The sequence below is a fragment of the Dipodomys merriami genome, unplaced genomic scaffold (assembly GCF_024711535.1).
Source record: "Dipodomys merriami isolate MVZ:Mamm:240054 unplaced genomic scaffold, mDipMer1.0.p SCAF_8, whole genome shotgun sequence".
In the NCBI taxonomy this organism is placed as follows: domain Eukaryota; kingdom Metazoa; phylum Chordata; class Mammalia; order Rodentia; family Heteromyidae; genus Dipodomys; species Dipodomys merriami.
The window spans coordinates 94,850-237,007 of record NW_027206401.1 but is presented as its reverse complement, the minus strand read 5'-3'; the positions used below and the strand labels follow the sequence as shown (position 1 = coordinate 237,007).

The following is a 142,158-nucleotide window of genomic DNA, read 5'->3' as shown; positions in this document are numbered from 1 at the left end:
CAAGAGGCTGCTCCGGGCCGGTGGGGCTAGCACAGAGCCAGAGGCCCAGAGCACCTTGTGTCAGGGTGACCCTGGCAGCCCGCGCTGTGTCCACTGATACTCACCACAGGCCCAGCTATGTAACAACTGCCCTCCATCCGGACGATTTACTCACTTCCATAGACCCAAACTCACACCTTTCACATTCCAAATGTACGACAGCTCTTGCGTCTTACCATCCCCTGGAGTTTCTTAGATCCAAGTAGAATGTGGGAACACTGCCCGTGGGTGTCCAGACCCTGGGCTGTGCACCCGGCAGGTGAGACTCGGCCTGGACGAGACCTGCACATGGCAGGTTCTGCAATTCCCTACTTCCTTTGAAAGCACCATCTGTGGGCTCGGTGTCACTTCCCATCCCCGGTGACGTCATTTTGTGCAGGGGAAAGGGTGCTTTAGAGGCCAACAGAAAAAGTGAACAATGTCAGTGGTCTGTGCTGGTCCCGAGCCAGGCTCCGAAAGGCCTGAGCCTGCCAAGTGCATGGGGGTGTGGCCGGCTCACCTCCTCCGATCTCGTCCTCAGCGTGGAGGAGGACCACGTGTGGACGCCTGGGCAGAGCTGTGCACTGGGTCAGGATCACACCCGGGAGGACTCTGCAGCCAGAATGGCGGGACCACAGAGCAGACACACAGAGAACCATGAAGTCAGAAGGAGACAGAGGAGGGGCGCTGTGTAACCAGTTGGGGCAAGGACAGTATCGCCCTGTCCTGGGAGCACTGCGGGTGGGCACAGGGAGGACCCCGCGGAGCCAGACACAAGACAGGCTCTGGAACCCTCCCTGAGGACACAGAAGACCGCTGCCTGGGAAGGACCTGAATGTTCTGTGGATTTTCTTTAGTCAGAGAATCATTCCGTGCCCCCGTTTTCCCTGACAGCAGCTTTGGCCAAGATCCTACATAGCGTTTGGTTGGCCTGGTGAGAACAGATGCAGGGTTGGGAAAGAGCCTGCAGCGTGGCTCCCGGGGCTCTGCACAAACAGACGTGTGCTCCTTACTGGAGGAATTGACAGGCACCAGCAAAAGCTCACGTCGGGGCAGGTTTTTGTAAACTGTGTTTAAGGTCAAAATCAAGAGCGCAAAAGGAATTCGTCTTCTGCAGTGCTTCTCCGTGCTGGCCTCCCAGCGGCACGGCTGGCACTCAACCTGAGCAGCAGACTGCCAGCCACCGCGCGCTCCATGTCCTTGTGAAGAAGGCTCTTCTGCAGCTCGACGGTCATGTGGCAGGCGCATCTGTTTCTGTGCGGTGTGCCTCATCGCTCTGCTGCAGCTCTAACATACACCACTCTCCAAGACCCTTAGCACGTACCCTAATTACTTTTAAAATCCCTTTAAAGTAACTCAACTGATTTTTAGCAAAATTAGTTGTATTCTCTACTAAATGTTGCTTGTCAACTAATATACTCTTATTTTTAAACCTTCAGTAAAAGATTTACTACGGTTCAAAACAGAAATCTCCATTCATTAATCCATTAGTAAAACATTCAAGGAAAATTGTGGCCATGAAAATGTAGATTGGTGAGCAGAAGTAGAAGCAGCGGCCATCAAAGACGTCTGGGGTTTTGTTGTTATCCTTTCCTTATATATCTTTTCTATCCTTTTCTCTTTTTTTAAACGCTGCCAATTAGATGGATTTAAAATTCAACCTAGGCGTTATTTATTCAAAGGGACCATTTTGGCTGAGAGCAGAGCCTGAAAGCAAAGCCTCCTGCTGGGCACTGATCAGCTATTGATTAGGGAAGGGGGGGGGGTGAAACTGAATCGCCATTGCCAGATAATAGGCCTTCAGCTCAGAGAGACGCGGCTGAATATGTTTGTTATAGGAAAAGCAAAGCCAGGCTTTTGTGGGGAACCAAAGGGCTGGGCCTCTCTGGAGGGAGAGAAATGTTAATTGAAAAATTCCTGAACTAGGTGAAGGCTCTGAAGTCTGCCTGACATAAAAGGTATGAAATCACCATGGGCAGGAAAGAAAGGGCCTTGTCGTTTAAGTGAGAGTTTTCCACTAATGGCACTGATTAATTTCCCATTCACATGACGGGTGGATGGAACCAACCCTTGACATCTGCCCGCTCCTGCATAGGGAAGTTTGAATTAATTGGCTCCTTGACAGGGAAAATTTAAACAAAGAGACTTCCTAATGGATGCAGAGAAACAAAGCCTGATGATTTTTGTAAATAACCAATGTGTGGCCATTTTTTTATTTTGTTGGACGATAGGCTCAGGAGAGCCCTCAACTTGCCATCCTGACATTTCTCACAATGGCCCTGAGGGCCGTGCCAGGGTCCCGTGCCCCGGAGCCTGCCTCCCCGGTCGGAGAGCACCCTTCCTTGTGGCATAAACCGTGGAAGCTATGGCTGGAGGGCAGGTGGGCTGTGACAGCAGGGGAGACGTGGCCTCTGGGATCAGCTTTGGGCTGAAACACTAGCTTTTTGGTCCTGCTTGCCCTCAGTCCCACAAGTCCCTTTGACCCATCCAAAACCCTGCCCAGCAAGAGAAAGGGGAACCGCTGTGCAGAAGCCATCGGCGGCAACCAGACAGCTGGCACCTGGCAGACGCTGGCAGTGGAGCTGGCGTGAAGCCCTCATCGACTGCAGGGACGTCGCCACACCCAGAAGGGCGGCAGGGGACGGACATCCACACTGACCCCAGACATGTCCACACACTGGGCTCCACCTACTAAGTATGATGCATGGAGAACACAGAGACAGGACACAAAGAGCAAAACCTGAAGAGCGAACTCTGACCCTAGGTGGTGCACAGCTGCTATGTAGGTTGGCATGTGATACCTCCAAATCCTGTCCCCACCACACAGAGAGCAATTGTCTCCTTAACACAGCCTCCTTTCTGTTAAAAGATGGGTGCAAACATAGGAGTTTTCACTTAATGTGATACTCCTCACCACTAACTAACCAACCAACCTACTTTTTGCCCCCTTCTAACAATCTCTGGGACCTCAGCCGGCTGGGCAGGCCTGGGGGAGTGCCAACCCTCCAACAGGCTGTGACCAGGAGGGCTGCAAAGGTCTCACGGCTCTGAAATCAGAAAGCCCCTGTTCTGTGGGGGCGGTGTGCCCCTGGAAACCCACACCCCGGGGATCCTACGAGCTGGACTCGCGGGGTGGGAAACGGAGAGGGAACCCCAGGTCAGGGGCTCGGAGCAGCCCCTTCGTGCAGCAATGGTGTGAGGCAGCTCAGGCAGCCCTACACAGTTTGTCTAGCAGTTGCTGAGGTCTTCCAACCACCATGGAGACGAGACCTTCTCGGTAAGGTCTGCCGCACTCCCTGCGTGGGGGAAGGTGTCGTGGGGCCGGCGTGGTGGAGCTGACCTTGTGCCTGCCCCTTTCACTCTCCATGTTCCCTGGCAACCATGAACGAGAACCTTAAACCACCTGCCTCACCCGAGGGCACTGAAGCAGACGGGCATCTGAGGGCTTCAAACCTCTGAAGCCGTGAGCCAAAATGCCCTCCCTGCAAGCCGACTGGGTCAGACATTTCGTCATAGCTCCGAAGGCGTCCGACAGAGCTAAGGAACCCTCAGAATATCTGTCCAAGGAAGTCCCAGGAGGCCTGGTAAAATCCTAGTCAAACAGGGTCCAATGACAACGGAGCCGCTCACAACCCAGGAAGATCAAGGCCAGTTCCGTTGCTCAGCATTGTGTGTGTAGTCGACAGTACCATCCTGTCCATGTGGAAACTGTTGCAGGTATGTTTTTGAGGCTTGCTGTAACTTTTTAAGCTACATTTAGATTTTATACATCATGATATAAATGTAAGGAGAGTTAAAAATATCCATTACACCTCTGTGCCTCTGATCATATAAAATAATATGTATTGCAATGGAAAAACATATATCCATTACACATTGGCAGTGGCTCCATTGATTTTTGTTTCGTTCTTTTAGCTTCCTGTAACTTTTCTCATCCCATCTGTAAGAAGTGTGTGCTGACATTGAGTAGGGAAATGGAAACTTTTATTTTTGTTTTCTGTGTCTACATCTATTCCATTGTTCTGCTCCTTGGATGATTAGATAAGAGGGGAAAATGGCTCTACAAAAAAATCTCAAAACAAGTTCATCCTAGCATTATCTGGTAAAAAATGTCTTACCATTTCAAATATTCAACTAAAATGAGAAGAGAACATGTCAATAGAATATACCAAGTCATTGGAACATTTCATATACAAGACAATCCTCACAAGGCAGGAAAGACACCCACAGCAAAAATGTTAACACACAAAATGATAACTGCTGTAGGATTCATCTCCCTCTCTAAGCAGCAAGCACACATACAGGCACACTGGGCAGAGCTGGGGTCCCACAGACCAACCCTCCCTGGGTGCTGAGACCAGGCCCTCCACGCGGTCTCTGCTTCTACACTTTTAGGAAGAATCAGCATTACTTTTGGATTATAACAAGCAATAAATTCTCTTTATGAGCATAAAATATCCAGGTTTCCTTCCACTTCATGAATAAAGGCTGAAGACCTCAGACCTCTCCTACCGTCCTGCTCCACAAGGTCATGTAGCCAGCCTAGCTAGCTAGCCAGAGCCCAGGCTATCTCCGCAAACCCCTGTCTATCCTCCTGGAAAGAACACTACAATACAGAATTTTAAGGTTCAGTGGAGGAGTTCAGGCACAGTGGCTCATGCAATGGAGACAAGGAGAATCACAGTTCAAAGCCAGGGAGGGCAAAAAGTTGACACACACACACACACACACACACACACACACACCTCAGTCAACAAGCTAGACTCCATGGTATACATCTAAAGTCCAAGCTAGGAAGGAGAATGTGGTCCAAGGAGGCAGCAGAATGTGGTCTCAGGCTAACCCCAGGCAAAGACGCAAAACCCTACCTGAAAAATAAGTAAGAGGGGAAAACAGGCTGCAGCATGGCTCAAGTGGTAGAACACCTGCCTCATAATCAAGAGGCCCTGAGTTAAAAACTTCAGGGCTGCCAAAAATCTCTGTACATGTACAGAGAGAGAACATAAACATTGAAGGTCTTGAAGCGTTCGGCCCCGCCCTTTGCTGGCTGGGATGTGCGGTTTGCAAGAATGTCCCTCTGCATACACACTCAGCTGACAGCTTTTGCACAAACCCAAAGAGGAAGGTGGTGAATGCTCACCCCTAAAGACACCACGTTTGTCCCAGGATGAAAGCAAGCGACTCCACACAGTAAGATGAGAGAGAAAATTCCGTAGCAAACCACTCAAGTCTTTCACCTTTGGCACTGGTCAACATCAATTATTCAACACAAATTAAATTTAACAAAATATTCAACATATGTTCTCTTCAACCTGTGCTGTGTTGGACGGGGCCTCGCAAGGCCGGTCCCGGGGTCACTCGCTGACAGAGGGCACCAGAGTGGGACCACGGGAGGCTGTAGCCAAAGGCAGCGAGGTGGCCGCTGGAGGCCTGGACTCGCAGCCTCCGGAGGGGGTGATTAATGCCTACACCTAACCCTGACCTCATCAAACCCCACTGCCACCATCTGCTGTTTTAATTCCTCCGCAATATTTGTATTTGCTGCCTTCCTTCCACAAAGGCCGGGGGGCGGGGAGAAAACGCTCCTGCTCGCCGCGAGCACGCTGGCTGGCTCCACGGCCCTTTCCAGAAGGCATCTGTTGCTCGTGGCTCACAGCATCTGCTACTATTTCTCACTTTCCCCAGCATGCTGTGAGATACGGTTTCTCCCAAAGGTGGCCTTTCCCGAACACTGTCAATCCTGTCATTGTCTGGCTGGCTGTTCCCACGGTGCCGGCCCGCTGCCATGCTGCCAGGCTTTGCTGGCTGGCTGTCTGTAATCCAAGATACTGTGCGATTGAGTGATGCCATCCGCCCTTCCTGTGTGCCAGAACATTCAATTAAGCACACGGGAGCGGCAGGCGTGCGCGACCCGGTGGGGGTGCTGATCTCAGGAAGCCCGACGGTTTAAGACAGCCCAGTGGGAGGACACAAACAGAGCTTCCTTCTAGCCAGGGAGGCAGAAGCCAGTGTGGCGGCCTCCTTTCTCCTCTTGGCTTTCCGTGTGTGTTTCTTAAAGCATTATAAAAGGACGTGCGCTACTCTCTGATTCTTGTGCGGCTATGGAGCGTGTACTAAGACGTGTGTGTCTGATGTTCAAGCGTCTGCTGGTGGGATGCAGGGGCGTGCGATGCACACAGCATCCCAGACCCTCTCCTTCCCGTGGACAGTGCTGTCCCTCGGGGTGACGGCTTCTCTTCCTCCCAGAGTTGTTCCTCCCTGCAACGTCAGTCTTGGCCGCCCCACGGATGGCGGGCTAGAAGGCAGCAGGTCCTTTTCTGAGAGTTTGGGCAAAGCATGGGAAATGCTATGTAGTAACACTCAGAGCAAATGAATACTGACAAATGTCCAGGTGTGAGGCCGGCCTCATAGCTGCGGGCCCCCACTCAGGGCTGCTCAGCACCCTGCCGGGGCCGCTCAGCACCCTCCCGGGACTCACAGCTGCACAGCACCCTGCCAGGACTCAGCACCCTGCCAGGACTCAGCCCTGCCAGGACTCAGCATCCTGTGGAGACTCAGCACTCTGCAGGGACACAGCACCCTGCCAGGACTCAGCATCCTGTGGAAACTCAGCACTCTGCAGGGACACAGCACCCTGCCGGGACTCAGCCCTGCGGGGACTCAGCCCTGCAGGGACTCAGCATCCTGTGGAGACTCAGCACTCTACCGGGACTCAGCACCCTGCCAGGACTCAGCACTCTGCGGGGACACAGCACCCTGCCGGGACTCAGCCCTGCGGGGACTCAGCACTCTGCGGGGACACAGCACCCTGCCGGGACTCAGCATCCTGTGGAGACTCAGCACTCTGCGGGGACTCAGCACCCTGCCGGGACTCAGCACCCTGCCGGGACTCAGCACTCTGCAGGGACTCAGCACCCTGCCGGGACTCAGCAACCCTTTGCGCTAGGCTGGGTCTGAGCATGTGAATGCCCAGAGTCCCCTGAGCTCCCCAAGCTCCATCTCTGAGCCTGTGAATGCCCAGCGTCCCCTGAGCTCCCCAAGCTCCATCTCTGAGCCTGTGAATGCCCAGCGTCCCCTGAGCTCCCCAAGCTCCATCTCTGAGCCTGTGAATGCCCAGCATCCCCTGAGCTCCCCAAGCTCCATCTCTGAGCCTGTGAATGCCCAGCGTCCCCTGAGCTCCCCAAGCTCCATCTCTGAGCCTGTGAATGCCCAGCGTCCCCTGAGCTCCCCAAGCTCCATCTCTGAGCCTGTGAATGCCCAGAGTCCCCTGAGCTCCCCAAGCTCCATCTCTGAGCCTGTGAATGCCCAGCGTCCCCTGAGCTCCCCAAGCTCCATCTCTGAGCCTGTGAATGCCCAGCGTCCCCTGAGCTCCCCAAGCTCCATCTCTGAGCCTGTGAATGCCCAGAGTCCCCTGAGCTCCCCAAGCTCCATCTCTGAGCCTGTGAATGCCCAGCGTCCCCTGAGCTCCCCAAGCTCCATCTCTGAGCCTGTGAATGCCCAGCGTCCCCTGAGCTCCCCAAGCTCCATCTCTGAGCCTGTGAATGCCCAGTGTCCCCTGAGCTCCCCAAGCTCCATCTCTGAGCCTGTGAATGCCCAGTGTCCCCTGAGCTCCCCAAGCTCCATCTCTGAGCCTGTGAATGCCCAGCGTCCCCTGAGCTCCCCAAGCTCCATCTCTGAGCCTGTGAATGCCCAGAGTCCCCTGAGCTCCCCAAGCTCCATCTCTGAGCCTGTGAATGCCCAGAGTCCCCTGAGCTCCCCAAGCTCCATCTCTGAGCCTGTGAATGCCCAGCGTCCCCTGAGCTCCCCAAGCTCCATCTCTGAGCCGCAGGAGAGGCTGCTTCCAGCCAACCGCTCAGCCTGCTTGTGTGTGGCAGCCCTGCCTTGGACTCCAGGACCTCAGGGCTGTCTGATCTCGGCTAAACAGTGTCTCAAAAAAGAAGCAAGTGATGAGTAGGAATGATCTTTTTTTTTGGCGAGGGGGGGGGTCCGGTTGTGGTGCCTGAACTCTGGGCCTGGGCGCTCTTCAGCTCAAGGCTAGCGCTCTACCACTTGAGCCACAGCGCCACTTCCGTCTTTTTTATTTTTGCTTATGTGGTGCTGAGGAATCAAACCCAGGGCCTCAGGCATGCAAGGCAAGCACTCTACCACTGAGCCACATTCCCAGTCCCAGGAATGACCTTCTTAAAAAGATGTTCCTGTACATAAATAATTCCCCAAGTACTCAACAATTTTGTGATAGTTTAAGTTTGCAAACAACTGGCAATTTATGGTCCAGAGTACTTATTGAGCACCTACTGCACACCTGGCAGCACACAAACAATTAACTCCTTCCCTTCCACACCTCCAACAACCCCAGATGTCAGCATTTGCCAGGAGAGTTGCTACACCCCAACAGGCAGAGCCCATACCTGGCCCAAGCTCTGTGACCACACGCCGGGGAAAGCACACACACACAGCTCAGGAGAACACCATGGCTAGGCCCCATCCCAGGGCAGTGGGGAGTGTGGGTTTGTCCCAAACAAAGCACTGGGCATCTCACACCTGCATGGGGAAGTCTGTGAACGGGGCGGTCTGAAGCTGCCTTCACAGGCCAAGCTTGGGGGCAGGAACCTCTCCCAAGGCCTCTCCTGCGCCTCCCTCTGGTGCCACCCAGGACAGTTCCCCAGCAGTGGCCTCTCTGTGACCACCTTTCAGAAGACCTCTGACCATACACCCAGACAGACGCCAGCCCAGGCCTTAGGGCCCAAGGGCCTCGTGGGAGCAAGAGAGGCCGTTGGCAGGACACAAAGCTTTCCCTCTGTGACAACCTCCGTGGCAGAGCTGGGAGGAATCTGGCACGGTCTTAGTCCTGACCCTGCCAACCCCCCACCCCCAAAGTCCTCCAAGCAGCGCAGGTGATACGGTTTGGGGGGTCCAGACACCCCAGCGCCTCAAGCCACCCCTGGGCTGGGGAAGGAGATACTCTGGGGTCTCAGAGGTAGGTCTCCTTCTCAGAGGCCATGACATGCCCAAGTGCAGGGTGGGCACCGATGGTCTCCAAGGATGGTGGCACAAGTGCTGCCCATGCACAGCTCTGCCTCCAGCCCCTCTGGGACGGGTGGCTGTGTGTCCCCCTCCAGCCCCTCCGGGACGGGTGGCTGTGTGTCCCCTCCAGCCCCTCCGGGACGGGTGGCTGTGCTCTCCCGAGGGGTGGCTTCGCTGCTCCTCCAGGGACTCAGAGGAGGCAACCCCACAGCAGCCCTCTGCCATGAGAGTACGCAGCGTGGCAAACTCCACGTGGCCGCCCCAAGCCCAGCGTAGCATGGTGAGCCCGTGGCCCAGCGGGAGCAGCTGCAGGCACTGGGGGGCTGGCTCCCGCACCTCCAGGAGGACGGGACGGGAGCGAGGCACCCCCTGCACCCACCCAGCAGGCATGCCGCATCGTGGACCGGTCAGTTAATGAACATTCCCTAAGAGTTGCTCAGATTTACCGCTTCAATATTTGTATTTATGTAACTTAGTGTTTCTACTAGGTACATTTATTCACTGGTTGGGGAAGTTGTGAGCTCGAGGTCTGAGGTGACTTAAGAGTGTAGGCCCAACCCAAGCACACACACTAGCCGCTCGCCTTCTTGGCCACAGTTCAGCGCACTTCGGTACCACTGTGTTGTGGAAGCATTCCAGCTCCTCACTGCGTTCTAGGGGTGGGAAGGGACAGCTGCACAAACAGCTGTCTGAGTGGGGAACCCAGGCCCAGGACAAGGACACCTCTGGGGACTGGGGAGAGTCTCATAACAGCCTGGAAGGAAAATAATTCAGTTCTGTGAGATCCTGCAGCTTCCACTTCTGTGTGTGCTGTGCTTCAGTTAGCGAGCTTCCCGCCCCTCTCCCGCAGTGGGTTACAGAGCTCCCCGCCCCTCTCCCGCAGTGGGTTACAGAGCTCCCCGCCCCTCTCCCGCAGTGGGTTACAGAGCTTCCCGCCCCTCTCCTGCAGTGGGTTACAGAGCTCCCCGCCCCCTCCTGCAGTGGAAAGCTAAAGCTCCCCGCCCCTCTCCTGCAGTGGAAAGCTAAAGCTCCCCGCCCCTCTCCTGCAGTGGGTTACAGAGCTTCCCGCCCCTCTCCTGCAGTGGGTTACAGAGCTCCCCGCCCCTCTCCCGCAGTGGGTTACAGAGCTCCCCGCCCCTCTCCCGCAGTGGAAAGCTAAAGCTCCCCGCCCCTCTCCTGCAGTGGAAAGCTAAAGCTCCCCGCCCCTCTCCTGCAGTGGGTTACAGAGCTCCCCGCCCCTCTCCCGCAGTGGGTTACAGAGCTCCCCGCCCCTCTCCTGCAGTGGGTTAGCGAGCTCCCCGCCCCTCTCCTGCAGTGGGTTACAGAGCTCCCCGCCCCTCTCCCGCAGTGGGTTACAGAGCTCCCCGCCCCCTCCTGCAGTGGGTTAGCGAGCTCCCCGCCCCTCTCCTGCAGTGGGCCTCTGCTCTGGCATTCTGTGACAAGAGGGGACACGTCCTTCAAACAGGTCTGTCATGCTCAGTCAACTGACTGAACCCCTTAAAAAGAAAGAGAAAAAGCTATGCTCGCTGACCAGCTCGCCCTCCTGCATGCAGACCTTCAGCAGAAGGCAAATGGTAGTCCCTGAGGCCGCCCAACTTGTCCTGCGTGTCCAGTGGGCACAGGGCCTGCCTCCACCTCCCCAGTCCTGCTGGAAGTCGTGCGATGCCGGAGGGCCACAGGGCCCACGTGGCAGCCACGGCCTTGCTTCCAGCGAGGAGGAAATTCAGCGGAGGCACAGCACAGAAGCACCCGGACCAGCGGAGGACCCCGCTTCTCTGTGCAGCTGCCCCCACCCACCACACCCAGGGCCTGCGCCGTGACCCCACAGCTTCACAGCAGACACTGCGAGCTTGGACACGGGTGCCGACACAATGGGTAAAGATTAGCCACGTAAAGAGAACGGAAGATACTCACCCCCTCTCTAAGCAGTCATCCTTTCCAGCTGGCAGAACCAAAGCCCTATATGAGGCTAAAGATCTTTACTTTCACAGGGAATGTAAAGCCCAAAGCCCTGCCCAGGGGGGTCCAGGCTGGCAGCCACACCTGGCCCTACCTGCAGGCACGTGCTCCCCCAGAGTGGGAACTGGTGTCCCGCGCCCAAACGTCTATTCTCCAACATGTTGTTCCCCACATCCAAGAAATCCTGCGTTCTGGTCCCTGCTAGTAAACACACCAAACAACCTGTGAGCTGCCAGAATACCTTCTTGAAAGGACTTAAAAGCCAGGAGGATCCCAGACTCTAAAGCTCCTGAAATGCCAGGAGCACCAAAGAATTCTACAGTGCCTACCTGAAGCCCTTATGGGGCATCTGTCTCTCAGTCCTCCCCTTGCGCTGCCTGCTGACACCTCTGGCCATCAGCCCAACGCCAAGTGATCCTGACAGATCTCACCGCAGGGAACTGAGAATTAAGTATCCATCCCCAGAAATGACCAACAGAACCAATATTGCTTGGTAGACCTGAGACCCAAAAGCACTGCATAAATGATCACAAATGATCTCCTTTATATACTAAAGTGATCTTGGAGTTCAGGGCATCTAGAATTCACCTTGCACAGAGCTGACTTCAAAGGGTACAGTGGGTGGTTCTTGCCAGCAAGCTGCTGCTTACTGAAAGCCCATGGGACCTGACCCGAAGTCTCACTGGTACCCAAGGAACCTGACCCGAAGTCTCACTGGTACCCAAGGAACCTGACCCACAGTCTCACTGGTACCCATGGGACCTGACCCACAATCTCACTAGTACCCAAAGGACCTGACCCACAATCTCACTGGTACCCAAGGGACCTGACCCACAATCTCACTGGTACCCAAGGGACCTGACCCACAGTCACTGGTACCCAAAGGAACTGACCCACAGTCACTGGTACCCAAGGGACCTGACCTGAAGTCTCACTGGTACCCACAGGACCTGACCTGAAGTCTCACTGGTACCCAAGAGACCTGACCCAGAGTCTCACTGGTACCCACAGGACCTGACCCACAATCTCACTGGTACCCATGGATAGTGACCCGAGGCCTTGGGACCTGACCTGGGGCTGGCAGGATGCACAGGTCATCTCAAAACCAGGTCCGCGGACGTGGAAAGGAATCCTTACTGTGGGGCAGGCAGGGAGCAAGGCAGCTCCTCTTCCTCCCTTCTCCTCCTTCGCTAGGCACATGTTAGGCACTTGCACCTTTGTCCCCTTTGATCAAGAAGATATCTTGGGACCAACTGAAAAATAAAAAAAGGAGGGAGTAGCACTGTAAAGTACACAGAGCTGTCAAGTGAGATGACTGGCCTTCAGCCTTCTCTCTGCCAAAGCTGCTCTGTGCAGCCTTGCTCTAGCGTCCACAGATGGCCCAAAGCATGTGAAGAGGGCTTGTATCCACAGCAATGTCAGCACCTTAATGTCACGCTGTAGCACACCTGAATTCTCATTGACATGATCTCCTGACCTACATTGCCTTCCCTGAAGCCTGATTGTCCAACTGTGTGAACATAAAGAAGTTCCAGCTGCAAGAAAGGACAGGAGGCTGGTGGCTTTGCTGGGGTCACACTAGGGGTTGAGTCACAGGAAGTCCAGAATAAACCATCTCAGACTTTTTCCAAAGATGCTCAACCAAAGAGCAAGTTTAAGGTTAGACAGACTCCATCCCTGAAGCTGGGCTGGTGTGCACCTCTGAATCTTCCCGCCAGACCTGGTTTCCCAGTGTCTCTGTAATTAGCAGGCTGTTTGATGATGATTCAGAATCTTCATACTACAGTCTGGGGTCAAGGCTAGAGCCTTATTCAAGTTTGAAGGAAATTGGCTTTTCAGTACCACTTGCTTCCCTGAAGACTCTCCAGGCATGTCTGCATCCAGGCTTGGTGCAAAAACCCAGCATCTTGAGATCTTGCGGAAGTTCACTATTCCAGAGCAGCCCTGGTCATCGCCAGCCAGGCCAGAGATGCAGACCTCTGTCTGCATTGCAACCTGACCTTTCACCTCACCTACACAGAGCCATGCAGAAGAGGTGGAGACCATGCTCTGAGCAGCTGAGACAGGCCAGGCTTGGCGCAAGGACAGTCCAGGTCAGCACTGCAATGCAAAGCGAGGATTTAAGTTTTGAACTGGCACAGTCCTGGTCAAACAATTCCAGATTCTTAGTTGACATTCCTAAGCAAACTCAAGTATAATGTCATCTATCCGTCTGCTACCTCCAAAACATGGTGTAAGTTGAACATAGACATGGACCTCTGTGGAGAGCCAGTGCCCCAGCTTTCCTGGCAAGGAATAGCAAGCCAGCAGCCCTGTAATTGTCCTTGAAAAGCTGTGGGAACCAGCCTGTCATTTGTCTTGGGGGCAGGAAAGACACCACTGAGAGCCAGGAGGACCCACACTCAGCCGAGCAGCCAGGATAATAACCCACGGCAGGAAAGTGTGGCTTGCAGCATTATGCGCAGACTGAGAGGCAGGGCCTGGAGGAGGGTGGATGCAGGACTTGTTAAGTCAGCTGGTTTTGCACATGATAAAAGAGACGGATCTTATAACTCCAATACAGAAAACACCTAATACCTGTACTCGTTCAGGATTTGCCGTTTTTCAAATGGACTGACTGCAGACTCAGTATGTGTCAGGTACACGGACCAGAATCAGGAGAGAAAAAATGTCCCATGGGCCATAAGAACACAATATGAGACAGACGGGAGCAGCTGGGCACAGGCCTGCTGAGTCCAGAGCCCCTCTCTGCCGCAAGGGAGGACATGGCCACAGGAGCGGAAGCCCTAGGGTGCAGAGGCACTAAGGAGGCAGTGGACTGCACTGTCTTTCAGACAGGCACAAGGATGTGGTGCTACCACAAAGGCTAGGTCATGCTGGGTGTGACCACCCCAGGCACATGAGCGTCCCCAGGGCTGCAGGTGTGCTTACTGAAGTGCATGCTTTTAACATTCATTTTCTTTCTTTCTTTTTGTCCATCATGGGGCTTGAACTCGGGGCCTGGGCGCTGTCCCTCAGCTCTTCAGCTCAAGGCTAGCACTCTACCACTTGAGCCACAGCGCCACTTCTGGTTTTCTAGTGGTTTATTGGAGATAAGAGTCTCACAGACTTTCCTGCCCGGGCTGGCTTTGAACTGCAATCCTCAGATCTCAGCCTCCTGAGTAGCTAGGATGACAGGTGTGAGCCACTAGCGCCCAGCTTACATTTTCTTAAAATTGAGCGATGGCATTTTCTTGAAAATATCTTGCCACTTTTACATTTCTCGCTAGTTTATCGCATCCTTCCTCTGGAGTCATGGAGGTCTGACTCTCCTCCTTCATGTGCAAATCCCACGGGTGCTGCTCAGGCCATGAACAGCAGCCACGGTCATGGGGCTGGTACCACACACCAGCTTGAGGGGTTTGCTGATGCTGTGGGGTTCAGAAAACATCTGGGGGCCATAACTGCAAAGGAACATTCTTCAGAGATAGAGCTGGAAGAAAGTCTCTCAGTGTTGGCAGATGAAGAGCCTCAAGGCTCATCTGTGTCTTCTTTCTCAGTCCCTGAGATCTTAAAGGAGACTGGCCTCTATTCCAGACTTGGACCGTGCCGAAGCTTTCCTCCTAAGAAACTTATCTCCACCAGGAGAATCAGCTTTGCAAAGTCAGACAAACCATTGTGAACTGCACTGTGACAGGACACACTTACATCTGAGGTTACACATTCCATGGAATAAAGGAAGGAAATTGCCACAGTGCCACCCATAGTGGTCCATCAGCACTAATTAAATATCTTCTATATGCCAGCACTGTACTGCACAGAGGAGGATAAAATATAAAAAATCTTAAAAAGCCTCCCAAGGGAGGCAGGATCTCAGACCAATGGGCATCCACTTCCTTCTGTGCACAGAGCCAACGAAGGCTCTTGTCCATTCACTGACCAGCTTGTCACCTGAAGTGTCCTGGTGGGTCTTGAACTAGGTGCTATGGGAAATTCTGAGCCCCAGGGAACATTTCCCAGTGCATTTCTCAGAATGGCGACATCAGAACTACTCCAGCAGATCCCAGATGAAGCAGAGATGAACACTGGACACAGCAAAGCAGGGGGGTAGATGCCATGTGGGGTAGGGGCACCCAGCAGCTCCACAAGGTGATGGGCTGTGGAACTGTGGAACTGCTGGAGGAGGGGTAAGTGCAGAGAGACAGGGCTGTGCAGACCCATAGCCTGGAGCCATCTTGGCAGAGGGAACACACTGCTGGACCCAGCCCTGGCCCAGGAGGCTAGGTGTGAGAGCTATAGACCACCCAATCCAGAACGAAGATCTACCAGCAGCAAGAGAAGACACTGTCTACAGCAAGAGTCCTGCATACTTTCAGCTCTCCAGGTTTCAATTCTCTATTTGTCTCTGTGTCTACATCTCTGTCACTGTATCCTTGTGTCCCGATAACTTCATGTCTCTGTCTTCCAGCTGTCCCAGGCTCTGGTACCCATGATGTGGTTTTTTTTCAGGTACAGATCCCAGTACTGATGCTATAAAGAGTCCCATGTCTCTGTCCAGCAACAGGGTGGGTGACTGTAGGGTGGGGCTCATCTCCAGGAGATGCCTCCCAACTACTTGTGCTTGCTACCAGGTGGGATTTAGAGCTCTGAGGATCACATGATTTCCCCTAGCCACTGCCCTTCCAAAATGTAGTTAACTCTCAGACAGAGTCTGAAATCACAGGGCCTGGAAGCTAGAGTGATTAAGTCCCACAGTTCTCCCCACCAAGGGAGAACTAACTTTGCAGTTTCTGATGCCTTTGGTAGACACTACCAGGTGCTGCCCCTGGCCCTCAAGGTGCAGGTGCAAGTTTACACAGGCCACAAAACCCATGGTAAAAAGGCAGTTGAAAGCCTCATCAATAGACTAAACCATGCCAAAGACAGGAACATTTTTTGGCCAGTCCTGGGGCTTGAACTCAGGGCCTGAGCACTGTCCCTGAGCTTCTTTTGCTCAAGGCTAGCACTCTACCACTTGAGCCACAGCGCCACTTCCAGCTTTTTCTGTGTATGTGATACTGAGGAATTAAACCAAGCACTTCATGCAGGCTAGGCAAGCACTCTACCACTAAGCTACATTCCCAGTCCCTACAGATAGGATATTATGTCTTAAAGATAAGGTAGATGAACAGGATCATTCCAGAAAGAATAGAAAAAATAGAATAAAGTACAAAAGTCTTCTGGTCACCACTAAAAGACAAAACCTATGGTTCACAAGCATAGAAAGTGGAGAATAGGTAATAGCATAGAAAACATATCCAATAAAGCAATAGCAGAAAATTCATTTTTTCTTGAGAAAAAGATGGTCATCCTAGCTGGGCACCAGTAGCCCTCACCTGTAATCCCAGCTACTTATTAGACTAAGATCTGAGGATTGCAGCTGGCTACCAGTCCAAGTAAACAAATTCTCAAGACTCTTATCTCCAATTAAGTAGCAAAAAACAAAAACAAAAACAAAAAAAACCAAAAAGACATAAAGGCATGGCTCAAGTGGTAGAGAATCAGCCATGAGTAAAAACACTGAGGAAGAATGTGAGGGTCTGCGTTCAAGGCCTACTACTGGCAAAGATTGTCATTCTGGTACCAGAAGCTTTGTGGATGCTAAAGGAGAAGGCCAGAAAAGAATCTTTCTAAGGGATATTACAGTTAAAATATTAGAAAAAATATTGAAAGCTGCAGGAGAGAAGTACCAAGTAACATATAAAGGTAAACTCATAGGAATAACAGCAGATTTCTCAAAACAAACCTTAAAAGTAAAGAGAACATAGAGTGATATATTTTGTCAAGCAAGCACTTTTGATGATACTTAAAGAAATCCTACCTGGAAGAGAAAGATAAACACAACCATGACATACAGGAAACAGTAAATCCCGCTGGATGAGGGGGTAACTTCATGCATTTTAGCATTTCTCTGAAAGTTAACAGTCCTAGTTCCTCCAGTTAAAATATGGACTAGTAGAAAGGATTACAAAAATAGTCTCAACTACACTTCAGTAGAAAAAACAACACTGGCTTAAACTGAAGGGTTAGAAACATGCTAAGACAATGAAACCCAAAAACAAGTATGAACAACTACACTCGTATCTGACAAAATCTCAATCCAGAATTATTAGAGAAGAGATAAAGAAGGTCACTTCATACTGGCAAAAGGGATAATAAAAGATATAAACTTTAAGCACAAATGTACTAAACGTTTAGCCTATTTCATAGGACAAATGCTGGTGGACATAAAAGCATAGAGAGACCCAACATAATCATATCAGGTGACTTTAATACCTCAGTCTCTCAGCAGTCTATGGAACTTCCTCCAAAACAGATCATATTCTAGAACATCAACCAAGTCTTAAGAAAAACAAGAAAGTTGAAGTAACTTTCTCTATTTTATCAGATGACAATGGAATAAAACAACAAATCAATGACAAGAAGGACTATAAAAATATTCAAACTCAGCTGGGCACCGGTGGCTCATGTCTGTCATCCTAACTACTCAGTAGGCTGAGATCTGAGATCATGGTTCAAAGCCAGCCTGGGCAGGAAAGTCCGTGAGACTCTTATCTCCAGTAAACCACTAGAAAACCAGAAGCGGCCCTGTGGCTCAAGCGGAAGAGCACTCGCCTTGAGCTGAAGAGCTGAGGGGCAGCGCCCAGGTCCAGAGTTCAAGCCCCACGACCAACAAAAAAAAAATTTCAAACTCATGGAGACTGAGAAACACACTTGAAGACCAGGTGCTAGTGGCTCATCTGTAACTCTACTCAGGAGATTGGGAACTGGGGGATTACTGTTCAATATGAGCAGAAAGTCCACAAGACTCTAGTTCGAAAAGGAGCAACCAAAGGCTAGAGCTGTGGCTCAAGTAATTGAGTGTAAGCACAAGGTCTTGAGTTCAAGCTCTGGTATCGCAAGAGAGAAAGAAAAGAAGAAAAGAGAACTCCTATGAAATCAATATGAACATAGATATAAATGTTTCCTAAGTATATTTCTAATATACTTAGAAAACAAGTTCAACAACCCAATAAACACATCATATGCCATGAGCATAGCTTCATTCCAGGGACACAAGAATGGCTTAATGTATACAAATCAATACATGTAATAATAGCTTATATATAGAACAAAGAATATAAAATCATATGATCACCTCAATGATGTAGAAAAGACCTCTGGCAAAATTCAACATCCCTGCATGATAAAAGACCTGAAGAAACTAGGAATAGAAAGAATGTACCTCAATGTAATAAAGTCCATGTACCTATATCCTTGACTCTATGTCCACATACCTATAACTATGAACCAACAAGAAACATTGAAGGAAACCATTTCCTCTAAAATTAGAAATGAGCACTTATTCAATAAGTTCTTGAATTCTTACCCAAAGCAATAAGGTAAAAGAAAGAAAAATAAAAGAGACACAAACAGGAAAGGAAAAAGTCAACTTATCCCTATTTGCAAATGATGTGATACTACACTTCAAAGGTTCTAAATAACCAGCCAAAAATCTCTTAGATCTGATAAACACCTCCAGCAAAGTAGCAAGGTATAAAATCAAAATACAAAACTCTCTAGCTTTTCAATATTCCAATAACAAACAGACCGAGAAAGAAATTAAGAAAATAACCCCATTCACAATAGACTCAAAAGGTAAAATGCCAAGACCAAACCTAACTAAGAGGCAAATGACTCTTATAACCAATACTATAAAATACTTTTTAAAGAGAAATTTAAAAATAGAATAGAAAGACCTCCATGTTCATGAATTTGCAAAATTAATATTGTGAAAATGGAAACCTTACTGAAAGCAATCTACAGATTTAATGTAATCCCCAAATGAATCCCAATATTATTCCTAGCAGAATTATAAAAATCAGTCTCAATATTCATAAATGTCCCTTAGGAGTCAAAAGAATACTGAACAAAAGGAGTAATGTTGAAGACATCCTAACACTTGACCACCAATTATGCCACAGTAACATAAACAGCATGGTACTAGACAGAATGCACGGAAAACCCTGAAAGAAACCCACACAGCTATATCCATCAGATTTTTGACAAAGATGCAAAAGAAAACAATATACTGGAGAAAAGATAGTCTCTTCAACAAATGGTGAAGAGTGAATGTAAAAGAGTCAAATTAGGGGCTGGGAAGGTGGCTCAGTGGTAGAGCGCTTGCCTTGCATGCATGAGGCCCTGAGTTCGATTCCTCAGCATCACATAAGCAGAAAAAAAAAGCCAGAAGTGGCCCTGTGACTCAAGTGGTAGAGTGCTAGCCTTGAGCTGAAGAGCTGAGGGACAGTGCCCAGGCCCAGAGTTCAGGCCCCACGACCGGACCAAAAAAAAAAAAAAAAAGTGAAATTAGATTCCACATCCTATACAAAAATCAATTCAAAATAGATCAGAGATCTTAATATAACATCTAAATATTTGAAAACACTTAAAAATATGACTAGGAATCAAATAGTTCAGGAACTAAGCGGAAAACTAGATAAATGGAATTCCATCAAATTTAGAAGCTGTTGTACATCAAAGGAAACACCAGAATGATAGTACTGTCAACAGAATGAGGAAACAAAGTATTTGCCAATTAGCTATTCATTGGGCAAAGAACTAATATCCAGAATATGTAAAGACCTTTAACAAGTTAGACACGAAAAGAATAAATAATCCTATTGATAAATGGCCAAATGAGCCTAGCATCAGTGGCTCACATCTATAATCAAAGCTATTAGGGAGGCTGAGATCTAAGGATCGTGTTCAAAGCAAGCCTGGAGAGACAATCAGCCAAAAGCCAGAACTACAAGCATGGCTCAAGTAGTAGAGTTCCAGCCATGATTGAAAAATCCAAGTGAGAGTTTGAGGCCCTGAGTTCAAGCACCAAGGACAGCACAACAGAAATGCAGGCAAATGAATTGAACAGAGTTCTCAAATGATAAGAGAGAAATGGCCAATAACTGTACAAAGAAATATTCAATATCTTTAACCATAAAGGAGATGTAAATCAAAACGACATTGAGATTCCATCAGAATGCCTGTCATCAAGAAAACAAAAGTTGGCAAGGATGTGGGTGCAGAAGGGGAAACCTTATACCCTGTTGGTAAAAATACAAATAAATGCTGTCACTCTGGAATATAAGAAATGAGATTCCTCAGAAACTGTCATATGACCCTCTGCACCACGCATGGCCAGCTATCAGAAGAATGTAATCAGTATTCCGTAGAGAAACCTGCAAACTCATGTTTATGGCAGCACTGTTCTCAATTGCCAAACTACGTAATCAACGTAGCTGCCTAGACACTGATGGAATGGGCCCGGTGGAATCTACCCAAGACCCTCCATCTTTGTGAGGTTTGAACAGGGACACACTGCTAGTGTTCCACAGGGGACAGTCCCGATGGCTCACCCACAGCCCACCAATGTCCCCAAGAAAGGCCTCCAAGAGTGAAGCCAGAGACACAGGGACATATCTGAATGGCCTCCACCTTCAGGAACGGGCCAACACACTCATCACCCAACTTTCCTCTTAAAACTGGAAATGATGCATCACCTCAACTTCATTAGCAACTCTCTAAAACATCCAAAAGGATGACAGTCCCAGAGAACACATTAATAATGTTGATTCAGTTCACATTATTTATGCTTTTAAAAATTAAAACCCAGCCAGACACCAGTGGCTCACAACTGTCATCCTAACGACTCAGGAGGCTGAGATCTAAAAATTGAGTTTTGAAGCCAGCCTAAGCAGGCAAAAGCCAAATGAGAGTTTGAGGCCCTGAAACTCTTATCTCCAATTAACCAATAAAAAGCTGGAAGTGGAACAGTGGCATAAGTGGCAGAGTACTAACCTTGAGCAAAACAGCTCAGGAATAGCAACCAGGCCCTAAATTCAAGTGCCAGGACCAGCATGTGGTTCACACACACACACACACACACACACACACACACACACACACACACACACACACACAGAATGTGGATGGTGAGGAAGGGAGGTGTGGTAGGTTGTGACATGATGCAGACAAGGGCTTACACTTCCTGGGCTCCACATGCCTGTCATGGGGGACCCAGAATTCAAAGGGTGTGAGTAGCTCACCATCCTTTGATCCGTACAGAGGAATGCCACTGTGCCAGCCGTGCTGCGATTTGAGCTTCCGTAACTCTGGATGAGGCACTAACTTCCCCTTTTATTTGTCAAAGAGGTCAAAGGTTGGGGGCTAGAGGCTGAAGGGCCTAAACATCAGCGTCCAGGAAATCTGAGATATGTTTTCTTGGAAAAAACCTCTGCCACAAAATGTCATGCCAACTACACGTCGCTGGCTTTTTTATGTGTCCCATAACAGCTGGCATGAATAACAGCTTAAGTCAGTCCCTACAAGCACACACTTTTTGTTTGTCTCCAGATAAAGAGATTTAAACACAGCTTGTCAGTTAGGGGTGGAGGAAGCGGTGGACTTTTCTGGACAGAAGGCAGGCAGTTCTCATCTCTGCTTCTCAGCTGTGCCCTGGATCTAGTCGTGGCTCTGAGTCTGGTCATTTCAGATCGTTCTCTGCAAGCAGTAGGCTCAGCACTCGGAGCAGAGCTGCCCGTCTACGGAGCCTGTGTTTGCTGCTATAATGCCAGTCCCTACACATTTGCAAGATCTTCCCTGTCACTTTCTTTTATCAGTGTGCATAGGCTGTCCGGAGCAGGCACCTGGGCAGGGCAGCTCCTCTTTCTCTTGCTGTCACAGGAATGCTGTTTCCCACTTTGTGCACCTCCTTGGCTGCTCTGAACAACAGGGGTGGAGAAAATACTCACTGAGGAAACACAGCTTTTGAGCTGTCCCTTGACCTTACTGGGTTGAATGGTGACCCTCAACTTCAGGTCCACCCAGACCTCACCAGGTGACCTTTGTTGAGAAGAGGATCTTTGCAGGACTGGAGGTGACATCATATCAGACAACAGTGTGACTGGCGTCTCCATAAGAAGCGGTGCACAGGAAAGTATCTGCAGCGGTGGGGGGATCTCCATACTGAGGGAAAAACAAGCATTTTCACACCAGCAGAAGGTGGGGGAGGCTGAGACCAGACCTCCGGGATAAACCCGTCCTGCACCCTGACCCCCAAAACAAAGCATGAACGTCTCCTGACATTCATAGATTGTCCCATGTGAGTGCTTTGTTGTGCTCAGAGAAAACCAACCAGAACCCAGGCAGACAGTCCTGGTAGGTTCTAAGGTGAAAGAGCCACACTTTCTCCCAGATGGCCACCAGCCTGCAGTGTGCAGCCCCTCTGAAGGCCATGCCACCGCAGGCTGATGAAGAAAGCCACCAGGAGAGCCCAGCAGTACTGTGAGAGCCACCCCACCCAGCACCCAGCCTGGAGGGCAGAAAGGCTTGGATCTGGGGGTGCTAGAGCACTGGGCCTACGTAAACTCGGGCACAGACTAGACCCCGGAGCAGAGAGGACAAGCCATCAGCACCATTCTCCTTACTGGCCTCCGAGCCATTTGCTTGGATTAACAGCATGGTTTCCCACCTCACTGAGAGTTGGTAAAGCGTAGAAGAGTCAAAAAACCAGACTGTCATTCTACCCACCAAGACACCCCAAGTTGTAGCTTAGGGGAGGCGTGAGAGAAGAAAGCAAAGTGATGCTGCACCTCGGGGTCACCCGAGGGTCAGAACACACTCGACAGCACTGGGTCGGCAGCACTGGGGTCTCGAGCGTGACATCAGTTTTCAGCCCTGCGAGTGCCTGCTGCCAGGATTTATCATCACATCCCCGGGCATCCTCCCACAGGCTGCCTGAACAGCCCAGGGGCAGAATTCTTCACTAGAACAGGCATTCTGTGGCCTGTGCCTGAGCACCACTGCAATGGCAGGCAGACCATTCATGATTGTCAGTCTAGAGAAACGGCTTCACCGGCTTCAGTCAAGACAGTCAAGGAGGAGCAAAGCCTGGATGAAAATCAAGGCTGGCAATGGGTATTGGCAGCGTGGTCTGAGCATAAGGCCACAGGACCAGGTCCCAGGGTGAGGCAAGAGGCTTCATTTCTTATTTTATCTCCTGTGCAAGTAGATACACCACACATCTGTGCAGTGGGCTATAAAAGCTGCACCGTGGGCAAGTGTAGGCTCCACCCAAGGTCACTCAATAAATATTTGTGGAGTGAGCAAGTGAGCACAACCAGAGTCCAGGAACTTAAGTGTGTCCTGGCTGGCTCTCAGGAAAGTTCCCCAGCAGCGCCAGCAGTGCCGGCAGTGCCTGTCAGCAGAGCAGGTGGCCAGCACCTGCCCAGCTCAGACCAGTGTGGTGTCAGCCCTTCCTCACCTCTTGCCCAGTGACACTGGCACAATCCGCACTCTGAGCCTCCTGTGGCTTAGGTTTGCAACCGTGTGCCTCAAACCCACATCCGTGGAGACCCGATGCTTCTTCAAAGCAGCTGCAGTTTAGTGACTGAAGTTTTCCCTCCAGCCTGCCACTTCCCAGCTCCTAGCCAAGCTGCTGCAACAGGGCAGGCAGGAGACAGCCCTGTGCGTCCCAGGGCAAAACACCCGGAGAGCCCTTGGTTCTCTACAGAAAATGATTTGAAAGAAGAAGAGTCACAGATCCGCAGCAGCTGCTCCTGGCACCTGTTATTTATTCCCATTGTGACATTCTCTGGCATTGTGCAAAGACCTGCACATTTTCCTGGAGAGGAGCCCCGGGTTCTGAACACACAGTTGACTGCACCCAATTGTACTCTGAGACAAAAGGGCCCAGGAGGTAGGTTTACGGCCAACCCGTCCCCTGCTGATGCCAGCCTAGCTCTTGTTGCAGGCCCCTGCCTCCGCTGGGCACACTCCGCAGAGACCCGAGGTTCTGCAGGAAGGCTCCCCAAGACTGCTTGCTCCTCCTCCACCTTCACAGGTATCTGGAACAGGTGTCTTTAAGTCCCACTGAGCAGGCCTCTGGCTTGGGGTAGGCCTCTGGATCCTTCATGCGGGCACATTCCCTCCGGAGTCATTGCTCTTTACCTAAGCTCTGAAGCAACTGTAATAGCATGGAGCCCAGGGCTCACTGGGCTGGAGTCTAGGGGTCATAAGGCTCAGTGGTCAGATTCCTCCTCGGAGCTCCAGGGATAGTTGCCCGTGTCTGTCCAGCTCTGGGAGGTCATGGTCTATGGTTCATGGCTTCCTTCCACTTTCAGAGCCCCACGCTCTCTAACCCTAGTCTGACTCCCCAGCTTCTGAACCTGCTGGTTGGCCTCCTCCCTCTGACTGGCCCTCATGCCTACATCTTTTCCTCAGAAGCCCTCATGACTACATTAAGCTGCCCACTGACCCAAGATCCTTCACATCCAGGTCCCTAATTTAATCATGTCCAAAACATCCCACTGCTACAAGGAGTGACTGACACCGTCATGGGTTCTGGGGTTGAGACACTCGTCTTGGAGACGGTTCTGCCTGCTGATCTCCATGGGTATCTAATAATATTCAGATTGTTTTCTCCCATCATGTACCACCTGTACCTATGGGCTAAACCCAGTTACAGTCTTTTAGAACTCTGGAAGATAGTCAGGTGACCAAGAAGGAAGTCTCTTTCCTGTTTGTCCACCAATAATCCAGAGAGCAAGTATTAACTAGTGCCTCCTGTGTGAAGCCATGCTGGAGACACAAGAAGACAGCAGAGCCTAGACGTGGCCCAGACCACAGCGGAGGAGCTAGCACACAAAACACAGACGCCATAGTTTTGCCCCCACCCACCCACCCCTGCACCTTAGCTGGGATCTCAGATGTATCCTCTGAAAAATGCACGTGTAAACAGGAAACCTCAAGCTGGTGGCTCCCACCTGTAACCCTAGTTAGGCAGAGATATGAGAATCACAGGAGACTCTTATCTCCAATCACCAACAAAAAGCTGGAAGTGAAGCTGCAACTTGAGTAGTAAGAGTGGTAACCTTGAGTACAAAAAAAGCTCAGGGACAGTGACCAGGCCCTGAGTTCAATCCCCAGGACTGGCGTGCGCGCGCGCGCACACACACACACACACACACACACACACACACACCAAACAACAACAACAACAAAACAGGAAGTCTCCCCTAAAGACCATCATGCCCAAGTCATTCAACAGAAGGCCACTGACCAGCAGGTCACATCCATACACATATGAGCACCTGTACAAAGGATGGTCCATCACAGTGCTTCTGCTTTTAAAAGTTCGAAACACACAGAAGAGGGAGGAGCAATGAACCTAATCTTTAAGTGCCATTACCCACCTGGGACATCTTGGGCTCATTAGGATCCTGCTGACCTTACCTCAGAGCACAGGGACCTCAGGGTAGAGGACTTGAGGTGAATCCTCCAGATCCTGTTCTTCTGTCTGCAAACTCCCAAGCACTTTTGTATCACACCCACAACACTGAGCAAGATCACTTTGAAATCATTTAAGGGTAGAATAATGAAAGGGTGACCATGATCAAGAGTCAGTGTATTCCTGTATACTACTTTATCGACTGACAACGCCTTTGTACAACTGCTTAAAGATAAAAATAAAATTCATGAAAACAAATTAAGTGTCCAGGAAAATACTTAAATTTGAAATTTAAATTGCTAATTAAAATATTATTTAAATTTTAAACGGGCACAGACACTGCAGTCTGTGATAGGTCTAGGTCACCTCGAATCTGCTGACCCAGCTCCGCACTCCGAGGGTAGACTCTCGGGACCCTTGGGGTGTTCTTAGGCCTTTCCGCCTCTCTGGGCCTCAGGCTGGTAATGAGACTAAGTTCTGTACTCAGGCAAGTTCAGTGTGGGGTGTGGATGGCTTGTGGATGGCTTGGTACTGAATGCATCTTCATCAGTTCACAGCAGGAAGTGCCCCTGTGAAGACCTGCAGCAGGTCTTTGTGTAGGCTCTCCAGTCACATCCTTGGTGTTGCTTTGAGCCTCCCATGCACAAAACGCCATTACTGCCATTCCCCACAAAAAGGGACCAGGATACTGGAAGAGGAAAAATGTCCAGGGAGAATTCTATTACCTGTGACCAAGGCAGCACTGAAGAGGACAGGGGCCTGCCAGTCAGCCACACGAAGAGGGCCAAGCTCATTTCTGTTGATCCAGCTGTGACATTAAAACATTAAAAGTCTACATGGCTGTAAGTGAGCCAAGACATGAGTGTTCACCCTCACCCTAAAGTCCTGATAAATGTGGAGGGTGGCCGGGTGCCGGTGGCTCACGCCTGTCATCCTAGCTACTCAGGAGGCTGAGATCTGAGGATAGCAGTTCAAAGCCAGGCTGGGCAGAAAAGTCCACGAGACTCTTATCTCCAATTAACCACCAGAAAACCGAAGTGGCGCTGTGGCTCAAGTGGTAGAGCACTCACTTGAACTGAAGAGCTGAGGGACAGTGCCCAGGTCCAGAGTTCAAGACCCACCACCAACAATAAAGTCAAAATAAAATGGGGTGGTGAGGTGAGTTTTACAATTTTAGACAAGGTCTTCAGTGAGATTCTCTGCACTGTTCTTGCGTTGTTTCTGGAAGTACAACATTACTTTCAAATGACTATGAAAGGAAAAGGGGTCTCAGGATGCATACATGTGCCTTGCTCCCCACTGCTCGGTGGTCTAAGGTCCAGAGACACTGGCTGTGGGATTTGAGAGAAAAAAAAGAGGCCTCCATGCCAGCCACCTTGGGCTAGCCCGGGTCTTTGGCCACACTCTGTGGGAATGCCTGAACATGACTACTGTGGATGGATCTCCTGTGGTTATCTTGTCTCAAGTGCATTTGCTGCCCCTTCTCTCCTTGCACCTTCTGGTGTACTTGGAAGGGAAGCAGCACGGGTCTTGGCGGGAATAACAAGAGCTTCATGGTGTCTGGGTGCCATTTGGTGTGGTGAGTCACCCACCATTGGCCCACACATGCCTGTGTTTTAATTTGGCTGTTTTTTTAACCAACCAGTGTACCTGATTTTACTATGCAAGTAGCATAACCTGAAATCTGAAAGTCTACCTGCAATTTGCGCTGGGATGCACAGCCCAAACTTTTAGTCATCCAGCTTTCTCCTTGAGTAGGTCACTCGCCTGGCTCTAGATGAAAGATGAATCAGTCCCTGATTTCACAAGAAGGCTGAAAGTAAGGTTATGTTTCAGTGGTTTGAAGACTTTGATGGAACAGGTTTCATAAGAACCTTGCATGTTATATATCCTGAACACAGAGAACCACCTTCCTCATTACTCAATCTGACATTTCATGGAAGTGAACATGGGGCAGTTCATGTCTCATCACAGTGCCTTTCACTAGTCCCTAGACACAGCAAACCCCCAAAAGCCACCTTAGGACTCTGGAGCACCTGGTTATACCCCTCAATAAGCCAGGGAGAGGTTGAGGATGAATCCTAACACTGTTTCTCGAGGAAGGTGAAACTAAGTCACTAGAAATCCTTGCCATTAAGTACTACTCCAAAATAAAAACCTGAGCCATCAGGGAAGGGCAGAGTTGGGTTGTGTTGGAAACAAAGATTTAGGCTTCTCAGTGCTGTTTAGTCCCTCTCTTGCTTCAAAGATGCTGGGCCTTGTTGCAGTCATGCAAACATCAGACCTGTTGTTCACAGCCTTGCCTTTTTCCTTTACTAATCAAGCCAAGGAGTCTCTTTCCCACTGCTTGTCCCCTTAGACCCCCAGAAATAAGCCCCGTTTTCCCAATATGTACTTGCCATCTAACAGAGCTCACAACTGCACCAATCCCTTCCAACCAGCAACTTGCAGGGTGGTCTGAATCCCCCAGATCTTGTTGGCAACAGGAAACTAAGTTTCTGACAAGTGAGGAATAATTGAACTGTGTATGGTTAGCTGCAGTGCTTGGACCTTAATGTTGATGCGGCCAGTGGTAAACCTGAACCCAATAAATAACTCTACCTTCTCCCCAAGCTTGTTTCCACATCTGTAACGTAGGAATGATAAGCCTACCACCACTGGTGAGGTAACTCACAGAACACAGTTAATGGGGCCTGGTACACAAGAGGCACTCAATCCTTAAGAGCAAATTGATAGTGATTATCTACCTCATCACAACTGTGCTAGAATGAGAAAGCAACTAACTTTTTGAATTAACTAGAAACAAATTCACAAATGAATAAACAATCTCTTGAGAGAAAAAGACTTTGTCCCATAAATACAGAAATGTCTTGTGGACAAGTAACACTAGACCAGGCTTTGTCCCAGTATATTAATCAATCACTCATCAATCAGGTTCAGAGAAAGCCAACTCTGAACTTTCTCAGTACCACTTAAACGTGCAATTGGGAAGCATGGCTGGCAGTTTCAGAGAAGCTTCTTAAAGGTGCCAACAGGACAAAGGTGGGAAGTTCATGCAAGACAGAGCACATGACCCAGGGAAAACACACCAGAAGTCTCCAAGGACGTCGAGGCCAGCAAGCCTGTTCCCAGGGTCTCTAGAAATGGGTGTGCCGGAAAACATGGGGAGAGGTAATGCAACTGCAAGGGGCCGTGTCTGCCGGTTGTCATTCATAGTATTTATTTTGGAAAAATATTTTTAAAAGGAATTTCTTCATTAGCAAAACAGTAAAAAACTCAAATAACATTTGCACAATATTTCATAAATACATTTATATACAAAAAATATAGTCACATAGACCCGAAGTGCCTTTGTACATATTTACCAAAATTTAAATTATAAAAAACGAACATCACAAAATACTCGAGCTTTACAGATATTGTGAAAAATATTTTTACAAGTCTAAAAAATAACACACGTTTTTTCCATCTAGAAAAAAACACATTTCGGTATCAAAAAGGACAATAAAGGCAGTTGTGTTTCTAGTTCAAGAAAAGACTGGCTCATAAAACTCCAAGATAGACACATGGGCAGTGCATGCTTCCTATGCATATTAAGTCCGTCCGTTTAAATATATACTCTGAAAAGCAACTGTTCATAGTGCAACGGAACATCCAGCAGGCTGGGCAACGGCACCCAGAGCCACGGGCCCGGCAGTGTTGGGCAGCTCTGCCAACTCCAGGAGGAGAACCAGCTCGGCCTGAACCTGTTTCTCAGCAGCAGTCCCTGGGGTCTCCCTTTCCTCTTTCAGCAGCATTCGTTGGGGCTATATCCTTGGAATTTTATTTATTTTAAGAGAAATGGGAACTTTGCTCTATCACTTCCATCTTACACCTGGAGGGGCCGAGGAGACAGAACAGGACGTCAGCTGCAGATCGCCAGGGACCTTCCCCATCACCCGACATCAGCTGAGATCACCAGGGACCTTCCCCATCACCCGACGTCAGCTGAGATCGCCAGGGACCTTCCCCATCACCCGACGTCAGCTGAGATCGCCAGGGACCTTCCCCATCACCCGACGTCAGCTGAGATCGCCAGGGACCTTCCCCATCACCCGACGTCAGCTGAGATCGCCAGGGACCTTCCCCATCACCCGACGTCAGCTGAGATCGCCAGGGACCTTCCCCATCACCCGACGTCAGCTGAGATCACCAGGGACCTTCCCCATCACCCGACGTCAGCTGAGATCGCCAGGGACCTTCCCCATCAGCCCACCCCTGCCTGAGCACCACACACACACTGACCTCAGTTGCTATGACGCACTCGTCCTTCTCTTCAGATATGACATACACCGACTGGTACTTGGTGTCCTTTGAAGTGGAGTAGACAGACTCAGGCCTTGTTCTCTCAGGTGCTTCCCCACTGAAAGAAACAACACAGAACCACGATAAACAGGGGGTCTGCACTCAAACAGGGACCTGACCAGAGCAGAGTGGCCTTCCCACCTCCAGCCCGGCCTACAGCACGCACCCCCTGATTGTTGGGGTGCACTTCTCCCCTGCAGAGCCCTGCAGCTGGCACTTGGTGTCCCGCTTGCTGTGTGCATCCCTGATCGCGGCTTCATCGCCCTTGATGTCCTGCACAAGGTTATAGTCCACCGCTGAGTACCGGGCCTTGAAGCCACCCTTGCCGGCTCCCTGGTCCCCCTGGAGGTCCGCCTTCTTGTTGGTGTTCTTGATCTGTGTGGCCCCGATGACACTGACCGAGACGTCCTTCTCACGCTGGCGGTTGGCCAGGTTATTCATGGTTTCGGTCTCCCCCCGGCAGGGGTCCGCCGGCGGTCGGTGTTTCGGCAGCCTCAGCCGGACGCAGACCACGGTGGTAGCACAGCCTAGCAGCAGCACCAGGACGAGCACTGCCCCTGCACACACAGCCACCCAGGGGAGCGGCCCGCCCTGGCCTTCCACAAACTTCTCCGTGAGGTCCACCACCACGGGGCCCGGCGGAGGCTCAGGGAGCAGGAACTGGCAGTTGGGGCCCCCGTACCCCTGGGCACACTCGCACACATAGCGCTGGCCCCGCTGGTGGCAGGTGGCCCCATTGTGGCAGGGAGCGTGCTCACACCTGCTGACAGGGGTGCTGCAGTTCCTGCCTGTGTAGCCGGGCGGGCAGGTACAGAAGAACTCGTTCACACCGTCCCTGCAGGTGCCCCCATTCGCACAGGGGGAGGAGCCACAGTCGTCCACGTTGTCCTCACAGTGTCTCCCGGAGAAGCCAGCCTGGCAGCGACACAGGTAGGCACTGCCAAGGTCCACACAGGTGGCACCTAAAACACAGGTCAGGAGCAGTCACACATGCGAATGCAGGCACACTCCCGCTCCCCAGATATATCCATGCTGTGCCAACAAGCCTGCTAAAGTCAGCCTGGGGCCCGCATGGAGCATGGCTGAGAGCTACAGCCAAGGACCAAATCAATCGGTGAGGAAGAGTCCAATTCTAGCCCCACATATTAGAAGCTAACATCTTTTGACCTGTGTGTGTGTGTGCACGTGTGCACACATGCGCACGCACATACGCTTGATCTGAACTCAGAGCCTCACACTCTTCTTACCTTTTTGGCTCAAGGCTGACGCCTCTTGGGTTTGAGCTAGGATTGTCAGATACTAGCCTCATGAGTAGCTAGGATTTCGTGCGTGAGCACCAGCACCCAGGCCGGTCAGTGTGCTATGTATGACAGGCACCACTAAAAGCAGTTTGCCTGGCTACCAACCAGATTAGGTTTCAGGCAGGGAGACTGAAGCTTAAGGAAGTGTTTTGCCTGCAGCTACTTTATTAGTAAGATCGGGACTGAAAATAAGGATGTAAGAAAGGAGGAAAAGTAGTAATAAAAGACAGGAATGAGGAGGAAAAGAATGAAGGGAGCAAAGAAGCTAGGAAGGAAGGCAGGAAGATAGGAAGGATGGAGGACGAAGGGGGGTAGGGGAAGCAGGGAAGGAGGGCCATCCATGGAGTCCAATTTGGAAAGTCCATGCCATCACATGCCGGCGAGCAGTTCATCGCTCATGACATCGCATGCTGCTGCGTGACAGGGCAGAGGTAGGCTTCCCTCCAAAAGCACTATGGCTACACACACTTCTGAGGAGAGCCTGCAGATCCATAGCCAGTCCCCATCCTGACCGGCGCGGACCCTGAGCAAGTGCATCCTTTGGGCTGGGGACATCCCTACAGAATGAGCCTAAGGACAAATGCTCCTGCCCACCCACCATCTTCCAGACTCAATCATAAAGCCTCACTGAGAGTTCTGACTGCATGGGTGGTGGAATCCAGGAACCCAGCGGCTGGGAGAGGATGTGTACCGCTGACCATGAGCAACCACCCCACCCCTCACCGTTGGAGCAGGGAGCAGAGCTGCAGAGATCCATCTTCTTCTCACAGTTGAAGCCGGAGAAGCCCGCGGGGCAGCGGCAGGCATAGCCTCCGTCTGGGTTGTCGGAGCATCGCCCCCCATTGAAGCAGGGGCCATCTGCACAGGTCATGGCGCTCAGCTCACAGACCTTGCCGTAGAAGCCAGGTGGACAGGTGCAGGAATAGCTGTCCTCAAGATCCTACACAAAGAGAGAGAGAGCAAACAGCTTTCCACAGATGCTCCAAGAAACACACACACTCTATTTAACACCAAGTCCTGGCTTCATGCGACTAACTCACCGTGCAACTCCCTCCATTCCTACAGGGGCTGGGGGCACACTCATCGACTTCCAGCTCACAGTTAGCACCAGTGTATCCGGGCCTACAGGAGCACGTATAGCTCCCCTGGCCTGTGTTAGTGCAGGTGGCACCATTCCTGCAGGGTTTGTGATGTGTGCAGTAGTTTAGGTCTGCCCAGGGTGGAGACAGAAAGAGAAAGACAGGAAACTCAAGGTCAATAGGCAGGAAGAGTCTATTTTTCCAGTGCCAGGAGAGCCCAGGGCTGCTGTGGAGGGAGAGGTGCTTACCCTGGTTGCAGAAGAGGCCGCCCCAGCCTTCCTGGCAGTTGCACTGCCAGGGCTGCCGGCAGGTGCCATGCAGACAGCCTGGGTACCTGATGCACTCGTCACAGTACCGGCCCTGCCAGCCCACTCTGCACCTGGAACGCACAGCACAGTCACACGCATGCTGACAGTTCCTAGATTCATTATGACAAGTCCTCACACACTAGAACCTATCTCCAGCAGCTTCAGTACGCCCCTGGTTCTCATGCTATGCAGAATGTACCACCTCGAATGCTTAAACCCCTATTCTTGGAGCCACCCCCCAGAGGTTCCTGAAGGGGAAAAAGGGTTAGCCTAGCTGGCTACAACATGCACAAGGGCTAAGGACCACTGAGGCAAGCTCTCATGTCCTGCACCAACTTTTAAAGCTGTGCCTTGTATATTTTCTAACCATGAGGAGCTTAATGAATGACAACCCCATGCCTTCATACATTTCCAAAACTTTAAACAGGATAACAACCCCACTCAAATCTTCACATTTTTAAGTGATCACTTCAGAGATGCTTTACAAATCCTACAGGTATAAAGGGATAAAAAGAAGGGCTGAGCTGGTTATAGTAGGTATCAAATGCTGAAATCCCAGCCCTTGAGGAGGGAGGTAAGTTCAAGGCCAGCCTAGGCTGCATGTTGCATTCATGGCAGGCCGGGCTACACAGCAAAACCCTTTCTCAAAAACACAAGTTATAGACGACCACGACCACAAGACAGCTCCGCAAACTTACTTGCACTCCCCAGGCTTGTCACAGACTCCGTGCAGGTCATCGCACCCTGGCAGGCAGATGGCTGGAAGCAGAGAACACACAGGTAAGCCCCGGTCTCAGGGCCAAAACGAGATGATTTCACTCTGCGGGTCCTAGCTGAGCAGATTCCAGGCTACAGAGTGCTGGCCCACGCTGGCTGGTAGCTTTGGACTTTAATCAGTCCTAGGATGAGCATTCTTCTTAACACAGTAGCTCCAGGACAAAAGGGCTCTCCGAAGCCTCTACTCCCACCCCATCTCCTTTTCTTCTAAGAGAGGGTCAGAAGTCTTCCCCCCTCCCCCACTGCCCAATTCTATGCACAAAGCTCCACCTCTTAATATCCCAGAAAGTGTGTGTGCAGATAAGAGTGGACAGCTGGTGTGCAGGGTGCAGGGCAGGACAGCTGCTCCATTGTCTCTTCCTCCCGCAGCTGCCCCAGCGCAACAATGCCACCCCGCCCGTGCCCTCCCCCTCCCACAGCCCCAGTGTGAGCGTGGGGGGTGTGCGCACGCGCGAGTGCATAGGACACACACATGCATGTGTGTACACTCCTGCCAATGGGAGCAGACAGGGTCCCTCTGGCTATCCCCACAGATCTCATCTACGGCACGAGCTAGTGGGGGCAGGGAAGGCTCCAGTGTTTGAATAAGAAAAAAGTTTAGGTTGCTGACTACTCAGAACCATGAGAGAGAAGAAAGCTAAGGTAGAAGACAGCCCCAGAAGCTGCAGGAACCAGAGAAGTAGGGGTGGTCACAGCTAAGACAGAGAGCGAGCCTACTTCCCCAGTTATGAAATTCATTCATTCGCAGCACCTCCCGTTCCTAAGAAAACAAATACAACTCAGGCCAAGGCAGGGCTTCAAAGGAGCTCCAGAGCCCTTGAGGAGAGGGGAAGGTGAGCAAGGGTGACACCCTGACACAAACTAAAGGTAAGAAGTGGACCCCTTCTCTCCCAAGCCCCTGCCGAGGTTCTAAGCCTCAGAGTCAAAGTTCACAACCCTTGACCTCAGGGAAATGCCCTGCCTGACTGCAGATGAGGCTCAGAAGGCTGGGGAGAGAGGCAGAGCAGCCCCTAGCACTCCAAGGCCCTGACACCCCTGCACCTAGGGCACTGCGGGCTTTCTCTGCAGGCAGGTGTGGTGAGCACTCTGACAAGACAGGGCATGTGCACCCCTCACCCATGCAGCCCTGCAGGTCAATCTAATCATTTCTCCAGCTGTCCACAGTCATAGGAGTGAGGACTTCCCCTGAGGACAGCTAAATACTACGCCTCACAGGGAAGCTTGGAAAAAGGCTTTCTCTGTGGGCTGGTATCAACTCCAGGAAGAAAAGGGAGCCCTTCTGATGAAATGCTGTCAGAGCAAGAACTCTGTTGGAAGCATGTCCCCCCAACATACTCCCTCCCTCTCAGTTCCTCCCTTCCTTCCTCCCCTCCCTCTCCAGTGCACACACCCTGAGGGGAACACAGCCTTACTTCCTGACCCCTGGCCTGGTCTCTGAACTCCTCCCTGATGAAGAAAGGCAGCTTCCTAGAATGGATAAACAGTCTTGGTTGTTAAAAGCCTGAGTTGACCTTGACTGTGCTACTGGCTGGCTTAAGTCCTCAGAAGGCGCTTTTGCTCTGTTTCCCTACCACAACACCTCTTCTGTTGCCTCCATGCTAAACCCAGTGATACAGTGGGCTCAAGAACGCCCTCCCCAGAAGCACCCCCCGGAGGTGGCCTCCCCAGGACTCACGTTCGGTGCAGTACTGGCCTTTCCAGCCGGGGTTGCACACCTTCTCCCCTCTCTCTCCGCAGGTGAAGTGGCCAAAGGCGTCATCTCTGGGGCGGCAGAACACAGAACACCCTTCCCCGTAGTAATGTTCGTCACACACAAAGCGGTAGGAGTACTTGAGGTCTGTCCGGCCACTGCTGTGTAAGTCCTGAGACCACTCCTCACCCACTGTCAGATGCCTCTGTGTGGCTAGGCGACTGATGAGTCTTTCTGGATTTTCTGGGAGAGAAGATGCTCTGGTTGGTTCTGACCTAGCCCCAGAGGCTGGGAACTTAGTGGGGGACTAGCGGGTGGCAGGATGTGGTTGACATGGGAAAGAGACCAAAAATCCTCTACTCTGGGGGCATGAGCAGAATAAAAGACATCCAGGGGTGGGGGAGTAGCACAGTAGGTAGGAGAGGCAGCTTTTGCAGCTTGCAGCGTGTGGGGTTGGTGCTCTGTGTTTACCTGTTGCCAGGTCGTCAGGAGAATCTGTGTGGAGGGCTTCAATAATCAGAGAGAAGGTGCCCTGGAAGGAGGACAGCAAGGGATCAGAAGCATTCAGGACAGCGGTCAGGAACAGAGCCTGGGCCCCATCTTTGTCTGGCAGAAGGGAAGGGCGTCACCCACTCTCACTTTCCTTGTGGAAATGGAAGGACTTAAAGAGTGGTTTCCTGATGTGTTTCCTCAGCCCGTTAGTACAGGATATTATGCATGGGGGGGAAGGGCTGGAGCCCAGTGGGGTGGGATGGGAGGGTGGAAGAGGCAGCTGTCATCAGGATTCCCGGATGGGACCTGGGGGGGGCGGGGCGCAACCCAGCCAGATGAAAGCCCTCCCGGCCGTGCGCTGGGGTCCGCAGGCCTCCCCTGCGGGGGCCCCCTCTCCCGCCGGCCCAGTGCTCACTCACGGGCCAGGTGAAGCCGAAGGGGAAGCGGATGGGGTTGCTGAAGGCGGCGTCGGGGCCCGCGCCGCCGTCGGGCAGGCTGAAGGAGTCGACGCCCAGCACCGGGGTGACGGCGCTGCCGTAGGTGCAGGGCGGCTCGGGGGACACGCTGGCCTGGTAGTGCTTGAGGCACACGCGGAAGAAGGTCCTGCAGGCGCAGGGCGGGCCCGCGCCCCCGCGGCAGCAGTTGCGGTTCCCCAACAAGCCCTTCTTGTTGACGAACTCCTGCAGCTTCAGCTCGAACACGCCGGAGCTCCAGACCTGCGGGCCGGGGCGGGGGGCGTGAGGCGCGCGGGGCCGGGGCGGGGAGCGCGGGGGGCCGGGGCGCGGGGGAGCGCGGGGGGCGGGGCGCGGGGGAGCGCGGGGGGGGCGGGGAACTGGGGCGCGGGATCCGAGCTGGGGGCGCGGGGGGGCGGGGAACTGGGGCGCGGGGGGGCGGGGAACTGGGGCGCGGGATCCGAGCTGGGGGCGCGGGGCGGGGGGGGGGAGCGCGCGGGGTGCCGGGGGAAGCGCGCGGGCCCGCACGCACCCGCCCGCGGCGGCGGGGGGCGCCCTTCCCCCTCCCCCCTCCCCTCCCCCGCCGCGGCCCCGCGAGGCCCCGCGCGGCCCCGCTCACCTGGCACAGCAGGGCCGAGACGACGGCGAGGGCCAGCGCGCTCCGACGGCCCATGGCGCCGCGCGCGCCCGCCCCGAGCCCGGTTCTCTCGGCGCCCCGGGAGCGCGACGGGAGGACGTCCGCTTGGCCGGGGGCGCGGCCGGGAGCACGGGCCGGGCCGGCTGCGGGGTCCCGGGGGCGGCGGCTCCTTAGATCCGCCCCTTGCTGGCTGCGGGGTCGGCTCCCGGCGCGTCCTCCAGCGGGCGAGGGTCGCCGCTTCCCCGGGCGGCCTCCGCCGTCTCCGCGGGGAGGGAGGAGGAGGGCGGGAGGAGGGGAGGGAGGGAGGAAGGAAGGAAGGAAGGAAGGAAGGAAGGAAGGAAGGAAGGGAGGGAGGGAGGGAGGGAGGTAAGGAGGAAGGAAGGGAGGGAGGGAGGGAAGGAGGGGAGGGACGGGGCGGGAGGGGAAGCGGGGGAGAGAAAGGGGCGCGGAAGGAAGCGTCCGAGGGTCAGTTGGCTTCCCGGAGCGCGGCGGCGGCGGCGGCTCCTCCGGGGCCGGTTGGAAGGCGGCGGTCTGGCAGTCCCGCGGCCAGGCGATAATCCGGGGCCCCTCCGGGCGTGCGGGCGGCTCCGGCGGGGACCGGCGGCGTGCGGGGCGGCCGGCGGCGTGCGGGCGGCTCCGGCGGGGACCGGCGGCGTGCGGGGCGGCCGGCGGCGTGCGGGCGGCTCCGGCGGGGACCGGCGGCGTGCGGGGCGGCCGGCGGCGTGCGGGCGGCTCCGGCGGGGACCGGCGGCGTGCGGGGCGGCCGGCGGCGTGCGGGCGGCGTGCGGGCGGCTCCGGCGGTGTCACTCGGCGGTCGCGGCGCTCCCCGGCCGATCGCGCGGATGGCGCCGACGCTGCCCGCAGGACGGGCGTGGGGGGCTCGGTGCGGCGCCCGTCCGCGCCCGGACTCTCGGGCAGGGCCGGGTCTCCGCGGGTGCGCGCCGAAGCTCTGGCTCCGGCCGGCGCCCGCCGCCCTTATATGCCGCCGGCCGCCCGCATGGCTAATGAGATGCAAATGAGCAGCCCCCGTCTGGCGAGCGCTGTCACAAAGGAACGGCGCTCGGGCCCGGCGCTCCGCGGATCGCCAAATGGTCAGTGAGCTGTAAAATGGGCAGCCCGCGCCCCGCCCCCGCGCGCCCGCCCGCGCCCGCCCGCGCCCGGCTCATTTACATTCCTGAAAGACGCCCCGGCCCGGCCCGGCCCGGCCCGGCCCCGGATCCCCACGCTCCCGGCCCCGCGCCGGCCGCGGCCCGGGGCGCGGAGGCCTGGGGGGCGAGGCCGCGGCCTGGGGGGCGGGGCCGGGGGCGGGGCGCGGGAGACTGGGGCGCGAGGCCGGGCCCGGGGCGCGGGGCACCCGGGGGGACGCGGGGCCGGGCCGGGCGGGGCCGGGGGTGCCGAGCGCGGCCGCAGCTTTCGGGAAGTTTGGAGACCGGGCGCGGACCCCCTCCTGGCGGAGGCCGGCGGCGGCGCCTCCGGGAGCGCGGACCCGGAGCGAGCCCGGCCTCGGCGCCCGGGACCCCGGGGCGCCACCTGCGCCGTCCGGAGCCCGCGCGCCCCTCCCCCGGGTGGCTGCGGCCGCGGGCCCGGCCGGGCCCCGAGCGCCGGGCCGGCCGCCCTCCGCCCGGCGGAGAAGGAGCTCGGTGTGTGTCGCTCGCGTGGCTGTCATTAAGGCGTCTGTTATTGTGCGGCCGAATCAGAGGCTCTTTGTGCGCTCAGCTGTATGGTAATGCAGACAGCACCTGCTCCCGCACAATGCGCGCGGGCGGGCGGAGAGAGCGCGCCCCTCCGCGCCCGGGCCTCCGCCGCCCCCCACCGGACCCTCCGCCCCCCCCACACCGGACCCTCCGCCCCCCCCACCGGACCCTCCGCCCCCCCCACACCGGACCCTCCGCCCCCCCCACCGGACCCTCCGCCGCCCCCCCCACAGGACCCTCCGCCGCCCCCCCCACAGGACCCTCCGCCGCCCCCACCGGACCCTCCGCCCCCCCCACCGGACCCTCCGCCCCCCCCACACCGGACCCTCCGCCCCCCCCACCGGACCCTCCGCCCCCCCACCGGACCCTCCGCCCCCCCCACCGGACCCTCCGCCCCCCCCACCGGACCCTCCGCCCCCCCCACACCGGACCCTCCGCCCCCCCCACACCGGACCCTCCGCCCCCCCCACCGGACCCTCCGCCCCCCCACACCGGACCCTCCGCCCCCCCCACCGGATCCTCCACCCCCCCACCGGACCCTCCGCCCCCCCCACCGGACCCTCCGCCCCCCCCACACCGGACCCTCCGCCCCCCCCACCGGACCCTCCGCCCCCCCCACCGGACCCTCCGCCCCCCCCACCGGACCCTCCGCCGCCCCCACCTGACCCTCCGCCCCCCCACACCGGACCCTCCGCCGCCCCCCCCCACACCGGACCCTCCGCCGCCCCCACCGGACCCCCTCCGCCGCCCCCCCACCGGATCCTCCGCCCCCCCCACCGGACCCTCCGCGTCCTGCCCCGCGCCCGGGCTCCCGTGCCCCCCCGCCCCCCTGCCCCGCGCCCGGGCTCCCCCGCCCCCTGCCCCGCGCCCCCCCGCCCCCTGCCCCGCGCCCGGGCTCCCCCGCCCCCCCCGCCCCCTGCCCCGCGCCCGGGCTCCCCCGCCCCCCTGCCCCGCGCCCGGGCTCCCCCGCCCCCCTGCCCCGCGCCCGGGCTCCCGTGCCCCCCTGCCCCGCGCCCCCCCGCCCCCTGCCCCGCGCCCGGGCTCCCGTGCCCCCCTGCCCCGCGCCCCCCCGCCCCCTGCCCCGCGCCCGGACTCCCCCGCCCCCCACCCCCCTGCCCCGCGCCCGGACTCCCCCGCCCCCCCCGTCCCCTGCCCCGCGCCCCCCCGCCCCCCTGCCCCGCGCCCGGGCTCCCGTGCGCTCCCGGCTCCCCCTGCTCCTTGGCTCGCGGCCCCCGGTGTCTACTCGCCTCATGTCGCCGGCCTCATGAGCGCGGCGGCCTTGTCACGCGGGCCAACCTGTGCCTCGAAGGTTCTGGATGGCGGCGCCGGACCCCAAGCCATCGACGGTGACCGTGGGAACCGGCTCACGCTCCCTCTCCTGCCGTCCTCCGGTCTCCAGGGTGAGCCGAGCTCACCGGAAGCCACGTGCAGTGCGCACGGCCCCGCGGGGGCGCCGCGGCCCACCGAGGACGCGTGGGTTCGGTGCCGCAAGGGCCGCCAGACCCGCGACCCGCCGACCCGCCGGGCTCGCTCCTGAACCCTGCCTTCATCCTCCACCCAGCGCGCGCCCCTGTCCCTAGTTGGTGTTTCTTCTGAAAGCTACTTTCTGAGGACTTGTTCCCGGGGCTCAAAGCTAGGGGGGCTAGTGCGAGTTTCTCAGAGCAGGGGGTGTAGTGCGAGTTTCTCAGAGCAGGGGGGTGTAGTGCGAGTGTTCTCAGGGCAGGGGGGTGTAGTGCGAGTGTTCCCAGGGCAGGGGGTGTAGTGCGAGTGTTCCCAGGGCAGGGGGGTGTAGAGCGAGTGTTCCCAGGGCAGGGGGGTGTAGTGCGAGTGTTCCCAGGGCAGGGGGGTGTAGTGCGAGTGTTCCCAGGGCAGGGGGGTGTAGGTGCGGGTGTTTCTAGAGCAGGGGGGGTGTAGTGTGAGTGTTCCCAGGGCAGGGGGGTGTAGTGCGAGTGTTCCCAGGGCAGGGGGTGTAGTGCGAGTGTTCCCAGGGCAGGGGGGTGTAGTGTGAGTGTTCCCAGGGCAGGGGGGTGTAATGTGAGTGTTCCCAGAGCAGGGGGGTGTAGTGTGAGTGTTAACAGAGCAGGGAAACATAGGTGTGAATGTTCGGAGGGGTGTAGGTGTGAGTGTTCCCAGGGCAGGGGGGGTGTAGGTGGGAGTGTTCCCAGGGCAGGGGGGTGTAGTGCGAGTGTTCCCAGGGCAGGGGGGTGTAGTGCGAGTGTTCCCAGAGCAGGGGGGTGTAGTGCGAGTGTTCCCAGGGCAGGGGGGTGTAGTGCTAGTGTTCCCAGAGCAGGGGGGTGTAGTGCGAGTGTTCCCAGGGCAGGGGGGTGTAGGTGGGAGTGTTCCCAGAGCAGGGGGGTGTAGTGCTAGTGTTCCCAGAGCAGGGGGGTGTAGTGCGAGTGTTCCCAGAGCAGGGGGGTGTAGTGCGAGTGTTCCCAGGGCAGGGGGGTGTAGTGTGAGTGTTCCCAGAGCAGGGGGGTGTAGATGGGAGTGTTCCCAGAGCAGGGGGGTGTAGTGTGAGTGTTAACAGAGCAGGGGGGTGTAGGTGTGAATGTTCGGGGGGGGGTGTAGTGTGAGTGTTCCCAGAGCAGGGGGGGTGTAGATGCAAGTGTTCCCAGAGCAGGGGGGTGTAGATGCAAGTGTTCCCAGAGCAGGGGGGTGTAGATGCAAGTGTTCCCAGAGCAGGGGGGTGTAGTTGCAAGTTTCCCAGAGCAGGGGGGTATAGTGTGAGTGTTCCCAGAGCAGGGGGGTGTAGTGCGAGTGTTAACAGAGCAGGGAAGTGTAGGTGTGAATGTTGGGGGGGGTGTAGTGTGAGTGTTCCCAGGGAGGAGAGTGTAGTGCGAGTGTTCCCAGAGCAGGGGGGTGTAGTGCGAGTGTTCCAGAGTGGGGGGAGGGGGGAGGGGGCTGTAGGTGCATGTGTTCCCAGGCTGGGTGTAAAGAGAGGAGAGGAATGTGTGGTTAGAATGTATACCTCGGTGCCCGCATTGCTGGGCACAGATTTCAGGGAGAAATGCAATATCAGGAACCTTTTAATTAGAAAATGTCAGTGGAAAACAGTCTCGTGTGAATGCCTGTTTAGAAAACTGGAAATAAAAAGTTCCACGCGCAAGAGCTTAAATCTTGGGGGCACTTGCCCCAAATCTTTAATGCCCCCCCCAGGACCAAGTATTTGTTAAATTGACATGGCACAGATTTCTCGATTACAGCAGCAAAGCGGAACTGAAAGGCATCGTAAAATCCATCAGAATCCTGCCCAAAGCGTTCATTCTTTTCCAACTTAATTTATGCCACGCGTTTCTGTATTGGGGAAATCAAGCAGAAAGCCTCTTTCTTCTCCCTCCTCCTCCTGCTCTTCTTTTCCCTTTTTTCTTTTTTCCTCCTCCTCCTCTTCCTCCTCCTCCTTCTCCTCTCTCTCCTTTCTCTGTCCTCTACCCCCAAGTTGGTTCCTCTTTCCCCTCTCTTTCAAAAGCTGAGCTAACGGGGAGACTGTTTAACTTCAGTGTTTCTATAGGAGCCTGTTGTAGTTTAACTCCTGCGCACCAGTAGCTGAGATGAACAAAGGAGAGACTCGAGGTCCGACCATTCATCCTTTCTTTGCACTTTAATTTTCATTGATTGGGAAGACAAGGGGAGCCCTTAGGGATTCGAGCTGGAGGGGGATGACACGCCTTCAGACGCGTAGACCCCAGCCAGCCATCTGCTCCGAACCAAATGGCGTTTTTTCACTCTTAACTGCATGTCTCTATACTCCCACAGCGAAACACTGGGAACCCCCCAAATGCAGGAGAGAGCTTAAGCCACAGTATGTTAAATAGACTTGCCCAAATGTTGGCCCTGGTAAACAGATTCCTAACACCATAAATCCTTACCTTGCCCACAGAAGAAAGCAGGAAACTTTCTTTTAAATACTTTTTGATGTCTCAGCAAATTTACTGTACAAAGTAAGGCTCATTAGTGCTTAGAAGGCACCCGTTACATCAGATGCTGGAGTGGATGGAGGAATTTTCTGCCTGGTGGTTGTGTGTCTATTTTCCAGCCATGTACAACCCGTGGTTTGGGTATTTCCAGTGACTAGGTAGCTCAGGTTGTATAATAACATCTGGATTGCTGTGTTTGCCAGAAGTCTTGATTGTGTTACCCATTTTATTAGGCCACAGGGGAGTAAAAGCTCTCAACATCTCATAGAATTAGATCTCCCTACCCTGGGCAATCCTGTGGACTACTACCGGCCTCCCAGTCCTGTGTGGGCCCCTTCACCTGACCAGCTTCTCAGGTTGTGAGTGTGGTGGCTGTGGGTGGAGCAGGGAGGCCTGGGTAGGCCTTACCAGCAGCACCCAGAACTGCTCCACCGGCCTCTAGGCCAGCCCAGGTTCCATTTTCTGTGTACATAAGCCTGGAGTCCTGAGTGGATTGTGTTTTCTCAGACCAATGAATACTGTACACCCAGCAGAGGAGTTCCTAAGAACAACAAAATTAAAGGGGTGGGGGCTCTTGGAAGGAAATCTAGTGTTGATCAAACATGCCGGCCTGCTTGAAAGAGGAGGAGGAAAGAAGGAGAGGTGGAGGAGGAGGGGAGGGGGAGGGGGGGAAGAAGGAGAAGAAGAGGAGAGGAGGAGGAGGAGCAGAGGAGAGGGAGGGGAGGAGGGGAGGAGGAGGAGGACAGGGAGGAGGGGAAGAGGGGGAGGAGGGGGAGAGGAGGAGGAGGGGGGAGAGGAGGAGGCGGGGAGGACCGCAGGGCACGGGAAGGCATGGGGATCACTCCCCTTCCACACGCTGGCCCTGCTCCCTCGGCGGTGCTGGGACCCGCGGGAAAGCAGCGGGCACCTGTCCCCCACCCGCGCCCGGCTCGCGCCTGGCCATTGGGCGCACGCGTGTCCAAGGCCCGTCGGCCCCGGCGGGGCAGCCGGTCGCGGGGCGGCCGTGCGGGGCGGGGCGCGGGGCTGCGAAGGCATGTGCTGATTTGCATGAGAAAGCCGGGTCGCGTGGCTGGCGGGCGCGGCCCCCCCTCATCTCCATGACAAAGCGCGCGTGTACCTGGGCCGCGCGCCCCGCACTGGCGGCAACTGCGGCCGCTCTCCGGGCGGGGCCGCTCGCCCGCGAGCCTCCGAGGGCTTCGTGGCTCGGCTCCCGGGCGGTGGAGCCGGGAGGGAGGGACGGGAGCGAGCGGGGCCTACGGGAGCCCCTGGCGACGGGGCGGCCGCGGACCAGGCCGGGCGCGGAGACGGGGGTGGGGAGCGAGGAGGGAAAGGAAAGGGGGACCGGGCTGGGGGAGACGGGGGGGCGGGCAGGGGGCGGGCAGGCAGAGGCGGGACCCGAGCTTCCGGGCAGGTGGGCTCGGTCCTCGGTCCTGCCCGCGGGCCGGGCCTCGCGCGGAGGCCTCGGCCGGGAGAGCTCAGCGGGGCGGGGAAGGCGAGGCCGAGGGCCGGCCGAGCGGGGCGCCGTCCACCCCGGGTTCGGGGACGGGGCGGGCTCTCACTCAAGGCGGTGCCTCGAAATCGCCGCGGCCTCCCCGCGCCTCGGCCCGCGAGCGTCTGCCCCGCAGCACAGACGTGGGCACCCGCGGCCACCGCGCCCTGCGCGGCCTTCGGGCACGCACTGGCCGCACGCGGGGCGGCCTGTGTCCGAGGGCGCGGCGCGGGCGGGTTAGCTTTCTCCGCAGCCCCATCTGATCCCATCCCAGTCGGCCGGGCGCGCCCGCCCCGCTCCCGCCCGCGCCCGCCCCGCGCCCGTCCGCTCCCCGCCCGCCCCGCTCCCGCCCGCGCCCGTCCGCTCCCCGCCCACCCCGCTCCCGCCCCGCCAGGGGGCCACTGAAGTTATTCAACTTTCCACCTGTTGCCCGCGCCGCGCCGCGCCGCGAGTCCGTGTCAGTCCCCGCGGGGCGCTGCGTGGCGGGTGCCGGCCCCCTAGGAAGGTCCACAGCCAGGGTGGGGTGCGGCTCCCGGTGTGCACACACCCGGCAGTGCCCGCTCCGCCGCGCCCCCATCCGGGGAGGTGTCCTCAGGACAGAGGTGGCCTCTCCAAAGGACGCCACGCCGGCGGCGGCCGCCCGCGCCCGCGCCCCGCAAGCCGCCACTGTGCCTGGAGACGGGCCTGCACCCCGCCGCTCCGGGAGACCGGCCTGCACCCCGCCGCTGCCTGGAGACCGGCCTGCACCCCGCCGCTGCCTGGAGACCGGCCTGCACCCCGCCGCTCCGGGAGACCGGCCTGCACCCCGCCGCTCCGGGAGACCGGCCTGCACCCCGCCGCTCCGGGAGACGGGCCCGGCCGAGGTGCAGTCCGCGAAGGTGGCTGAGACCCCGGGCCTGAGCAGGCTGCCTGGGGCCAGCCACCTCAGGTTGCCCCCATCTCCTGGCCCAGTGCTCGGCCAGGCGCTCCTTCCCTGCTGGCCAGGTACTCAGTTCAGACAGGAAACTGAGCTGCAGGGTTCCTGCATTGCCATGTCCTCAAGGGCTGGTGTGCCCCTTGGGGGGTTCACACCTGGAGAGTGAGATCCCCCAGTAAGTGCTCCTTGTGGGGGCTCACACCTGGACATCAGTAAGTGCTCCTTGTGGGGGCTCACACCTGGACATCAGTAAGTGCTCCTTGTGGGGGGTTCACACCTGGACAGTGAGATCCCTCAGTAAGTGCTCCTTGTGGGGGGTTCACACCTGGACAGTGAGATTCCCCCAGTATGTGCTCCTTGTGGGGGGATCATACCTGGAGAGTCAGATTCCTCAGTAAGTGCTCCCTGTGGGGGGTTCACACCTGGACAGTGACTTCCCTCAGTAATTGCTCCCTGTGGAAGGTTTATACTTGGAGAGTGAGATTCCTCAGTAAATCCTTATTTTCTATTTTTTATTTATTGCCTGGTTCAAGACATTTCTTATTCAGGGGCTGGGAAAGTGGCTCAGTGGTAGAGCGCTTGCCTTGCATGCATGAGGCCCTGGGTTCAATTCCTCAGCACCACATAAGCAGGAAAAAGCTGGAAGTGGCGCTGTGGCTCAAGTGGTAAAGTGCTAGCCTGGAGCTGAAGAGCTGAGGGACAGCGCCAAGGCCCAGAGTTTAGGCCCCAGGACTGGACCCAAACAAACAAACAAAGACATTTCTTACTCATCCAAAGTTCCTCAATGGTTGGCTTTATCTCTTTATTGTGGGTGATAACTATAGTGATTTGGCCCTCCATTGTTGGTTTGTCTTCTTTCTTACCTCTCATGATCAGAGCAGACAAAGGTTTATTTGCCTTACAAATTTCCTCAAAGAACTGACCTTTAGTTTTATTGATTTTCTCTGCATATTTAGGCAGAAATTAGGACAGTCATTAATCTAGCCTCCTTTCTTTTCCTGCTTTCAAGGATTTCCAGCCTTTACATCCTACTGTCTATTGTTCAAAAACTATTTGATATTTTTAAGATCAACTTTCTAATTATTTAAAGGAGACCAAATTCTATAGGAATTGTCCTTCCATGTAGATACAGAAACAACTTTCACTGTAAGTAACAGAAAATCCTTGTTCACTACGTAATTGCTATGCAAGGCATCACCTCATCTGATCAGGAAGGTTGCTGTTTTGGTGGCCCAATCACTGCTGCTCTTGGTAGTTGATGTACCCTTCCCTAGTCAGGACAGAACTCACCATGGGCTCTCTACAACTCCAGAGCATCACACACAATCAGTGACTAGCAGAAGAAACATGCTTATTTTTTCTGGATGACACCTGTTGTCAGCTGTGAAACATTCTACTAACCTGTCATATGCACCCACTATATTTTCATGGAGTAGTTTTTCTTCTTTTTCATTTTTTTGGGGGGGGGTCCGGTCGTGGGGCCTGAACTCTGGGCCTGGGCGCTGTCCCTCAGCTCTTCAGCTCAAGGCTAGCGCTCTACCACTTGAGCCACAGCTTTTTTCTTTTTGCTTATGTGGTGCTGAGGAATCAAACCCAGGGCCTCGAGCATGTAAGGCAAGCGCTCTACCACTGAGCCACCTTCCCAGCCCCTTCTTTTCTATTTTCTGATAACCTGTTACTCAAAATCTTAGGCCCATGTAGTTGTTGAATAGTAATTCAGTTCTGCATCTGAATAAACCACTAACTGCAAATAAATCTTGCAGCTTACTAAAAGAATCTTGTTACCAAGAGAAGTTTTCCCAGTACTTATCTGTCATGTAATTATTATTCACAGTTGGGGAAGAGGCTATGATTTTGTGTCCTTCTTGGTACAGTGTTTTGTCTTTACTAGATTCAAACTGCTTGGTTATTTCCTTAATGACTTTTGTGTGTGGCTATTATCATCACCAAGCTCTAAAATCCCCTCTTAAAATCCAAGCACTTTTTTTTTTTTTTGGTCAGTCGTGGGTCTTGAACTCTGGGCCTGGGCGCTGTCCCTCAGCTCTTCAGCTCAAGGTGAGCACTCTACCACTTGAGCCACAGCGCCACTTCCAGTTTTCTAGTGGTTTATTCGAGATAAGAGTCTCATGGACTTTACTGCCTGGGCTGGCTTTGAACCACTATCCTCAGATCTCAAGCCTCCTGAGTAGCTAGGATTACAGGTGTGAGACATGGATGCCTGGCCCAAGCACTGTTCTGGAGCTATTTCTCCAGGGGGCCTACATATTCCAAAAGCTACAAGTTTCCAGTTTGGGGCCAGGTTCAGTAGTTCATACCTGTAATCCATGCTTCTTAGGTAGAGCTGAGGGGCTCCTTTTCAAGGAGAGCCCCTGAAAAAAAAACTAGCAGGACATCATTTCAACATAAAAGCCTGGTGTGGTGGTTCAGTCTTATGATCTCCGCTATGCACCAGGACTGGTTCTGGCTGGCTTATGGGGTAAAAACAAAAGACTCTAAGAAATAACTAAAGTTAAAAAAAAAAAAAGGGCTGGAAACATGGCTTGTCTTAGGGTACTGAGACCCTGAGTTCAAACCCCAGTACCAGCCCCACCAAAAAAATCCAACATTTCCATGCCCTGAAGTCTTCTTCTTGACTCATTTCTTATAACTTTGCTGAAGAGTATCATTTGAGATAAGGTATTTAGTAGGGAACATTTTTTTTTTAACTTGAGCATCCAAAAGGATCTTTATCCTTCTCACAACTAAGAGTTTGACTGAGTCCAACTCCTGGTTGGAATTTTGAACTTAATGCTACAGAATTCTGAAAGTTTCCTTGGATCTTATGGAGTTTCCACACCATACTAATTTCTAGTTCCTTAAATGTGATTTTTTTCTTTCCAGAAAATTTTTAAATAATTTATACCTTTTTTTTTGTTTTAAAATTCTGTGAGAAAGTATCTTGTGGGATCTTTTTAGGTTTGTACTGGGCACCTGGTAGCCCTTTCAACTTGAGAGTAAGTTTTCTAGATCTAGAAAGTTTTCTTGATATTTCTTGAGTAACTTCCTTCTCTTCATTTTCTTTATTCTCTTTTCATGTAACCCCTATTTTTCAGATGTCAGCCTACCTTGTTTAATCTTCTAATTCTTGTTTTTTTTAAGTTGTTGTTTTTGTGTGTTTTGTTTCTTTTGGGTGCCTATACTGTGGCTTGAACTCAGTGTGTAAATTCTGTCCCTGAGCTCTTTTGCTTAAGGCTAGCACTCTACCACTTGAGCCAACCTCCATTCCTAGCTTTTTGGTGGTTAACTGGAAATGAGTCTCAGGGACTATTCTTCTCAGGCTATCTTTGAACAGCACTCCTTAGATCTTAGCTTCCTTGAGTAGCTAGGATTACAGGCATGAGCAACCAACACCTGGCTTTGTCTTGTACGGCTTTCTCCATCTTTTTCTCCCAAAAGCTGAGATGTGATCACATTTATCCTTTATCAATTATTATTATTATGTATTACTGCTGCCTTCCTAATCTTCTCCTTTTTATGTACTGAGTTTTGTAATCAGGGCCTCAGGCTTGCATGGCAGGTGCTCCACCACTTGAGCCATGCCCCCTTTGTTTTTCTCCTACTATCCCATCCCTCTCTACTGGAAATTCTTGAGGAGTCCTGACTTCTCTTCCCAGGCCGGCTTTGAATTAAATCTGTCACATCTCAGTCTTCTGTATACCTGGGATTGCAGGATTACATTACCAAAAATGGTTCACTCTCTTAGTTTTTAAACGTTTTTTCTTATTCTCTGGACATCTCTTTATCTTTCTTTCATGAGTGTAATTTTATCTTCTGAGACTAAAAATAAATTTTTAATTTTTCTTGCACTTTTTCTTTTCACTATCTATGTTTGTTTCCTTGTTTTCTATCTTACTAAAATTTTTGTTGATCCTGAGTTATCTGTGAGTATTTGGAAGTGAGGCAGAATGCTGCTGGGAGCTCTTTGCAGTCTGTGGGGGCTGTCTATGTAAAGACTTGTTCAAAGACTGCTGTGGGGTCTTGGCCTGTCTGCCTCCCCTCGCAGTGCACCCTAGTTCCAGATGACCTATCAGCATGGGCTCCTGCTTCTGACAAGTTTTTCTCTGCATTAACAAAATCTGAGTCTTTAGGGTTTTATTTTTTTAAGACTTTATTGTTATAAAGTTCAAGTACAGAGGGGTTACAGTTCATAAATCAGGTAATGAATACTTTTCTTTTTGGACAATGTCACCCCTTCCCTTACTCTCTCCTAGTTTTTCCTTTCCATCCTTACCCACAAGCTGTACAGTTCATTTTCAACATAGTGTCCAGTGAATACCACTGCTGCATTTGTTCCCCTTTCTCCTTCCATTTTTGTGCCTCCCTTACCCTCCCAAAGACAGATAAACACACAACAAAAAGAAAACAAAAACAACAAAGAGTTCATTTCAATAAATATTATTTCATATGAACAGAGTTCTATCTGTGTCTCACCTCCATCTCTCTCCTAGGTTTGAGCCTTCTGTCTCTTCTAATCTTGCCTTAGCTCCTACTTGTCCTTCCAATGTCTCCTTTCCATCTTTCACCCTGCTCTGATCCTTAAGCTGCTATTGATTTTTTTTTGGGGGGGGGCGGTCATGAGGCTTGAACTCTGGGTCTGGGAGCTGTCCCTGAGCTCTTCAGCTCAAGGCTAGCGCTCTATCACTTGGGCCACAGCACCACTTCCCTCAAGCTGCTATTATAAGGTCAATCAAGACAGGGAAGGTTAGAATTACAGACTCTTTTTTCACAGTCCCGGGCTAGGGTCTGAAGTCAGGTGCCAGTATGGTTGGCATTTGGTGAGGATTCTTTATAGGTTGTGAGCTGTCTTGTATTGCCAATGAAAGTAAGAAGGCTCTAGGTCCATCTTATGAGGGCACTGATCTTATTTCCCTGTGTTCTATCCTCATGACCCAACCACCTCCCAGAGGCTTCGGATGTCCAAATACCATCATGAGGAAAAATAGATTTCAATGTTTGAATTTTATGGGAACACAAACATTAAAACCTTTCAATTGTTTCCTAGTACTTAGAGTGTTAGTTTCTATCTTCAGCCATGATGTGTACTCCTTAAGATTACAGGCCATTTCACATATTTTTGGTGAAACCTCACCACCCACAACTGGCTATAGCTAGTTGGACACTGAGAAGAAGAAAAACCAATAGGTAATGGAAGTCTTACGTGGTAAATGGAAAGATTTCTTTTTAAATCCTTTTATGTATCCATGTGCCACTTCAACTTGGTAATATATTTTGAGAGCAATGAAGAAAATCACGAAATTTTCCAGAGGACATCACTTTCCTATTTGCTTCTCTGATCAGAATCTGCCAGTCAGTAGCTTCTTCCTTGGAAGTTCCTGGAAGCTCTCATCAGGACAATCTCAATTGTTCACTAGGAACCACAGAAGTCCCGCTGCAATGAAGTGTGTGTGTGTGGACAGGCTTCAGATGTACCCTACACAACTCGACACATTATTAATTGAAGTTGTCAATAATTTACATTTAAAAGCTACAAGCTAGAAATAATCAGAATTTGGCACCAAACAAGAAGATTCAAATTTAAGCATCTACAAGAGGGAAAACAAAGAGAAAACAAAGCAGGCAGCCACCATGGCTCCAGGTGGATCGCTATCCTTGTTTTCTTATTTTTTCCTCTCCCTATGCTCTGGCAACTCAACCTAGACAGAAGAGAGCAGCAGCATGGCTGTGTGCTGGAAGCTGACTCTTGGAACTGGGTGAGGCAGCCACAGCACCAGTGCACAAGAAGACAAAGTGGCCTCAGCGGGGGCCCTACCCGCAGATATCTACCTCCTGGAATGGGTATGGCCGGTCCTAATGCTGGCAGGTGGACACAGTGGAGACTCTAACTCCAGTAAAGGTTTTGGTGGATGGGAACTTTAACAAAAGGAATGGACACACCAGGGGACTCTTAAAGACCCACCCTCAATGCACTCCCACACACAGGACACTGCCAGTGCCCCACCAGTGGTCTGCACCCAGCCAAGCCAAAATGTGTACCCCTGAGGGTGCTGACACCAGTTAACCACAACACCCACGGTCTGTGCCCAGCTGGGCCCAGAGGCTCTCCAGTGCATTTCCAGGAAGAAAGCACCTGGGGAAGGGGAGGGAAAGGCTGCATGCAGGTGGACCCATAAACCAGCATGTTCACTCCTGTATAAGAAGCCCCTGCTCACAGTGTCAAGGGTTGAGGCCAGGGAGCTGTCAAACCTGCCAGGGTAACCCTATGTGGGACACCACCATCCACAGTGCCTGGGGTCTGCCCCTAGCCAGCCCCCAAAAGCCAGTCCATGCTTTTACATGCAGGACACCCTCACCCACAGTAGGGGTCTATGCCCAGCCCACCCCAGAAGCCCAGCTGAGCATCCTTGTGTGGGATGCCTCCAGCAGCCCACAGCACCTTGGTTCATGCCTAACCAGGCCCAAAGGCCCAGACATGTACCCACTGTACAGCGCCATCAGACAGTGCTGGAGACAGCACTCAGACCCAAAAGCCTACCCATACCTCTCCAGAAGACACCCACAGCACAGCATATACAAAACCAGGAAACCACAGCCCATTACCACTGAACCTAACACCTAATCTTAAACTCTACAAACCCTGAAACCAGATGCATAAATCACAGCCAAAGATCACAAATTTCATGAACAATCAAGACAACGTGCCACTCTCAAAAGCAGCAACTCAGAGGAGTACTCTAATCGAAGAGCAAAGAGGAAGGGGGGTGGGGGACACAAAAGAACCATTAGAGCAACGATGGGAACTGCCCATCAAATTAAAAAGGCAGAGCTACACAGAAGACTACAGCGAGGAAAGGATGAAGAAAATGCAGGAGATCCAAGATGACAGCAACCTTTACAAAACCTCAACGAAGGAAATAAATGATAATTAACAAGGAGATAGACAACGTGAGGACTGACATCAACAAAGAGCTAGGAAACATGAAAGGCTCTGACTTCCTATTGCAAAGCAGAGTTGAAAGCATAGGCAACAGAATAGTGAAGTAGGAAACAAGGTATCAGGAGTTGGGGGTAAAACTGAGGAATCAGAACAAAAAATCAAAGCATGGAAAAAAAGCCACTCAGAACATCCAAAGGGATGTTCAAAATCTGGAAGATTGGACCAAAAGATCAAACTTACCCATAATTGGGATAGATGAGGAAGGAGAATTCAAAACTAAAGGCATTGAAAAGAGATTTAACAAAATAACAGAAAAATTCTCTATCCTCAACAGAGAGTTAGAGAAATCCACCTGACAAAGACATACAGAACTCTAAATAGAATCCAAGAAGATATACTTCTAGACACATTGTAGGGAAAACTTTGGACTTAAAAAACAAGGAATCAATTTAAATGCAGCAAAATAAAAAAGGGAACTTTATTACAATAGAAAGGAGATTAGAATTGCTGCGGATTTCTTCATACAAACTCTGAATGCAAGGAGAGCTCCAAGTGATATAATTCAAACTCTGAATGACAACTGCCAACCCAAACTGGTGTACCCAGTGAAGATAATATTCACAATTGACAGGGAAACTAAAACCTTTCATGACAAACAAAAAAATTAAAGAAATTCAGGAACACTAAACCAGCACTACAAAAGATATTAAAAGAGAAAGCATACAATCTGAAGAAAACAAAGTCAAGGAAACACAAAATTAAACAAAAATCACTAGACTAGTTTAGTAAACACAAAAAGAGGAAAGCAGGATACAGGAAAACAACAAAATGGCAGGAAACATGACATATTTCTCCACTGTAATGTTAAATGTCAATGGGCTCAATTCCCCAACCAAAAAACATAGAGCAGCACACTGGATTAAAAAAAAAAAAGACCCAGCCACTTGTTGTCTCCAAGAAACACCTCTCACAATGAAAGATAAACACAATTTCTGGATGAAGGGACAGAAAAAGATCTTTCATGCAAATGCATCTTATAAGAAGGCAGGAGTAGCCAAACTGTTATCTGATAAAAACAGATTTCTTGTTAAAATCAGAAGAGACAAATAACGTTTACATATTAATAAGGGGATGATCCATGAAGAGGAAATTACAGTGGTTAATATTTATGCACCAAACTATGGGACACCTAAGTACATTAAATAGACCCTTTCAGAGTTACAGAACATGATAGATCCCAACACAATAATAGTGGGAGACTTTAGCACTCCACACTCAAAGACTAGGAGATCTTTACCAGCACTACATGAGACAAAGGCCTAATTTGCAAAATATACAAGGAACTCAAGAAAGTAAACCCACTCCAAACCAATCACTGAATGGACAAAGGAGCTAAGAGAATTCTCAGAAGAAGAGGTAAGAATGGCAAAGAAGCCTATGAGGAAATGTTCAACATCCCTGGTCATAAAGGAAATGCAAATCAAAACAACTCTGAGATTCCACCACACTTCAGTTAGGTTGGCCAACATTGTGAATTCAGACAACAAATCCTGGCAGGGATGTGGGGAAAAAGGAAATTTAGTGCACTGTAGGAATGTCAACTAGCACAACCACTCTGGACAGCAGTCTGGAGGTCCCTCAAAAAACTAAACATAGACCTTCCCTATGACCCAGCCATACCAACAATGGACATCTACCCAGAACATCACATCCATGTTCATTGCTACACTGTTCACAATAGCCAAGTTATGGAAACAGCCCAGATGCCCTACAATAAATGAGTAAATAAAAAAACTGTGGTACTTAAACACAATAGAATTTTACACAGCCATTAGAAAGAACAGTATTATGTCATTGGCAGGGGAATGGATGGACCTAGAACAAATCATGTTAAGTGAGGTAAGCCAAGCACAAGGAGACCAGTGGGGCTTATTTGCTCTCTTATGTGGAAGTTAGATCTAAAATACCCTGGGACATGATAAATTATACAGGACTGTAGGCAACTCACACACAGTGAGACCAAAGGAGGATACTCTTCCTGAGAAGCACGAAAGCTCTATGCCTCTCCTCTGGTCGTATAAAATATTATTTATCAAAATGAATCCTAGAGGATGGAAACAAAGGAGTTGTTTTGCTTGTTTTCCTTTGGGGGCACATGGGGTGGCACAGGAATTTAGGGACAAAGGGTATACAAATATAGCAGTAGTGCTCAGTGGATACTATGTTGGAAATAAACTATACAACTTGTGAGTGGGCGTGAGAGGAAAAAACTTGGAGAAGGTGAAGAAAGGGGTGATACTGTCCAAAGAGAAATGTACTCATTACTTATGAAATGGCAACCCTCATGAAATGGTGTAGAATACCTTTATAATAATATTTTTTAAAAGGAAACATTATGTTAGTCTCAGGTTCCTCTTGGTGAGAAAATGGTCTCCTGGTTGCAGAGAGGAGGGTAGAATGGTAACGAGTGGAAGTGTGTGTAATCTAGAGCCAGGGAGCAGAGGGGCCTACGAAGTGGCCTGGCCCACAGGATTTGTACCTGAGGGCATAGTGAGACCAGCAGAAGGGGCTTAACCTTCCTACGGGTTATTTGGGTAGAGGTTAGCCACTGCTGGGACAAGTTCACTGAAAAATAGTTAGCTGTGCATTAAATCTTTGTTGTAAGCCCCTCTCGATGTACCTCCTTTGAAGAGGTGGAGGCGCCGCCTGCGGCTCTCCTGCTCCTGGACTGACAGCGTCATTCATTTCCCCACGTCGGCTACCCCGGACCCTTTGCCTGGGAGCAAAACCGAGCAACTGCGCTGAGACGGGCAGAGATGGTCCGGCGCTGCTTTCCCGAGGCTCCTGGAGTTGACTTCAGGACGGCTGCGGCTGTGTACACCTTCCCAGCGGGGCGGGGCGGCTGACGCAGTCACCAGCACCAGAGGCGACTCCAGGACAGGTGCAGGCAGCCGGGCTGCGGCCGGGCCCGGCCTCCGGCGCAGACGGCAGAGTGCGGGGCCCGGCCTCCGGCGCAGACCGCGGAGTGCGGGGCCGGCCTCCGGCGCAGACCGCGGAGTGCGGGCCCGGCCGCCGGCGCAGACGGCAGAGTGCGGGGCCCGGCCGCCGGCGCAGACCGCGGAGTGCGGGGCCCGGCCGCCGGCGCAGACGGCAGAGTGCGGGGCCGGCCTCCGGCGCAGACGGCAGAGTGCGGGGCCCGGCCGCCGGCGCAGACCGCGGAGTGCGGGGCCCGGCCTCCGGCGCAGACGGCGGAGTGTGGGGCCCGGCCTCCGGCGCAGACCGCGGAGTGCGGGCCCGGCCTCCGGCGCAGACCGCGGAGTGCGGGGCCGGCCGCCGGCGCAGACGGCAGAGTGCGGGGCCCGGCCTCCGGCGCAGACCGCGGAGTGCGGGGCCGGCCTCCGGCGCAGACGGCAGAGTGCGGGCCCGGCCGCCGGCGCAGACCGCGGAGTGCGGGGCCCGGCCTCCGGCGCAGACCGCGGAGTGCGGGGCCGGCCTCGGCGCAGACCGCGGAGTGCGGGGCCCGGCCTCCGGCGCAGACCGCGGAGTGCGGGGCCGGCCTCGGCGCAGACCGACGGAGTGCGGGGCCGGCCTCGGCGCAGACCGCGGAGTGCGGGGCCCGGCCTCCGGCGCAGACCGCGGAGTGCGGGGCCGGCCTCGGCGCAGACCGACGGAGTGCGGGGCCGGCCTCGGCGCAGACCGCGGAGTGCGGGGCCGGCCTCCGGCGCAGACGGCAGAGTGCGGGGCCGGCCTCGGCGCAGACCGCGGAGTGCGGGGCCCGGCCGCCGGCGCAGACCGCGGAGTGCGGGGCCGGCCGCCGGCGCAGACCGACGGCCACCAGGATGCCGAGGTGTCTGCCCAGCGGGGGCGCCGGCAGGGCCTAGACGGCCAACGACGACCCCGCCAGGCGCCTCCCCGGCGCGGCCTCCCCCGGCCCGCGGCTGCGCTCGCGGCACCCCGGGGCTGTCACCGGGCGCGGGGCCCCGCACTGGGTCCTCGCGCACTGTCCATCCGCCCGAGAGGCGGAGCTGGCCGCCTCGTCCGACGGTCCAAGCCCCGCGGCCACGCGGAGGGGCGGACGGCAGGCCCCGCCCACCGCGCTCGCCGGAGCCGTTCCGCGGCCCAGAGGTACCGAGGAGGTCTGTCTGTCCGTGCAGTCCTCCCGGCTCGTCGCCCGCGCCGCCGAGGCCCAGGCTCGGGCCGGAGTAGCGCGTGCCAATGCGGGCGCCGGACCTCCACCGGACCGGGGGAACGGCGTCTGTGGGACGCGGGGAGGCGAGCGGACCTCGGGCCCGCGTCCACAGCCGCCGCGCGGTTGCTGTGGCGACGGGCCGCGAGCCTGCGCAGTGCACACCTCGCCGTCCGCTCGGGCGTCTCCGCGCCGGCGCCTGCGCACAGCGCTTCTCGCCGCCGCCGGCCCGCGCCGGTCCCGGCCCGGCTTCGCAGGCCCCGCCCCGCGGGCCCGCCAGCGGAAGCGTCTCCAGTGGGGCGGAAGTGAGTGCGTGGGTCGAGGCTGAGGGCGGGGTGAGCCCGGTCCCCTGCGGCCGGAGGGACCCTGGAGCCCGCAGTCGGGGACCCGGCCTGGGCCCCCGCGGCCTCCCGCTTCCACGTCCGCCGCGCGCCGCGGAGACCCGGCCCGGCCCGGCCCTTCCCGGCGCTCCCCTGAGGTGAGCCGGCTGGGCGCTCCCTTCCCCCCCCCCCTCCCGCCCCCCTGACCCCTGCCCCCCTCCCCGCCCCCTTTGACCCCCTCCCCGCCCCCTCCCCGCCCCCTCCCGCCTCCCCGCCCTCCTCTCCCCCCTCCTCTCCCCCTCCTCTCCCCCCTCCTCTCCCCCTCCTCTCCCCCCTCCTCTCCCCCTCCTCTCCCCCCCTCCTCTCCCCCTCCTCTCCCCCTCCTCTCCCCCTCCTCTCCCCACCCCCCTCCTCTCCCCCTCCCCCTCCTCCCCACCCACCTCCTCTCCCCCTCCTCTCCCCCCTCCTCTCCCCCCTCCTCTCCCCCTCCTCTCCCCCCTTCTCTCCCCCCCTCCTCTCCCCCTCCTCTCCCCCTTCCTCTCTCTCCCTCCTCTCCCCCTCCTCTTCCCCCCTCCTCTCCCCCCTCCTCTCCCCCTCCTCTCCCCCCTCCTCTCCCCCCTCCTCTCCCCCTCCTCTTCCCCCCTCCTCTCCCCCTCCTCTCCCCCTCCTCTCCCCCTCCTCTCCCCCTCCTCTCCCCCTCCTCTCCCCACCCCCCTCCTCTCCCCCTCCCCCTCCTCCCCACCCACCTCCTCTCCCCCTCCTCTCCCCCCTCCTCTCCCCCCTCCTCTCCCCCTCCTCTCCCCCCTTCTCTCCCCCCCCTCCTCTCCCCCTCCTCTCCCCCTTCCTCTCTCTCCCTCCTCTCCCCCTCCTCTTCCCCCCTCCTCTCCCCCCTCCTCTCCCCCTCCTCTCCCCCCTCCTCTCCCCCCTCCTCTCCCCCTCCTCTTCCCCCCTCCTCTCCCCCTCCTCTCCCCCTCCTCTCCCCCTCCTCTCCCCCTCCTCTCCCCCCTCCTCTCCCCACCCCCCTCCTCTCCCCACCCCCCTCCTCTCCCCCACCTCCTCTCCCCCCCTCCTCTCCCCCTCCTCTCCCCCTTCCTCTCTCTCCCTCCTCTCCCCCTCCTCTCCCCCCTCCTCTTCCCCCCTCCTCTCCCCCTCCTCTCCCCCTCCTCTCCCCCTCCTCTCCCCCTCCTCTCTCCCCCTCCTCTCCCCACCCCCCTCCTCTCCCCCTCCCCCTCCTCCCCACCCACCTCCTCTCCCCCTCCTCTCCCCCCTCCTCTCCCCCCTCCTCTCCCCCTCCTCTCCCCCTCCTCTCCCCCTCCTCTCCCCACCCCCCTCCTCTTCCCCCCTCCTCTCCCCCTCCTCTCTCCCCCTCCTCTCCCCCTCCTCTCTCCCCCTCCTCTCCCCACCCCCCTCCTCTCCCCACCCCCCTCCTCTCCCCCCTCCTCTCCCCCTCCTCTCCCCCTCCTCTCCCCCCTCCTCTCCCCCTCCTCTCTCCCCCTCCTCTCCCCCTCCTCTCTCCCCCTCCTCTCCCCACCCCCCTCCTCTCCCCACCCCCCTCCTCTCCCCCCCCTCCTCTCCCCCCTCCTCTCCCCCCTCCTCTCCCCCCTCCTCTCCCCCCCTCCTCTCCCCCCTCCTCTCCCCCCCTCCTCTCCCCCTCCTCCTCTCCCCCCTCCTCTCCCCCCTCCTCTCTCTCCCTCCTCTCCCCCTCCTCTCCCCCCTTCTCTCCCCCCCTCCTCTCCCCCTCCTCTCCCCCTTCCTCTCTCTCCCTCCTCTCCCCCTCCTCTCCCCCCTCCTCTTCCCCCCTCCTCTCCCCCCTCCTCTCCCCCTCCTCTCCCCCCTCCTCTTCCCCCCTCCTCTTCCCCCCTCCTCTCCCCCCTCCTCTCCCCCTCCCCCTCCTCCCCACCCACCTCCTCTCCCCCTCCTCTCCCCACCCACCTCCTCTCCCCCCTCCTCTCCCCCCTTCCTCTCCCCCTCTCCTCTCCCCCCCTCCTCTCCCCCTCCTCTCCCCACCCCCCTCCTCTCCCCCCTCCTCTCCCCACCCACCTCCTCTCCCCTTCCCCCTCCTCTCCCCACCCACCTCCTCTCCCCCCTCCTCTCCCCACCCACCTCCTCTCCCCCCTCCTCTCCCCACCCACCTCCTCTCCCCCTCCTCTCTCCTTCTCTCCCCCTCCTCCTTCTCCCTCCCTCTTCTCCCTCCCTTTTCTCCCTCTTCTCCCTCCCTCTCTTCCTCCTCTCCCTCCCCTCCTTCTTCCTCCTTTCCTTTTTCCTTTCCTGCCCGCTTTCCTCTTCCTCTGTCTCTTCTTGTCACTCACCACCAGGTCCTTCCAGGCTCACCAAGCGTTCAGCCTTTGCGGGGGCCTCTGCCCTCCTGGCGGGGTCTGGGCCGCCCCCCACGCAGTGCCCCTGAGGTTCCTCGGTCCTCCTGGCAGGGTCTGGGGGTGGCCCTGCGGTTCCCCCCACTCCCACGCAGTGTCCTCCGCCCTCCTGGCAGGGTCCCCCCCCCCTCCGCGTGCCCCTGAGTGCTCTGGGCGCTGTGGGGCTGTGAGCCCGGCTTGGCCCCTGGACTGGAATCTGGCACTCCCTGTGTGGTGTATTTCTACACTCAGGTCCCTCACTTGCTTGGGCTCCTCCCCAGGCACCTGGTACTCGGTGATCTCTTCCTTTTTAAAAAGAAAGATCCCCAGTGAGTGAAGATGTTCACTCGTGTCCTAACCTTCCCCTCCCCACTTCCTACTCCTACTGAATTGTATTTTACAATTTTTTTGGGAGGGGGGTCGGTTATGGGGCTTGAACTCTGGGCCTGGGCACTGTCCCCGAGATCTTCAGCTCTACTTGGAGATAAAAGTCTCATGGATTTTGCTGCCCCGGCTGGCTTTGAGCCAGGATCCTCAGATCTCAGCCTTCTGAGCAGTTAGGATTACAGGCTGAGCCACCGGTGCCTGGCATAAAGCACTTTCTTAATAGCAGTTTGAAGTCCACCCAGTTTGAAAGATAAGTTATTTTTACAAATACATCTGTGATGTCCAGATATTAAATGAACTATCTTCACATAGTAAATCAGTATTCCAAAGACCAATACCAGAGCATCATATTCCTTATGAACAAATACAACTCATTGAGAAGAATCGTTTTCTTTTTTGGATGTGGTGTTGGAGAGTGAACCTGGGACTTCTAGCACTTGAGTATGCCCCCAACCCTCTGTTTTTGCTTTTGAAACAGACTTGCTCCTACTTTTGCCTGAGCTGGCCTCTACTTTCTGAGTAGCTGTGATCATAGATATGTGCCTGGCTAAGTCAGCTCTATTATTACCATATTTCAACATCAAATGAACAAAAATTATACCCTTATTTGCACATATTCATTGTATGCTAAGTTCTAGAAAAGTGGGCAGTATTAATGTTGTGTTAGAATATTAGCTAAAAAAATCCAGTATAGATTCATGTAAATTATTAGTCATTTATAAGACCATGAACCAACTAGGACAAGAGGTAAGCATCTTTCTGAATAGTTTTTGAGATTTGCTTTTTTCCCATTAGCATTAAGATATTCTGCTTATGGTATTAGCATTAAGATACTCTGCTTATGGTAAGATATTTTCTAAATATATTACTTCTTTGTGTTCTTAAGTTGAATGTACTGAATGTCATATAAACATTCCTTCATAATCCCCCGTGAACATTTCAAACCTAGTTATGTTGAGATAGGAACAGTAATGTTCTTATTGATGTGTGTGTAGCTGGTTTCCCTGTTATTCCTTTGGATTCTAAGGTCTTTCTGATTTTACTGTAGCCTTTCGTTTCTCTGTGCCAACTGTCATACCTGCTTGAAGTTGCCTTTCCATATACTCTTCTCTGCTCTAGACTCAGGAACTAATTCGGTAGGACTTTGTTTTTTAAAAAAAATAGTCCATAGATAGTTTTAAGAGCTTGAAGGAGTATCTTGTGAATTGGTGGCTTTAATTTGTGGACCTTTTGATTTATACTCTGAATTTCAGATAAGTGAGGCATTATAAGTGCACACATCTTTCTCTTTTGTGTGTTCAATGACTTTTCCACACTGAAGTCTCTAGGAGACATTGTAGTTCACAGTGAGGCTGGGAGTGGCCAAAAGCACAGAGTTCTAGGTTACAGGTCTCTTCAAGTTCTGATCATCTAGCTAGGCTCCCTGTGAGTAGAAAAAACCTGTAGGGAGGAAGAGTAGCACCACTGGTTAGCACCCTGAAGTACTGCAAGATCAAGTGAATGGTAAGGCCTACTGAAAGAAAGCTGTACTTTTGATACTGTAGAGAGGTGACACTACCTGCATACCTGTTGGTTGTTTCCAGAACATGTTTGCTTGCCTTCTTTGCTGTGAAGTGCTTTTGACAGAAGAGACTGAATACCACTGACAGTATTTCTTTTTTTTTTTTTAATTTTATTTTATTTTATTTGTGAACATACTGTACAGAGGAGTTACAATTACATGGGCAGGATAATGCGTACATTTCTTACCAAGCATTGCAGCCTCCTCCTTTGTTTACCCTTCACATCCCTTCCCAGCCTCCCCAGCCTCCTCCCCTCCCCCTTCTCCTTCACCCTCTTCCCCCCCCCCCCCCTGCACCGACGTTGTAAAGCTCGTTTTGGACATGACAACTTGTACTTCTCATTGTTGCAACAGGTCCACCTGTATCCTTAAACAACTGGTTTTTCCCCATCTCCTCCACAAGTTATACTGACATCAAATATAGTGAAAGCAGGGGTTATACTGTGGGGGAGGGACATACAAAGCAACAAAGAGATAATCTTATAAATGCATTAGAAACACATGCATGAAAGAAAAAAACATTAAAATACATATCTAAGGGTTCATTTTCCTGACATCACATTATCTGACCTTTTCCGCTTGACTCCTACATATACTAGATATTACAAATAAGGGAAACCATGGGACCTATGTTTCTTTGGGCCTGGCTTACTTCACTTAATATAATTTTTTCCAAGTTTTTCCATTTCCTAACAAATGGGGCAATGTCATTCTTTCTGATGGAGGCATAGAATTCCATTGTGTATATATACCACATTTTCTTGATCCATTCATCTACTGAGGGGCATCTGGGTTGGTTCCATATCTTAGCTATGGTAAATAATGCTGCAATAAACATAGTTGTGCTGGTAGCTTTAGTGTGGTCTTGTTTGTAAACATTTGGGTAAATGCCCAAAAGTGGGATTGCTGGGTCATAGGGGAGTTCTATGTGAAGTCTTTTGAGGAACCTCCATACTGCTTTCCAAAGTGGTTGAACAAGTTTACATTCCCACCAACAATGAAGTAAGGTTCCTTTCTGTCCACATCCCCTCCAGCATCTGTTGTTGTTAGAGTTCTTGATTTTTGCCGTTCTAACTGGAGTGAGGTGATATCTCAATGTTGTTTTGATTTGCATTTCTTTTATGGCTAGGGATGTTGAACATTTCTTCATGTGTCTATTGGCCATCCTTTCTTCTTCAGAGAAGTTTCTCTTTAAGTCTTTCACCCACTTATTTATTGGGCAGTTGTTTCTTTGAGGATTTGTTGTTGGGGGGTTTAATTTTTTGAGTTCCAAGTATATTTTAGATATGAGACCCTTGTCCGTTGTATGGCTAGTAAAGATCTTCTCCCAATCCGTGGGCTTTCTATTGATCTTGCTAGCTATGTCATTTGCCCTGCAGAAGCTCTGCAACTTTATGCAATCCCATTTCACTGACAGTATTTCTAATTTGGGCCAGTAGTATGAGAGGGAATATCTACCATGGGTCTTATTTTTAGTAAATTACATATAAAGTATCTGGCTGGTTATGTTTTGATATGCATATATATGTATGTATGTATGTGTATACATATATATGTATATGGATATATATATGTATATATTCATTTCTCCAGGCTTTCTTCTTCCTTAAAGGATGTTGAGGCCTTGATATCTTTCAGGATTCATCATCTAGTCAGGGATCTCATCTTGTTTGTTGTTGTATCTGTGGTCCTAACAGGGAACTTGAACATGGAAAATTCTCTGTGACCCTGTGAGCATTTACCAAGTGAATGTTAGGAATTTGGTTGGGCTTGTGGGGTGTCCTAGTTCAGAAACCATGCTTATGTTATCCTAGTTCATCATCTCTGGGTCCAGAGCAACCTAACAAGCCTTGACACTAGTTGGTATCAATAATAGGATTTGAAGTGTGCCGCTCTGTAAGTTTCTACCAGTGTATGTCAGTTGAAAGATGAAATGAGCTGCTTGATTTCTCTGTTTCCCATGCCTCCATTCTCGGGTAACCCAGTAATTGGGACTGGTCTGTCAGGAGAATGGAACCACACCCAAGACCGTAGATTCTTCTGTCCCACCTGAGTGCCTTCTGTTCCCTGCAGTTCCTTCTGAAGTGTTCTGCATTGGTGTGTGTTTCCTAAGGCCTGCGGTAAGATGCTGGAGTGATTCTATTTTTTACTGTCTATAGCCACAGATGGATTCTATAGACTGCAGATCCCTGGTTTTTTTCAATGTATACCTTTCGTTGGGTTCATTAATTCTTTTTTCTTTTTTGGGTCCAGTTGTGGGGCCTGAACTCTGGGCCTGGGTGCTGTCCCTCAGCTCTTCAGCTCAAGGCTAGCACTCTACCACTTGAGCCACAGCGCCACTTCCGGCTTTTTTTTCTTTTTGCTTATGTGGTGCTGAGGAATCGAACTCAGGGCCTCATGCATGCAAGGCAAGCGCTCTACCACTGAGCCACCTTCCCAGCCCCTCATTAATTCTTTCAAATACCCTTTGGGCCTAGAGGCCCACTTTACTGATAGTGATTCCCAGAGCACCTCAGGTTCTATTTTAGCTATATGACTCATGCCTATTAAGCCATAACTTCTGTTTTCTTTCTAAATAAATTATCTAGATATTGTTATATACATTTTTTTTGTATGTGGGCTGGTTCTGGGTCTTGAACTTGGTCTAATAAATGTCCTTGAATTATGCTCAAGGCTAGTACTCTACCACTTCAGACACAGCTCCACTTCTGGCTTTTTTTTTTAAGTAGTTGATCAGAGATAAAAGTCCCACAGACTTTCTTGCCTGGGCTAGCTTCAAACTGTGATCCTCAGATCTCAGCCTCCTGAGTACCTTGGATTATAGGTGTAAGCCACCAGTGCCTGGCTGTTTTCTAGCCATCATATAATAACTACCTTTAGAGAGTGAAAAGCCTCTATACATGCTATACATGTAATGTTCACAGCTTTCTGTTTTTTTGGCATTTTTCCTATACTGACTTTCAGGCACTGAGTAGATACTGTAAACATTCAACATCTGAATACCCTAAGCACTAGAACTTACCCTCCAGTGTTACAATTTCCCAAGTCCTTTCCTACCCAAGTTCTTTTTTTTTTGTCAGTCGTGGGGCTTGAACTCTGGGCCTGGGCGCTGTCCCTCAGCTCTTCAGCTCAAGGCGAGCGCTCTACCACTTGAGCTACAGTGCCACTTCCGGTTTTCTGGTGGTTTATTGGAGATAGGAGTCTCATGCCCGGGCTGGCTTTGAACCGCGATCCTTAGATCTCAGCCTCCTGAGTAGCTAGGATTACAGGCGTGAGCCACCAGCGCCCGGCTCCCAAGTTCTTATAAATGCCAGAGAAAAGTACATTGTCAGACCTTGCTTGCTTAGTTGGAAATGTGTGTTATTGACAGTGCTGAAGACTGCAAAAAGCTTGTGCTTACTCTATTAAAATAGTAGGCTTTTCAGGGTAGGGTGAGAAGCAGAAACATAGGAATAAAATCAGAGCAGAGATCTGAGACTGACCTCCTGCAAAATACAGAGACTATCTTGAGGAATTCATTGCTTTTTCAGTTTTCGTAGAAAATGATTTGAACCAAAACACCTTGGCAGGGAAGACAGCCACCTCAAAAGCAACAGGAGCTGTTTGGAAGGTGGGGGCCTATCAGTCTGGAAGGGAAATTCTCTTCCTCTCCCAGGTCTGTCTCCCTGTGTGCTGGTTTCTGTATCTTGAGCAGGTCAGCATGAGCCCAAGCATATGGAGGAAGGAGTTATGAGTTACATCTCATTATGGCCCCCAGTACCCAGCATACAGCTGGAGAGAAGTAGGATTTTCACACAACACAGAAATTGAATCAGACTCCAGATTCTCTTTGGCCTGCACATCCTGAACAAACCATGCAAAGCCTTCTAAATCCAGAACTAGTCATAGACAAATAAAGACAGTTTCTTGTCTAGTATTTGTAAAATCTGAGTATTGTTTTCAGTCCATTCTGACCAGTGTGTGTGTGTGTGTGTGTGTGTGTGTGTGTGTGTGTGTGTGTGTGTGTGTGTGTGTGTGTGTTGGTTGTGGGGCTTGTTGTTGGGGGTTACATTTTCATAATAAAGTCCTGTATCAATAATAGTACAGTCGTGATTTGTGGCATTTGTATTCATTATATTCAATAATGTAATGAACAAGAGTTCTCTAGATATCAACATAAAATATATGATAATTATGTCTCCTTAACTTTTGTATGTCTTCATTATTTATGGCTGTTAAACAGATAATTTCAAATTCTACCATTATGTGTAGTGTCCACTGGCAATAAGTAAATTCTTAGACGATAATCCTTTCTCAACCTAGAATTCATTTATAGTTTCTTTATTTGTAGAGTGGAACCTAAGGCTTTTGCCAGAGTGTAGTAAGAGTTGTTATGCATGTTAAGGGTGGTATGTGAGGGTCTGACTGCCTGGAAGCTAGGAGTGCAGTGTAGAGTGAGAATGCTGATTGATGTCGTCTCATCATCCCTGGGGCTCAAAAGGTCATTTGTTCTGTGGTTGCTATTTATATATTAAGGATTTCTTTTTAGTATTGTATTCTGCTTGCATTTTTCTCAGATTTGGAGTTCTAACAACTATTTAATATTTCTTCGAATTTCAGAATGAGCATCATTCCATTCAGTCAGTCTCTGTCTCAAAGGTTCCGTGTAGCACAATGAGTTTTAATGTAGTTCTTTTCAACACCTTTCTTTTTTTCATTGTGTGGATACTCTTGCTTCGCTTTTTCACTCAAAGCTTACACTTGAACCATGTCTTCAGTTCCAGATTTTTGCTTGTTAATTGGACATAAGAGTCTCTTGAATTTATCTTCCCCAAGCTGGCTTCAAACCACAGTCCTCAGATCTTAAGACTCCTAAGTAGTTAAATCAATGCCCCCCACAATGTCTGTTATGAGATATACCTGATAAATATTTACAGTGCACAGTTGGATAAATTTAACATAAACATTATATACTTATGACCTATCAATACTACCCATAGTAGTACACATATCTATCATCCCCAAAGTGTCCCTTTGGGAATCTCTACTTCCTGTTGCCTCCATAGCTGATACTGCTGGTTTGCTTTATGTCACTACAGGCTAGCCTAGCTTTCAATGAAGTAAAATTTTGTTTATCAAGTCATACAGTGAAAGTATGTTGAGAATTATCCATGTTTCAATTTACATTTTATATTTAAAATGTAACTCCATTTAAGTTTCTAGGTAGGAGATAGTTGTTTAAAACTTAACCTTTATGAATTTGGTTGAGAAATTTCTTGCTTGCTTTCTTGCTTTCTTTCTTTTTTTTTGTCGGTCGTGGGGCTTGAACTCTGGGCCTGGGCACTGTCCCTGTGCCCTTCAGCTGAAGGTGAGCACTCTACCACTTGAGCCACAGTGCCACTCCAGTTTTCTAGTGGATTATTGGGGATAAGAGTCTCACAGAGTTTCCTGCCGAGGCTGGCTTTGAACTGCGATCCTCAGATCTCAGCCTCCTAAGTCGCTAGGATTACAGGTGTGAGCCACCAGTGCCCGGCTGAGAAATTTTTTAAATACTAGTTTTACTGAAAAAAATATTACAAGATTGCTATTGCTATATATTGTCCTTGTGAAAAGTCAGCTCCAGTAACTGAATTGTACTCAGGTAAAGTACCTCACGTGTTTCAATTGAAAACCTTAGGCTTCTAGCCAGATGTCACATTAGTTCAGTGCTATAAGGCTTTTTTGGTTTTTTTTTAAATATTAAGTATTATATTTACTTTGAGAAGTGCCATCTGCCTAGTGATATTGCCATAGTTGCTAATTACAGATTTATTTTAATTTGCAGGTTCCTTCCAGTGTTCAGTTATGGGTGTGAGAGGCTTGCAGGGATTTGTAGGAAGTACCTGCCCTCATGTATGTACAGTGGTGAATTTCAGAGAGCTGTCAGAACACCACCGAAGCACATACCCAGGATGTACTCCTACCATCGTGGTGGATGCCATGTGCTGTCTCCGATATTGGTATACTCCAGAATCTTGGATCTGTGGTGGCCAGTGGAGAGAATACTTTTCTGCTTTGCGTGATTTTGTTCAAACCTTTACAGATGTTGGTATCAAGTTGGTATTCTTCTTTGATGGCATGGTAGAGAAGGGTAAGAGAGATGAGTGGGTGAAGCGGAGACTTAAGAACAACAGAGAAATATCCAGAATTTTCCAGCATATCAAGTCACACAGGGAGCAGCCAAGCAGAAACATGTTCTTTATTCCTTCTGGGCTTGCTATATTTACACGATTTGCTCTGAAGACCCTGGGTCAGGAAACTTTGTGTTCTTTACAGGAAGCAGATTATGAAGTGGCTTCCTATGGTCGCCAGCACAACTGTCTTGGAATTCTTGGGGAAGACACTGATTACTTGATTTATGACACTTGTCCCTACTTTTCAATTAGTGAACTCTGTTTAGAGAGTCTTAACACTGTCATGCTCTGTCGAGAGAAGCTCTGTGAAAGTTTGGGCCTCCAGGTGTCAGACCTTCCTCTGTTGGCATGCTTACTTGGCAATGATGTTGTTCCAGAGGGCATGTTTGAAAGCTTTCGGTACAAGTGCTTGTCTTTCTACACTTCTGTGAAAGGAAACTTTGACAAAAAAGGCAGTGTTATCTTAGCTGTGTCAGACCACATATCTAAAGTTCTTCACTTGTATCAAGGTGAGAAAAAATTAGAAGAAATGTTACCTTTGGGACCAAACAAAGCTCTCTTTTACAAAGGAGTGGCATCCTATCTTTTGCCAGGACAAAAATCTCCATGGCTTTCCCAAAAACCCAAAGGTGTAATAATGGAAAAGCAAGCAATAGCCATAAATTCAGAGGTTTCCCTATATACAGATTCTGATTCCAAGCCAGAAGCTCCTATGTGTACAGATTCTGATTCCAAGCAAGAAGACCACATGCATACAGATCCTGATTCCAAGCAAGAAGTTCTCATGCGTACAAATCCTGATTCCAAGCAAGACGTTCCCTTGTATACACACTCTGAAATCAAGCACAAATTATCTGTGGGAGCAGATCCTGAATTGAATCCAGAAGCACCTATGTATATATATCCTGAAAGTAAAGAAGAAGATCTTATGAATGCAGAGGCTGAAATAAAGCAAGAGCTAACCATGGTTTCAAACCCTGAAATCTTAAAGGTAGGTGAATGCCTTCCCCTAGTTTTAAGGTAATCATGATGAAAGTGTTCCCATTGATGAATTTGTTAAGGATACACATAATAGGAATCTCTGAGTCTCAAAATGATGATACTATGCATATTGTAACCTACATCCAATGTCTATGAATATAATGGGAAAATGACTGTTGGAATTGTAAGCTGAATTGGGTTGTTGTAAGGTACAAGAAGAAAGCCCCAAAGAGGTAGAACCAGAAATAGACATTCGGGGGGTCAAGATTTGCTTTGAATAAACAAACATGAGGATGTATGAGCTCTACAGATACATTTGGACCTTTGTCACTGAGGAACACAAGAATTTCATCCAGGCTGAAGCCTAGGGTTTGGGGAAGGGGGAGAGAATTAAAAAGGCAGTGTAATTACAGTTGTATTGGTTAAGTTATTAAATGCCACAGTCAGAATTTTGAGCTAATTCTCAATGTACTATGGAACATTTGAAGATTTGGGGGGAGAACCACTGTTAACCTGAGTATATGAGTTCTGTGCTAGGCATAATGCTTATCTGTTTCCATTTGACCTGCTCAGCTCTCTGAAAAAGACATTATCCTGGGGTTTGTTTTTCTCCTCTCGTGTTGGGGATCAGAACCCCAGGCTTTAAACATACCAAGCACATGCCCTACCCTAGAGCTGTATCTGCAAGCCCATTATCATGGCTTAGCCATGTAAGTCTACATGAATGTCACAAACCTTTGTGCACAACTTTGTCTCACTATCTTTCATCTAGTCACAGAATTCCTAGCTGATACAAACCCAGGAATTTGCTCCTACTTTTCATAACCAATCTTACTGTATCTTGATGCTTTTACCTATTAAATGAGTTGTGGATTTGTATGGTATCCATTTCAAACCCACTCTAATTCCAACTGTGTTTTGCTTGGCTTCCTGTCTTAATCTCCAAGATCTCTTCCTAAGCAGACTTCCCCATTGGGCCTCTGTCATGCTTCATGTAGAAATAAGACCCTTTATGGGGCTGGGGGTTTAGCCCAGCAGAAAGGCGCCCGCCTGGCATGCGCAAGGCCCTGGGGTTCAGTCCTCAGCCCTGGAAAAAAAAAAAAAAAGAAATAAAACCCTTTATTTCCATTTTGTAACTCTTGGGCAAAAAAATAATACTGTGGGTCCTGGGACATGGGTGCCTGATCCCTACCTGTTTCTTGTCTCACTGGTACTCTGTGGGTTCTCTAGTCATCACAGCCTCCCGTGTACTCTTTTCCTTCCTGGAAAGCCCTCCTACCTCTCCTGCTAGTTAATACTTACAAGTCTTTTCTGCTAAAACTGTGCATTGGGGCACAGTGGTTCCATGTTGATGTGATACTTCTTTTTCTGAGATAAGGTCTCGCTGTATATATTTATCCCAAGATGGCCTTGAATGCTTTTTGCAACCTAGCTAGTCTCAAACTCATGATCCTCCTGCCTCAGTCCCCCAGAGTGCTGGAATCACAGGTGTGGCCCACCAGGCCCAGCACCCATGTTTAAGTGATGACTAACGTCTTTCCTCCTAGTCTGGCAGTGTTGAGGGAAGGCCCTTATGATTTCTCAATACTGTAGCCTTCATGCTTAGCATACAGTCTCATCATAACTGTTATTTAAATGTACTTTACTCCTTAGTGGCTTCTTCCCTTCCTGCTGTACAGGTATATCAATCTCTCCTCTCTTTAAAAAAAGTCATTAATCTCTTGGGCTGGGAAGGTGGCTCAGTGGTAGAGTGCTTGCCTTGCATGCATGAGGCCCTGGGTTTGATTCCTCAGCACCAGAAAAAGTTGGAAGTGGCACTATGGCTTAAGTGGTAGAATGCCCTTGAGCCGAAGAGCTGAGGGACAGTGCCCAGGCTAAGAGTTCAGGCCCCACAACTGACAAAAAAAAAAAAAAAAAGTCATTAATCTCTTTTCTGTTGTTTTCATTAGTTAGCAAATAAACTATAAGTTTCAGTAAAGACAAGAGTTAATAGATGATCCTGAACCTTAACCCATAGTGCTTCTATTTAAATAAGTAAATAAATAAAATAGCTGGATACAACACAGCTTCTAACCTCCATCAGCTCAGAGTTTGTTAGGAGAGGTGAGCCCTGTGAGTGAAGGATGGTTAGCTCCTCTTGGGGAAGGAGGGATGGATTTGTGGAGAAGGAGACACTAGAAGTCAACCCAAGAGGACTGAAGTGGGACGTTGGGGAGCAGTGGCAGAAAAGATGTTCCAGATAGGATTTTTGACTTGGAGCATAAGGGAAAGTGATAGAGGACTGTTCTTGGGAAACGAAGATGTTTCGTGGCAGTTTCTATAAGAGCAAAGTGGTATGCCAGCAGATAGGATATTGAGGCCTTATGGTAGGGGCAGAAATATCATGGTGAACTTTGAGGTAGCCATTCAAATATCCTGCAGAGGGAAATAAAGAAGAATCTTTTTTCAAGAAGACAACACGGTGGTGATGTGAAAGATGGGTTAGAAGGGAGTGTCAGTTAAGAATCTTATAGTGACCCTGGAAAAAAGTGAGCACAGAGTTACGGGGAGGTCTCATGTAGGCAAAATAATGAAGTACTGCAGAGGTAAATATGGCGACTGGTAGATGATTGCAGGGAGAGGGAAGAACATAAAAATATTTTGAACCTAGTAGCCCAAAGGAAAAAGAAAAGTGCTACTTGATATGAGTTTAAGTGGCAGGTACTCCTTTCTGAGTACCTTAGCAAAGCTGCCCTGTTGTGGGCTCTGTTGACTGTTTGTAGTGGGAGGCCATTTTGTTTACAAGGAAAAACCCATTGCATTTGAATTTTGAACAGGTTGCTAGGATGCATCACGTACATGCAGAAAGTTACCTGGTGTACAACATCATGAGTAGTGGAGAGATTGAGTGCAGCAACACACTGGAGGATGAGCTGGACCAAGCTCTGCCCAGCCAGGCCTTCATCTACCGTCCTGTCCGGCAGCGGGTGTACTCACTTTTACTGGGAGACTCTAAAGGTGAGAGCAGGTTGGTCTTTTGTAGCAATGGCGTGTAGAGCTGAAATCCGAGAAAATGCATGATGAACTAGAGTTCATTCTTTCAGACAGGCAGACAATTAAACAGGTTTTACTCTTCTTTGAAATCTGTGATTGAGAATGGCATTCCCATTTGTAAAAAATGAAAGATTAATGTCAGATATCTGTAATCAGCAAGCATTTGATCAGTCACTGATGAAAAACACATTGTTTTATGAGATGTCTTATTTTTATGCCTTAAAGGGATTTTTACTTTTATACATTGTCTTTAAGAGTATTACATCTTTCTTTACAGTTTTTGTAATTAATTCTCAATTTTTCCCATTGCTATTTTCATCATGTACTTTACAAAAAGAATAATAGAGGAGGGGCTGGGAAGGTAGCTCAGTGGTAGAGCGCTTGCCTTGCATACATGAGGCCCTGGGTTCAATTCCTCAGCACCACATAAGCAAAAAGAAAAAAAGCTGGAAGTGGCGCTGTGGCTCAAGTGGTAGAGTGCTAGCCTTGAGCTGAAGAGCTGAGGGACAGCGCCCAGGCCCAGAGTTCAGGCCCCACGACCGGACCCAAAAAAAAAAGAATAATAGAGGATCATCAATGTCTAGAGTTTGATGTTTTCTCTTTGCCTCTTAAAAGTTTTTCACTGTAATTTAGCTAAGTGCACAGAAAGTTCCAGTGCCAGAAGCAATATTTTCTGTGTTATTTTGTGGTGGTACTAAGGTCTGAACTTGTAGCTTTGCCACTCACTAGGTAAACATTCTACCATTTTACCTCCAGTTCTGTTTGCTGTGGCTACTTTTTGTCCAGGCTAGCCTAGACCTTGAACCTCCTCTTTATACTTTTTTTTCTTTTCTTTTCTTTCTTTCTTTCTTTCTTTCTTTTTTTTTTTTGGCCAGTCTTGGGGCTTGAACTCAGAGCCTAGACACTGTCCCTGAGCGCCTTTGGGTCAAAGCTAGCACCCTACCACTTGAGCCACAGCACCACTTCCGTCCTCTTCTGAGTAGCTTATTAGAGATAAGAGTCTCATGGCCTTTCTTGCCCGGGCTGGCTTCAAACCACAGTCCTCAGATCTTAGCCCCTAAGAAGTTAGGATTACAAACATGAGCCACCAGTTCCTGGCTAATTTACACTTTCTTTGTTGAGCTGAAGTCTTGTGTGGTAAAGTCACACAGGTCCCAGGGGGAGATACAAAATAATGCTTTTCCTGTTGGGTCCAGCAGGTACTAGGTGGTAGTACGTTTGTAAAGCTCTTGTCTGGACCTCAAGGGGACAGACTAGCAACAGGCCTAGAGTTCTGGGGTAAAGGTTCTGTGGGTGAGGGCTAGACTTCAAGAATGTCAGCATTTAGGGATGGATAAGAAGAGAACAGCTTTGCAAAGGGAAATAAGACTAGTTAGGGAGGCCCCACAAGGGGTAGGGGTGTTAACAGCTGAGGGGGAGACATAGTGATTTGTGGGCCAGTAGCACCCCTGAGTCTCATGGCATCATCCCAGTGGGGCAGACTAGGCGACTAAAAACTAAAACGAGGAAAGCCACTGCTCACTTTACTGTCCAAAAGCAGGAGAGAATTAGTGACTAAAGAAAGATGTGGAAATGGGTTATACCATGGGGGAGGGACATACAAAGCAACAACAAAAGAAAATCACCTTATAAATATGTTAGAAACAATCGCAAGAAAGAAAAAAACATTTGAGTCCTTATCTTGGGGTTCATTTCGCCTAACATCAACTTATCTGACCTTTTCTGCTTGTCTCAGACATATACTAGTTATTGCAAATAAGGGAAACCATGGGATCTATGTTTCTTTGGGCCTGGCTAACTTCACTTAATATAATTTTTTCCAAGTCTTTCCATTTCCTAACAAATGAGGCAATGTCATTCTTTTTGGTGGAGGCATAGAATTCCGTTGTGTATATATACCACATTTTCTTGATCCATTCATCTCCTGGGTGGCATCTGGGTTGGTTCCATATCTTAGCTATGGTTAATAATGCTGTGGTAAACATAGTTGGTATAATTTGGGGAGGGGAAGGGAAAAAACAAATTGTTTAAATAGGGATACAGGTGGACCCATTGCAACAATGAAAGGTACAAAATGCTGTGTCGAGAAACAAACTTTACAACTTTGGTGGGGGAGAGGAGAGAGGGTTGGGGGGAGTTGGGCAGAAGGGATGGGAAGGGGAAACAAAGGAGGAGGCAACAATGCTTGATAAGAAATGTACTCATTGCCTTGCTCATGTACTTATAACCCCTCTGTACGGTATTTTCACAATAAAAAAATTAATAATAAAAAAAATTGAGAAAAAAAAAAAAAGAAAGATGTGAGACCTAGGAGCTCAAACACAGGAACCCAAACCAGGGGCTCAGGAGACAGGAAAAGGGTCAAATAGTATAAAAGGTCTCAAAGCCAAAAGAGCCTGCAGGCAATAGACTAGTCCCATCACCATGAAGAGAAGGGCAGTGCTGGCATTTAATGACTTAAAAGACAGGCCAGGCATTCACATTGCCACGCCTAGTAAGGGAAAAGAATTTAAGTCATGCTGATTTGCAGGTGTCTGGGTGGAACTGGGTTTAAGTAGGGCTTCACACTTGGAAGGCATATTTTACTGTCACCCCCCCTCTGGGCCTTTCTGAGATAAAATCTTGTGTTTCTGCTGGAAACAGATTGGACCATGACTCTCCTATTTGTGATTCCTATGTAAGTGGAATGACAGGCATGTGCTACCATGTCTACTTGTTGGTGGAGATGATGGAGTCTTAGAGCAGTTAAATTTATTCAACATACAGAGCTTTTGTTCTAGATTATTGCTACCAGTTTTTAAATAGTCTCATTGAATAGTTTTGATACTGTATTCAAATAATTCAAGACCAGAAAGGATTCTCATGAACAGGTAAGGTGGCTCAGTGGTAGAGTGCTTGCCTTTCATGCATAAGGCCCTGGGTTTTATTCCTCAGCACCACATAAGCAGAAAAAGCCGGAAGTGACACTGTGGTTCAAGTGGTAGAGCACTAGCCTTGAGCTGAAGAGCTGAAGGACAGTGCCCAGGCCCAGAGTTCAGCCCCCATGACTGACAAAAAAAGAAAAAAGGACTCATATTCCAACAGTTTTTCAAAGCATTTGTTTGCAATAGTGAGACAAAAAGACGTCATTCCTGGACCTGTTGGCTAACTCCAAGGTCCTGGCTCTTAATGGAATTAGAGGGTCACCTTCAAGCTTTAAGATAGGCAGCAGTGTTGGTGACTGTAGTCACTCTAGTCCTTTGGATAAGAGATGAACTTGTGAGGCAAATAGGCACTCATGGACCTTACAAGGCTCTTGTACCTTCTGACCCGTTGTCTTCTTTCAGATGGAGCTAGCACTGACCCAGTGGTCAAAGAGTGGTTCGTCTACCCTGGGAATCCACTGAAACACCCAGACCTTGTTAGGCCGCTGCCAATGACTGTTCCAGGTATGGACACCCTGATCTATTAGTAGGTCTGCTATGCAAATGCCTTTTTTCAGAGCTACATGTGAACTGATTGTTTATTTTAATCCTGACCATTGATGCCCTGCCTCAAACCCAGAGATCAGTCAATAAACACCACAGAATTTATCAGGATTGGGCTCTGAATATTTACATAAATCAACTGTTCAGAAATGTATTTAGGTGAAGAGAAGTGGGAAGAAAGGAGATAATGAGATTATTGCACCTAGAAAAACAAATTTTCATAGTTTGTATCTTAGAACTTAATGAGAGGGGAAAAAAATAAAGTTCACTAAAAATTGTATGAAGTGAATCTAAAAAACAGTCTCCCTACAAGTTCTCAGTGTATGAACAAGGCCAAGAGTGTCAGGCAGTCCCTTTGTCCACATGTCCCCCATGTGGACAGCTACGGAGGGAAAGGGTCCGGAGTGTCTCGCATTCATGGTGTGTCCTGTGTGTGGACAGCTACAGGGGAAGAGAGAAGAAAGGGTTTAGTACTTGGGAAGGGATTCAGATGTATCCAGCACTCAGGGTATGCACGAGAAACAACTCCTGGGAGGGGTTAACAGTGTCCAGTTGTTGGAGTTTGTCCTAGCACTGGAGTAACCTTGCGTGTGGACCATTACAGGGAGGAAGTCAGGAGTGTTTGTAGGTAAGGATGTTCAGGGTATTAATTTGTGACTGCTACAAGGGCAGAGAGAGACTTTTTTATATTTTTGGTGGCTGTTCTCTCTTTTTGAGAAAACATTTTTGTCAATTTTTATGCTCTTATTTTCATGTATTTTAAATTCTATGATATTACTACTAATTGCCATCCATAGAGTTTGTAATGTTCCAAATAGAGAGCTGAGCAATGCAGATGGCTTCCTAATAAGTGGAATTGATTTAGTATGTTGCTGCCTGTCCATAGTCCTAGAACAAGGGAGAATAAGACATTAGTCATGAGTTCAAGGATAGCCTGGGCTACAGACCCTGTCTAAAATAAAGTTAGGGTTGCACTAGAAGTAATTGGACAGTTTTTTTTATTGTAGGAGGCATTTCATTATTCTGTTCATTTGTGATGGATTCAGCCCTAAAAATGAAAGTACAAGACCAAATTGATGTATTAGTAGGAGGCGTCTGGGAATGTGGCACAGTGGTAGAGCACTTGCATAAGACCATGGGTTCAATCCTTAGCATTATATGGGATAAGTAGATACTACATTCACATTTGTTTTTAGGAAAATGATATTTTTTAAAGGATAATTGATTTTTTTTTTACCAGTCCTGGGGCTTGAACTCAGGTCCTAGCGCTCTACCACTTGAATCACAGCTCTACTTCTGGCTTTTATTGGTAGTTTATTAGGGATAAGAGTCTCACGGACTTTCCTGCTCAGGCTGGCTTTGAATCGTGATCCTCAGATCTCAGCCTTCTGAGTAGCTGGGATGACAGGTGCATGCCATCGGTGCCTAGCAATAACATTTTAACTGTTTCATTATTAAGTGAAGTAAGCAGGCCCATAGAGGCGAAGGCTACTGCTTCCTCTCATAGGTGGGAGCTACAATTAGTTTTTAAACATATAAGTAAATTGAGTAGTATGCAAGTGTATACAGATGTAGTAACTGAAATATAATAGAAACAAGGGAAAATTCAAGTAGTGTAATTCCTTAGAAAGGTGAAGTTCAAGTTCAACAAAATAAACACCAGGAAATGGTGACTTGAAAGGGGTGAGTGGACTCAAGGGAAGAGGGGTAGAAGGGTGAGAATGCAATCAAGAACTCAGTGTATACCCTACAAAATTAGAAAAGCAAAGGAAGGGATGGGTGACATTGATTAAGACCCATTGTATACATAAACCACTCTGTTGAATGCAACTGCTTTGTATAACCACTTAAGATTATTTTTTAAAGTTTTATTGTACATGTTATTTCCATCTCATGTATTTTTCTAAAAGTATGTGGAAAATATCATTGTTCAAATCAGAGAATATTGCCTATTCATTGTACCATGAATTAGTCTTAAAGATACTCTATATCAGTCAGTTACACCATAGGATTTATCATGGTTTTTTTTGTTTTGTTTTGTTTTTTTGGTCAGTCGTGGGACTTGAACTCTGGGCCTGGGCACTGTCCCTGAGCTCTTCATCTCAAGGCTAGCACTCTACAACTTGAGCCACGGTACCACTTCTGGTTTTCTGAGTGGTTTATTGGAGATAGAGTCTCATGGTCTTTCCTGCCCCATCTGGCTTTGAATCGAGATCCTCAGATCTCAGCCTCCTGAGTAGCTAGGATTACAGGCGTGAGCCACCGGCACCTGGCCTGCTTTTTTTTTTTAACTCAAGACTTCTCACTTGCTAGCTGGGAGCTTTACCACTTGAGCCACACTTCCAACCTGGTTTATTTTTCCTGTCTGGGATAAGGTCTCTTACTTTCCTGCCTAAGCTAGACTTGACCCATGCCCTTCTGCTCTCAGCTTCTGAATAGCTAAGAATTACAGGCATGAGGTACTAGAAGTCATAAGAATCAGAGAGGCTCCTAGGGCTCTTGAAAACATTTCTTGGCAATACCTAGAAATACAAAACTGATGCAAGCACTGCTGTGGACCACTGCCGGCTTCCTTGCCACACAGCCCAGACACAACATGGCTCATAAACTGACTGAACTTTGTGGTCAGTGACTTCGATGATAAGTACTTACTTTAGTGTATTTATTTGGCAGTATTAGGATTTGAACTCAAAGCTGTACATTTGACAGATTCCCTACCATTTTTGCCATGTGTCCAGTTCTTTATGCTTTATTTTTCTTCTTTTGACTCTAAACCAAGCTTTATACTTTAAAATTACACTTAGTTTACATTAATTGTATACATTGTATACAACTGGGGGGGGGGGACTAAATTGTGGCATACGTTCCATTCATTCCAGCAATGAGAAAACACCACAGTGAGTCATCATTAAAAGCATCCATTAATAAATTACTTTTATTCTCATTAAATGAGCAGAGTCATAAGCATATTAATAACATGTTCATTATCACATATCCATCAGTCCAACTTTCAATTCTCCTTAAAACATGCATATCATCCTAGAGATGATCATTTTCCACTGTTTGTTATGTGGTACACATTACTGCAAAGCCATTATAAACTTGCTTTAGTTATTTTTCAGATAGGGTTTCAGGTTTGCCTGACCTCTTATGCCTCTCAAATAGTTGGGTTCCACCTATGAGCCACTAGGTCTGGCCTTGCTTGTATTTATTTTAATGGTGCTAGATAGAAGAAACGATTTTAAAATAGCCAGGAGGGGCTGGGAAGGTGGCTCAGTGGTAGAGCACTTGCCTTGCATGCTCGAGGCCCTGCGTTTGATTCCTCAGCACCACATAAGCAAAAAAAGAAAAAAGCCGGAAGTAGTGCTCTGGCTCAAGTAGTAGAGCGCTAGCCTTGAGCTGAAGAGCTGAGGGACAGCACCCAGGCCCAGAGTTCAGGCCCCACGACCGGACCCCAAAAAAAAAAAAATAGCCAGGAGGAAAATTGCTGACTGAGTGTTAATATTGTGGGGGAAAATGATGAATAATCTTAGAATTAGGTTAGCAGAGCGTCCAATTGCCTGGTACGGGCTTTCTCACAAAGTTCAGGATACAAAATATGGAATCTTGATGACTGACCACTCCTGAAGTCAGAAAATGACTTCAGAGTGCTTTGTTGCAGCCTTGGAGCCTTCTGTCTTGGTGGCAGAAGACAGTAGTTCTGTATTAGAGTTGACTCTTACCTGGGTTTTCTTGTTCTTGAGAAGTAGTTTGCATTGTTGGCCTCATAAAAGCTGTACTTGTGGTTTTCTTCTTTTTGTGTGTGTGCGTGTGTGTGTGCACGCACGTGTGCTCACACGCGTGTGAGCACAATAGTCCTGGGGCTTAAACTCAGAGCCTGAAAAAGCTAGCATTCTACTAATTGAGCCACAGCTCTACTTCTGGCTTTTTGGTGATTAATTTTAGATAAAAGTCTCACAGCTTTTCCTGCCTGGGCTGGCTTTTATCAGTGATCCTCAGATTTCAGCCTCGTGAGTAGTTAGGGTTACAGGTTTGAACCACAGGCACTGGCTCTGTTCTTTCTAAAGACCTTTTTTTCTCTAACAGCATATGTGGCTAAGTTTTTGCTTTCTTAAATCATAGCAATAAGAAAGAAGTCATGGATACTTTTCAACAAAGTGGGAGGGAGGCAAAGAGTTGCAGAAAAGGTAATAGAAATTCCTTAAAGATTAGGAAGAAGCCAGGCATTAGTGGCTCATACCTGTAATCCTAGCTACTTAGGAGGCTGAGATTTGAGGATAGTGGTTCGAAGCCAGCCCAGGCAGGAAAGACTGTGACACGCTGATCTCCAATAAAAAAAAAAAAAGCCAGAGATGGAGCTTTGGCTGAAGTGGTAGAGTGATAGCCTTGAGCAAAAAAAGCAGGGACAGCTCCTAGGCCCTGAGTTCAAGCTCCAGGAATAGTGTGCGCTTGCGTACACACACACACACACACACACAATCAGGAACAGGAGCTGGATATAGTAGTTCATGCTGGTCAGTCAAGCAATGAAAAAGTAATTATGAATTTTTGGCCAGCCAGATTGAGCTACATAGAAAACCAGTGTCAAAAAAAAGAAGGGAAAGGAGGTGGGGAGCAGGGGGTGGGGGGAGGAGAAAGGTCAGGAACTAAAGTTGGCCATTCCTGGAAGAAGAAGGATCTGAATGGTCCTTTGGTCCTTGGCTGCTGTTAGTCTTTGTTTCATTCAAATGTATACAGTGAAATCCTAATCATTGGTAAGATGGTTAGGAAGTAGGGCCTTTGGAAAATGGTTAGGTAGATAGTAAGGGAAGTTGCTTTTCTCATTTTCCCGTGTTAGGACACAGAGCATGTGCCATCTGTGAACTGGAAAACTGGCTCTCAGCCAACACCAGCCATGCAGGTGCCCACTCATTTGGCTTTAACTCCTCTACATCAGGTGTTTTCAAACTTTTGTGTGCAAAATAATCAGCTCAGAGACTTTAATATTAATTTTTCAGGATCTATGGGCAGACTTTCTGATAAAATTTATGTATGCCAGGTAGTCTTGATTTAAAAAATCCCCAAGACAGGATGTGATCTTTGGACCCCATGCTCTGTAAACCACTTCCCTAAAGTATAGTGATGTGCATCTGCAATCCCAGCTATGCAGTGTTGCTGGGATTGCAGATGCACAGCACTATACTTAACATTTTCTTTTTGTTCTGGGACTTCCTTTAGCTAAGATACTCCTGTCTCCAAACTCCCAGTAGCTGGCATTACAGGCACTTCATCTAGCTTACACTTCAGGAATTTCTGTTGGATAGCTTTAGGGAAGTGGTATTCAAACTGTGACTATGGCTTGATGCTAGCCTGAGCAAAAAGTACATTTTCTGAAAAGTAACTAAAGCAAAAAGGGCTGGAAGCATGGCTCTAGTGATAGTATCTGCAGAGCAAGCATGAGGCCAATTTTTAAAAATATATTCTTTTTTTTTTTTTTTTTTTTTTTTGGTCAGTCATGGGGCTTGAACTCTGGGCCTGGGTGCTGTCCCTCAGTTCTTCAGCTGTTGACTAGCACTCTACCACTTGAGCCTCAGCCCCACTTCCGGCTTTTTCTGCTTATGTGGTGCTGAGGAATCGAACCCAGGGTCTCATGCATGCAAGGCAAGCGCTCTACCACTGAGCCACCTTCCCAGCCCGGCTGTTGTATCCTTGAGTCAGGTATTAAGTCTGTTCTGAGATCATACAAGTGAGTAGGAGTGAAAGTTCCTAGTATGCCTTTGAACTTACTCATTATAAAGAAGAGATTTTCAGTAAGGTCTGTTTGCAAGCCCTTTGCTTTCTTTTTGTCAGGGCACTGCTCCTGTTTGCCTAGTTCCTTTTTGTTGTGAAGCTTCAAGTATACTATAATAATGATAAATGGACATTTTAGGCTTTTTTTTATTTTTGACTAGGGGGAACACCTAGTTTGGAAGTTTTGTGGCTGAACCTAGAACCAGCAGCACAGAGCCAGCGCCTGGACACACTGCTAGCTTGCTTCAACCTCTCTTCCTCAAGAGAAGAACTGCAAACAGTTGAAAGCCCATTGAGAGCTCTGTGCTGCCTCCTGATCTACCTCTTTGTCCAGGTAATGTCCAGTTCTCTGTTTTCATGGCTACAGCTGCTTCATACTTCTAGAAGGACATTGGTTCCAGGGTTCTGTGGCTATATCTACCATCTGCTCCACTGTTATCTTTTCCCAGTGTCTGTTCCATGGAACACCATTAGTTCTTTGAGATGTTCTAAAACATTAAGAAGGATATGCACAGAGATACAACTGTCTGCTTCATTAAACCTGGTGGTGCTGATACATGTAAGAATGCAGATGTTTGGCAGTCATGTAGGGTTTCTTTTGTGTAAGCTCTCTCAGAGATTGGGCCCTGTTGCTCCTCTTCTTTGTGTGGTTGTTGGGAGTAGTTCTGCTCTCACGTGCTCATGAAATGCTAGAGACTTCTCTGCAGCCCCAGCTTCTCCCTTGTTATAGCTGTGTCTCTGGGAAAATCAGTTCTTCTTTCTTAGGTCACCTTCATCAAGTGTCTGCTAAACACTTCCTAATCAGAAAATGACATAATAATAGCTACTTTCTTTTCTTGAGTTATTAGGTAATCACATATTGTTTTTAATTTTTTTATTATTGTAAAGGTGATGTACAGAGGGGTTACAGTGACATAAGTCAGGTAAAAAGTACATTTCTTTTTGGACAGTGTCACCCCTTCCCATGCTCTTTCCCAATTTTTCTTCCCATCCCTACCCACAAGTTGTTCATTTTCAACATCGTGTCTAGTGAGTACCACTGCTGCATTTGTTTACCCTTTTGCCCTCCATTTCTGTGCCCTCCTTTATCCTCCCAAAGACAGATAAACAAGCAAGATGAAGAGAAAGTAAAACAAAAACAGTAACAAAGAAAAACCTGTTGTTTCCACTTCCTGGAGTTCATTTATATGTGATCAGCTGCACATAGGCATTGCACCTTTATGTTCCTCTCCTGAATACATAATGTATATTGTTCAAGAATTGGGTGAAATGTCTTTTTTTTGTGTGTGTGTCAGTCGTGGGGCTTGAACTCTGGGCCTAGGCACTGTCCTTGTGCTCTTTAGTTCAAGGCCAGTGCTCTACCGCTTGAGCCACATCGCCACTTCTCTTTTTCTAGTGGTTTATTGGAGATAAAGAGTCTCACGGACTTTCCTGCCCCAGCTGGCTTTGAACCGTGATCCTTAGATCTCAGACTCCTGAGTAGCTAGGATTACAGGTGTGAGCCACCAGCGCCCAGCTGAAATGTCTACTTTTGGTCCTGGCATCCTTGTTAACCATTCTCCTAGCCTGTTAAACTTGTGTGTTATCAGCTGGAGCCTGCACAAGAAAATTACAGTTCTAAGTCTTTCTTCTGAATATCTTTGTTGCTGTTCTTTTTAATGTACTTATAATATACTATGTGGTTTTTTTTGCTTCTTTGTATGTTCTTTCCCCATGGTATATCCCTTGTTGTCACTGTATTTGAGCTGGTGTCCTGCATCTTGTATATACATTTTTCTAATTTGGGAAGGGGAAGGGACATAATGCTGAAATAAGGATATAGGATGACCCATTGTAACAATGAGATAATGAGATGTACAAGACAGTATGTTGAAAATGAGGGGGTTAGGGGGAGCCTGGGAGGGGAGGGAGGAGTTGGGGAGGGAAGGGATGGTAGGGGAAAGATAAAGGAGGGGATAACAATGCTCCCTAGGAAATGGACTCATTACCTTGCTCGTGTAACTATAACCCCTCTGTACAGTATCTTTACACTAAAAAATATGTATTAAGAACAGGTATAGGTCCAGTGTCTCTTCTCCTTGGGCTTCATCTTATAACTTATTCCCACTCTGTTTTCTTCATTGTTTCTCTGTTTCCTTGTTCCTCTTCCATGAGTTTGTTAGACCTTTGAGTCCACAAAGATAATGTTAATCCTGATTTTCTTTTTCTTTTTTTTTGGGGGGGGGGGTCTGGTTGTGGGGCCTGAACTCTGGTCCTGGGCGCTGTCCCTCAGTTCTTCAACTCAAGGCTAGCGCTCTACCACTTGAGCTACAGCACCACTTCTGGCTGTTTTCTTTTTGCTTATGTGGTGCTGAGGAGTCGAACCCAGGGCCTCATGCATGCAAGGCAAACACTCTACCACTGAGCCACTTGCCCAGCCCCAATCCTGATTTTCTTTAAACTGAGAGCTGATGACAAAAGTCCCATCCAGGGTTGTTCCAAGGTGAATACATCCTCAGCCCTAATCACCCTCACCCGGATTAGCTTTGGAAATTCCTAAATTGCCCTGTACAGTTGGTGCCCAGAGGGAACACCTGAGGAGAGCCATGTGTGTTCCTATACATGTACCCATGTATGCATTTGTGCACGTGCTTTCCTGTGTATGCACTTGTATGTGTTCCTTTGTGTGCATCTGTCCACATGTATGTACACTACTTGTGCCTGTGTATGTACCTGTATTTAGTAACAGATCATTTTATGAAAAGTGTTGGATTTTTTCAGAAGCCTAATGCTAGTCTATCTCTCTCTCTTTTTTCAGGTAGACACACTTTGTCTGGAGGATTTGCATGCATTTATTGCTCAGGCCTTGTGCCTCCAAGGAAAATCAACTGCCCAGCTTGCAAATTTACAGGTACATAGATGACCAATTAGTTGTCAGAACCCTGGAGATAACCATACTGAATGAAGAGTCAGTGGTTTCTGTGGTCTTTCTCCACTATAACTGGTATTTCACAGGAGTGTTGGGAAAGCCTCAGAGAGGTCTCCACAAGGCAGCAATTTGTCTTCATCTCTTAAGCAGCTCTTGGCACTGAATCACATGCTTAGAAATTCGGCTTCCCTGTTGGTGCTTGGGAATCTGCCCTGGTCTAACCGTTTGTAGAGAAGAGCTTATTGGTAAGAACCTGGTGTCAGAAGCGGAGCACCCTCTGTGGTGCTAGCAGTTTGGCCCTGGCTGACCTCACCTGGTGTGTGTGGAGGATAGCAGGGTGAGCTGCCCCTCCTGTGTCCTCACCCAGTGCCTAACATTTGTTTTTTTGTTATTAGGGTTTGAACTCAGAGCCTTGCATTTGCTCGGCTTGCTTGCACAGCTGGCACTCTACCATTTGAGTATATGCAAGAGAAGTTAGGCTGGTTATAGAAAACTGTACCCTTTTCCTGGTTGTATATGTATAATTTTGAATGCAAGTCATATGTTTACTGGTTTTTCTGCTCATGGATGTAGCTCTCACTGTGAACTTCACCTGCCAGGATATTCCAGAAGGACAGACTTGCTTATGTACTTCAGATAGGTCACATGATTCCTAATACATAATTATTATAGCCTGTGTGGAAGTACACACATAGATGGATTTGAGTTAGAATTACTTCATAGCAAGTAAAGTGAAACAACAGATTAAATTATATAGAAGTAACATATAAAGTCTCTGTCTTTCAAAGCTCTAAGGGTGGAAGATAGATCTTATGCCCAAATCATTGAAAACATGCTTGCTAGGGCAAACTGTGGTGACGTCACAAGTCTGTGTGTTAAGTATGTTCCTCAGGACAGTCTCATGCGTCACTCAGCCCCCACTGTGTCCCTGGGATGAAAGGAGCCTTGATCCTGGAGCCAGGAGTGCCTGTTCAGGACTCCTGTGCATCTAGCATAGTCTGACTAGAGCACACCACCTCCTGTCTGGAGCTGTGAAAGGGGGAAAGAGTCACTTCGCTTGCCCTCAGTTCTTTTTTTGTTGTTGCTGTTGGTTGTGGGGCCTGGGTGCCTCAGCTCTTCTGCTCAAGGCTAGCACTCTGCCACTTGAGCCACAGTGCCACCTCCGGCCTTTTCTGTTTATGTGGTGTTGAGGAATCGAACCCAGGGCTTCATGCATACAAGGCAAGCACTCTTCCACTGAGCCACCTTCCCAACCCCTTGTCCTCAGTTCTTGTAGCCTCTGATGTTTGCCCAGAGTCAGGCTCTCTGTTCAGTGTGGACACTGTGGTCGTGTTACTCATCACTGAACTGGATGAGTGCACACCACACACCGTGGTGGGACCAGAGCTGGGATCTGATGCCAGAGGTTCCTCTGGCCCAGCACTTGTGGTGACTTCAACTCACCTAGGAAAAGCCTAGCTTTCTTTGCCCTTCCATTCTTTTAATTTTGTTCTGGGTAAATCATGACTGCCAACAAGCCACAGTAAGCGAGCCTTTCTTAGCATATATTTTGTTGAGCTATTTATTGTTAAATATTTACTTTGAGGCATATGGTGTATTTTTACAGTTTCTTTATTCCCATCCTATACAGAGGGCCCTCGCTCCATTGTAATTCCACAGGGCTAGCTCAGTTTTTCCTGTCTTTTATTCTCAAATATCTTAAATCCTCTTTTCCAAAACAATGCTTTCCATATATTGAATTGACAAACCAAAGGCCGTGGCGTTTAGTTGCGTTGAGTGCTCAGTGCTAACTAGTAAGAGACTTGGGTCTGGTTAGTACTTCACCACACTAACCAGCATCTAGGGTACTCCCTTAATTCCTTGTGCTTTGCTGTCTCTCTTTGTGATAGTAGTTGATTAAATTTAATAATTTACACTATTTAATGATTAATTTATGAATTGGATTTTGCTACCCAGCTTTTCTCAAACTATCCTCACACAGTTGGGTACAGAAGTTCCTTGACAGAGATGTGCCAGGGAGAGGCACAATCTGTTCTCTGAAACTTGCATTGTACTTAGGAAAGTGAAGCACAGGGCAGAGGTGCCTGAGGAGCACATGTAAACACATTCTGGAACTTGCTTCTGGGACAATATATGTCTCCTAGACCTAGAAAAGATCTGATTTCAGAGAGCCACAGAAGTACTGTGTGTTGCTGACCAACTTCACTTTCACTAGTGAGAAAGAAGCACCTGTTCATCACACAATTCTTTCTGGATTTTTTACCTTTACCCTTAGCTTGGTGGGGTGGAAGTTTCAGGTAACCCTGAGGAACAAGGAAAAAGTACTTGGGTCTGCTAAAAACACTCTGAGGAACTTCCTGAAAGGCTGAGTCTAAGGGGAGGATGTGGCAGCCCCAGCCTCTTCTGGGACCTGCCCTATGCATCTCTTCATTTGCATTCTTTGTAAGATCTTTTGCAGTAAATTGGTAAACATGTCTCCCTGAATTTTGTGGTTACTTGAGCAAATTAAATTCAACTCAAGGAGGAGGGTATTGTGGGAACTCCAGCTTGTACTGGTTGGCCAGAACACAGGCTGCAGTTGGTATCAGGGAGGCAGCTCACCTGTGGGGTCTGGCACTGACACTATTGTCAGGACAGACTTAGATCAGAGGACGTGGTAAGAGAACCAAATGTGAATATGATGTCCCTGATGAGCCACTCATGTTCCCCGGTTTTTTTCCTCTCTCTCTTCCTTTCTTTTTTTGTGCTGGTCCAGGAGCTTAAACTCAGGATCTGAGCACTGTCCCAGGCTTCTTTTGCTCAAGGCTAGCACTCAACCACTTGAGCCACAGTTCTGTTTCCTGCTTTTTTGGTAGTTTAGTGGAGATGAGAATCTCACAGACATTCCTGCCCAGGCTAGCTTTGACCCTCAACTCTCAAACCTCAACCTCCTGAGTAGCTAGGATTACATGAGACACTGGTGCCCAGCATGTTCACCGTTTCCTATAAGTGCTTTTGTTGCTTTTCATCATAAGGGTGATTACACTCTTACCAAAGTGTTAGTGTTGATGTTCCATCTTGTTTGTCAAAGCACTAGAGGTATGCACCTCACCAGTCTGCATCTGTTGCCCTTGAGCCTGCTGCTGGTCATTTCTGCTCATTTCTACTCCCTGCCCTTGATTACTTGCTCTATTCTTTCTTTGTATTCAGCATTTTTAAAAATTCCACATAATATATGATAAGTATCTTTTGTGCCTACCTTATTTCACACAAGATAACGTCCTCCAGTTCTATCCATGTTGTCACAAATAATAATGTCCTTTTAAGCCGTGGGGCACTTCATTGTAATATGCCCCATTTTCCTTACTATCTTTCCCTTTATGGATCCTTTGTACTTTTCATATCTTAGCCACGTGAACCATGCTGCAGTGAACATGGCATACAGATATCTCTTCGGCATATTGATTTCATTGCTTTGATACAGAAGTGAGGATGCTGTCTTTGCTCTATTTTTATCTTCTAGAAAAGCTTTATAGTGTTTTCTATAGCAGACACACCATTTTTCACTTTTTCACCAGTAGTGTACAAAAGTTCTCTTTTCCTGTATACTCTTTTTTTTATTGTGAAAATATCTTACAGAGGAGTTACAATTACATGGGCAAGATAATGAGTACATTTCTCATCAAGCATTGTTGCTTCCTCCTTTGTTTCCACTTTGTATCCCTTCCCATCTCCCCCCCACACACCCCTCCCCCTCTGTATACTCTTGTCAGGATTTGTTGTCATCTCTTATCTTTTTGACCAGAGCTGTCTCTAAGGTAATATCCAAGTTGTGATTTGCATCTCCTTGATAATAAGTGATGTTGATCAGCTTTTCATATATCTATTGGTTATCTTAATGTGTTCTTTGGGGAAGCATCTGTTCATTTTCTTTGTCATTTTTTTTTTGGGGGGGAGGGTTGGTTGTGGGGCTTGAACTCTGGGTCTGGACGCTGCCCCTCAGCTCTTCGGCTCAAGGCCAGCGCTCTACTGCTTGAGCTACAGCACCACTTCTCGTTTTCTAGTGGTTTATTGGAGATAAGAGTCTCACGGATTTTCCTGCCCGGGCTGGCTTTGAACCGCAGTCCTCAGATCTTAGCCTCCTGAGTAGCTAGGATTACAGGCGTGAGCCACCAGCGCCTAGCTCTTTGTCATTTTTTAAACTGGGTTGTTTAACTGAATTATTTGTGTTCCTATGAGTTTGCACATAAGCCTCATCAAATATATAGCTTACAGACTTCTTTTCTTCTAGCCATAGGCTTCCTTCTCTTTTTTACTGATTGTCCCTTTGCTATGTAGGAGCTTCTTAGTTGAACTAGCCCTACTTATTTTTTAAATTGCCTGAGCTTTTGGTATGATACCTTAAGAAATATGTGGGATTTCAGCTCTAGAGAGAAGCTATTCCAAGAATAGGAGACAGATAATCAGGACCAGTTTGCTGGTTGAACACAAAGAAACACTAGTAAAACAGTTAATAGAAATACAGGTTTTAGAACAGGGCTGGGAGGGAGGTTACCAGGAATTCAGTGTGCTATAGAAGACACATTCACTGAGTCAAGGTGGCAATGTGCTAATTGTAGACAGTGCATTCTGGAGTGTTTTGCTATCAAGAAGAAAGAAAAATCATGATACACTGTTAGGAATGAAATTGATGTGGAGGATATCACTGCAGACCCCCACCACAAGTGAAAAAAATACAGTGAAACACTGCAAGCAGCTCTAAGACACATCATTCAGCAGCTACTTGGATGCACAGGGCCAAGTCCCATGAAGCACAGATGGCATAACCTCGTTTCATTGCTATTTCATGAAAGTAAATTCAGATTTCCAAACAAAATATCAATAAACTGAATCCAGCAATAAGTAAAAGTAATGGTAGTGGCCCCTCTTGAGTGAAGGCTTTCAGGATAACTTTAAAATGTCACTATATTCAACAAAAACCTTTAATTTTCTCACCGTAGCCAAAATATGTAATCAACCCAGATGCCCCTCAGTGGATGAATGGATCAAGAAAATGTGGTATATATACACAGTGAAATTCTACTCATCCATCAGAAATAATGACACTGTACTATCTTTAAGGAAATGGAAAGACTTGGAAAACATTCTATTAAGCAAAGTAAGCCAGACCCAGAAAAACATATGTTACATGGCTTCCCTTGTCTGTGGTAACCAGAATGTGCCTATAAATCTACAAGTAAACACACTGGATTGTAAAGGACAAAAAATACACGGACATGGTGAACTATACAGGTCTCGAGGCATTCACACATAGTGAGCCCAAAGGAGAGGAACACACAGGCACAATAGCTAGCTGCATCTGACCATATAAAATATTTATCAAAATGCCAGGAAATGGAAAAAGAGCATTTTTGTTTTCTTTCTTTGTTGCAGTTTTTGTTTTCATTTCCTTTTGTCTTGATTGTTTATCTGTCTTTGGGAGGGTCAGGGGAGGCACAGAAATGGTGGGACAAAGTGGTAAACAAAGGTAGTAGTGATACTGACTAGACACTGTGTTGAAATGAACTATACCATTTGTGATTGGGGACAGGAGGGAAAAACTGGGAAAGAGCAAGGAAAGGGGTGACGTTGTTCAAAAAGAAATGAGCTCTTTAACTGACCTATGTAACCAAAACCCCTTTATACATCACCTTTATAATAACAAATAATTTTTAATGTTTGATTAACTATTAATCCTGGATAATCCTGGTTCGTGATACTTATCTTAAAATAATGATTAAACTTAGTAAGTAAAACCTTGCTTAGGAAGGGGATAAAACATCTGTAACTCCTTCCTAGTTCATTTGTTTTCATAAGCTATTTTAGCACATTTTAATGAGCTTGAGCAGTATGATCAAAGTGTAGGTGCCCCGAAGGGACTTGCTTTTCTTGTGCTTAACTTGCTACTGGTCACTTGGACATTGGCCATGTTGATACCTGTGTGGGGTCACCACAGCCAGCCAGGCTCACGCTCAGAACACCAGTGATTCTCCTCACCAGGAAGGACTTGGCAAGGAGAAGAAACGCTTCATGTTACCATGACATTCTTAATTTGTAACATTAGCAGCCATCAGCCTTTTGGGTTATATATGCATTTTATTTTGAAATCAAATTTTTAAACTAAGGTTTTTAGCTGGGTGCCTGTGTTTCATACCTAAAATCTTAGCTACTTAGTTTTGTTTTTTTGGGGGGGTCCGGTTGTGGGGCCTGAACTCTGGGCCTGAGCGCTGTCCCTCAGCTCTTTATCTCAAGACTAGTGCTCTACGACTTGAGCCACAGTGCCACTTCCGGCTTTTTTCTTTTTGCTTATGTGGTGCTGAGGAATCGAACCCAGGGCCTCAGGCATGCAAGGCAAGCGCTCTACCAATGAGCCACCTTCCCAGCCCAATCCTAGCTACTTAGGAGGCTGGAAGCCAGCCCCAACAGGAATGTCCATGAGACTCTCATCTCCAAGCAGCAAAAAGTCCAAAGTAGAGATGTGGCTCAAGTGGTAAAGCACTAGTCTTGAGCAAAAAAAGTTATGGGACAGTTCCATGGCCCTGAGTTCATGCCTCAGTGCTCACTCGCTCTCTCTTTTTCTCTCTCTCTCCCTTCTTCTCTTTCTCTCCCCCCTCCCTCCCCCTCCCTTTCTCTCTCTCTTTCACACACACACACACACACACAAATATACACAAATGAGGATTTTAGTCCTACAGCAATATAGTTGCATTAGCAGAAACACCGCTTACTCATATCTAAAGTGATGCCTTGTATGTTCTCCCTCTCCCTTTGCTTTAAAGAAAGTTTTCTAGACGGGTGCCGGTGGCTCATGCCTGTAATCCTAGCTACTCGGGAGGCTGAGATCTGAGGATCGCAGTTCAAAGCCAGCCAGGGCAGGAAAAGTCCTTGAGACTCTTATCTCTAATAAACCACTCAGAAAACCAGAAGTGGCGCCATGGCTCAAGTGGTAGAGCGCTAGCCTTGAGCTAGAGCTGAGGGACAGCACCCAGGCCCAGAGTTCAAGCCCTGCAACCGACCAAAGGAAAAAAAAAAAAGCTTTCTGGAGGAGTAAACCCAAGCAGTAAATAATCTTGCCAAGTAGCCTGTCCATCTCCCCCCAAGCCACAGTTCTGCTTCAGGCCAGTGGGCCTTTCTTTCTGGAGCCTAGAGGTATAGGACCAGACCACTGAGTGGCAGGTCTGTGTGCAAACAGGCCTGAGCAAACATCTACAGCTCATGGGGGTAGATGGTGAACAAGAAGGGCTCTCTGATGGGACTCCGCGCATAACTCCCTTCAGTGGAGCTTGTTTGCAGGGCCTCTTGAAATCAACCGAACTGATGAGATCTGGTATGATGTCCAATGCTAAATAAGCAAGCGTCTTTTCTGAGGAGTTAGCTTTGCAGTATTGAGCCTCCTTTAGGCACTTCCTGTATACAGTTGATTCTGTTAGAGCTCTGTGTGATTGTTTTGGTTTCTGTGTGTGTTTCTCTTTGCAGCTAGATTATATTAGTCCCAGAGCTGTACAGCTTGGGTCCCTCTTCATCCGTGGCCTCACCACCCTGGTGCTGGTCAATAGTGCGTGCGGCTTTCCCTGGACCATGAGTGAGTTCATGCCTTGGAATGTGTTTGATGGCAAGCTTTTTCATCTGAAGTACTTACAGTCTGAAAAGGGATATGCTGTGGAGGTTCTTTTGGAACAAAATGTAAGTTGTTCTTTGTTTTGTTTTTTGTTTTATGTTCATTAAACAACAGTAAGTTTGGAACCAGTAGCTCTAGTCATTAGGAAGATGAGGGGTTGCCTATGCTAATGGTTCCAGGGCTTTAGAAAAACAAACCTACTCCCTAGAAATACCTCGTTATTCTAGGCTTCAAAACTTCCTAGAACTAACATGCTGACTGCACTTATATTTCTACAACTTCTTTCCTAATGGGTTCAGTTGTTCCAAATACCAGAAACATGCAACTGGTAGCATCATCATCCGTATCAGTATCAGCTCATAGCCTCCTAGAATGCGTAGCATATGTAGAGGGGAAAACTGCACTCCCTCAGAGGAGCCTTCTGGACACCCAGTGAGACCAGACACTTCTGAAGGCCATCCATGTCCAAGGGGACATTGGCTGCAACTCCAGTTTTCTCAGTACAGTTGCTACATTATTCCTGGAAGATTTCCAAATAAGCCCTTATGCCAAGCTCATTTGAATGTTTTATTACCCACAGGGTTGCAAAGGCAGTGTGATCATGAGAGCATGCTGGATTGTTAGATAAAACACTACAGGCTTTCACACCAAAGGGAAAACATTTGACAGTGTGTTGCCATCACCATTTCTCACCAAAACTTAAGGACTGTAAGTGCTGAGAGCTTAGAAGTAACCTGTCCTGCACAGGCAGCAAAAGCCCTTGTGTGCTTTAGAAGAGCTCACAAACAAGAAGGGAACCTGTCCTTCAGAGGTGGCAGTGGGAGTGGGGCTGCGAGGTCACGCCATCCGTCACTTCTTTTCTGTGTACCTCAAGGTATATCGGGCCAGCATCATAACCTGGGTGCTGTGTTTCTGAGGCACTCATAAGGGAAGCCGTCTCCTAAAGCACTGTGGCCACACTGAAGGACTGCAGCCTTCCTCTCTAGCATAGAGTGGACAGCCACACTGGTTGGGTGTCGTTGGGGAATGGTCCCCCTGTGGGCTGTGTCCCTCTGCCCCATGTCGGACCCTGCTGAATGTCATAGAATATGCAGCGACTCTCACTTGCATCTGATCTATCTCCAGAGATCTTGGCTCACCAGATTCCAAAACCTGAAGGCAGTGGTCTGCAAAGCTTGTGGAAGGGAGAACCGACGCATTGTGGGCAAGTCACCCTGGACCTCTCACCACACAGGTGGGCAAGGCTCAGGCCCTCTACCTGTCACAGATTCTCCTAGGGCCCATCTTGGGTCAAGGGTGGACCCGGTGGCTTCCTGTGTCTTATTAAAAGAAAAAGTTCCTCGTGGGAGGCAGAGATAGGAGGATTTCAGTTCAAGCCCAGCCAAGGCAAAAAGCCGAGCCTGGAATCTGTGGTTGATACCTGTAATCCCAGCTCCTTGAGAGGCTGGGACTGTTGGGATTGCAGTTCAAAGCCTTGCCGTACACATTCTCCTTGGACTGGAAAGGACAGTCTAGCGTGTTACTGTAGCTGTTGAGAGGCCTAACATAGGTGAGTTACACCCAGGCATGTATCTGAGTAGGACGTGAGAACCTTCCTCAAAAATTAACAGTAGAAAATAGGGCAAGAGATGTGGTTAGCGTGCCTGCCTAGCAAACACAAGAACCAGAGTTCAAATCCCAATCCAGGGTTGGGAGAAGCTGGACCCTGCAGGCAGAGAGGAGGTTTGTGGTCGACGGCAGACAGGCAAAAAGTGAAAGGTCCTATCCAAAAACAATAGGATAGCAGAGCACTCCCCTCAACACCGTGCCACAGATAAGTGAATGAACAGCAGCCAGAGCTCTTCACCTGTTTACATTTTCCATTATTCATACTACTTTTATGTGCACTGTTCACTTACAATAGAGAATTCTAAATAGCATACACAATTATAGATCAAAATGTAATTGAACTTTACACAAACGTTGCCAGCTTTTTTCCTCAAACCCTGTCATCACTCCCCTCTTTACCAGCAGTGATTAGGGTCTGTCAGGTAGTATCTTGATAGCATTTCAAAGTGGTAGATTTAAAAAAAAACAAATTTGAAGCCAGGTGCTGGTGGTTCAGGCCTGTAATCCTAGCTGCTCAGGAGGCTGAGATCTAAGGATCATGGTTCAAATCCAGCCTGGCCTGGAAGGTCTGTGAGACTTGTCTCCAGTTAACCCCCAGAAAAACCAGAAGTAGTACTGTAGTTCCAGGTGGTAGCGCACTAGCCTGGAGCAAAAAGGGCTCAGGGACAACACCTATGCCCTGAGTTCAAGCCCCAGGACTGACATAAAAAAAAATTGATAGAAATGAAAAAGTATCTCATTGATAGTCTCATGGTGTACATCTTACTAGGATTTCTTTTGTTAATGAGCCTTGTTTTATGGTTCTGGGGCCTGAACTCAGGGTGTCACATGGCCACGCTGGCAATCTGCTACTTGAGCCCCTCCGCTATCTTTGCTCTGTTTTTGAGATAGCATCACTTTTTGCCCAGGCCAGCCTGGACCACAGTCCTCCACCTTATGCTTCTTGTCATGACTGAATTTGCACCATTGTTGGCTTGTTCTTTTCCATGTATGAGGTCTTGTGAATCCTCTTGCTCCGGCTAGCCTCAGGTGTGTGCTACCTGATCTCTGCCACCAATGCCAAGCTGCTAAAGAGGTTTTAAACTTTCTGTTTCCTCCTTTGTTTGCTATCTATACCCTTTTTGCTTTAATTATTTCTGAGATTACTTATACTCTGGCCAGGTTAAACCATAGTCCATCCGTGCCCAGTTGCTTGTTGAGAAGGGGTCTCACTTATGTTTTGCCTGTGCTGATAATGAACCACAATCTTTCTGATTTCAGGATTACAGGTGTGAGCCACTGTGCCAGCCTGTAGTACCTCATTATTTTTTGTGATGGGGCAAGAAAACTCACCTCAAACTCTGCCCTCTGAGCTGTCTTCAGGAGCTCTTTCAGCCTTGCAGATTTCATCTCAGCAGCTATGTGTGGCATGATCAGCAATCTGCCCAGCCCTACCACACTTTGCCTGTGGACTAGAATGGGATGGTGGCTGGGACGTGAAGCCATTACCAAGAGGAAGACATCTTTTCCACACTTTCCAAGTCCTTTTCTGCTACCAGCTCCAGATGGAATTTGAGGCTGTAGAGCAAAAACTTTGCAAAATTGCAGTGAAAGTCTACCACATTCTTTTCTTTCTTCCAGTTTCCTGTTGTCAGCAGCCAGAGACTCAGAATGTACTCCAGACTTAAGTTCCTAATTGAGATTGCTAGAGAATAGGACAAGTGGAAAGGGACTTGCTGCCTGAGGCAGCTTTGGCACATGACCATCATCATAGGAGCTTGCCTGCCCAGACCCCCCCCCAATCATGCTGTCTGATGCAGTTGGCCTCCCTGTGAGTTTGCATATAGAGCCACAGCCACTCAGAGCATAAGGCCTGCAGGAACGCTGGGTACTGTGCATGTAAAGACCTCCGTGATTGGAGATGCTTCCTGTCTTTGCTGGAAATAGGTGCTTACTGGAAATGGGTGCTGGACAAGTGAGGGGCTCAGTGATGAGGATGGCGACCCAGGCATCACTGAGGAGCTGACGGCTGCAGCTACAGCAGGAGAAGTCTAGTGGTGGCACCAGAGTTAGATTTATGTGCATCATCTCAGTGGGGAAAATAAATAATTAAAACAGGGAACAGGGAAGGTTTGTTAGGCAGAGCTAGCTGGAGGAGGCTCTTTACTCAAGAGTGGAATTGGACATAGGCACTTAGGATGGTGGCTATTCCAGCAGTGGACAGAAATGGGACAGGTCAGAGGCTGTCCCAGGCTCCAGGCTCCAGGCGGCCCTTGGGAGATGCTACAGTGATCCCAGCAACCTTTTCCTACACCCTGGAAGCCTCTCAGCATATCATAGAAGCTGCGGTACTGTTTTTCTCACTAGTTGTTGGAATCTCAGGGTTTGTGTTGTGGGCATGTTAAGTGGATTCTTGTGCCCTGTATCCACAATGGCTCCTAACAGAATGGGAACTGAATTTCCAAAGAGACTCAAATATGCTACAAATTGTAGCACCCAATGGGCTCCTTCCTAGGGTCTGTGGTTAGTTTTTTTGGCCCTCTTTGTAGAACACTTTCAAATTTAAGTATGTGTTAACCAGGCACCAGTGGCTCACGCCTGTCATCCTAGCTACTTAGGAGGCTGAGATCTGAGGATTGTGGTTCAAAGCCAGCCCAGGCAGGAAAGGCTTTTACCTCTAATTAACCACCAGAAAACTAGAAGTGGAGTTTTGGCTCAAAGTGATAGAGTACTAGCCATAAGCAAAAAGAGCTCAGAGACAACACCCAGGCCTTGAGTTCAAGTCCCACAACCAGCACCAAAAAAAATATTAATGAGTTTGTGAGCAGAAGGTACTACAGAGAAGAGCATCTGCCCGGATAAGCAGAATGAAGGGACCAGAAGGTTCTCATCTTTCTCCTCTGTTAGTAGAAGCAGCTTCTGGACCCATCGCCCCTGGAAGCAGGTCTAGCAGGACCCTGAGATCCCATTTTGAAGGCACACAATAACAAGTTCTTCTCTGGGCTCTTGTTTCTCCATACCCACCTTGAACAAATGTCAGAACCTCCCTTTTGGCTTTGAGTGCAAATTGAGCCAGTCTGGGCTCTAGCTGTCAGTCTGCATGTCATGGCCCTCGTGAACACAACTGCTGTGCTGTTATACTTGGGATAAGACATGTACTGTGCTGCTAATGCTTGGACCATATTTCCACAGGGAGATGGGGGAGACAGGGTTCCAGTTCCCACAGGACAAGCCCCACGTACAGCCATTCCAGACAAGGACACCCATGGAGAGACCAAGGTCTGTGGAAGAGGCCACCATACTGGTGCCAACTTCTCATTGTTTTTTTTTTGCTGAAAGTTTTTCCTTTGTTTCAGAAAAGGTTACATGTTTATGATTTGAGGAGGCAATTCCTTACTTAGTGAAATAGAAACAAATAATTGCCCTACTTACTGCTGGTCTATCTTTCTTTGCCACTTATTTTTTTAAAATAAATCCAGCTGTTCAGCATGTAAATTTTGTAATGTAGTCAGTGAAAGGCTCTTACAAAGGTTGCATATAGAAAGTTCATCTTATGGTGACAAAAAGCACAAATAGGAGTATTCTGGTATCTTGACTTTTCATACATGCAATACATAGGCCTTTTTTATTGTCTGTATTGTGCTGAATTTGGGCCTGGGCGCTGTCCCTCAGCTCTTCAGCTCAAGCGCTCTACCACTTGAGCCACAGCACCACTCCTGCCTTTTTCTGCTTATGTGGTGCTGAGGAATCGAACCCAGGGCCTCATGCATGCAAGGCAAGCACTCTACCACTGAGCCACCTTCCCAGCCCCCCCCTTATAGATTTGAGAGCTAAACTAGATGGACTTTATATTACTTAAATTTATCCTTTCGTACGAACACTTTTTAAATTTATAATAGTTTTTACTTTTGCAACCGAAAATCCTGATAGAGATGTTGCTCAGATTGCTATTCAGCATATCAACCCTTCTGCTTTGGACACTTGCGGCCGTTTTTCTCTGAGAACTGCTGGTACAGGCCGTCTCTGTGACGCTGAGCAGAAGCCTCTTGATCTGCAGGCTGTGCAGACATCAGAGCCTGCCACATAATTCAAAAGACACCAGAATTTCTGATGTGTGTCTGGAGATGGCATCTTCAGTTCCATCAGTGTAGATTTACATTGGCTTGTTATTTCCTTGAGCTAGCTGAACCTGTAAATGTCCCAGCTGGACCTTTTACAACAGGCCTTTCTCTGAGTCTTTCTAGCACTAGGAAGTGAATGACGCTCCCGTCACTTCATTAGCAGTAAATGACCAGCACACCTGCTCCTACAGAGTAACCTTCCTGGTACCCCAGCGTATTGAGATTGCTTTTAATTCAGGAGATGCTGCAGTTCATTGGGCTACACCACAGAAGAGGGAGACCAGAAGATCTGTGACAGAAGGACATAGCTTGAGAAGGCTTCCTGGGTGTGCCAAGGGTTAGTACAGCTCTGACCAGTGGGAGCAAGATCTGCTAGGTAGAGCAGTCAGGCCTGGGCTGCTTCTTTTTAAATTTTCTATTGTTATGATAAAGATGATGTAAATCAGGTAGAGTGCACATATTGTTGGGCAATACCATCTTCTTCCCTTGCTCTTTCCCAGTTTTTCCCACCCGTCTCCACCCACAAGTTGTATAGTTCATTTTCAACATAGCACCCATCGATAACCATGGCTGCATTTGCTCACTCTTTGTCCCTCTATTGCACAGCCTCCCCTTAAACTCCAACAAACACAGAACAAGAAGAAAAGAAAACAGATTTTAGAGGAAATGACTTTAACTTTTCACCATTAAGTATAATGCTGACTGTAGGCTAGTTGTATAGTCTTTATTGTATTGAAGAATGTTCCATGGATTCCTAGTTTCTCCAGAACTTCCATCATAAAGGGGTGTTGAATCTTGTCAAATACTTTTTCTGCATCTATGGAGATGATCATGTGGTTGTTGTCCTTGCTCCTGTTGATATGTTGAATTACATTAATTGAACCAGCTTTGCATCCCTGGAATGAATCCTGTTTGATCATAGTGTATATTTTTTTTCGATGAGTTGTTGAAATTTATTGGCTGAATTTTATTGAGAAATTTTGCATCAGTGTTCATCAGAAAATTGGGTCTGTAAGTTCTCTTTCTTTGATATGTCTCTGTCTAGTTTTGGGATGAAGGTTATGCTGGCTTTATAGAATGAGTTTGGTAGTGAACTTTCCCTTCCTATCTCATTGAAGAGCTTGAGGAGTATTGGAGCATGGTTTTCCCCATGTGTAATAACTAGAATATGTCTGATATTCCTAGCAGGGGATCACAATAGCCCAATTACTAAGTGCCTAGAACCATACATAATAAAGCGTGTCATCATGAACTCCAAGAATTGAAAACTAGAGGCTTTTATTATGTCATATATGCAGTTATTTCTAATTTTTGTTTTAGTTTTCTGTACCCTTTGTCTTGTATGTAAGTGTATGGGTGTAAGGGAAAAGTAATCACAGAGACAGCAAGACAAAGAATGAACTACTGCAACAATGTTGCTCACTAGACACTATGTTGGAAATGAACTATACATCTTGGGGGGGGGGAGGGGTTTAGGGAAGGGTAAGTGAAAGAAGATGAGGGAGAAAGGAATAGTGTTTGAAAAGAAATGTACTGCCAGGCTCCGGTGGCTCATGCCTGTCATTCTAGCTACTCAGGAGGCTGAGATCTGAGGATCATGGTTCAAAGCCAGCCCAGGCAGGAAAGTCTATGAAATTCTTATCTCCAGTAAACCACCAGAAAACTGGAAGTATGTGGCTCAAGTAGTAGAGCGCTAGCCTTGAGCTGAAGAGTGCAGGGACAGTGCCCAAGCCCAGAGTTCAAGCCCCACGACCAACAACAACAACAAAAAGTACTCATTACCTTACTTATATAACTGTAACCCCCTGTTTATCATAAAGATATTTAAATAAATAAATTATAGCCATACAAAAAAAACAGCAAAAAGAAAACCTCCTGTTTCCATTTCCAGGAGTTCATTTCAATAAATATTATTTTGTATGATCAGACGCACATATGCATTGTGGCTTTCTATTCCTCTCCTAAGAGTATCCTCATCTGGTCTCACTGTGCATGAATGCCAGAGGCCTGCATAATTTGTCATGCCCCAGTGTGTTTTAGACCTAGCCTCCACATAGGAGGGAGAACATGCACCACTTGTCTCTCTGAGCTTGGATTACTTATCCAAGCTTATCCATCCATTTTCCTGCAAATGACATAATATTCTTTTTTTTTTATTGTGAACATACTGTACAGAGGGGTTACAATTACATGGGCAAGATAATGAGTACATTTCTTATCAAACATTGTTGCCTCCTCCTTTGTTTCCCCTTCCCATCCCATCCTCCCCCCAACCAAAGGTGTAAAGTTTGTTTTCGACATAATGACTTGTACTTCTCATTGTTGCAATGGGTCCACCTGTATCCCTATTTAAGCGATTTGTTTTTTCCCTTCCCCTCCACAAATTATACCAACATCAAATACAGTGAAAGCAGGGTTATACTGTGGGGGAGGGACATACAAAGCAACAAAGAAATCATCTTATAAATGTGTTAGAAACAATCGCATGAGTTCCTCTTCCCCGGCGCTGCCTCCGGAGGTGGCTGCCCTCTCCTGCTCGTGGCATCATGGCCGCCCTCAGACCTCTGGTGAAGCCCAAGATCGTCAAAAAGAGGACCAAGAAGTTCATCCGCCACCAGTCTGACCGATATGTCAAGATTAAGCGTAACTGGCGGAAACCCAGGGGCATTGACAACAGGGTGTGGAGGAGATTCAAGGGCCAGATCTTGATGCCCAACATTGGTTATGGGAGCAACAAGAAAACAAAGCACATGCTGCCCAGTGGATTCCGGAAGTTCCTGGTCCACAGTGTCAAGGAGCTGGAAGTGCTGCTTATGTGCAACAAGTCTTACTGTGCTGAGATCGCCCACAATGTTTCCTCCAAGAACCGAAAAGCCATCGTGGAACGAGCAGCCCAGCTGGCCATCAGAGTCACCAATCCCAACGCCAGGCTGCGCAGTGAAGAAAACGAGTAGATGGCTCACATACACCTTTTATTTGTGCTTAAATAAACCACAGAAACTGAAAAAAAAAAAAAAAAAGAAACAATCGCATGAAAGAAAAAAACATTTGAATACATATCTTAGGGTTCATTTCCCTAACATCAACTTATCTGACCCTTTCTGCTTGACTCAGACATATACTAGTTATTGCAAATAAGGGAAACCATGGGGCCTATGTTTCTTTGGGCCTGGCTTACTTCACTTAATATAATTTTTTCCAAGTCTTCCCCTTTCCTAACAAATGGGGTGATGTCATTCTTTCTGATGGAGGCATAGAATTTCACTATGTATATATACCACATTTTCTTGATCCGTTCATCTACTGAGGGGCATCTGGGTTAATATTCTTTTTTCTAGTAGCTGTATAAAATTCTGTTGTGTATAGGGACCACATTTTTTGATCCACTCAAAATAGCCCACTCAACTGGGCTGTTTCCACAACTTGGCTATTGCGAATAGTGCAGCAGTGAACACGGATGTGCAAATGTCTTTATGGCATTGCTTCTCTGTGTGAATTAGAGTGAATGATACCAAGAAAAACATGGGGTCCAAAACAGCACCCTTCCTCACCCCTGACTGAGATATCTCAGAAAATCTCCATGGCAAGTAGTTTTGGCAAAGACCTCGTGGAGGCAGAAGCAGCTGGAGATGTGTGAAGGAGACTCCAAAGCAGAGGCCAAGGCCAGCAGGAGGCCCACCCCTGGGAGCTGACTTCAAAGGATGCGAATGGCGGCAGGAGAGAAGTGCGAGTTCAGGGTGGCCCAGGAGCCCCAGGAGTGCTGGGAGCTTTAGGCCTTCCACAGAACATGACTCAGTGGAGCATAAGCAAGTGCTTGGCATGGAGCAGCCTCCGGGGCATGCAGCCTAGCCATCTGCACATCCCACTCCGGACGGCAGCAACAGGACTGCGACCTAGTGCACGTGGCTCTAGATAAGCAGACAGCTACAAGTGCGCCTCCTTGGCTTGCAGAAACCGCTCACACAAGCCCTTCTTGTTCCTACAAGTGAGCAAGAAGGTCTTTCTCTGCCGGTTCACTGTCTGAATTTGTCCAGAATTTGGACTCAGGTGACAGCTGTCAGTATAGTGGAGAAGAGGCAAATGGAATGAGCACACTTAACCAGCTGGAGGAGAGAACTGGTCTGACACTCATTCAGCTGGAGGAGAGAGCTCACCTGTCCTGAAGTAATTGGGTCTGCACACAGAATATCCTCTTGATTATTAGCAGCTGGCCCTGGAGCTCTGAAGCTACATGAGTTTTGGAGGGGTGGTCCTTTTGCGTGGTGGATGAGCACATCGTAAACCATAGCACCTCATGGTGAGTTAGACAGATGAGCTGGTGCTGCCCTCAAGCCAGACCTGCTCATATCAAGAGCCGGGGTTTGCAGGATGGTGAGGGCTGCAGCTGCCTGCCTCTCTATCTTATCTAGATGCTACCACTGTGTAGCTTTTTACAGGCAGACCTGGGTCAGCACCTACCTGCAGGTCGTAGCTGTGCCCAAAATGCGTCAGTTGTTACATTAATTCTGATGTGTTTGTAAATATTTATGTGGAATTCAAGCTAGTGCCTGAGCTGTGGTTGTTTATTCAACAGCATGCGAAAGGTCACAAGTGTTAGCGTATTTCCCTTCCTTAGTGCTATGGAAGAGAATACAGGGACAGAAAAAAAAAAAAAAATTGGGTTCTTTAAATTCTGTTAGCAGAGAACACTGACAGTGGCCAGAAATTTTTCCTCACTGAGATGGAAACGAAGCAGTGACTCTCCCTGGGACAGAAGGTCCTTGACAGAGAGGAGGGACCTCTTCCCCAGCGCTCCTTGAGGTAGTCCTCACACCATTGGTCCTGACAGGAGCCCAGGGCTCCTGTGTTTGTTTGTTTGTTTTTGCCAGTCCCGGGGCTTGAACTCAGGCCTAGGCACTGTTCCGGAGCTTCTTTTTGCTCCAGGCTAGCACTTGAGCCACACACCACTTCTGGCTCTTTCTGTTTATGTGGTACTAAGAGCTTCATGAATGCTAGACAAACACTCGACCACTCAGCCACATTCCCAGCCCTGTAAGGTTTCTGTGTGTCAGACAGATACAGAATTGGGCAGTGGAACTCTATAGACTAGTGAGAGGACGGTGCTAGCCTCTGCTGGACCTGGGTCTGTCCCTGGGAGGGTGGCAGCCATGCAGTGGGCTCCTCAGAAGAGCGAGGTATCTGACTGGGAACACAGATCATCAGGACCCAGAAGCCTAGGCCCTGGTCAGGTTCCAAAAAGTACAGTTTCTTGGAGGTGACCCTCTCCAAATGTGGGGCTCTTCAAGAGTGCTTTTCCTACCCCTTTCTGCTTATAACGGAATTGTAGGCTACTGAGAAGAATTGCAGACATAATGAAGGCTGGGCACCGGTGGCTCACGCCAGGAATCCCAACTACTCAGGAGGCTGAGATCTGAGGATCACAGTCCAACAACCACAAGAAACATCATAAAGGTCTCTCTGCTTTAAGTCTTACCTCCTCCAGGAATTTCCTGAGCTTTGTGTCCCAGGTTCCAACCCTTTGTTACTGAACATCACTGCCCTTACAAGCACTCAGACACTCACTGAAGGAAGTCTGGGTCGCTGTGGGTTTCCTGACAACGTGGCCCCACATCACTTTATTGTACGTGCACATGCCTTCCATTGTCAGTCCCCAGGGCCATGGTAGAGACTGAAGTCTTGGTCCTCGTTGGACTCTGCACCTACCTGCAGGTCGTAGCTATGCCCGAGCTTTCCATTGTATGCACACATCTGCAGTACACATTTCAACTTAATTATGTAAATTGAAAGCAGCACACATTTTATTGCAATGTATAAATGTAGATAAAGATAACTAGAAACAACATGCTACACTTCCTGACCCAGACAGGAGTAGCTGAGGAGGCCGTGAGCAGCACATGAGATAACTGCAGGCACCAGAGTACACAGGGACCTAGACTGTGAGAAGACTCTGTCCCACATCTGATCCATCTCGCAGTGCTACACTGAGTGGCATGTCTCCTGCAGGCCCAAGAGGTCCCAGCACCCACACAGCCGTGCTGAACTTCAAGATGCACTGGGTGTTCCTAGGGAGGCTGTATCTGGCTTCCTGTCTAAAGAAGCACACTTGCTTCCATGCCAATCACTTGGAAACAGGAACATAAGAATTGGCTCCTTTCATGGTATTGTGTCATAAGGATGATGGGTTTCAGTCATTGCCATCCACAGTGCATAGGCATGTTGCTGTACCACAAGTTGATGTTGGGTGTTCTGTGCAAAGGGTTTGTTGCACATGGTTGATCTGTGGATGTTGTTAGAGTCAAGAGTAGTGATGTGTTTCCAGGTCAGGTAGTTGACTTTTTATCTGAGAAATGCTATGATTGAATTCTGGGCTACCACATTTTTGGCTGGCTTCTACCTGTTTTTTGTATGTCTTGGAGAAGAAAGCAGTCTCTGTAGAAAGTTGTCACTATTTAGAGGACAGAAGCAACCAAGACAATTCTTTATATTAGAATAAAACTCGGTGCCTCATAACGCAAGTGTCCAGTCTATGTCATAATTGTCCAGTTTCCTTCCAGAGCCTGGACCTGGCTAGGCAAATGTGGAGCTGGTGGGTGGGGAGCTGAGGCAGCAGGGACCCAGGACCAAAGGCTGCTGGATGGGGTGCACTTCAGGGGTGATCAGCATCAAAGCTTGGGGCCCAGCTAACCTGTGAACAAATGGGAACCAGAGAAGGCTTTAACTTCTTTGCTGTCACTTAGCCCAGCTGGTCAGCTGTTAAATTCCACAGTCATTCCCCTGTGATTCTTCACAGAAGTTCCTTCTCATGGTAATTCTAGGGAAGCTTGTGCTCTTTTAGACTACAGGGTGGGGAGGAAGAGTAATCGAGAAGCCTTTTTTTTTTTTTTTTAAACAATCAGACCTCACACTTTGGGGTCATCAAGCAGGACGTGTTAAGGTCACGCTTCCATATGCCAGAGGAAAACCTAAAATGTAAAGATGTGTAGAAAAGTACCATTTTAAAGGTGTGTATGGATAAACCATGACCTTTTTACTGGAGGTTAGTACAGCTCTAGGTCTCTTCTCAACATCCTTGGCTTTCAGAAAGGCAGGAAGTGGCCAACCACAGTGGGGGAAGAGGGAGCCCCGGACCTAGCCTTGGAAAACCACACATGGCTCCTCAGAGAGCCCTCCCAGCCATCTGCATATGAATTTCCATTTCCAAAGTCATTAGCAGAAATAAATGTCTAGATAATATGCAGATGGTTGGAACTGGTGTTAAGAGGAACATTTTTGACAGTTTTCTTCCACTAAAAGCACTACCTCCTAATTAATTGCTTCCACTTTAATGGAATAATTATAGAAGAAAATTTTAATGACAGGTGGCCACAACTGAAAAAAGGATAAAGTTCTGTTCTCTAAATACAACGCAGCATACTATTCATGCATATTCAGAAATGTGCAGCTTTTTTGTTTTTTGTATTTAGAGAGATGTCATTCTCATTTTGGGTTTTGTGTGTTTGGTTCAGGAAGCAGACAGTACGAGTATGACCACTGGAGAAGGTACTAGGCCTCATCCAGGTAAGCATCTCCCTCGCCTGCATCTTTGGAAGAGTTGGTTCATAACTGAGTGTCTACACTGAGTTCTAAGAGTTCACAGGGTTAATTAACTTGATGCGTTCCCCCTACTGGGATCAGCCAACTCAGTGCAAGACATCTTTGCTTCCTCTGGAAAGAATGCAGAGAGATCAAGGCCGGCGTGAGGATCTCCTCTCCCGAGTCCTCTGGAGAGGTGTTCTTGCTGCTGGCTCCACAAGGGCAAAGCGACTGGAAAGAGGGAAGCATGCTCTTTTCGCTATTAAAAACGTTTGCTGAGTTACTTCCACAGGCTGTGCTTGATTCCATGCTCCAAAGCGATGGTTACTATAGGATCAGTCTTTGCTTCCAGTATATAAGACATCGTGGATGTTTTTCTTGAAAGAATAAATTGGAATTTAATTGTACTTTGCCTTTAAAAAAATACTGGATTATGAGGACATTTTCCCAAATTATTAGTCTTTGAAAACATGGTGTCTAATTAAAGATCATTTTTATTTATTTATTTTTGTCGGTCATGGGGCCTGAACTCTGGGCCTGGGCGCTGTCCCTCAGCTCTTCAGCTCAAGGCTCTCCAGCCTTGAGCCATAGCTCCACTTCCAGCTTTTTCTGCTTATGTAGTGCTGAGGAATCGAACCCAGGGCCTCATGCATGCAAGGCAAGCACTCTACCACTGAGCCACCTTCCCAACCCCATTTTTAAAAATCTGTCTTAGCTGGGCACCGGTGGCTCACGCCTGTCATCCTAGCTACTCAGGAGGCTGAGATCTGAGGCTCGCGGTTCAAGGCCAGCCTGAACAGTAACATCCATGAGACTCTTATCTCCAATAAACCACCAGAAAACTGGAAGTGGCGCTGTGGTTCAAGTGGTAGAGCACTGGCCTTGAGCTGAAGAGCTCAGGGACAGCGCCCAGGCCCAGAGTTCAAGCCCCACGACCGACCAAAAAAAAATTTTGCTTTAGTTATTTTTTCAGATAAGGTCTTAATTTTTTTGCCCAGGGCTTTGGATCTCCATCTTCCTACCTATGCCTCCTATACAAGTGACTGGAATCACAAGTGACTGCCACCTTGCCTGGTCTGCTGGTTGAAGTGAAATCTCACTAACTGTTTCCCCCATTGGCCTTGGTCTTTAATCTTTGCATCTCAAGTAACGAGAATTACAGATAGGAGGCTAAAAGTTCTATTTTCTCCTTAATTGTGTAACAAATAAATTTCTCCTTAGACTGAGATTTGACTTCCTTTCGCAGTGTCTACATACTGACTTGTCAATAAAATACTTGTATTCATTTAGCACAAAATGCTTTGTTTCGTTTGTCTCCAGTCCACACAGGGTCTCTCTGGGCTGCCTCTGCTGCCTGTGAATGTCCTTGGCAGACCTTCCATGTTGCTTGCATTGTGACTTCCTCCAGTCTCCACTGTAGCTTCATCTCCAATCACTGCTCAGGGGGCTGCTCACAAGGACTTTGTTTTTTGTTTTTTGTTGTTGTTGTTGTTGTTCTTTTTTGTTTTTTTGGTGGGGGGGGCGGGTCTGGTCATGGGGCACTGTCCCTCAGCTCTTCAGCTCAAGGCTAGCGCTCTACCACTTGAGCCACAGCGCCACTTCCAGCTTTTTTTATTTTTGCTTATGTGGTGCTGAGGAATCGAACCCAGGGCCTCAGGCATGCAAGGCAAGCCACCTTCCCAGCCCTCTCAAGGACTTTGATTCTGCCCAGAACCAGAGGAGTCCAAGGCCTCCCAGGACTTCATTTTAAATGACTTCATAACTCCTGTATTATGCATGCCTGAAAAAAACAGTATCCCTTGGACAAGATCACTTTCTGCTGTTTACTCAAAGCAGTTCTGCCTGGACCATGGCTGCAGCATGTCTGAGGACCCAACCAGATATCTGAACCTTTGGAAGCAGCTCTAGGCGTGCCTGTGAAAGCAGGGTGCCCCATGAGCTTGCTCCTCAAAGAAACACGGTGGAACCTGTGGCCTGTGGAGTCGTGGTATTCCCTAGCCTACCTTCCAGATACTGTTTTATATTGTCTTCAAAGTACTGGACCTTTTAAAGGTGCTAGCCTCCTTAACAACCATATCCTCCTCAGCTATAACTTTATGTACACTCCTTTTCTGCAGGTTTTTCAAATCTTTCTACTCCACTTTTTTTTCTCATTCTCACAGTGAATTTGGCTATAAGCAGTCCGTAAAACCCTTGCCATCATCTTCCACAATCTTTATGATGCTCCACCTTGAAATTTCCTGTGTCATATAGCCCAGTCTGTCCTTACATTCTACCTCCCACAAAGGCTCAACACATGCACAAAATGTAAACAGTTATTTGCAGGAACATGAATGGCCTCTAGTCCAGTTCCCAGTGCCACACCTCCATCTGAAATGACTTCTCTCCACATTTCTCTTGGTGTCCGGTTGGCATCCTGGTCTTCTGAGCTCCAATGACAGTTACCTATCAAGCTCCACTCAAAGCATCCCAGATCATCTGTGGCCTCCAAACTTTTCCCGTCTTCTGCAAACCAATGTCAAGGTTTTTGAACTGTATCATCAGGTATGAGCACATCTCCACGGCTGGTACCAGTTTTCTGTTTGTCAGTTTCCCATCACTGATGGAAATCATTCCGAAAACCAGCTGAAAAGGAGGAAAGGACTAGAAATGTAGCTCAGTGGTAGAGTGAGCGCTTTCCTAGAAGGCATAAAATCCTGGGTTCAATTCCCAAAACAAAGCCAGAGTGGAGACAGAAGACAGTATTTATGTTAGATCATGGTGTCGCTTGGCCCCACAAGTTTGTGTCTTTGGCGAGAACAAATGGTGGCAGAGCATGGACTGGGGAAAAGCTGTGCGTCCCATCCACCCTAGGGAGCGAAGAGCGAGGAGGCACGACTGAGATCTCAGTATCTCCAAGGGCATACCCTCCTGACCTGCGTTTCTCTAGGTACTGCCTCCTAATGGCGTACACTTCCTGGTGGCACCTTAGGCTGCAACCAGGCCTTTGGTGCATAGCCTTTGAGGAACACTCCAGAAAGAAACCTTATCAGGAATGATGAAAAGTTCTGTCAGAAGTTTAGTCTGTAAAACACTCAGGAGTCCTTGGAGAGCCCTGAGTGCCATGTGTAAAGGTAGTCTGCTGAGCACGGTCCTGGATATCTTGGATGCCTCAGAGTTGTGGAGCTGAGACCCAGGCATCTGTGGTCTCTTATCCAAGTCTGACCACATAGGAAGAGTTTCCACACGTGAGCACACATGGATCCAACATGCACAGGAAGGAGACAGACATCCAGGGCTTGCCTGCACCCTTTTGTCCTGGATATAGCCATGAGGAATCAGCGGACAGCACCAGACCTATGAGGTTTGTTCACCTGGTGGTTGTCTTTGTACCCACCCCACAAAGCAGCCAAATCAAGTTTGTCCTTCTGGTCCCTCAAGGTGCCCTTTGTATTGTGTCCTGACCAATAAGTAATGCAGATCTGTTGAGTGGGTCCTCCCTATCACTTCAGGCTTGTGGGTGGAGGGCCGATGCATCTGTCGTAAGTCAGGATTTGGAACGCATCTCCATGGCCTTTGGGACAGAGATCTGCTCAAGACTGAAACATATTCAGCCCATGCAGAAACCTGCTGTGGGTACTCCTGCATTAGGCTAGGATGCAGAAAGGTTTCCTGGGTCTCCTGAGGTCAGATGGTTCTGGTGTCAGGTTCCAGGGAGTATTGAAGTCATGAGGTCTGTGAGTTAGGCAGCCCAGTGGAGGGTGGAAGCAGAATGATGCCTGATAGGCCATGGTCAGGGGCTCACAGACATTGCAAAAGTGATTCTGGGGTGCAGGCATGTGGCTCCTGGCTGTGGCGTGCCCTGGGGGCTGAGCCATATACTCTACCCTACACCCACCTAGTCCCGTCTGGCCAGGCCCTCCGGTGAGCCCTGAAAGGCCTGGGCTTCAGGAGCTGGCTGGCTGGTGGCTGATGGTAATCCCGGGTGCTGGGCTTAGCAAAACACAGTATTGGAGAGCAATCTGGCAACTCCCATATGACTACGACACTGGAGGAGTGCCGTGGTGGACAGCAGTAGTGGAAACTTCATTTTACCGTTTGGAGGGTTAACCAAAATGCAAAGACTACCTGAGCCCCTGAAAGAAGAGGGGTCATGCTAGCCTGTGTGCAGCCAGAGTCCTTGCCTCAGGACCTGTGAAAATGTTTTCTAGAGCCATTCTTCCCTGGTCCCACTATCACCAATGTTTGTGAAAAAAAAAAAAAAAACCCCGAAGCCAGAGGCCTGGCAGACAGTGAAGGTGGCTGCTGCCAGGCAGAGTCCTGGAGGCTCCTGTGGCTGGTGAGGTCGCCCTCTGGTTAAGTAGGGCTGAAACTGCACTGGAGTGTTAGTAATCACGTGGCAGTCCCCAGCGGGCTGTTGAGCTGAGGCTAATCTCAGTACACTCCAACAATGTGTCCCCCAATGGGAAGGGAGAGAAGGAAATGTCAGGTTATGTCCTGGGACCACCCCCCGCCCACCCTCCATCTGCGCCTGTGTCAGAGCTCACAGGAACATATGCCGCCTGTTGCTCACTGACCATCTGTTCACAGTGCTGTGAAGTGTGCCTGTTGCTATGGAGACAGGGCCCTTGATTGGCGGCTGTACCGCAAACATTTGCTGCTCAGGTTCCACTTTTATCTGTGCTCTGGAATGGAGCTGGGTATGGAAGCTTGGGGGAGGGCAGCTTGGAGGGAGGAGTCGGCTGGGAAGCAGGTTGAGTGGGAACGGGCCAGGGCCTCCCCTCCACCCACCACCCCTGTGCCTTTTCAGAGACAACACAGCTGGGATTGGAGCTGATGGATTGAGGGGGTGGAGGCCGCCGCTGTCTGCCCACTAGCCTGCTGGGCCCGGCCCAGAATGGGCCTTTCTAAGTGCAAAGAGGAGGCCTGAGCTCTCAGCCTTAGTTTTCAGTCCAGACCCCACCCCGTGGTTGGACATCTGTCCACCCCAGTGCTGCTGGGACTGGTGTGAGTGAAACAAACAGGCTGTTATGAACCTCGTCCTGGGAAACATCCTTCTGTTTGGGGTGGAGGGGAGGGGAGAGGGTGCTGGACAGCTTCTGCAGGGTCTGGCCTTCCACTGGGTGCAGAAGCATGGCAGCCTGTTCCTGTCCTAGCAGACTGCCCCCTTACCACTGCGCCAGCTCAAGCACGGACAGAGACTTCTGCCAGAATAGGGTCAGACTGAGCTCTTTTTCCGATTTGCAGAGCTAGGAAGTAAGTGATACAAGTCTCTATCTCTTCCGCTGTATCACAGTCTGTTAGCAAAGCAGGCAAACCTTCCCTTGTTGGTGCTCACATTCAGCAGTAGCTCTGCGTCCAGGACTGGGACAAGCTAATGTACAGGGTCTGGGAGTGAACACTGGAGCAAAGTGTGCAAGACACAAGTGTGGCAGATGTAAGGTGACTGTAGGACCACTTTGGTGTCTCACCTTTCCCATCCCCAGGGTAGACTTGTTGTAATAGCTACAGTCAGTTTAACAGCTGGGACCAGGCCCCAGACAGCCACACGGGGCTAAAACCTCTTTGGCACAGGGGTGGCATGGGTCCTAGGCTTAGTCTCTCTGCCGGTAGGTGGTCACAGACTCCAAGACCTTACTAAATCTCTTAGAGAAGTTCCCTTGTGACATTACAGTCCGCCCTCAGGGACCTAGGTCTTGCCCACCATCTCATCTGGCTTGCCCTAGCTCAGCAAGGGCTCTCGGAGGGGTGGGTGCTGGCCCCTACCCTCTTGCTGTCACTGTCCTGGGTCTTCAGAGGCTGGCTGCCCCCGACAGACAGCATGCCCTGCACACCTGGGGGCCCTCCCCAGCACCCTGCTCTGTCTAGCTCCTGGCCAAGACTGTCACCCTTGTTCTGTAGGGTGCCAAGCTCCTTAAAAACAGGACCTGTAACTTAAGAAACAAAGGACTTCCACTCATCTGGTCGAACCGCTACTAAATATCCCCATGCTGCTGATCACATGTATGGTGTATATGTGTACACTGTTATATGTTATAGACCGTGATAGACAATTTGCTCCAGGAAAGTCAGAATGAGCTTGTGCTTTAAATGAGCATCATTATTCTACAATACTGTGAAATTTGGGAAATTATGTAATCACTTAATCACAATTTTTAAAAAAACCACCAGAAAACTAGAAGTGGAGCTATGGCTCAAGTGGTAGAGCATGAGCCTTGAGCTGAATTGTTCAGGGACAGCTCCCAGGCCTGGAGCCCAAGCCCCACGACTGACAAAAAAAGAGAGAGGGAGAGAGAGAGAGATCTTTCATGCGATTATTTCTAACATATTTATAAGATTATGTCTTTGTTGCCCTGTATGTCTCTCCCCCATGGTATAACCCCTGCTTTCACTGTATATGATGTTGGTATATGTGGAGGGGAAGGGAAAAAACAAATCATTAAAACAGGGATACAGGAGGACCCATTGCAACAATGAGATGTGCAAGTCGTTATGTCGAAAAACGAACTTCACAACTTTGGTGGGGGGGAGGGGCTGGGGGGGAGGATACGAAGGGACGGGGAGGGGAAACAAAGCAGGAGGCTACAATGCTTGATAAGAAATGTGCTCATTATCTTACCCACCTAATTGTAACCCCTCTGTACAATAAAAATATATTTTTAAAAAAAAACAGGACCTGTAGCCAGGTGCCGGTGGCTTAAGCCTGTAATCTTAGCTATTCAGGAGTTGAGACCTGAGGATCGAGGTTCAAAGCTAGCCTGGGCAGGAACATCCATGAGACCCTTTTTTTAGGGTGGGGGGGGGTTTGGTTGTGGGGCCTAAACTGTGGGCCTGGGCGCTGTCCCTCAGCTCTTCACCTCCAGGCTAGTGCTCTACCACTTGAGCCACAGCGCCACTTCCAGCTCTTTTTTTCCTGCTTATGTGGTGCTGAGGAATTGAACCCAGGGCCTCATGAATGCAAGGCAAGTGCTCTACCACTGACCCACCTTCCCAGCCCCCATGAGACTCTTATCTCCAATTAACCAACAGAAAACAAAGTGGCTCTGTGGCTCAAGTGGTAGAGTGCTACAGCCTTGAGCTGAAGAGCTGAGGGACAGCGCCCAGGTCCATGGCCAACAACAACAACCAAAAACCCCACAAAAACAGGACCTGTCCTTTGTACTTTTCTGTGTCATTCATCATGGTAGCTCTTGAGAATACATAACATTATTTAAATAAAATTAAAATCTGGTCTTTGTTAAACAACTTCCAAATTAATCAATGAACATGTATTGGACATCAACTGGATAGAAGTAGCAAATCAACTTGGAATTTTTACCAGAATGCCTACTGTTATTACAACTAAAATTAAAGTGCTTTTCATGTTTCATTTATAATTTCAGCAGATCCAAATTCCAATTTTACTTGGACCAAGAGTGGGAAATTATTTGAGGAGGGGAAGGGAAATAACAAAATGCTGAAATAAGCATACAGGCTGACTCATTGTAGCATTGAGATGTATAAGACACCATGTTGAAAACGAACTTTACAACTGAGCGGGAGGAGTTGGGGAAGTGGGGAGGGAAAGGATGGTAGGGGAAAAACGGAAGGGGTAACAACGCTTGATAGGAAATGTACTCATTACCTTACTCATGTAACTGTAGCCCTCCGTACAGTATCTTTACAATAAAAATATGTTAAAAAAGTGGGAAATTCCCATTTTCAGTTGTGCCATTTTCCCTGTAGACTCAAATAGTATTTCCATTGTTCCAAACATAAAAATGGAAGGAAAGTTTCAAATTTCCATATAAAGCCAGCATAAAATACAACCAGAGTAAAAAACAAAAACAATCACCAGTCTAATGATTTAATAGAAGTGTAAAAACCCTAAATAAGAGTTTAGCATGCAGCCTCCTTCAACATATTAAGAGTTTAGCACCCTAAGGGTAAAATGGGACTAGCTCAGAGCTACTGCTACTTAATAGAGCAAATAAGAACAAGTGTGACCATCTAAACACGGACCCCAAACAGGCAAAACTTAGAGTACAATCTCTATCTTTAAAATCACCAGGTGCTAGTAGTTCACACCTGTAATCCTAGCTACTTAGGAGACTAAGATCTGAGGATCATAGTTCAAAGCTAGCAAAGGCAGACACTTATCTCCCATTGACTACTGAAAAAACAGAAGTAGAGCTGTGGCTGAAGTGGTAGAGCAGCAGCTTTGAGCCAACTTGAGGCCCAGGTTCAAGGCCCAGGACCAGTGCAGGGGAGGGGGGCGGGAACTTGTTAATGAAGGGTAAAAGTGCTGCCAGCTCTTGCATGAATGCCGCTGTAAAAAGGGTCAAAGACTCAGTTCCAGGAGGTATCTCTTCACTGCTTGGCATCACAGTGGATGCAGCTATGACAGGTGAAGGGTACGAGAAGCCCAAAGTTTGGGAAGGTACAGTGATAGCTATCTACAAAGTATGTCGTGTGTATCTGGGTAACCCAGGGAAGCTGCTAAACAAAATAGGAGAGAATGGGCAGGGTATAGAGGCTTCCTGATTTCAGAGTCAACTGTTAGCCAAAGTGAATGAAGGGAAGACTCCATTGTTCTGAAAAAGATAAATCATCCAGGAGCACAGCTGGGAAGAAGGGTGCAAACTTTGCAGCCGGAAGACCTCACGGAGCCTCCGAGGGACAGATGGCTACTTGAAAAAGAAAACAACATGAAAATGTCCATTTCCTCAAGGTCCACTTGCACATCCAGCCCAACTCCTGTCAAATGTTTACTGTTTCTTAACCAATCAGGCTAAATAAAAGCCTGTGCAAAGAAATAGACTAGTTAGAAAAACCTAAAGAAGAAAAGGAATATATTCTAACAAATATTAAAACATGCAGCAAAATTCTGTTTAAAACTCTATTCTGGCAAATGAATAACTAGAAAATATAGAAATAAACCCCCACATGACATGATGAAGCCATTTAAAACATTGCAGAATTCTCCTTGATAATTAAGTAGGTTGTCTGATGGAAAAAAAAAAGTGGTCTCAAGCCACCAAAATTAATTTCGGGCAGATTAAATACTTAAATGCATAAAAGAGAGTGTGTGAAGAAAAGAGGCCAAGCATACTAGAAGAGAACATGGGAGAATATCTTAGTATACTGAAGCACAGAAGCCTACATACAGCACCAAAATCCAGAAACTACAATAGTAGTAAAAACAACTTCTCCATGAGAAAAACACCAGTTCAAACTAATCAAGTAAACAGGCTGGGAAAACTGTATCTTACAGGAGAAAGATTTGTTTCCCTAAAATTTAAATAAATGAAAGGAAAGCACCAGTAAGACAAGAAGGAAAGGATTTCAAGGAGTTAATAGAAAACTAAATACAAGTTACTCAGCCTTGCAAAAAGATGCTCAGCATGCCCACAAAGCTTGATGGGGTGGGAGGGCCATTCAAGCTGGCTCTTTCCTGTTTATAAATGGTTCATGCATGCACATGATTTTAAAAAAAAACTTAGCTATTCCTGTCAGAAATAGAAATACGTGGCTCCAAAGTTTTTATTATTTTCTTATTTCACTTTATTATTTTTTATGTTATTGTGCTGGTACTTGGGCTTGAACTCATAGCCTCACACTTTTGGGGCTTGCTTTCTTGAGGATAGTATTCTACCTTTTGAGTCACACCTCCATCCCAACTTTTGATATTTAATTGGAGTTGGTATCTCAAGGACTTTTCTACCCAGGCTTGCCTTGGACTATGATCCTCTGATTTCAGCCTCCTGAGTATCTAGGTTATAGATGTGAACAACTGTCACCTGACTTATTTTAATTTTTGACAATCTTCTTGAGTCATGACTCCAGCCTTTTTGTTTTTTTGGTCATGGGGCTTGAACTCATGGCCTGGGTACTGTCCTTGAGTTGTTTTGCTCAAGGTTAGTTCTCTGCCACTTTGAGCCACAGCACTGCTTCTGGTTTCCTGGTGGTTAATTGGATGAGTCTTACCGACTTTCCTGCCCAGACTGGCTTTAAACGATGACCCTCAGATCCCAGCCTCGTCGTGGGTCGCTAGGATGGCCGGTGTGACCGCCTGGGCCTGGCTCCAGTCCTTTTTCATCTGTTTTTGTTTGTTTGTTTGGTTGGTTGGTTTGGGTTTTTTTTTTTTTTGAGATAGGGTTTCATTTTTGCCCAGGCCTCCCTGGGCCATGGCCCTCTTACCTCCCCCGCCCTCCATGGCTGGCTGAGGTGGGGTCTTTCCAGCTTTTTGACCAGATAGCCCTCCCAATCTCTGCTTCCTGAGTGGGAGGGCTACAGGTATGAGTCCTCAGTAATTGTTCCTAGCAGTTTTATGTCTTTGATTTGATTCCACTACCTCAGTCACACACCTGTGAAGGGACATGTGTGGTTGTTTATGATACTTTACCTAAATATCTGGAAACAGAAGTGACTGTAAGCAGCGGGCCCACCGAGGGCCTGGGTAATAGGCATAGGCAGCCACACACATGGCCATCATCTGGTCTACCCTTCCTCTTTCATCACTCATGTACAAATTTTATTGCCCTCTGAGTGCCAGTTACATACTCCACCCAGAGAAGCAGCATGGATGTATGTAGAGCGTCTCACGTCTCTGCCTTTCTAATTTAGACTCCCAGGGAAAGACTGGATTGGTTATGGCCAGGAGAAGCATAGGACCATGGAATTTTTAGAACCTTCTGCAGCTTACTGAGCTGTGAATGGCCTCAGCCTTGAGTCATGGCAGTTTTACTCCCTTCTGATCACAGAACACCCTGGGGTGGTCCCAGGGAAGAAGAGAAAGGAAGCTCTTGGAGGACTTCCCATGCCTGGCTCCAGGAGCTTTGCCACACGGGAGTCCTGGACACCAGGCCCTAAGGCCTTGCCGCACGTGTGCACCAGGCCCCGGCTCAGCCAGGTCCCAGGTGGTGGCAGAGGGGTGGAGCCTCTAGGACCCGATAGGGGCCAATGACTGGTAGAACTTGGCAAGTGGCTGACCTGTTTTCCAGGTGGCCTCAAAGACTTCCGAGGCCTCCTCTGAGCCTCTGGAGCTGGTCATGCGCATGTGGACAGCTGGCTGTGAGTTGAAGGCCCTTCTAGAACATCTGTGCTTCCTCATCATTAACAAGTTACAATTCTGCCTGTCCGAGTGCTCCCGTAGTTTCTAGACTCACCTGGAGAGACGCATGCCCGGGGGTGGGGGTGTGGGCACTGTGGTGACCGGAAGCCATCTGAATCACACACGGCTTGCACGGTCTGATAGAGAGGGCTGTATTTCCAGGCTGCCTGCTGAGGCCACGGGACCCTAAGCTGGGAGCTGCATGACGCGGCCAATTGTGAGCCTGTGGAACGCCAGCAGCTGGGGCTGGTGCCGCAAAGGCCTGTGGTCCCTGCTGGTATCACCTGCCGTCGGCACAAGTCATCACTGTTGTGAAATGCAGCTGAGTCTCTGAGGACATAGTTAAAGGAGGGGGTTAAAGTCAGCTCCACCTGCCTTCTTCACACCATCTTGAAATAACTGGAGACAACAACAAGCTTGCAGAGACCCCAGGCCAGGTCCCCTCGGGCCTGGCAGCCTGTTCATTCTCGAAGCTTTGTTTATGGGACAGGCTTGGCCCTTTGAAGAGTGAAGCCAGAGTTTGAAGGGTGCTGTGTGACCTTGGCCTGCTGTTCCACAGCCAAGGTCAGAAGCACACGTGGCAGCAAGAAGGGAGGCGGATGCTGACGAGCACCCAAAAGGCCTAACGGTTTAGGCCAGGCCCTTCATAAAGGAGGCCACCGAGTCCTGCAGCCAGAGAGGAGTGCAACGGCACAGGACTACTTGAATTTATTTACACTTTCTCTTAGATGGGGCACCCCCTGTTCCATCTCCCTAAGACCCAGAGCAGCCCCTGCTCTATCTGATCTTGTCTCTCTTCTAGCTCCTGATGAGATTTGAAGGCCCAATGGCCAATCTCAAAATGATTCCCAGTCAGTCCAGCACCAGATCCACTCTTCTGGTGGAGAGACTGTGGGGTCCCTATATAGTTTCACTGGGCTCCAGCCCTGCCAGCTCTCAACAAGAGATACATGTTTATGGTTGGTTTCTCCAAGTCTGAAATGCATGTGATTCGACTTTGGGATCGTGATTGGCTCCAGGCCTCACCCTGGGAGCCACGCTCCCTGCCCGCCCCGTGAAAGGGTTCCCAGCATGGCAGAGGGTTCCCCTCTGCCGGGGAAGCCCCACTTGGAAGGAGGGCCTCCCGAAGTTCACAGACACAGGTTGGTTCCGTTTTAGAGGATGCGGGCCACGTGGGTGGTGCACGGAATGCCCCCGCTTCAGCAGGATGGCTGACGAGCCTGACCTGTGGGCACTTCCCTTCCCTTCCTGCTGTTGCCTAGCATCTTCTCTCTCTCCACGGCTGGACATAAGTTTCCTGTATGTTCTCACAAACTTGATGAGCTACTCCTGTTTGAAAAGAAACCAGGGTTTAGCAACACAAAGACCAAGTGTTTTCTGGAACATCTGTAACATGCAGAGAGTCATTTTGCAAAACACCAGGGTTTGTATGATGTCTGAAATCTTTGTCCCGAATGCACTGATGGGTGAGGTGGAGAGCAGGGATTCGATTCGCTGCGAGTGCTGATGGCTCTCGCCGTCTAGCGCCAGTGGCCTGAAGGCAGCAGGTGCCTCCCAGCCACCAAGCCGGGCCGGGCCGGGCACAGAGGCTGCTTCCTGCAGAGCCAGGCCGCAGCTGCCTCTGCAGCCAGTGCTCATCTCAACACCAGTGCCTAATTGACCAGCCCAGTTTCAGTTTTGCCCCTGGAGATCAATATTCCATTTTGACTGTGATTATGGTTATGATTTTTAAACATTTCTGGACTAAATGAAACAGCTGCTGCTCGGTAGGTGTCTTTGGCACACATAGAGGCTGCACTCCGTGAAGACAAACGGCCCAGCATGCAGCTGGGGACGGGAAGACAGACGGCCCTGGCTGGGTGAGTGTCAGAGCTGCTGCTTACCCAGAGAAGAGACAGCCCGGACTGGGTAAGTGTGGAGACTTCCAAATCCCAAAGCCCAGGAGGAAGCAGCTGGTCTCCCGTACCGGGCCCACCGCCCTTCACCCATTCAAGTCTCCCATTCTCTCCTCTTTGCAAATAGCAGAACTGCCATTCACTACACACTTGGACCTGGAAAACCACCTGCCTTACTGACATCCTCCCCCAAGCTGACATTCCTCTTGACCTCCTCAAAAACCTGTGTTCTGCCTGGTGCTGGTAGGTCACAACTGTAATCCTACCTACTTTGGATTGCAGGTTGAAGCTAGCCCGGGCAGGAAATTCTGTGAAACTCTGTCTCCAATTAAGCAACATAAAGCTTGAAGTAGAGCTGTGGCTTAAGTGGTAGAGCGATTAGCCTACAGCCTAAAATCTCAGGGATAGCACCCAGACCCTGCGTTCAAGCCCCTGGATCAGCATGTGTGCGTGTGTGCATGCACACACACTGTGGGTCTCCTGAATGCATACCACTCTCACATCTCTGTCCCTGGGATGCCTCCCCATGCCCCCAGCATCCACCCTTTCCCCATTACTGGACTAAAATATCCTCCTGGGCGACCAGTGGCATTTCTCCTGTGTCTGTCCCTTCGCCTCCTACATGCAACCAACTCATCTGAAATGGGCATGGTAGCCAGACCCCGCAGGGTGAGGCTGTGAGACAGAGGCTCCACTCGTGAAGCTGAGTTCCTGCCACCCCTCAGGCCTCCCTGGCCTCCAGACGGCCTTTGAACTTTGTAGATACAGAAGGAATCCATGCTACGTCAACACATACAATCTACATATACACATCACATACATACATCTATACCACATGGTCCACACACCACACACGAAAAAATCACATGCTATGCATGAAGAAGACAGAATAGGCTGAGACTGACCCCAGAAGTCTGGGCAGGCACAGACTTCTCTAAGTATAGAAATCCAAACGTGCATTGAGATTAAAATGTGGAAAAGATCTGAGGCTCAGGAGTCCTGACAAGTTTAGCAAGAAAAGTGGGGGTGGTTTGCCGACAGGTTAGGTTCCAAGCCCAGCACTGTGATGTTTGACAGGTTATTTAACCTCTCTGACTCTATTTCCCAGCTAAGAAAGGGGATGGCAGCATGGTTGTGGTAAGGACTACTACAGCACACAGACAATGTCACCATAGCTCTCAGCGTGTGGAAAGCGCCACTGTGGTGGGTTCTTGGCTGTGACATCTCACTATGTAGCTAGATGTTGCTGGGAATCACAGTGATAAACCCTGCTTTCCTTAGCAAACCCCTTCTGAGGACTCGCACAGAGGGGACTAAGGTAGGCACAGACATCCTCCCCCAAGGTTTACTTTAGCAGAGAAACTTAGCCTACGCCAGATGGAAGCTTGGAGAACTCACCAAAGCCAGAGCCAACACACAACCTTGACACACTGAAATTTAGTAATTACCGCCTTTGCATTTTGTTGTTGTTGTTGTTGGTCGTGGGGCTTGAACTCTGGGCCTGGGCGCCGTCCCTCAGCTGTTCAGCTCAAGGGGAGCGCTCTACCACTTGAGCCACAGCACCACTTCCAGTTTTCTGGTGGTTTATTGGAGATAGGTATCTCACAGACTTTTCTGCCTTTGAACTGTGATCCTCAGGTCTCAGCCTCCTGAGTAACTAGGATTTTGGTGTTTTCTTTAAGCCACAGGAAAGAATCCTCCAGGGTGTTGATGGGTTTTTGGTGATCACACCCACAACCCATCAGACAGCCACTGAGCATTGTCACTGATGTGCCCAAGGGATCTGCCAGAGGCCAGGTCCTCTTGGTCTTTATGTGTTTCTGTTGTGAGCATTAACAGATTCTGTGACACAAGACTAGCCAGGGTTCCTTTTCTTCTTTCTCCTCCAAGGGACATGGGGTTACTTTTCCAAGTTAGACAGAGAGAAGAGAAAAACAGAGAAGAAAGAGCAAGAAAGATGGAAAACAGAGAGGTGGAAATAGGATAGAGACAGAGAGAATGGAGAGACATTCCAATTATTCTGCTTTTTCCCTAAACCAAGTGACAAAGGTGACAAAGTATTGTATGTGCCAGGTCTAGGAAAGGCAGAGGCTCAGTGACCCTAAGAACTTTTTACTTTGCCCCTGATTCAGGTTGATAGCAGTGTACTGTTCAAGTTGGCTTCCCCCACCCACCTTTTTTTTTCTGCTTTAGAAAAAAAGAGTAAGTGGACAGAGAAGCCTTGAGGAGCCCCAGCCAAGGTCCCGGCCTTGGAGTTCTGAGGTGCATTAGGACTGAGATGTGGGGGCCGCCACTCGGGGTTCCAGCATGACTAGTGGTGTCCAGCAGACCCACCGTGCTGATCATCTTGGAGACACACACAAGCCATGAAGGGTGTACAAACCCCTTGCACTAAGGGGCAAACCGTCATGAGAAACCCACAACACATGCAATTTGCGTGAATTTATCGGAGACGGTGGCTACGATGACGTTCCAGGCTCCCCTGCAGGTGGAGGGGTCTGAAGAGAAGGACCCCAACTTTCCCGGGCTCGGTGGCTGGGTCTGGCAGCGCCTGTGCATTTGGAGAGAAGGTCTCTTCTGAGATTCACTGGCCCTAGACAAGAAGACAAAGGCAGAAGTCTGATGTGACTTTTGGGTCTGTGGCCCAGGTATTCACAGCACAGACCGAGAAGGAGGAGTTTTCTCAAGACCCTGTGTTCCGGTGGACGCCGGGTCAGCTGAAGTGTCCTGCCGGCAGCTGGGACAGCTGGGGCCCGGTGCATGCCCCTTCCCACAGGAAGCAGAGCCCATTTCATCTCCTCATCTCTACTCAGAGCCCCCTGCGGATGCAGCTGGACCACAGCCAGCACGAGCCTGCAGCCACCACTTGGTACAGGAACCCTGGCTCTGACTCCCACCAGTGGACCAGACCTGCTGCCTATGTCCCAGCGCTTTGAGGGCCAGCCCTGCTTTCTCTGTGGTATCTGCAAGAAAGGCCAGAGAAGCCAGCTAGCACTTCTAGAAAGGAACAGGATATCAGAGCACAGCAGAGAGAGGCCTCAGTCTTCAACAAAATCCAAATCAGGGCATAAAATGGGATTGCGATGAGAGCTCTGCTTGTTGTCCCGTCAGAGGCTTGAACTCAGGGCCCAGGTGCTGTCTCTAAGCAGTTTTGCTCAAGGCTAAGGCTCTACCACTTGAACCAAAGCTCCACTTCCCGTTTTTTGGTAGTTAATTGGAGACAAGAGTCTCACAGACTTTCCTGCTAGCTTCAAACCACAATTCTCAGAGCTTAGCCTCCTGAGCTGCTGGGATTACAGATATGAGCCAATGGTACCCAGCTACTTGAGAGCTTTTATATACACACTAAAGTAGTTTAATACTATGAGAGAATTTAGATATAATCCATGAATGGCAGACAAGGGTCCAATCTCTCTGACAAAGTCTATAGGAAACTACAACTATCAATCTCATGGGAGCTAGAAAAGAAGCACAGAAGCTCAGTGGCAGACACCTCCCTCTTTGCACACAGGCTCTGCTAGGCAGGGAACCCCTCTGTCCCTAGTACCCACACACACTCCCTTTGTGTGCATATAATTATTCCATGCACTCATGCCTAGACCTATCCACAGCCTCACTCATATTTACTTATCACATGCATGTACCCGCTCATACATATGATCACACATAGGTGTTCTGTATGCACACACTTTTAACACATGCCTGTGATGTGTTCATGTTCACACATTTGTGTGTGAAAGCTGAGAGGCAAGCCGCACAGCATCACAGACAAAGCTTCAGCAGCTTCTTCCCATAGCCAAGGCCTAAGTCTCAGTGGGTTCTACCAAAGTCATTGGCTGGCAGAGCCTGCAGGACACAGGCAAGCACTGGTCTTCACGTACATTTCACGTGCTACATAAGTAAACAAAAAACGCTGTGGGCCCAAGCGGTATGATCACCTGGTGAACACAGAGACCCAATGCTACAGATGGTTGAGGCAAGGTGCAGACATGGGTCCTCTCACAGGTCTCATCAGAGATGGCAGGGCACTCAGAGCCCCTCCACTCCTAAGACTGCTGCGCATGCTCCCCGAGGCCGGCTTCATAAGGCAGACCTCCTTCACTGGTCTGAACTGACAGCAGTGTTAGGGTTCAGAACACAGCCACAAGGCTAGACAGAGGCAGAGGGCCTGGTCTCTGCAGAGCCCTTGGCCCGACACTGGAACGAAGAGGAAGGCTGGAAAGGAACGGGGAGGAAGCTTTGCAGAATGTTACCTCGGGTCAGGCACACGACTGTCCCTAAACAGGGACAGGCGGCATCTTCCCCTAACTACCCCAGTATCTGGGTCCTCTGGCTGAAGGAGGAACTCGACTCACAGCAACCTGCCCAGCAGCCTGGGAGAACAACGTGGAGCTCCCATTAAAAGAAGGCCCAGCTCCAGAATAGCTGGGAGGAAGGAGCTGGCTTGGGTCCAATCAACCTCTGCCCAAAGCCGGATTTTTAGTAGAGTAGAAAAGAATTGTGGAGTGGACACTGCAGCAAACTGGGAACCCTCGGTCCTCAGGCAAGCCTCGAAGAACAGGTTTAGGAGCAGGAGGGAAAACATCCCTTCTTCAATAGAGAATATTTACTTTTAAATCTAGGATAAGCATACAGGTGTGCCCCAGTCACTTTGCCTATAAGCCCACGGCTCTGGGGGCCAGGCCTAGGCAATTATCCTCTGTCATGCCTTTCCTTTGACGTGCTGTGGACAGAGGGGTCCCTACAGAGTCACACCTGAGACTGTGGCCCGGAAGTGCCCTGTGCACCGTCTGGCCCCTACATGCTGGCTGTGCAATCCTACACTGGAGACAAAGCATCTCCCTCCACAGACAGGCTGCTAGCCGATCTCCCCGAAGACTGAGTGGCTTGATTATGGGTTCTCAGTGTCCTCCACCAGTCTGAAGTCTCTAACCCATCTGCCCAACCTTTCTCCCTAGAGACAGAAAATTGGACAGAAGAGCATTTAGATGCTGCTTTCCTCTCTCCTGGGGTGGCACACAAGTGTACATAAATGTATTGATTGAAATATGGTAGATTTAGGGGAGAGCTCAGAGAGTGCAATTTCTTAGAAAAGGCAAAGTCAGAGTTCAGCAAAATAAGCACCAGGAAACAAACACCAGGTACTTGAAAAGTGTGGGATGGGGCCAAGGGGAGGGGATGGTAGAAGAATGAAGAGAAATTGGGAGAATTCAGTCAACGCTTTGATATGTATCAAACATACAAGTCTATTGGTCAGTCATGAGTAGTTAAAAATGTCAAACTCTATATTAATCACACACACACACATACACACATACATACACACATATACACACATACACACATTCACACACATACATACACACACACACACACACACACACACACACACCACCACCACCACCACCACCACCACCACCACCACTACCACCACCACCACCCAAAAAAAAAAAAAAAGCCGAACTGCAGGAATGAAAGTTTCTACATGAAGAGCAGAGCATAGTAGAGTGTCCACGGAGTTCTGGAAGAGGGTTGGTGGGTTTCCTTTGAAAGATAAGTATCATGGACCTATCTTTACTTCCTGGTCCGATTCCTGCTCCTCCTTTTTTTGAACAGAGGATTTAATGATGCCCTCAGCACTCAGCTGAGAAATGGAGCTGCTCCACCTCCTTCCCCTCTCCTCACAAATGGCCCTGAAGAGAGTTGAAGATCAAAGTACCAGCCCTGCTTGCCGCCACCCCCAGGAAGGAATTCACACCTGCTTGGGAGTGGGAGGCCCAGGTGTGGAGGACTGTGTGGTGCAACAACTGCACCAGTACTCGTTCAAAAGGTAGCTTGTAGCTGCCACTCACAGGCAACAAGATGAAAGGCAGAGCCCGTCCCCACCACGGAAGGTGATTTGCGATGTCCTACCTTCAGTCCTTTCTGCGAGCTGGCTGAGCATGGCTGTCAGGGAACCCAAAAGGCCCCAGGGCCCATCCCTTGACGCTGTTCCACAGTTGCAGTCGCAGCCCTAGCAGAGCTCTGAAGGGAAGCTGGGTACAGGGCAGACGAGGTTGCACGCTTTGCCCCGGGGAGCCAGGATGTGAGGAGAGGTGGACGTAGGAGGAGGGTGGCTGAGGATGACTTGCATTCAAAAGCATGGGTTCTCTAAACCAGTTTTCCCGAACCTTACCCCTCAAATGGTTTTTATTTTATGAGATTAAGTAAACCAACTGATGGAATGATTAGCTGTTCATGCAGACCAGTCTGAGGTAGGTCCAGGAGTGGGTGGAGTGCCAGGTGCCGCCCTGTGCTCCTCAGATGGCTTAACTAGGTGCTCAGTTCACGCTTGGCATGAATGACTTGTTTGACACAGCAATGCCGTACTTATCTCTGGTATATTATCTGACATTCTTTTTTTTTTATTTTATTTTATTTGTGAACATACTGTACAGAGGGGTTACAATTACATGGGCGGGATAATGCGTACATTTCTTACCAAGCATTGCAGCCTCCTCCTTTGTTTACCCTCCCTTCACATCCCTTCCCAGCCTTCCCCCCCCATCCCAATCCTTCTCCTCTCCCCCCCATCTGACATTCTTCAAATGATGCATTGACAGTTATTTCTGCTAATTTTAGTAACTATTTTTGCAATAATAACTCTGAGTAGCTGGATCATTGTCCACCCATAACTCTGGCTGTGGAAACGGTATCTTCAGTCTTTGAGCTGTTTTCACAAACAAGGAGATTTCAGGTAATTCTAGGCTACATGAGACCTGCAACCCAAAGAAGTAACATGGCAGAAACAACTGAAGTTTTGTCTACAAGAAATTATCACAATAGTTACTGGCACATTTCATAAACTAGTTGAAGTTATCAATAGAAAATCCCATTTTCTCTCAAAACTATGTCAACACAAAAGCTGCACAAAGTGAGGGGAATAGGACCATCACTTTCTGGAGATTGTGTGTGTGTGTGTGTGTCCATAATATATAAGTATGTATAATGTACTCACCACATGATATATGCATGTATATATCACAGTATTTATGCATGCATACATGTATCTACATGTGTATATGTATATATTTATATGTATGCATGCATGTATGTGTGTATGTGTGTGTGTGTATATATATATATATATATATATATATATATATATATATATACACACACACATATCACAGCTCTGACTCTAAGCCAGGCTGGCCTTCAATCTGTAATATCTTGCTTCAACCTTCTGAGTAGCTAGTATTACAGGCATATGCCACAATACCTAGATTTCCAATGTTTGTTTACATTTGGCAGTAACAAAGTTTGAACATGGAGGCTGGTTTTTGTTAGGCAAGTACCCTACCAGTAGAGCTATGAATCTAGCCCTTGTAGAAAACTTTAGTCTGTCTAAAGCTTGTCTCATGCTTATATTCTTTCAACTTGGTTCATCAAAGACACTATCTTGATAGTCTGAGATTCCGAGTAAAAACATAAGCCAACCCATTCATTCACAGCAGAGAGAACAAATGTACAAAAATTATAATAATTCAACAAACCAGATATACAGGAGCTGTCTAGGTCTCAGAGTCAGGGGTGAGTTCTCACTTTATAGACAGAAAAGGGAAAGTAATCAGTTTACAAAGCAGGCCTAATTGGTAGTGTATACCAGGGCTCAATCTTGCGGCACTCCACAGAAAGGCACTGTGGATCAGGCCTGTGCATGACTCTGCTTGCCATCCTCTGCAGAGATCAGGGCTGCCGGCAGTCCATTGCTCTAGCCTGATGCACACTTCATGGATGCTCCGAGAATTTCGGTCTGTGCTCCACCTTTCTTCTCCAGGGACTCTCTGAGTGCTCGGGCCAGTTTGCATCTCTAATGAGCCACACGGCAGTGACGGTCCAGCCCATGGCTCTGCCCTCCTGCACCTTGCAGAGGTCCCTCAGGACTCCGGGCTACTCCACAGCTCTGCCCTGCTGTACTACAGAGAGACGCTGTGAGGGCTCCAGCCCAGCCCATGGCTTCTTCCTGCTCTAGTGTGCAGATATGTACAGAGAAATCTAGGCCTGTCCATGGCTCTGTAAATGCATGGCTCTACTGAACGCTGCAGAGATGCATGTGGGAGGCAGGCTAGTCCATGGTTCCATGCTGCTGCATGCACGGAGGTCTGTAGGCCAAGCCGCAGCGCCACCCAGAACAGTGCTGCACAGGTCTTTTTAATGCTGTCCCCTCAGCACCAACACACTGCCTTACTCAGCATTTTTCACTAAATATTTGTGGATTTGTTTGTTTGTGAAAACGAGCATCTTTACTTTGTTACCTTGCTGGTTCTCTCAGCAGAGTGCTGTGCGTGAGAGAGGACTGCAGGAAGCAGGAGCCCCTGGCACTGAATGAAACCGCGCCTCCTTTAATGTCCCGTACCAAGCATCGATCTGCAACAAAGGCTTTGAACCTAGTACCTGGTGAACCAGATTGAAAGAGTTGATACATACAGGTTTAAAAATGACCTGTCTCATTGCTGGTGGCCAGAAATCTCCAATTCCCCCTTCCTTCGTCTTAAGCAAAATGGTTTGGATAGTATCCTTGAACTTTTTCATGCATCCTCCTTCCGTCCTCTTTTGTTCCATAGCTGAAGAAGATATTCAAGTTGTAACACAGGAGCGGTTTCCTTTGCGCTGACCTCCAGAAGGCTCTGAGAATACTGAGAAATGTCAGGCACCTGCTGGTTCAGATGTGCCATCTCGCCACGTTCCCTGTATTGAAAAATGAAGACCTGGAGAGCTGCTGTCCATTGCTTCCACATTGCTCTCCTCTCTGTCTCTGTCTCAGTGTCTGTCTCGGTGTCTGTCTGTCTGTCTCTCTCTCTCTCTCTGGGGGTGACACTGTTTGGATACACAGAAACTTTAACAAAGAGAAGAGGCACAGACTAAGAGAAGAATGTGGAGCCCATCTAGTGCCCCTTATACCACTGAGCACCCCCGAGAACATGTCCGTGCTATGTGTGCTCCTGGACCTCACTCCTCACTAGGACCTGCCCAGACCTTCATCGGCAGAGCAAGGACTCAGACCTGCATTGAGCGTCACTTGGGGGTGAAGACAAACTCAGACCTGCACTTGTATAAGTAAGAAAAGCAAGATATTTTCTCAAATGCCCTTTGATCTATTTGTTTTGTGTGTATGTGTGTGCGCATGTGTGTGCATGTGTGTGCATGTGTGTGTGTGTGTGTGTGTGTGTGTGTGTGTGTGTGTGTGTGTGTGTGGTTTTTTTCAGTTGCAGGGCTTGAACTCTGGGCCTGGGCACTGTCCCTCAACTCTTCAGCCCAAGGCTAGTGCTCTATCACTTGAGCCATAGCACCACTTCGTTTTCTGGTGGTTTTTTGGAGATAAGAGTCTCATGGACTTCCCTGCCCAGGCTGACTTTGAACCGCGATCCTCAGATCTCAGCCTCCTGAGTAGCTAGGATTCCAGGTGTGAGCCACCAGCGCCCGGCTCTATTTGTTTTTTGCACTTGGGACAGTGGCAGGCATCTGGAGTCTGCACTGCTGCACTGCAGTTGTTTGTTCTTCATAAGACGTTGCAGCCCTGTGTCTCTGGATGAGACACAGAGCTGTTGCTTATTCCCCAATTAAAGAGTATATATCTTTTTTTTTAACTAATAGGGTGTTATTTTCACAGTACACAACAAGAATATGCTAAGTGACTTCTATGCCAGGTTCTGTGGGAAATGTGTTCATAAAGAATGGCCTTTGTCCTTGGGGAAGGAAGAGGCGGCAGATCTTTCCCAGACTTGCAGATGGAGGACAGCGTAGCACAGAAAACCATCCCAACCTTCATGGCACAGATAGAGTTCAGGATCTGTCAGGAGGAAAATGCTAGAAAGAAGCCAGTTGATTCCAAAGGCCACTGGTTCGAGCAGTCTGCAGCCGTCTCAGTCCGCCATTGCCCTTACCCGTGTTCTGGAGCTTCCTGGCCCTTCCAGCTGGGGAGTCGGCGGGGAAGCTCAGCACTTTGGCACAAGAGGCCCTCACGGTGTGACCTTCAATAACTTGCCTGACCACCCGAGTCCTTAGCAATTTCTTTCCAAAAAGAATGCTGAGCCCAGCGCTCGGCATTTGCCAAGGCCCAGCGAGCGGCAGCTGTCGATACTGAGGCTGCAGCCCTGATGGAAGTTTTCCTCTGCCCATATCTTGCAGGCTGCCTGGCACTGTTCCTATACCAGCTGCACCTCGGTCATCTCTTTTCTCTCCACCTGTTGGGCCTGAAAATCTGTCTCCCCAGCAATGTCTGAGGCCATTGGAGAATCCTTCAAACACTACGATCCTCTTTAGTTTCTTCATTTCAAAACTCAAAGTGATAACTTCAACAACATTGCAAGTGTATTGTAAACTAGGTGGAGATGAATGTAAATTGCTTGCAATCACGTACTGATAATAATTCTTGTGTGCCCCAGAAAGAGAACATGAAGTAAGTGAAGACCTAGAACCTGGACTCCTGGGGCAGGATCTGTCCTCAGATGTGTGCATTGACTTGAAGACCCAGGTGTTCAACTGCTGGAGAACAGGGAAGACAGGCACTTGCCAGTCAATTCACTATACTGATTTCTCCCTCATGGCTGTCTTTCAATTCACCAGGCAGGGCTGCCTCTCTTTTTTGTACTAGGAGACAGTATTGGTGTGCTTTTTAAGTGGGTCGCCCTTGCATCCCCTCTGAATTCCTCTAAGCAGCTCAGTCTAGTCTAATTAAAAATCAGGACATAGCCTCCAGGCCCAGGATGCCAAATCTCGGCCTTCAGGAGTGAGTATGATGATTTGTCTTTGAAGCTGAATGAAATTCATTGCAAAAAAAAAAAAAAAAATGGTGGAAGTGGTGCTGTAGCTCAAGTGGTAGAGCGCTCGCCTTGAGCTGAAGAGCTGAGGGACAGCGCCCAGGCCCAGAGTTCAAGCCCCACGACCGACAAAAAAAAAAAAAAAAAAAAAAAATGGTGCAGTGCTGGAAGGTGGCTCAGTGGTAGAGCGCTTGCCTTGCATGCATGAAGCCCTGGGGTCAATTCCTCAGCACCACATAAGCAGAAGTGGCGCTGTGGCTCAAGTGGTAGAGTGCTAGCCTTGAGCTGAAGAGCTGAGGGACAGCGCCCAGGCCCAGAGTTCAGGCCCCTCAACCAACCAAAAAAAAAAAAAAAAAAAAAACAATTGTACAAGGGAGATTCTAAAGAAAGAAAATCTCCATCTAAGTGGAATTCAGGAAGATGTTATGGCTAAAGGAGAATGTGTGATAGGTTTTCTGTTTGTTTGGTGGATTTTGTTTTGTTTTGTTTTTTAATTAATGGTGGGTTAAAAAATGAGTATGGGTTAAAAAAAATGAGTATGGGGAACTGTAGGCATGGGTCACGTAGTAAAACACGAGCTGTGAGCAAACAAGCCAAGCAAGGGTAAGAAGCCCTGAGTTCAAGTCCCACCAAACATAAAAAATAAAAATGAGCAGGAACTAGATCAAACTAGATCTAGTCTAGAGTGATCTGGAGGCTCACAATACAATGAGGAGGAAGAGCAAGAAAAAAGATGAAGTAAGAGGAGATTCCTGTTACTATCCTGGAGATCTCCGCCAATCTCTGCTGAGGGACCCTTGGAGATGGCACCGTGGCTCAGAAACTTCTCCAGCGACACATTACCCCTCCCTGTGCTGACCCAGCATTCTCTTTGCCATGAATTCCTGAGACCAGAGAACTATTTTACCACTCCCCAGAAAGTCCTAGTTGCTCCTTCCTTCCTGGCTCCATCTAATAGCAGGTGCTGTTGCAAAGAGCTAAGATCGCAGAGCCCATCCACACAGGTGCCCTGGGTGCTATAAGCCACTTAGGAGCTAGTCATCGCTGTCTGTGAGGATGTGTGAAGGTGCATGCGTGCACACATGTTGTGTGTCCAGTGTCTGATATGATGTGTACCAAGGTTATATCTGTGTGTCCAGTGTCTGATATGATGTGTACCAAGGTTATATCTGTGTGTCCAGTGTCTGATATGATGTGTACCAAGGTTATATCTGTGTGTCCAGTGTTTGCTATGATGTGTACCATGGTTATGTTGGTTTTGAAACTGGAGTAACTGGGTGAAGGGTCTCTGAGAAGTCTCTGTGCTACCTTTGCAAACTTTTCTGTAAGTCTAAAATTACAAATGAAAGTTTAGAAAAATGTGAAAGCAGGGGTAAGGTGTATCTTAGTGGCAAAGACATGCCTAACATGCATGAAAAGAAAACAAAAATATAAACTATGAACCTCTGTGGGGCCCAAGCCTTCTGCATACCTGGAATCCACTGGAATCAGATGGCTGTGCTCTGGGTGCTGCCAGGGACGTTGATCCTCAGGTGTTTGGTCAGACTGTTCCTGCATGACAGCGGTGGACCACCCCAGTCTGTTCCCTAGCTTCATACCCGTCTCCTTGGCTGCCACGTGTCCAAGAGGGTCTTCACACTGTGGGGGACCATCTCACGGAGGGGAGCTCTGAGACTCTTACCCCATCCAGTCGGCTCCCTAGTTATCTTAGCTGCCAACATCAGGCCATGGAAACTTCCATCCACTTGAACTCTGAGCCATCTCAGTTTGTCTTCATCAGTCAGTTACTAGAGGCCCGGCACAGACAATGGTTGCAGTCAACCTCAAAATAGACATATTTGAAAACAAAGCCCTGCCATATGTCTGTGAGCAGGACATTGGCTTTGCAGGCAGGTGCAGGGGCAGCCTCTCTCTTTGGGACTCCCTGCAGAGCGTCACCCAGGGCTATCAAAGTGAAAGGAAAGTGCCCCCCCATTCTGCAAATGGATTCTGTGGCCTGGTGCAGGTCAGCAAAGGTGAGGGGGCCGTCCCGCCCAGAGGCTCCCAGGGAGCTCACTGTCCAGGGTCTAGGACCAGTTGCCGGGCAGGGAGACCATGGTTGGCACAGCCACGTACACTCTTCCTCCATTTACTTCTGATGTCATGAAGAGTCTGGAGGTTTGGAAATTAGTCCTTTCCCATAGTCTCACTAGCTGCAAAGTGGAGAGAGAGCATCTGCCTCTAAATGATTACAAATCTCTTAGCATTTTTTAGAAACCTGAAAACTGCAATAGATAGCACTTGGGTACGAATCCATCTAGCCTACCTGTGCCTCGTTCACCCACATTCACAGAGACCAGGGCAATTTATCACACTGCTTAGACTGGGGTAAATCAACATCTAAAACTTAAAACGGTTCCTGAACATAATGTGTTCATTATAAATGTTAGCTATTATTATTTCACTTAGAGTTACTGCAAATGAGGATAATAGTCTATTTATCTAGATTATCTCTTGCTACTTATCTCCTAGAAAAACTTGTGGTCTCCTAAACTGTTGTCTATTTTCCTACTTCAAAATCTTCATTTGGGCTGGGAAGGTGGCTCAGTAGTAGAGCGTTTGCCTTGCATGCGTGAGGCCCTGGGTTCAATTTCTCAGCACCACATAAGCAGAAAAAGCTGGAAGTGGCGCTGTGGCTCAAGTGGTAAAGCGCTAGCCTTGAGCTGAAGAGCTGAGGGACAGTGCCCAGGCCCAGAGTTCAGGCCCCATGACCGGCAAAACAGACAAACAAACAAACAAACAAAAAAAGCTTCATTCATTGCATCTATAAGATGTTTTAAAGTTAATTGAACAACAACAACAACTAGAAGTGGCTTAAACCATAAAAATAATTCAGGTACAACTGGATCCAGCCACTAACATAAACTTCCCCATTTCTTTGTGATGTGTGGTATTTGCTTTCCGTATGCTCTGGAATCATTAAATCTAGTTTGCACCCAGACCATACTCACAGTAATGGTGCTGGTCAGGGAGATGGGATAGGTACTGGCTGACTGCCATGCCTGGGGCTCCAGGTGACGGTGTAGGCAGTCAGGGGACTAGAAGCAGCAGCGGATGGGAATCTGCGCGGCTCTGCTCTCACAGCTCCATGTTGCTGCTGCGGCCCGCGGCCCACCTCCCCCAGGGATCCTTCCTGGCAACCTCACAATGCCTATCCTCATATCGGAAGGCACAGGGCCTCCTGCCAGAACGGGAAAGACATCCCAAACCCAAAGCAAGGCCTTCTGCTACTGCATCCTGGACGTAACAAATCTGAAACTCTCATATTATTCTGCAGTTAATTCCCCAAACACCCATGCTCCGAGCCCCTTGTACCTCTAACTCTTTTGGAGCTTCTTGAGGCCCCTCTTCAGTGGTGGTTAAACCTGATTTGATCTGATGAGGTTCCTCTCTTCTTTCCTTCCATCTGCTTGGTCTCCTCTAACCCTAACCCTGAAGAAACAATTAGAGTATGGTCAGCAATGGGTCTTTATGCTGCCAATGGCTGCCCACTTGAGTTCTAACCCAGCCCTTTGCACACTTTCCCTCCATTCCCTGACCCAGTCAGAAATCTGCTCATCTTGTCAGGCCCATCCAGATGCCTATGCCTGGCACACAGCATGTGCTTATTAAGTTTGTTCTGAGTGAATCCGTTTCAGTCAGCTCTCATCTCTGAAGAACTTGCGTGCACCTTGCTTATGCACGGATGGCCTCATTTATTCTGTGGTTGTTTATGTGTTTGTTCTGGTCTTTTCATGAACTGGACAGTTTGAAACTTAAGGCCTCTTTTTCCTGATGGGCTAGGAAATAAATGCTTGGTGATATGTTTAATGTGAATGAGGACATGAATGGCAGATGAATACCCTGTGGATTTAAAACATGGGACCGAATGACATTCTCAGGGAAGGGCTCTGTAGCAAAGGGCCTGCGCTCCAGCAGAGAGGCCACAGAGCAAAAGGTGGGGCAGGCATTAAGGGTGCAGGTGCCTCCCTGGCATGCCCTGCCCAGTGACTTGGGCAAGCAGGGAGCCTGGAAGGGCGCAGGTGTGTGACCAGGCAGGACACGCTTGCAGGATGAGTGGTGAGATTTGTGGTTTTGAACAGTCCCTCAACAGTTGTCCTGAACTCAGCTGGAAGTAGAGTCCGGAGCAGAAACTGGGCTGACAGAAAGCTGTCCAGGGGACACAGGTGGATTTGGATGTGTCTCGGAGATGGGCAGGATGAGGGAGAAACTAATGAATCTTGCCTTCCAAGGAAGTCTGAGCCCCCGGAGCCCCCAGGTTCACATCTTCACCAGTGTCCTCCACTTCTGAACTCCCCAAAGAGAAGGGTGGGAGGCAAACAAAATGTAGTGACAACTCTAGGCAGACATCCACAAGCCCATACAGCCAGCACTCTATAGGCTCACCAGACACAAACGAGAGCCTTTCAGGGCCATGGCCCTCCTGAGGCCTTTGAGACCCTCTTGTGGGTGGGTGTATGTCCCTGTCACAGGCAGGCCAGGGGTCAGAGTTGGCCCATGTAAGCTGAACCTCAGAAGGAAAGGTGAAGAGCTCTCCCCCCCGCCTCAGTGACTGCAGTGTGCTGCTGGTGTCCAGCCTGGTGACGCCAGCCCACCTTGACCAGCACTGGACTGGACACACGTATTTACTTGTCCTGTTTCTTTGTCCAGCCTGGTGACGCCAGCCCACCTTGACCAGCACTGGACTGGACACACGTATTTACTTGTCCTGTTTCTTTGTCCAGCCTGGTGACGCCAGCCCACCTTGACCAGCACTGGACTGGACACACATATTTACTTGTCCTGTTTCTTTGCGTCCCATTTCCTGACTGAAAAGCTGTGCTAACTTGTGGCTATTGGGCTGAGGTTGTATGAGAGATCTTTTCCTTCCTTCCTTCCTTCCTTCCTTCCTTCCTTCCTTCCTTCCTTCCTTCCTTCCTTCCTTCCTTCCTTCCTTCCTTTCTTTCTTTCTTTCTTTCCTTATCAGATTTACTTTTGTTTCCTTCATTTTACGGCAATCATGAAATGTCGCAGTGATTTCCAGGGCCGTGCTCAAAGTCCTGAGGGCCTGGTTGGGCCGAGGGGCAGGGGCAGGGCAGGCCTCTCTGGGGTGCCCGAAGGCAGGTGAGTGGAGAGCACCACCGGCCCGCGCCTGCATGGCCAGGGAGCCGGCCAGCAGCTTGGCCTTGTGCTGCTGCTGTTGCTCAGCCTTTTCCACCACAAGCCTCCCTGCCTCTGGCTGAGCTGCCTGGGGGCTCCCAGGGCTCTGCAGCCCTTCCTGAAGGCCAGATGTGCCCGATGGGTCGGGGCAGCCAGCCAAGATGAGCCATAGCCCAAAGACCAGCGCACTGGCATCAGAGCGAGCGCCACAGACAGAAGGGAGGGCCTCAGCCCGGTACAGATGCCGCACGCGCTCCGTCCATTGCCTCCTCTCAGATGGACGCGGGTGTAGACGGGAGGAAGCAGGCTGGGTAGATAAGGGTATAGACAGGAGGAAGCAGGCTGGGTAGATAAGGGTGTAGACGGGAGGAAGCAGGCTGGGTGGACGTGGTATAGGTGGGAGGAAGCAGGATCTGGTTCCAGTGCCCTGTGGATCAGTAGTATGTCCTCCTGTCTCAGGTGACCGGGAGAGGGAGAGAAGGAGAAAGAGCAGGGGGAGAAGGAATAAAGAGAGGAAGGAAGGAAGGAAGGAAGGAAGGAAGGAAGGAAGGAAGGAAGGAAGGAAGGAAGGAAGGAAGGAAGGGAGGGAGGGAGGGAGGGAGGGAGGGAGGGAGGGAAGGAGGGAGGGAGGGAGGGAGGAAGGAAGGAGGCAGGAAGACAGGGAGGAGGGAAAGCAGGGAGGCAGGCAGGCAGGCGTGGAGGCAGGAAGGAAGGAAGCAGGGAGGCAGGCAGGAAGGAAGCAGGGAGGCAGGCAGGAAGGAAGCAGGGAGGCAGGGAGGCAGGCATGGAGGCAGGGAGGCAGGAAGGGAGGCAGGGAGGCAGGCAGGAAGGAAGCAGGGAGGCAGGAAGGAAGGCAGGGAGGCAGGAAGGGAGGCAGGGAGGCAGGGAGGCAGGCAGGAAGGAAGCAGGGAGGCAGGAAGGAAGGCAGGGAGGCAGGAAGGAAGCAGGGAGGCAGGGAGGCAGGGAGGCAGGAAGGGAGGCAGGGAGGCAGGAAGGGAGGCAGGGAGGCAGGAAGGGAGGCAGGGAGGCAGGGAGGAAGGCAGGCACAGCAGCTTGGATGTCACCTGCTGAGCCTGAAGAAGAGCCTTCAGGAAGGTAATCTCTCTGCCCTTTGTGCCTGCCAGCCTGCTGTTTGTGGGCCTGGCAGATGTTCAGCCTGGCCCAGCCTCAGCAGCCTGCTGGATGGCATTGTGTCATTGTTGTTCCTGCCGCGAGGCCCCAGCCGTTCTCGGCCAGAGCCTCAGTGGAGGCAGGAGATGTGTGAGGACAGAATGAAAAGTCAGGAAACCTTATAGAAGACATTCTCACCCAGGGCCCCAAGGGGACCTACTCTGATGTCGAAGGTGAAGTCATTCTTCCTAGACAAGGGTTCTTTTTTCGAGAGTTGTATTGCTCTTTCTGATGTGCTGAGATATTCACAGCCCTAAGAGCTGAGGCTGAAATGGAACGAGAAGTCTGGGAGATAAGCTTATGAAGGGGTCAGGGCGGCAAAGGCCCCGAGGCAGGGACAAGTCCGTCCTGAGCCCTTCCACTGCAGTAGCCTCCTCGAGAAGCTGGCGGTCAGGGAGTCTGGAAGACACAGCTTGCAGAGTGCTGTGGTCAGAGTGCTTTTCTCTAAGATTCATGCTGCAATTTGTCTCATGATAGTGTTGAGAGGTAGGGGCTATAGGAAGTAGTCAAGCCAGAAAGTTTCCATCCTTGCAAAGGGGAATTAACATACTGTAAAGGACAAATTAGGCCTCTTTCTCTGAGATGAAAACAGATACAGCACCTTGATCTTGGACTTTGTAGCCTCTAGAACTGTGAGAAAACAGGTGTATCTTCATTACAAATTGTCCCTTCTCTGACGCTCCGCTATAACAACATGGGGAAAGCTTTTAATTCCAGCCCCAGAGTGTAGAGCAGAGTTTAGATGGTGATCAAGAGGCAAAGGAACAGCTGGGGCAGCCACTGTCATCTCCAGTTTTTGCACACTTGACCTTGCACTGATGTTAGTGCAGTGATGTTGTGCCGATGGTGTTGATCTTGCCACAAAGGACAGCAGCTCCAGTAGCCATGGTGCCCATCTTTGTAAAGTCTAACCTGAGTCCAAGCAGCAGCTCATCCCAATATTCTGTCCCTAAAACAAAGTTAGCCACTGTAAACAATCCATCTATAAACAATAAGGGAAAAGAGAGGAAGATAATAAATGTGTACCTAGGGGCTGGGAAGGTGGTTCAGTGGTAGAGCGCTTGCCTTGCATGCCTGAGGCCCTGGGTTCGATTCCTCAGCACCACATAAGCAAAAAGAAAAAAGCCAGAAGTGGCGCTGTGGCTCAAGTGGTAGAGCGCTAGCCTTGAGCTGAAGAGCTGAGGGACAGCACCCAGGCCCAGAGTTCAGGCCCCACGACCGGACCCCGCCCCCCCCCCCCAAAAATAAATAAATGTGTATCTATATCAAGGAAAATATGCTGAGCTTCTATGGTCTTTCTTTGCATCTTATCTCTAGGCTACAACAGAGCTTAATAATGACCTGTTTACATGAATTTATTAAATTTATGTGCATGATGGTGTATTAATATCTATGAACGTGTTGGCATCAAGGGGTATCCACTAGGTATTATTGAATTTTGAAAACTAAAATTCAGAAAAGTGATGAAGTTATTTAAGGCTTGTTAATCCAAAAGGCAAAATATGTTTCTGTACCTATTATTGGTGCATAATCATATATGTATGAAAAATACTGAAAGATACATAAGCATTTTACAGGCCAGATCTGTTGGTGACAATTTCAGTGTTGGTATTTCTGAAGTCTTTATTCTGCCAATGCTTTTGAAAGACTTTTTGGTAAGCATAGAACTCTAGGTTGGCAATGTTTCACCTGCTGTAGGAGATTCCATCCACTGCCTTCTTCCCGTGTGGGTTTCCTATCAGGAATTGGCTGTTCTTGCCTTCATTCTGTGGTGCATTTCTTTATGGTTTAGGAATGTAGTCATGGTTTTAAGCAATCTGTGATACACTGTGGTGTGTTCATGGTTCTTTTGGTTGAGTTGTGTTGAAATGCATGAGTCTTTTTTTTTAATGCTTGAGTTTTTTAAAAAAATACTTTTGTTGTTATTATAAAGGTGGGTTACAGAGGGGTTACTGTTTCATAAGTCAGATAAGGAGGACATTTCTTTTTGGACAATGTCACTCCTCCTCTCCAAGTTTTTCCCTTCCATCTCTGTGGCAAGTTGTATAGTTCAGTTTTAACATAGTACCTTTGTTCACTCTTTGTCCCTCTATTTCAGTGCTCCCAAGCCCCCCCACCAAAGACAGATAAATGAACAAACAAGACACAAAGGAAACTCTGGAGTTTATTTCAGTAAGGCCCAGAGGCCTTGAGCCTTTGTGCTCCTCCCTTGATAGGATCCTCCTTTGGTCTCACTGTGTGGGAAGACCTCGAGTCCTGGATAACTTATCATGTATTTTAGATCCAGGGTATTTTAGATCCAGCTTCCCATATGAGAGAAAACCTGTGCCATTTTTGTCTCTGAGCTTGGCTTACCTCACTTAACATGATTTGTTCTAGGTCCATCCATTTCTCTGCAAATGAAATAGTATTATTCTTTCTAATGGCTGTGTAAAACTCCATTGTGTATAGGTTTCATATTTTTTGGATCCACTCATCTATTGTAGGGCATCTGAGCTGTTTCCACAACTTGTCTATTGTGAACAGTGCAGCAGTGAACATGGATGAGCAAGTGTCTTCACGGTGTACTGGCTTGTGATGTTCTGGGTGAGATGCTTGAATTTTTAGGTTATACATCAAATTTTGAGTACTCTTCTATCTCTCACTGATGTGCTCTCCAGTGTTTAAATTTATAGGTTGTTTAAGGATAATTTTAAATTCATACACACACATCACATACAATTTCCCCTGTTGTTAACCTCTTGCTTGTGGTACAATTGCTATATCTAACAAATCAGTATGATCACACTATTGTTTATTATTAATTGAAGTCTTTGGTTTATTTAGGATCTGTGTCGTTGACTTGTACATGTTTTGATGAATCCTTCATCTGCCATTATAGTGTCACCCAGAGTAGTTGACTGCCTTAGAAATCCCCTGTGCTTCTTCTCTTCTCTTAGCCATTGGCAACTGTGTATATTCTTACATGTCCACAAAGTTTGTCTTTTCCAAAATGTTATATTCTTGGAATCATATGGAAAGTAGCCATCTTGAACTGGCTTCCCTCGCTTAACAATATGGCCTTTCCTAGCCTGATAACTCATTTCTTCTTATCACTGAATAATAATCCATTGTCTGGATTTGCCAAAGGACATCTGGTTGCTTTCAGTTTGTGGTTATTACCAATAAGCTGCTAAACATTTGTATGGACAAGTTTTCAATTAACTTGGGTAATGTAGGGGCACAATTAACAATTTACACAATGAGACAGCATTTAGCTTTGTAAAAAAAAAATTTGTAAAAAATTTTCTAGGTTTCCTTCCAAAATGGCTGCATCATTTTGTATCTCCATCAGAATGAATAAGTTCCTGTTGCTCCACATAACATTACCAGCATTTGACATCATTTTTAATTTTGTTAGACATTCTAATAGGTGTACAGTGTTATTATTTTTGACTTGTGGGCCCTCAAACACAAGAAGTAAAGGACATTTGCCATCTGTGTATCTCCTTTGATGAGGTTCTTATTTCAATCTTTGGCCCATTTCTTTTTTTTTTAATAATGGTTATTATAAAGGTGAAGTACAGAGGGTTTGCAGTTCATAAGTAGGCAAAGAGTACATTTCTTTTCATGCAGTATCTCCCCTTTCCTCTCTCCCATCCTCACCCACAAGTGGTATAGTTCATTTTCAACATGTCTATTGAGTACCACTGCTGCATTTGTTCACCCTTTGTCCCTCCATTTCTGTGCCTCCTTACTCTCCCAGAGACAGATAAATGAACAAACAACACAGAAAGAAAAGAAAAGAAAACAACAACAAAGAAAAAACTCATTTCCATTTTTTGGAGTTCATTTTGATATATATTATCTCATATGATCAGAGACACAGAGGCATTGCGCATTTGTGTTCCTCTGCTAGGAGTATCCTAGCAGTGTGAAATCCTGTATAATATCATGTCCCATTGTATTCTACATGAGAAAAAAAAATGTACCGTCTTTCTCTTGTAGATTGGCTTACTTGAGTTAACATGATTTGTCTAGGTCCATCCATTTCTCTGCAAATGAAATAATATTATTCTTTCTAATGTCTGTGTTAAGTTCCATTGTGTGTAAGTACAACATTTTTTGATCCATTCATCTATTGTAGGGCATCTGGGCTGTTTCCATAACTTGGCTATTGTGAACAGTGCAGCAGTGAACATGGATGTGCAGGCATCTTTATGGTGTCTTGCTTGTGATGATCTCAGAAGATACCTTGGAGCTGCATGGCTGGGTCATGGAGAAGGTCTATGTTCAGTTTTCTGAGGAACCTCCAGCCTACTGTCTAGTGTGGTTGTTCTAGTTTACATTCCCACCAGCAGTGCACTAAGTTTCCTTTCCCCCCACACCCCCACCATCATTTGTTGTTTGAATTCACAATGTTGGCCAACCAAACTGAGGTGAGATGGAATTTCAAAGTTATTTTAATTTGCATTTCCTTTATGGCCAGGGATGATGAACATTTCCTCCTGTGTTTCTTTGTCATTCTTATCTGCTCTGAGAGGTCTTTCCTTAGACCTTTTGCCTATCTAGTGATTGGTTTATTAGCTTTGAAAGGGGTTACTGTCTTGAGCTTCTTGTATATTTTGCATATTAGGCCTTTGTCTGATATATTGCTGGTAAAAGATCTTTTCCCAGTCTGTTGGTTGTCTTTCTCATTGAATAACTATGTCCTTTGCTGTGCAGATTTTTTTTTTTTTTTTTTTTTGTCGTGGGGCTTGAACTCTGGGCTTGGGCACTGTCCTTGTGCTCTTCAGCTCAAGGCGAGCACTCTACTGCTTGAGCCACAGCAACACTTCCGGTTTTCTAGGTTTATTGGAGATAAGAGTCTCACGAACTTTCCTGCCCAGGCTGGCTTTGAACCATGATCCTCAGATCTCAGCCTCCGGCATAGCTAGGATTATAGGCGTGAGCCACCAGCGCCCGGCTATGTGCAGAAAATTTTTATTTTGATTTAATCCCATTTGTCAAGTATCTCTCCTATCTGCTGTGCCCTGAGGCTCTTTTCAAAAAGTTTCTGCCTATGCCTATGTATTGTCATATTTCTCCTACTCTCTCTCACAGTAATTTCAGTGTTTCAGGTCTGATGTTGAGGTCTTTGATTCACTTTGAGTTGATATTAGTGCATGTAACCAACAGGAATATACTTTAAGTTTTCTGCATGTGGATGCCCAGTTTTCAACAACATTCATTATTGAAGAGGCTAGCTTTTTTCCACTGTATATCTTTGGCTCCTTATCAAATATCAGAAACTTTAAGTACATATTTCTGGGTCTTCTACTCTGTTCTGTTGACCTGCAGGAATATTTTTTTTTTTGCCAGTCCTGGGGCTTGAACTCAGGGCCTGGGCACTGTCCCTGAGCCTCTTTTGCTCAAGGCTAGCACTCTACAACTTGAGCTGCAGCAACACTTCCAGCTTTTTCTATTTATGTGGTACTGAGGAATTGAACCCTGGGCTTCATGCATGCAAGGCAAGCACTCTACCACTGAGCCACATTCCCAGCCTAGGACTATTTTTTAAAACAATACCAAGCTATTTCTGTTATTATAGATCTATAGTAGAGCTTAAGGTCTAGGATTGTGTACCATAACTATTGCCTTTTTTTTGGCCTAGAATTGCTTTGGTTGTTCAAGGTCTTTTATTGTCCAATATGAAGTTCTAGATTGCTTTCTCTATCTTACTGAAGAATGTTATTGGGATTTTGATGGGGACTGCATTAAAGCTGTAGATCATTTTTGGCAATATGGCCTTTTTCACAATATTAATTCTACCTATCCATGAACATGGAAGGTTTTCCAATTTCCTCATGTTGTCTTGGACTTCTTTCTGCAAATTTTTATAGTTTTTGCTATAAAAATATTTTGCTTCCTTGGTTAAATTTATTCCCAGGTTTTTTGAGGCTATTGCAAATGGAGTTGATTTCCCTCTCTGCTTGTATATTGCTGGTATACAGAAAGACTACTGATTTTTATGAATTAATTTTGATCCTGCTACTTTGGCAAAGTTACTGATCAGCTTTCGGAGTGGGATGGAATTGTTCGGGTGCTTTAGATATAAGATTATGTCATCTGCAAATTTGGATAGTTTGACTTCTTTCCTTATGTATCCCTTTTATGTCATTTTCTTGCCTATCTCTCTGGCTAGGAATTCCAGAACTATATTGAAGAAGAGTAAGAGAGTGGACTTGTACCTGATTTTAGAGAATAGGTTTAATTTTTCACTGTTCAATATGATTTTGGTTTTTGGTCCGTCATATATAGACTTTATTATTTTGAGTTATATTCCTTTTATTCCTAGCTTCTATCTATATATATCTATGCACACACACACATACACACACAAATACACACACACTTCTCCATTTTATCAATGTTGTGATTCAGGTATGATGACTTCAGAGAAAAGATAAGAGGGAAAGGAAAATTCAAAATTAAATGACAGCAGGTAACATGCCAATGGTAGAAAGCATAAGTTAAAAGGTATGTGATTTTTTTTTCGGTTGTGGGGCTTGAACTTGGCCTGGGTGCTATCCCTCAGCTCTTCAGATCAAGGCTAGCACTCTACCACTTGAGCCACAGCTCCACTTCTGGCTTTCTGTTGATATATTGGAGATAAGAGTCTCACAGCCTTTCCTGCCCAGGCTGGTTTTGAACTGTGATCCTCAGATCTCAGCCTCCTGAGTAGCTAGGATTACAGGTGTGAGCCACTGGGAGCTGGCAAGGTATGTGACTTTTAAATAATTTACAGAAAAGAAAGAAGTATATGATTAAATTAATTAATTAAATTAAACCAACCAGAGTCTCACTTCCTTCTAAAAGCATAGTAAAGATTAGAGCACAATTGTGTGTGGAATACATAACACAAACACACAAACACTGTGGTGTACACTTAACACAGACCTAGTGCACCAGTTTTCTGCCACACATGGCCTCTTGATGTGACCAAGAGATTGGGTAAACATAGGGTTACCAGAACTATATAGTAGACTTTCCTAATTATATGAAGCAGACAAGATTCACTTTAAGTAAAAAACAAAAAGTGTACTAGAGTGGCTCCATGTCCAGTGACATGTCCAGTGACATAGCTATGGAGTATCACTGCCAGGTAGTCTGCCCTCAACCTCTGGTAGATGCTGTGCTTTATGGATGGCAGTGAGTGCAGCAGGTGCGCTTATACCAGAATTTCAACAAACACATATGGAATAACTTGTGCTTTAGCCTTATGACAGCTGCAGTACTGGGGCAGTGGAATTTCCCTTGTATAATTGTGGCGCACATAGTCCAAAGTTGACTGAAAAGTTGTGATGTACAAAGCATGACTATATAAGTACACACATACACAGACACAGAGGAAGAAAAGCCTGCAGAAAGCCTCTCTGTGTATGTAAATGTGAGTATGTGCACCCAATGCGTAGTGGATTGCCATTGCCAACTCTTTCTTGTTCTCTTACACCCTGGGCCGGGCACTGTGGTGGCATTGTTATCACTTGAGTGAACATTCCCCAAGTGCACATGTGTGAGGAGGAGTGGAACCCGCAGAAGATGTGGCGTAGCGAGAAGTCCTTATGTCACTGGAGGCAACCCTTGATAGGGATTTTGGGGTCCTAGCCCCTTCCTATCCTACTCTTTGCATCCTGGCTCATGAAGTAAACAGTTTGCTTTCCCACGTAGTTCTGTTATAGGGTTTGCCCTTGCCAAAAGCCCAAAGTCATGGGGCCATATCATCTTAGACTTGAACCTCTAAAACCAAGCCCAAACTGTAAATTTTCTACTTATAAGCTATTTGCCGCAAATACTCCAAGATAGTGACTAACTAACCAAGGTAGTTACTGACCAACACACAGAGACACAAAATTGATGATTCAGAGGCCTAACTCTAAAGGGGAGACATTATGCTACAGTGAAGCTAACAATAAGTTGAGATTATGTTAATTCCCAGGAACAAAATAATCAGGCTGTCCTTGAGAGAAGTGAGAGCTCAGTGTGAGGCCATGAAGGGGCGAAGGCCACAGAGCTGGACCCTCGGGAGAGGAGGGCAGCTGCGCACTCACCTTCACATAAGAGTCATTTTTGTAACAACAGATACCATTATAATCATACAGCCAAGTATCTAATCATCAATGTTTTAAATAACAAAGCCAAGGATTTCCAAATTTGTTTTAAAATGACCTCATGGCCAGGCACTGGTGGCTCATACCTGTAATCCCAGCTACTCAGGAGACTGAGATCTGAGGATGGAGTTCCAAAGCCAGCTGGGGCAGAAAAGTCCGTGAGACTCTTATCTTCAATTAATCACAGAAAAGGCTGGAAGTGAAGCTGTGGCTCAAGTTGTAAAACACTAACCTTGAGCAAAAGAAGCTCAGGGACAGTGCCCATGCCCTGAGTTCAAGCCTTAGGACAGAGAAAATAAATAACAAATAAATGAATACCCCATGATTGCACAAGTGCAGTTGTCAGGAGAGGACAGACCAGAAGGGACACAAGCAAAGAGGCCACATGTGGCTGGGCCGCCTGAGCTATACCACATAGGCTCTGCTCTAAGTCATTGCAGGTTTGATTTTTTTGATTCAAGACCCACAGAATACAATGGAAGAAAGATTTTCATGATCAAGATGGCTTTCCAAGGTTACTCTGTCTGGTAGGCAATGTTGGTAGAAGAATATCCAGACGATTTTGTGCAG

At 48.9% G+C, this 142,158-nt stretch overlaps 3 protein-coding genes across 7 annotated transcripts; 2 read left to right on the top strand and 1 right to left on the bottom strand.

The window, feature by feature from the left end:
* Positions 1-28,494: 28,494 nt before the first annotated feature.
* Positions 28,495-36,934, bottom strand: Dll1 (delta like canonical Notch ligand 1). The gene is made up of 11 exons (XM_070010158.1): positions 36,348-36,934; positions 35,696-35,992; positions 35,256-35,316; positions 34,770-35,027; positions 33,016-33,076; positions 32,258-32,388; positions 31,971-32,140; positions 31,654-31,870; positions 29,796-30,591; positions 29,570-29,687; positions 28,495-29,159 (listed from the first exon to the last, which is right to left on the bottom strand). Exons 1-11 carry the CDS (start codon positions 36,399-36,401, stop codon positions 29,154-29,156), a joined length of 2,169 nt encoding a protein of 722 aa, XP_069866259.1. The 5' UTR covers positions 36,402-36,934; the 3' UTR covers positions 28,495-29,153.
* Positions 36,935-55,783: 18,849 nt separating this feature from the next.
* Fam120b (family with sequence similarity 120 member B) lies at positions 55,784-104,640 on the top strand. 5 transcript variants are annotated; one of them, XM_070010645.1, is made up of 11 exons: positions 55,786-55,976; positions 65,921-67,260; positions 70,067-70,247; positions 73,610-73,711; positions 79,681-79,853; positions 82,317-82,409; positions 89,922-90,128; positions 91,189-91,297; positions 94,843-94,929; positions 103,277-103,328; positions 104,322-104,640. In XM_070010645.1, the coding sequence occupies exons 2-10, from the start codon at positions 65,941-65,943 to the stop codon at positions 103,315-103,317; spliced, it is 2,313 nt and encodes a 770-aa protein (XP_069866746.1). In that variant the 5' UTR covers positions 55,786-55,976; positions 65,921-65,940; the 3' UTR covers positions 103,318-103,328; positions 104,322-104,640. The 5 variants fall into 5 exon arrangements, with proteins under 5 accessions (XP_069866749.1, XP_069866748.1, XP_069866746.1 ...); XM_070010646.1 differs by having other exon boundaries at positions 104,317-104,640; XM_070010644.1 differs by having other exon boundaries at positions 55,787-55,976; positions 104,342-104,640.
* Positions 98,258-98,798, top strand: LOC138819260 (large ribosomal subunit protein eL32-like). Its single transcript, XM_070010649.1, has one exon. It carries the CDS (start codon positions 98,318-98,320, stop codon positions 98,723-98,725), a length of 408 nt encoding a protein of 135 aa, XP_069866750.1. The 5' UTR covers positions 98,258-98,317; the 3' UTR covers positions 98,726-98,798.
* Positions 104,641-142,158: the final 37,518 nt, after the last annotated feature.

What these genes read in the sequence shown, in the direction of transcription:
- Dll1 (XM_070010158.1), bottom strand. Translation starts at nt 36,401, where the DNA reads ATGGGCCGTCGGAGCGCGCTGGCCCTCGCCGTCGTCTCGGCCCTGCTG. An exon ending in TCCTGACGACCTGGCAACAG is followed by an intron (nt 35,028 to 35,255) that starts GTAAACACAGAG and finishes CTTCTCTCCCAG; the next exon opens with AAAATCCAGAAAGACTCATC. An exon ending in CTCTGCTCCCTGCTCCAACG is followed by an intron (nt 30,592 to 31,653) that starts GTGAGGGGTGGG and finishes CCTGTGTTTTAG; the next exon opens with GTGCCACCTGTGTGGACCTT.
- Fam120b (XM_070010645.1), top strand. Translation starts at nt 65,941, where the DNA reads ATGGGTGTGAGAGGCTTGCAGGGATTTGTAGGAAGTACCTGCCCTCAT. An exon ending in CCCAGCTTGCAAATTTACAG is followed by an intron (nt 82,410 to 89,921) that starts GTACATAGATGA and finishes TTCTCTTTGCAG; the next exon opens with CTAGATTATATTAGTCCCAG. An exon ending in AGGTTCTTTTGGAACAAAAT is followed by an intron (nt 90,129 to 91,188) that starts GTAAGTTGTTCT and finishes ATCTATCTCCAG; the next exon opens with AGATCTTGGCTCACCAGATT.
- LOC138819260 (XM_070010649.1), top strand. Translation starts at nt 98,318, where the DNA reads ATGGCCGCCCTCAGACCTCTGGTGAAGCCCAAGATCGTCAAAAAGAGG.